We start from the raw sequence: 140600 nt of genomic DNA, 5'->3' as shown, positions 1-140600 counted from the left end.
ATCCCAGTAATTAGACAAGTAATTAGTGGGGATTTTTCAAACGAGCTGCAAAGAACAGGAACGAGAAAGGGCCGAGCTGGCAAGATAAATTCGCTTACTGCACTTACTTAACCAAGAGTGTCTGCACAAAAATGTTGGTAACATGTGCTACCCAATTGCCAAGAAGAAAAAAACCAAGTGGGAGAAATATATTCCTGCCGTAATACTCGACACTTCTGCACCTTTCGTGGGGCACATATAATGCTAAAATATTATACCGATATTATGCAAATTTTTATTGTTTTCCAGACGAACCCGACGCGCCGAAAAGGCAAAGGACGAAGGCTCATGGCTAAAGGGATTTGGTGCGTGATGAAATTAGGATAATTTAATAGATTACGCCCGGCGTTGATTTTTCATGGCACTCTCTCCGCTTTTCCGGGGGGAAGGTGGGATGGTGGCACATCATGCATTATACATAATACATAATACCTGCTATGTGCCGTCTGCGCGTATTGATTGCATTTACCTTGTGCCTGGGCATTGTTGTCTGGCTTTCGGCTTTCGGGCCCAAAATCCCCCCATGGGGATTTTCCCTTAATGTGCCACCCCCCGGGTGCCTTTGGATTTTCGGGTATTCGTTTTCCGTTTTTCCTCTTTTTTTCAACTTGGCCGTCTCGGAGTTTTCGCCTTCATTTTTGTGGCTTTTGGCAGGCAACTCACGTAGTTTGCAGTCGCATTTCGTCACCTGAACAAAAGCCTCAATGGCTGCAGCTCAGATTTCCACGCCAAGGAGGGAAAGTCCTTCAAGTAGCCATTTACGTGCTGGTCCAGTAATGCTTGTTAAATTGTTATTCTATGCTAAGTACATCCAATTGTTCATACTTCGACGTTGGAGATTTTTCGGGGTTCGGTTTTTATTGGCTTTAGATTTCCAGAGATGGCTGTAGGGATTATCTGGTGAAATATGTTTTTCGGGATTTATTATCGATACCTAACCCTTAAAGGGAGCAATATCTGATTTCTTAGAAAAAATGTTTCGAGTACACATTTTATTATATACATATCCCTTTATTATTTTCAATCTGTGCAGTCTGCCCTTGGCAAAAATCTGTAAGCCCAATTTTTTCAGTTATCCAGAGAAAACAATAATGCGAACCAATTGGCAATTCGCAATTCCAATAGTTGTTTTTGTTATGCTTCCTTACCTGTTGACTTTTTGTTCACTTCGAGCTTTTGGCCCGATGTTCGCCTTTTTTTTGCACATTTTCAGTTGGCAGCAAATTGCTGGCATTTCATTTTCGCTCTCTTTGTTGTTGTCGCTTGTTAATATTGTGCCTAGTGCGGCCGATATAAAGTCAATTTATGCAATATAATGAACTGTAAACCGGTAAACTGTCATCGCTGTCTCTGCCGTCCTTACATATTGCCATTTAAACGTGGCCAACTGAAAGCGGATGGACCAAAGGGGTAGCGGGAATTCCCGCATGCAGTCATTTTTGTATTTATTGATTTAATATCTGGCTGCTGGTTGCCTGCGGCCAATTTAATCATCATTTGTAGGAAATAATTAAAATTTACAATGCAGACAGTGGCGGAGGAGTGCTGGACTACGGACTCGATCTCTTGTTTGCTATATTTTAATAACCTGCAATAACAGAAGAGCCAGAAAAGGAGAAAAACCAGACAGCTCACTGAGGATATTAAAAGAATTCTAGTTAAAGTGATCATTTCCTTGTTCATTCTGTTCAATATATTTTTAGAAAATTATTTTTCTTTTCTCAAATTTTAGGTATTTTAATTTTAATAAACATATTTAGTAACTACTGTAGTCATCTCCCTCATATTCCTTTAATATATTGCCGCTTTCATAAACTTGTCGCTAATTTAGTTGAATGGAAATTGTTGCGCTCTGGATTTGGCTACTTTAATTTGAATTAGGGCTTTACATTTTCACACTTGCTGCCGCTCATAAATAACGCAGCTTGGGAGTGGAGTAGATTGAGAAGGGTGTATTTATTCGACGACTGTCGCCCCTTTGTTTGCTGTTGCATTTATGGTGCATTCAAATATCTAAATACACACAGGGCTGTTGCTGTTGCTGTTTCTGGTAAGTGCCATTTCAAGCTCATTAGTGGCCATAATTAGCCAGTTGAGTTTATGGCCCACAGACACTGGGCAAAATGCAGACACATCCGAGGCGCAGACGAAACTACTTACAGTGCGCACTAAAAATACTGGGCAAGTGGACTTCCTTTGTCTCGGCCTGGTCGATTTCCACATGCTCTCCGCAATGTTTTCCTTGTTCTGTCCATAATCCTTGCCCTAACACCTAAAGCCAAAACATTTTCGCAAAACGCCATTGAGAAATCGATTTGTGTTGTGACACTGACACAGTTCAATTTCACACGGCTTACCTAGCCATTATCCATTATCCCCGATGACTGAGGAGGGAGGCCCGCAAATGCCCTATGAGTGCCACATGTTCCCCATTGTCAAATGTAATCTCCTCTGCGAAAATGAAGGGAGCGAGCCGAGGTAGAAGGGGAATGCTGCAGAACTTCGCACACACACTCGAAACATAAAATAAAAAGGCATGTGTTCGCACACAAGAAACAAAAAATACTCAAAAACAACAAACAGGCAAACAAACTGAACTGTGAAGATACTTTTCGGCTACCCTCGCATTAAATTTCGCTTCTCCCTTTCGATACCCTGAAAAAAAGGATTTCGAAATTTGTATAGTCCGTTTAAAGTCCCTTAAATAATTGTAAAACCTTTTGCACATGGCCGCAACATAAAAACAATTCGGAACAAAGAATCAAAAAACAAGTAAATATAAATCTAAAAGAAGTTATGGTGCCAACAAAAATATTTTTAAAATACAAAATACATTTTTTGGAAATATGTTAACAAGTTATATATAACTATTGCTTATATAACCATTATGGTATGTGTTATTATTATTATGTAAAACTACATTCCCTACCACTTTCAATGTTACATTTTAATATCTCATAATATTAAAAGGGTATTCCATGTTTTGTTTTCCAACTTCACTTAAAATCCACTTTGGTAAAGGTAAATCGAAGAGGAGCGAGAAGATACTGGGTGGGACTCGCCAACTTTACGGCCCCGCGTATTACAAACTGAAACATGTGTTTATTGTCCGACAGACTTTGCGGGCTCCCTTACTCAGTCGCCTTCCCTCCTGCGAAAAAATGGCAAATTTTTATTTTCGTTGTCAGCGCGGCGACTGCAACACTTCAAGTGACACTGCAGACACTCTCCTTTCGGCTTTCCCCCTTTTCCCTGTCCCCTGTTTTCCCCTGCTTTTCCCGCCTTTCCCTCACTTTTATTTAGCAAGTGTGTGAAATGCTTTTAGCCTGCTCTTTTCTTTTTGCTGCCAGTCCGGCTGCTGTTTTTGTTAGTTTCTTCCGAGCTCTGTCATTAACAAATGGCAAATTAAATTGCGCTTAAATTTGCTTGTCAAAATGGCAGTGCGAGAAAATTGTATAGATGCTGTCTAAAAATACATCCTGCGAAGTCAGAAGTGTACATTTATGGAAGGAATTATTCCTTAATTAAGGTCAGTATTATTCTTTTTTTATTATTTTGAAACTGGTAAGCTAATGGGAATTTAAGAAAGTACATTTGTTTAAATTCCTAACTCTAGTGCGACTTTAAGACAAAGCCCTGTCTCATTTTCAGCTTGATTGCACTTAGCACTGCAGCTGTCCGCAATTAAAAACAGAAGCCCACTTTGTCACTTGAGGCCGTTAATAGGCCTTAAGCCGATTTAATCCGGGCAAAAGGAAAAGTAAAAGTTAAACGGGAAAGTCCCTCGTCACTCCTTCCTCCATTGGCTTCGTTTGGATCATTGTTTCTCCTGGGGGAAGGCTCATCCGTCTGTGCGATTTGATTTAGCATTTTCTGCTTCGATTTCAGTCCGTTTCTTTTGGGAGTCTCCGTGGTGCACACCCTTGTCAAAAATCTTTGTGACAGCCCCAAAACTTTGCGCTTAAAAATAAATCAAAACTTTTCATTCCAGCATCATTTTCTCACTTGCCAGCCTTTTCCCCCCAGATAAATGTGCTGATAATTTGTATATATACATTTTTTGGCTCTCATTTTCTTCATTTTTGCATATGTCAACTTTTGTCAATGGGCCAAAAGCGAGTTGCCGGCTAAAAGTTTCTATCAGTCTGAGACATGGCAAAGTTTTTGCATCATTCTGGCCTTTGTTCTTGGCTTGGATTTGATAAGGATTTCGTGTGTGTTTGGCTAAGTCTGTGGGTTAAGCTTTGATTTTCGCTTATCAGTAGTCAGCAGAAGCGTTTTCTAAGTCTGCAAATGTTAAGCAATCGAAGACGGAATCAGAATTTGAAGTGCACTTAACTAATTTATTTCTCTGGATTTTTAAGCTCAACCATTCACCTGCTGATCTCGAAAATCTCCGAAAGTATTTTACGCTCCTATATGTCACAATTTGCCAACCAAAACTTAGCTTCCATGAACTCGAATTCATCAATGTCCATTGACTTTTGAATGTCAACAAACTCCGGAAAATTGATGGTCTGAAAAAGCTTTTAAGCTGCCAGTGGCACATGGAGAAACTCCCAAACTTTTGAACCCTTCGAAATTGTTATTTCAATGTAAACAATTCAATTGCATAAATATGCCAAAAGAAAAATACAATAAACTTTTTTTCGCATGGCGGCGAGGGAGAGAAATAAATTCTAACAATTTGATTCAATCAGAATCGTAACGATATCGAATACTGGGGATCGGAATGCCTTTGTCACCTTTATAAGAATGGAAACTTTGCCGAAAAGTTATTTAAAACGTTTTCCCTTTTCCCTCTGCTTTCACCATTTTCCATCCCAGACTTTTCCTCATTGTTTGCGTTTGAAGAAAAATGCGTTTTTCATGCTAATGTCAAACCTTAATAGATGGCTCCCTCCCACTTTGAGCCTCGGAAAATCCTTGTACGGAGGCGTGGCACTCCCACCTTTGGCGAACATGTGTTCCAAGATTTTCTGGTGGCATTTCCATTTTGGGGATAACCGAGGAGTTGGGGGTCACCGTTGCCTGAGTTGTTTCACTCTTGGGAGTTTCCGATTGGACTGGTTTCGGCTTTTGGCCTCTCAATTTAATTTGAAGGGCGTGGTTGGCGGAATAGGCAATGCCAATGTGGCCAATTTGAGAACTTTTCTCATCAGGCGTTAAATTGACCCAAATAGTTTAGAGGGGCATTCTATGAATTTAAACAACTGACTTTTAGAGACATTTAGGGCTTTGGTTTGAATTCTGTGTTCCCTGATTTGAACTGCACTCTGTAGTCACCGTGCAAGGCAATTAATTCCTATTTCCATTCAGAGCTGGCCATGTTTATCCACAATATTGGCCACTGCCGAGGCCTCCCATAACGAAAACAATGAACATAACTTGGCTGCGACGATAACTTGGCTGTGGCCAAGGCAAGGGCCACAAATAAGCAAATAAACACAGGGAAAAACCTCAGACAACTCGGGAGAAGTGCAACAGCTGCAAAAGCCATAACCCACAGTCAAACAAAGATCACTTTGAAATATATTTATCATGCATTGTGATGACGTCTTTTTTACGGCATATTTACTCTGCCCGTTGATGTGGCATAAAAAATATTTATTAACTGAATCGGAACGGAAATGTTGACTTGACCTCCGACCGCAGAGGAGGCGGAGGAGGAGGAGGAGGCAAGGATTTGGATTTCAGCATGTTTGCACTGGATTCGAGCTCAGTTCGGACGGGACAATTGATGGACAAACATATTAGATATATATATATATGTCTCTATAGGAGGGGGTGTGTATTTGCGTGTGTCCGAGCGCAGACACTACAACTATAGTTCAGTTAACTAAAACATACAGCCAAGTGCACACACACGACAGTTATTTGCTTTTATGGCAGACTGGGCCTCGTCCCCCTTTCCTGTCTGCTCCAATCTGGACATGCTGTGTACGTCAGTTGGCTGAACAGTTTATCCTGCATATAAACTTCAACAACATACACAACATGCTCCTGGTTCGGACTCCCCCTTCCCTGCCCTTTTGGCCTACAACTATTTCCGCTTACTGCTAAACAAATCCCAGCTACCAAAACATTTCGCTTCGGGAACAATGGACGCACAACACTACGTATACGCAATATTGGCAGTTGGCATATTATTGGAGTTTCGTCATTCAATTGACGGATTGAAGGGGATGGATTAAAGGGGGATGAAGGGGAGTTTGGGGCAGAGTTTGCCAGGGATCGAATCACAAGCCAAGTCTTTAACCCAGTCTCATATAATATGTTGACAAGTTGATAAATTGTTTTGCATGAACATATTCCGCCTTTGGGTAAATCGTTTAATTGGACTGAGAATTGAGTGGAATCGAAATCTGACAATTGGCTTTTTATCAACGTGTGGAAAATTCGGTTTGTGTATGTTGATAAAGAGATACAAAGAATTTCACTATTGTTCTTCACAATTAATTAATTAATAGATAACAACTTCAACCTTATGTAAACGAACCATTAGCCTGGAGATAAATGTTTCTGCTTTTTGCATTTTTCCTTTGAAACTGTATATATTGTTTGTTGTGAAACTTGCAGATCTAGAACATTTTGGAGCCTTTTTCTGATACACTTTTTTCATTTTTTCAAGAGGGTGATAAGTGATAAAAGTGATGCCAAAAAATGGCAAGTGTGGCATAAAAAAGTCTGCGCAAAGAAGATGTCACCAGCTGTCGCAGACAATCTTAATATTTGATGTCAAAACACGCAGCGAGGAAGCAGCTGTGACCCCAATACCATGTCGGGGATAAAAAACCCTCACCCATTCCCAAAGTTTTAAACAGAACGCCAACCATTAAAAATGTAATGCATTTGCCGAAATAAAATGCATAAATTTGCTATGCTAAATTAAACCTGCAAAAAGGATCCCACTTAGAAAGGACTAACGGGTCGTCCTGCATACGAAATCAGTTTAGTTTAGTTGATTATAATGGTGATGGTGGATGGTGATGGACTGGGCCTGATTTTCATGTGATTTACAAGGGTCCTAAATGAAAAGTAGGGGTTTGCCTGATGAGATGCCATTGTTGGTCGATGCCACTGTAAAATGCCAAAAACAATTTAATGCTTCATTGATAACCGCACATATGCTACCCCTGTGACTGACAGCGCAGACTTATCTTGGTTTTCCTTTCTTTTCTTTTCACTTTTCCCAGCTTTCCCCGGGCAAAACTTGTCGTCGAACGGAATCGAACCGAACGAAGGAACGGAAAATACATCTTAACTGTGCGATAAACATATGAAAAATGCACATGCGGTGAGCTAAGTTCAATTCCAGAGGCCAAAAGTTTACGCCACTTAATAGAACTTGACGCAAATTCAATTACAACATCGGTCCCCGCACCCTCAACTCCTCACACTCCGAAACTCTCAGTCGGATGGCGGAAAAACTTGTAAAGAAATTTGCGGAAAAACGCTGATAGCCAACTTCTACCCCCAAAAACCGAAGCGACAGTTTTTCCTACACACTAGGTTGGGGTATTACATTTACTTCAATAGTTTAAAATCTGAAGAGCAGGAGAAGTGTACAATTTTGTACATAAAATCGAGGGGAAAAAAGATTCCTAAACAATATCTTTTTTCAACTGTCCAAAGATTTGGTAAACGATTTCGTCGCCAAGGGCTGTTTTATTGTGAAATAGTAGAGGATGGCAAGAATAACTTCAATTGAATTGGAAGTTCTCCCCTTACTTCAGCTACACTTTTGCTGCAATTAGCAAATAAAACTTGGCTTATTTTCGGTGGGTAAATGAGGCGTGGTTTGGTCGGTCGGGCGCCTTTAGAAACTTTTGCAATCACTTTCGTTTGCATTCATTATTGGCCCAAGGAAAAGGATTGAACCGCCAGTTTTCTTTGGGCTTGGGTCAACTCGAAAGTCAACTAAAGGCTGGAGAAAATGAATACTTTTCAGATGGAAAACTTTTTGTTTTGGCCATTGAACTTATTGATTAAATTAAATGGGAAATTAATTATAATGGTTTAAGTTTAACTCTAAAGTTAAGGTAAAATATTAAAAATATTTATTTATAGCTATAATTTGGGTCTTGAGAACTGTAAATTTTTTATTTAACTTATTCACGAGGTCTTAACATTTTATCTTATCTTCATTTCAATCCAAGAAATATATTGGATATATTCACTCAGGTATATAACAAGTGGCGCTGTCGGATAAAAAACGTTTATCCGTTCAACTAGTGGTACGAACATTTCGTTTGCCAGCGGAATTTTACAGAAGTCTTTCTACATGTTTATGTATGGAACAAGCAGTTCTTCTGTTGTCCGCCTAGATGGCGGCACTTATTACGGCCAAACAAAAGTATTTCAAATATTTAAAAAATTCTGTTGCCTCAATATTCAAATGATACAATTACAAATGTTCTGTTTATATTATCAGTAAACGAATTAAATAAATGAATACAATTATAATTTATATGTATTTACTACAATTTCAATATGTATATTTTAAGTTATTTGAATTCAGTGAATAACTTCACGTAATTAAAAATAAACATACTTCCTGCCACGTGCTGAACCTCTTCTATTTACTTTGCCTAATACCATTGCAATAGTGCGAGAATAGTTTCAGCTGACCCTAATATACAGCTGATACTAATGGAATTTTCGGTTAGTTTTCCATAAATACGTGACCTCTTCGCAGATTTAGGGCTAAGTGACGGCGACAAACGATGCAGTCTCTGAAGAAACCCGGACTGGTGCTGACCTTAGTGCTAATTCTGTGCCTAACCAACAGTTTTGTGGAGTCGAGAAGATCGAAAAGATGGCGGAAGGCGGTGCACTTGAGCCTGCACAGGGAAAGGAACCACACCAAAACACTCCACAGCTTCAACGGCCAGAAACAGAGACTCAAGGAGAAACTGAACCCTTCCGCGTTTGCTGTAACCAATCCCAACCAGGCGATAGCAAACCTACTCAATTCCCACAACACGGAGTACTACGTAAAAGCGTATTTCGGAACCCCTCTGACTCAGCAGGTTACCCTTCTCGTGGACACGGCATCCGCAAACCTGCTGGCTTACTCCACCAATTTCACAAAGAACTCTTGCAAAAATCACAATGGCTACAATTCCAGTCTGTCCACCACATACCAGGGCATCGGAACGCCCTTTCAGATTAAGTACGCATCGACGGATACTCTGACCGGATTCCTCTCCACGGATACTTTAACCTTAGCCGATCTGTCCGTTACAAATCAGACATTCGCTGAAATTGAATCAGCACCGCAAGTCTTGTGCAATCGCTCCAATTTCGATGGGATCCTCGGACTGGGACTCTCTGAGATTGCGATCGATGGAGTGCCGACTCCCTTGGATAATATGATAGCTCAAGGAGTCCTTAACAATCCAATCTTCGCCTTCTACGTCAACAGAAATGCCTCGGATGCGGGAAATGGGGGAGTGTTGTTGCTTGGTGGATCGGATCCCACTCTCTACTCGGGTTGTCTGACCTACGTTCCCCTATCCAAAGTGGGCTTTTGGCAGATCAACGTTCCCAAAATCAACATTGGCAGCAAGAAACTGTGCACCAACTGCCAGGCAATCCTGGATGTGGGAACCTCTTTGATCATTGTCCCTTGTCCGGCTCTCCAAATCATAAACAAGCAATTGGGACTCAAGAGCACAGATAAGCAAAATGGCGTTTACATCATCGATTGCAATAAGGTGTCGAGTCTGCCGGACGTTGTCCTCAATATCGGATGGAAGGACTTCACTCTCACTCCGTCGGACTACGTCCTCAACTACAGTGGAACCTGCGTTTCTGGGTTCGCGAGTCTCGACGACTGCAGCGGAGACACCGACGATTTCGGCGACAACTTGAACGATATCTGGATTCTCGGGGACGTGTTCTTCGGAGCATTCTACTTGCTCTTCGATTTCGGCCTCAAGCTTATAGGCATTGCTCCCAAAGCTTAATAAAAAATATGGGTTTAGTTTTTTCTGCAAAATAAATAGAATGGTTGAGGGTTAACATAATGAGCGAGGTAAAAATATAGTTATTTCAAAAAAGTATCAATTAGTTTTCCTAAACACCTTGGTAAAAATAGATAAATGAAATTATCAAAACAAAATTTTCCACAGCCAAACAGTTTGTTTACAACAAACTCGAGTTTGTTATCAATAAGGTGAGAAATATGCAATCAAGACTTTTCATTCAGTTCGCCAATATACCTGGAAGTTTATCTAAAATCCCAGTGGCTGACTTCAATTGCTCTGTGTCTCATTTTATGCACGGCACCAACTTGTGTAAACAAAGGCCAAGATCGATAAGGACTATCGATCAATCTGATAACTTCGACTACATCGATTAGTGATCCATTTTGGACTTATCACCGACCATATAAATATCAGTGCGCCAGTGTTTTTTCTTCAGTCTAGCCCCAGACAGTAAAGAGGGCAGAACACTATACCTTCTGGTAGGAAAAGTTTAAAAATAGTATCAAAATGTTCAAGTATCTGGTCTTGCTGACCATCCTGGCCTTGGTCAGTGCTGAGATCCAGCGGATAAAGATCCACAAGAACAGGGATCACAAGAACACCCGCCACAGTCGCAAGCAGGCGATCCAGGCCCTGAAACTCAAGTACCACATAACCGACGATCTCATAATCTACGACGATGGAGTTCCGGTTTATGTGCAGCCCGATTACGGATACGACTATCCCAGCCAGAACTCGGACGACTACACCTCCGAGGAGCTGGGCAACTCGATGAACATGTACTACTACGGCGAGATCAGCATCGGCACTCCGCCGCAGTACTTCAACGTGGTCTTCGACACGGGTTCCGCCAACCTGTGGATCCCCTCGGCCCAGTGCCTCTCCACCGATGTCGCCTGCCAGCAGCACAACCAGTACAACGCCAGTGCCTCCTCCACCTACGTGGCCAGTGGCCAGAACTTCTCCATCCAGTACGGAACGGGCAGTGTCACCGGTTACCTGGCCATAGATACTGTTACCATCAATGGCTTGGCCATTGCCAATCAGACCTTCGGGGAGGCGGTTTCCCAGCCTGGCAGCAGCTTCACCGACGTGGCCTTCGATGGCATTCTGGGCATGGGCTACCAGCAGATCGCCGAGGACAACGTGGTGCCGCCGTTCTACAACCTCTACGAGCAGGGCCTCATCGATGAGCCCGTCTTTGGGTTCTACTTGGCCAGGAACGGCTCCTCGGAGGAGGGCGGCCAACTGGCGCTGGGCGGAACCGATCTGGACTTGATCGACGGCGAGATGACCTACACCCCGGTTGTGCAGGAGGGCTACTGGCAGTTCGGAGTGAACAACATCACCTGGAACGGAACCGTCGTCTGCGATGGCTGCCAGGCAATCGCCGACACGGGAACCTCCCTGATCGCCTGTCCCCCGGCTGCCTACCAACTGGTTAACTCCCTGATTGGCGCCACCCTCATCGAGGGAGACTACTACGTGCCCTGCTCCACCGTGAGCTCCCTGCCCGTGCTCACCTTCAACATCGCCGGCGCCAACTTCGACTTGCCTCCCTCGGTCTACATCCAGACCTACACCGAGGGCAACTACACCACCTGCATGTCCACCTTCACCTACATCGGCACTGACTTCTGGATCCTCGGCGACGTCTTCCTGGGCCAGTACTATACCGAGTTCGACTTTGGCCAGAACCGCGTGGGCTTCGCCAACCTGGCTTGAACCCTCAACGAACGAACGCTCTGTTAAATGTTTAGTTTAAAGAAGCATACATAATACCAAAAAAAAAATATATCTCTCTTGATTAATGAACTTGCAAACTTTGCAGAAAATATCATTCATTTGGTGAAAGATCAAGCATGAGATTTAGATTCATATAGATTTTATAGGAATGAAATAACAAACGTAATGAGGTAAGTCACTTTGAAATCGGCTAAATATTAGTAAAGTTCTGGAGTCTATAGTAAATATTTAGAGTTATGGGTTTGGTTAATAGAAGATGTTTGAAAACCGCTCTATACCACGATTGTTGACACTCTCAAAAATGCTCGAACTGAAGAATGCTTTAGTTAATCGTGTGTGAAATTCTCGGCTAAATGGTGCGAACGATCGACCTCAGCTGCAGAGCTTTCGCTATCTCTCAGAAAAATTTCGAGTCAAGCTGAAGAGCTATAAATACGTGACCAAGTAGGCCCAAATTTGCAAACCAAAAACTCCGACCATGAAGGTCAAGTGCAAGTCTTTCAGGTTGATGCTGTTCTGGCTGGCAGTGCTAACACTAATTGTCTTTAAAGTGGAGTCCCGCAAGCGCCTTAAAATTGGATTGCATAAAAATCCAGAGTCCATTGAAGAGAACATACACAACGAACTTAAGACCTTGGCCATTAAGCAGAAGTTAAATGTCAGTGATACGAAAACAGTGACCTCATCGAAGAAGAAAACCAAGGAAGCTGGAACGAGGGTCTCCAAACTGGGAAACCTCTACAACACGGAGTATTACGCCACTCTGAAGTTTGGAAAGCCCCCGCAGGTTCTGAAGGTGCTGATCGACACGGGATCTGCGAATCTGTGGGTGCTCTCCAGTAAGTGTCCAGATTCGGTCAAGTCCTGTGCAAATCACACAAAGTACGATTCGAGTGCTTCCACAACCTATAAGGCAATAAATACTTCGTTTAGCATTGCCTACGGCTCCGATTCGAAAGCGGGCTTTATTGCACTTTCCGGATTTCAATCGCAGGATACAGTAAACATTGCTGGATATACCATCAAAAATCAGATCTTTGCCGAGATCACCGATGCACCAGATGCCGCATTTCTCAAGTCCGATTTCGTTGGAATTTTGGGCTTGGGCTTTTCCAGCATTGCCATCGATGGCATCACCCCACCCTTCTACAATTTAGTGGCACAAAACCTTATAAAGAAGGCGGTGTTCTCGATTTATTTGAACAGAAACGGGTCGAACGCCATAAATGGCGGTGAGCTGATTTTGGGAGGCACCGATTCGAGTCTCTATAGTGGATGTTTGACCTACGTGCCCGTTTCAACTCCAGGCTACTGGCAGTTCACAATGGAAAGTGCAAAGTTGGGTGACTTTGAGTTTTGTGAAGATTGCGAGACAATTCTCGACGTGGGCACCTCACTGATAGTTGTTCCCGAGCAAAACTTGACAATCATCAACGAAATGCTGGGTGTTCTCAACCCAAATGCTTCGACCACCGTGTTTTTGGTGAACTGCTCAAGGATCAGTGAGTTTCCGGATATTGTCTTCACCATTGCCCGCAAAGACTTCCGCATGAAGCCAACCGAGTACGTCCTTCGGTACGGAGACACTTGTGTTTCCGGCTTTACCGGATTGAAGGGCAACTCCTTGTTGATTCTCGGCGAAATCTTCCTGGGAGCTTACTACACGGTTTACGACATTGTCCACAAACTTATTGGAATCGCACCAGCAGTTCACTGAGGATTGCATTTACTTATAAATCTATTAAGAAAAACATTGTACTCAAAATAATAATTTCTCTACTGTATTTTTCTCATAAATAAATATTCCCTCTTTAAAAAATACAGCTACTCGCAGTTAGTTTGCATTTGCGTATCAATTTATTTTTACCATATATCACATATTCCAGTGCAAGTCTCGTGTTTTAAATGACAACCCACTTTACGTGTGGATTTAAGCGAATAGTGAAAAAGATAAATTCCACAAAGCGAAGCTATAAAAGCGTTCAAACTGACGAGGAACTAGACTAGTGATTCGCCATGAATCTACGTGTGGTTATCCTATTTTTCTGCTTGATCGTGTTTGCTGTTTGTAAAGTTCACCGATTTCACCTGGGAAGGCGATCACACCGGCATAGGAAAGTTCCCCATGCCCACCTGCACCTCCAGTTCCGGAATTCCCTGAGAAGAAAGTACGGATACACTCCCCTGCGTACATTGCATGTTCATGCTGTGATGAATCAAACGAGTGATTCTGGCAAGGGAGCAGTGTTGAACGAGGACCTGATCAATTCCTATGACACCAACTTTTTCGGGATCGTTTCGGCGGGTGGTCAACAATTTACGATGCAGTTCGACACGGGATCGTCGGACTTCTGGGTGCCCAGTTCCCATTGCAGGTTTTGCATCAAAACGTGTGGCAACAAGTTCTTCCACGAGTCCAAGTCCAAAGCGTTTCGTTCGAGTGGAGTTCCGTTCAGCATCACATATGGATCGGGTTCCGTGAAGGGAATTGTGGCCTCCGATGAGGTCAGTTTCGGGGACCTGAGGATTCAGAACCAGGGCATCGGACTGGTCAACGTGTCCGACTCCTGCTCCGTTTTCGATGGAATCGCTGGCTTTGCCTTTAAGGAACTCTCGATGACCGAGTCCGTGCCTCCTTTCCAGCAAATGATCGATCAGAATCTAGTCGAGCAGCCCATATTCTCGTTCCACCTGAAAAGCGGTTCCACAGATGGTGGCTCCATGATCCTTGGTGGCTCCAACTCCAGTTTGTACTACGGCCCTTTGACATACACAAACCTAACCGAGGCCAAGTATTGGACCTTTAAAATGGATTTCATTGAGGTGCACGGCAAGAACTCGAGGCGCTGTGAGTCGGGATGCAAGGCGATTATGGATACGGGAACCTCACTGATCGTTGGTCCCGTCCCAGATGTTCTCTTTATAAACTCCGCCATCGGAGCCAAGCATGACGAGACCTACGACCTGTATATAGTTGACTGTGCATCCATCCCCCATCTTCCGATCATAGTTTTCTCCATAGCTGGCAAGGAGTTTTACGTAAAGCCACAGACGTATGTTATGGTGTATCAGGACTTTTGCTTCTCCGGTTTCATGGACATGCGGGGCCTCACCTACTGGATAATCGGAGACGTCTTCCTCAGGGAGAACTACGTGGAGTTCGACTGGGGCAGGAAAAGAATTGGTATAGCACCGGCTGTTTAATGGCTTCGCAATATATTTGGCACTTCTTTAAAAAATTGATTTACATGTTTACAGATTTTTTGAAGAAAGCAACGTATTTTAGTTTCTTGACATTAATTTTGTTTAGTAAGTTAATGCTACTATTAGTTTTGTATAACTGGAATGTATGTTTATCCAATCTCTTTAAACTACCATGAATTATTATTTTATTATCGATCACTTGTTGTTAGTTGCGTATTAAGTGTAAAAATCGCAAGCAAAAATAAAGCAAATGGAAGTGATTGAAATTATACATTTAAATGTTAACTTGATTTTAAATTTCAGTCAAATGGGAACATTTCTGATTCTGACCTTTGTTTTTAACCCCTTGATTCAGAGATTTTGGATTCGGTGTTTATTTGTGAGTCCCGGCAGATTCGTTGCCTGTTGGTGGAGTTGGTTGTCCAAAGTTGCGCCCAAAAATGGGGCGAGGAAAGCGCGATTGTTGTTGTTGCTGCTGCTGCTGTTGGTGCAACTGTTGCAACTGGATCAACTGAACCTGCTGCTGCAAGTCCAGATTCTTGTAGAGCATTGCAGCAGCTGCAGCGGCGCTAGTTGGTGTCTGGTGTTGCTGTTGGTAAGCCTGTTGCTGCTGCGGATACAGCTTCTGCTGCGGATGTTGCTGCTGCGGATGTTGCTGGTGGTGCTGCTGATTGGGCCGCAGGTTGCAAGCCATGAATTGCTGGCAGAGCTGCGATAAAGCCAAGTCTTTGGGATTGAATTGACCTCCCAGTCCTACCAAATCACCGACACTTGGTGTTGCTCCTAAGCGATGTTGCTGCTGCTGCTGCTGATGTTGCTGGTGCTGCTGTTGCTGCGGGGGTGGTGCCCCGTGCTGCGGCTTTTGGGGCAAGTGGATGTGGTTCTGATTATGCGATGGATTTAGCTGAGGTTGCGGCTGTTGTTGGTAGTGCATCTGTTTGTAAAACTGAGGGAACGGAATCTCATTAAAGTTTTTCACCGAGTTGCGATTGTTGTTGTTGTTGTGGTTGTTATTGTTCATTTGGCTGTTGTTGCTACTATTGTTGATATTATTGTTGATATTATTGTTGATGTGGCTGTGGTTGTTGTTCATGTTTTGATTGATATTGTTGTCGGTGTTAGGTGGACGATGTTGTTGCTGCTGATGTGGCTCTCTCTGTGGTTGCTGATAGCCACCCTAAAAAATTATACAAATGAAAAACAAATAAATATTGATCCCCGCAAACTATTAAAATTTCGATGATTAATTGGAGCATAAACTAACCATCGGTTCCAGGCCCGTAAGGCAGCTAGCCGTGTCCTTAGAAAAGTCGAGAAAGTTTTCCCCAAACAACGAGTAGTTCTCGGCAGCCTTGAAGTAATTATGACTCCCATTTTCCGGATAGCCAGTGGGATCCCCATAGAGAGCACGTTCCACCTCACTGACATAAGTAAAGGCATTATCATTCGTCGCTGTTTCCTTGTTTTCACATCCGATTCCTGATACTAAGCCAAAGAATGTTCCAAAATGGGGATCAGAAGGCTCGGGAGCCTTCACGAGCCCCATGCTAACATCATTTGGGGTTACAGCCCAGATTTTCTTGGCCAGATGACTGGACACATTGACTGTAATGAGGTTAGGTAGTGCTTTGCATTTAGGCCTTGAGTTTTTAAAGACTTTTTACCTTGAGTGGCAGCCGCAGTCTCGTTCGCATCGAGTTCATCGGAAACAATTTGGATCTCAGACTCTGACATCTTACGGTTTTAATTTAAAAACAATTAGGTTTTAAAGAATTTGCTAACAAAATTATCAAATTAAAATTTTCCAAATTTTAAACCTTTCCGGACTGTCCGAATGGAAGAAAACGAATGCTTCTGGACGGAGAAGCAGTAATCGACTACGAACCCAAACAATTCGCACTCCACTTTCCGTTCTGTTTATAACTAAATAATTTCGGGCTCGAATTTCAAGTAAACATTTATTTCAATTTGCATGCGTCAAGCTCAGTGCTGCCAGGTAGCAAACGATATCGATACCAATTTGTGCAACGCTGTGCGTACTGTGAAGCTGCTTTATTTTTTTTAAGTAATTGGTTTTGGCAAAATGAAGAGTTAATGAGATTACTTGAAAACTCTTTAAAACTCGGTAGAAAACAAACGACTAGTTAAGCAATTACTAACAGCACTTTTCACTCCTGACTTTCTGGAAACAGTTCGAGTTCAAATGTCAAAAAGCTTGTCCTGGGTGTGACCGTTTCAGCAAAAAACGCAAAACCACATTATTTTCAGCTGTTCGAAGTATAGAGTATCCTAACTCCTTTAATGTTTAATATTTACGTTAATTATGTTCAAAAGTTATATTTATTTAAAAATATTTAACAAAGCTGTACACAAATGTAAATCTAAGCTAAGCTAAAAGTACAGAAAGCGCAAGCGCAAATGTTAATCACATAAAAGTTAGTTAATTGGCTCTGTAATCGCATAACAAAATCCCGCTCCAGCGCCGCACAATTTAATTGGGGGCAATTCCAAAAGGGTTGGGGTGCATCTAAAAATAGAATAAGGTTGTTTTGATTTCATATTTCTGCATTACTTCCATTCTTACAAATTTTCGGTGCTGTTATTGCCGCAGTTTCCATGCTCGTTCCAACCCCAGGTGTAAACATCTCCGGCCGTAGTCCTCAGTAACCCGTGCTCAGCTCCCATGTGAATCCTGGCCGGACTCTGATCCTCTGGAAGCTTAAGGCAAAGCGGTGTTGGTATAGCCTGCTGTTCGCTGAATGAACCCATTCCCAATTGACCATAGCAATTACGACCCCACACTAGAATCGTGTTGCTCTTCAGCACCGCTGCATTGTGGGTCCAGCCCACAGCCAATTGTCGTACGTCCTCCTCGAACTGAAAGGCGTTCGACTGCCCGAACTTGTTGTCTCCAAGTGTGAGGATTCTCTTGGTGCTGCCGCCACCCGCTTCGCTGTGATCCACGCACTTCAACAACATGTGGTTCTGACCACTCGAAATGGAAACTATCCGCAGTTCGTTCGGATTATGGGGCTGTATCTTGACCGTATTGCAGCGATGTAGGCAGGTCGCCGTGATGTCCAGTTCGATGGGCGGTGGATCCATGATCCTGAGTCGACCGAAGACGTAGATCTTGTTGTCCTTCGTGAGAACGGCACAGTGGCGCAGGCCAAAGCTTATCCTGTGGGCGAACTCTTCCCGCGGAAGTTTCACTGGCATGGGTTTTCTCACGGCTATAAAGCCGCGCTGGCAAATTCCCAGCTGCTGGAAAGCATTGGAGCCCCAGACGAACAAGCGTTTGGTTACGGTAATGGCTCCGGAAATGTCCCAGCCACAGCTGATGGTCTCCACAGGCACGTCCTGGAATTGTGAGAGATTTTCTTTTTAAGATCTATAACAATACATCTTGGAATTGTGATATATTTTCTTTTTAAGATCTATAACAATACATCATAGATGGCTCACCCCGAAGTATTCGCCGGGTATCATCTGGAACTCGTTGTGGCACTCCTCCGAAGAATCCAGTCCCAGTTGACCACGGTTGTTCCATCCGCAGGCGTGAACCCTTCCGTTGGTGTCGAGGATAAGGACGTGGCCGCCTCCACCGCGAATGAAGCGAACTTGGGCGGCGGCGAAGGAGCAGTTCTTCACCCGCTGCGGTGTCATGCACAATTCGGACTCAAAGCCAAGGCCGAGCTGGCCGTGAGAATTGGCACCCTAAGACAAGGCGGAAAAAAGGGCGAAAACCCAAGCGAAGGAAATCACTCATTAATTTGCAATGCAAATGCCCTCTGGCGATGTCTCTGTTTTTTGTTTGGTTTACTCTTTCGCAGAAGGCAATATACCTTTAGACAGGAGTTAAAAGTCGGTGGTTAAAGATTGTACACTTTAAATTCTCTTTCTAATACATTTCCTGAGTGAAAATAAGTAGGTTTCGGACAAATCATTTTCATAGTTAAAAAAAATAGTTAATATGTTTTTGCTTACAAATCTTATTGTATCTTATGGTGTTATCAAATCGGAAAATTTTATTTTGCTTTTTCTGCAAGGGTATCATATCTTCGGTGTCCGAAGTTGTCCCTTAAATTTTAAAGGGCCACATGGTGTAGTTCCTACCCAGGCGTACACCTCCATTTCGGTGACCACCAGTTGCTCGTTTCGCGCTGCACTTCCGGTTTTTGTTCGTCGCCGTGAATTTCCCGGTGATTTAATGCGCCGCAGTCACGCCAGAAATGTGTCTGCAAATCCGTGATTCCGACTCCTCGATGGCCTCCAATGGAGCGGCCTGGGCTCCCAAAAACGTACTTTTGCCCTCGGCAGCTCATGTAAAACTGAGGATTGGCTTTACCGCGGGAATTACTTTTATATTCACCGGGCTTCTGGTGTTTTTGTAGCTGCTGCTTGCACACGCATGAAAACCAGAAAATTAGTTGCTGTGCAGTATTCCTAATTTTTCAAGGTGAGGTGGGAGTTAAATAATCACTCTACTTTAGTCCACTTAATTTATATTTATTCACTATTTCTTGTTTATTATTGTTTTTGGCAGTTACCGGACAGATGTTCTCTTCTTCTTCTTCTTTGAGTTCGCAGGTCTGTCACTTTTGCGTTTTTCCCGCCAAATCTGGCCATTTTATACGATACGTTGCGCTATATTTATCTTCGATCAATTACGTAGTCAGCTTACGTCATGTTAATCGTATTAAACGAAATTTTTGTCAATCTTAATTCAGTCGATCATTGATAATAGCGTCATTTACATCAACAAACCTTGCGAGGTAACAAAACTATAGAAATCGCTTTCGCGTACTTCTGATCCGTTAACAGGTTTCTGCTAACTGGCTGTTAACGTTATATTAGTTCCCGCCATCACCAAATTTAAAAACATAGTTAAGATCACAACCTTGTCGGATTTATGCCTTAAAGACGTCCAATAATTTAACCAAAATCGATTCAAGCTTAAAATCAAACGACCTCTAAGGCCCCAACTAATAACACTTTGCCTCCATTTAATGTCTCATTTGAGCAAATGGGCGTGAAATTCGTGTTAAGTGCATATAAATATATTGTAATTAAAAGCAATAGAAGTTCAGGGCGAAGGTTAAAGTGCATGCAATTTTAATTAAGTTTTAATTGTCGAGCTGGGCTAAGAAAGTCACCCCAGTTAGCCACAATGTGAGTTCGCTCAAGAAAAAATAGGGAATTAGTTAGGTAAAATTAAAAGAAACGAAGTTGGGATATCCTAGGATTGTAATCAGCCATCAAAATGCATATCAAGTTGCAATGGATGTGATATGAAGACGCATATAGAGGCAAAAACATATTATCAGAGTTATCAGCTAAGCTTTAAGAGCAGCAATTGGTAGTGCACGCCTTAAAACCAATTGAAATCACTCGCACACAAATCCTCTGGTTTTTAATTACCTCGAAATCACAACGATGGAAAGGCAGAGAAACACAAATGGGCAACTGGCGCTAACAGCAGGACATTACAAAGCTGCAGTATTCGACTGGCATGCGATGTGGCCAAGACCCCCCCGTTCCGCCATTTCGGGCCGGTGAACATGTGAGGAATGCACTGTGGGTCCGCATTTGCAATTCAAAAATGAGCCCCGCGTTCAAACGCCAAAGGGTGGCCGCCCTTAAACGCTAGAAATGAAAACTGATGATTTTCACTTGATACCCGCAAACGAAGAAAAGCCATGCAAGAAAAGACGGCAGCTCCACATGCAATCGAAGGTGCCCAGGGGCTATAGAAATCTCTTTTGAATGGCAATTGACGTCAATTAAACCACAGGGAATTAACATGTTCCCCGTTAAATTTGAATAGAGACATTGAAACTGCAGGGCAATCAGGAAAGGTAACTTTAATTGGAAAAGTATAACACTAGATTAGATGTAAGTTGTCAGGGCATTTAAAAGTCGTTAAAGTTGGTTGTACTTTGCTGGGCCTCTTTTGTTTGACCGTTATGAATTGGTATCCCCATTTCTTGGCGCGAATATGACGGGTTTATATGAGGGTTTTCCGTTGTGGTCAGCCTGGCAATATATGGCAGGAAATCTCCATAAAGCTAAAAACAATAACCATGAGAAATGATGTTTTCATACGATGTATGTAATTAATTCACAAACTTAATTGAAATATTTAATAAATTCAATCCAAATAATAAGAATTGTTTTGGGAGGTAAGTGAACTAAACCCAATATTTTGTTAGTTTACTTTTACTTTAAGTCTGTTTCATAGTTAATACTTGCACTGTTAACTAGCATGAAAATGTTATCAGTTTGCTGTAAGGCCACATTAACAGTGTTGCTAAACTCTAGCCGCCCAAAAGTGTGCATCACTGTGTAAAAAGCCCGCGAAAGATTTGAATTTCGAAATGTCTGGCTTTCATTAGTCTAATTTTTGCGACATTTGAAAGCCCTACTTAGGAGCCTCGTTCGGATAAATGTATTTCGAAGGACCGTATATAAGACTTCACTTGCATTCGCGCGTGCATGTGTGTATGCATATGTGAGTGTGAGCGTTCCCAGTGGAGTAATTTAAACGTAAAGGACACGTGACTCCATTTCCTGTATGTTTTTTTTGGCATCTTTACGACGCTTTGTCTGTTGGTTGTCACATTTTTCTCGCTTTTTGTTGCTCCTGCGTGTTGACTTCGTTTCGTATGTCGAGTTCTCCTTTTCGCTAATGCCATTTTAGTTGTTCTTTTCTTTGCCGAGCAAAAAAAGAGACATTTTTTCGTTGTTTTCGAAATTAAATCTAATTTTATGTGCAAATGTGTTGTGTCGGCACTGTCGCTTTGTTATTAGCCAAACTCCGGCACGTTTGGCGACCCCACTTTTATTATTCTAGCTTGTCTTACCAACTTTGCAGCTACAGTAACCTTTCGTTAAAAATGTCATGGGGCTTATATACTAAGATTTAAAGTTTATTACCAAAGTCAACCAAATTTCCCTGCATATTTATTTTTTAGCCTATCAGTATTTTAAAAAATAATACAAAATTTATTTTTCCAACCTTCACCGTGCTCTTTTTCGCTCCCCCAAAAGTTTTTCCTGACTGAGAATTAACAGTTAACGAGTAAATGGCTTACGTTTTTTCTTTTCCCCCTCTTTTGCGGTTTCATTTTCATTGCAAGTTGCATTTTGTTTGTTTTACGCTTACGCTTTATTTTCATTTTCCTCCCTGCGGTTAGCACAGTGGCAGGAGGACAAGGACAACGCCATCGTGTGATAAGCCAAAGTGGCAAAATTGCTGTGGGAGCGGGGGAAAAGCGAGGTCCTGCTGATCGGGAAAACTGCCGATTGGCACTTGCAATTAAACGCTTGGCTTTAAATGTCATCGGTTGGCATGGGGTCTTTTTAAATTAACTTATCGGTGGGACAGGTGAAACTTTCGGATGCTCAACCATTTTATTATCATTTTTCTCTTCGATAAAACGGAAGTATATAAAGTCAATTAATTTCTGTGGTAGAACTGCGTGATTTTCCTTTAAATAAATGATTTTGTTTGGACACAAAATCTGTGTCGCCATGCCACCAAATATTTCAAACGTAGAGTCACCAATTTCCATTGCCATGTCCGAAAATGTTTTGCCATTCCATATTTTCCCACCGAGTCAGCTTTTGGATATCAGTCGGACAGAAGTCATGACGACCACTAATCATGACTGTGGTCCCTGCTGTTGTCCATTGTGCAGGACATTCGGACAGGTGGAGCGAACCACCGGGGAAAACCCCCGCCAGCCTTTCGCACCACAACCACCTGCAACTCCATAACTGACATAATCGAGATACAAAGCCAAAACTGTCCCGCAATGGCTGTCAAATTATGAAAATGGAATAGTTGCTGGTGTGTCTGACACTTTAAATGAAATTTGAAAAGCAATCAGAGCGCAGAACCCCGACCACCGCCGGTGTGGCCCTAATTGCTCAATCAAAAAACGTATGCAATTCCACGGGGTAAATCAAGCTGACGCTGGAAAATGCATTTTCCAAGCCAAAGAAACTAAATTTTATACTTAAACTTTGCCACAAAGAGATGGCCAAAAGGAGCGAGAGGAGTGCGATGAGCGGAAGTGTTTGGCGGTTTTTCTGGGGGAAAACGAAATGAAAGTGATTGCCACAAGCAACAGCCAAAGACAACAATGCCAAACTTTGGCTGAGCCAAGGAGTTGCACGCAGAGCGCTGGCGCTGGCGCTGGCGTTGGGGAAAACGGTCGGGAAAATGGGGGAAAACTGGGAAGCGGAAACGGAAGCGCATTGAGCAAAGTTGCAGTTGTTGGCTTTTGTTTCGCCATCTCTCCAACGCCAGAGCGAAGCAATTTAAGTTAAACAAGCGCTCAACGTCCTCCCGCTTTTCCTTTGCTGCTCCTTTTCCCAGCCACTCCCCATTCCCCATCATCGGTGTCCTTTCCCCGCGCCTCGCACAATGTAAATGTCAAATATTTTTCAAAATCCTTCGCTGCGCTCGGATTTGTTGCGAGCACTTTTCAAAAATTGTTTTCCCTGATTGACTTAAAGTTTTATTTCTTCGCGCTGCAGCTAAATCTCTCGAACTTAGTCTGGACTACTTAGCTATATGTCAAATGGTCGAACTTGTCGCTTGAAATTGATTCCCTTGAAAGAAAATTAATTGGGAAACCCACTTAAGAACGGATAACCCCAAGAGAAAAATACAAAATAAATTAGAAATATCTATTTCATTTACTCTTAAATTATATAAATTGTTTTTTTTTTCGAATTCGAGGAATAGTTTAATGATATTGGAAGTCTTTAAGTCCCGTCCCTTAGACATTGAATATTCAATTTCAATTTATGGCCAGGCGAGCCACAGACAAAGCCCAGCCTCGAGTTTGGCCCAAAGTTTTGTTCGATAATTGCAGGCGGAAACCCTATTTGGCTTGGTTTTCCTCCGTCTTCTTCAGCGCTGGCTCGATAATTATTATGTAAATTGCTTAAAAATTCACCGCAGGTATACCCAAAGGATTCACTTTGCCTCAGTTTTCCCCACCACCACCACCCTGCCACCCTGCCCCGCGATTTCCCCGCTGAGACGACGTCTGGCAGCCGTTGCGCTGCATTAAGCTTGATTGCATTAAGTTTGCTTTCCTCTTTCCAGAGGTGCAAGATGGGGTTTTTCGGGTTGCCGGGTTGGGGTGATGGGGTTAGGGATCTCTTTAGTTTCCAGCGGGGCGTTTTCACATTGCCCTTGCCCGATTTCATTGCGCTTTAATCTATGCACTTTGAATTTCTTAGCCTGCATTCCGTATTAGCCAAATTTTCGCATGCTTCGTTGCATGCCTCTCGGTTTTTCTTCGGGGTTCGAGTAATCGGGGGAATTTCTTCATTGAACTATCGCCGCACAGTGGACATTGAGACACGTTGCAGATGAATACAAAATTATATTATTTTAACACCTTTCAAGTTATATTTTATAATAAAAAGTTGGTAAATCATTTATTGTAAAACGTATAGTTTACTAGTAGGCCAAATTATTATTTGCTTACCCACTGTAAAGTGCTAAGAGCCTGTGAAAATTTGCCTTGTTGCGCTTGACAGGATATTGATGACCTGCACCTTCTGGGGATTCCCCTCCCCACATCCTCCGCCTTCAACATCATCATCATCACCAAACTTGTCTGTCGTTGCAAAAGCAATTTAATCTTTAGAGATTTTAACACATTCTATTATACATACGTGAGTTGCTTCCGCTTCCTATTCCGACTTCTTCCTGTTGAGCATTATGTGATTACTATGGCTCCCAATGCTTTTGTTTGCTGCTAATAATTAATTTGTGTGCATTACAGAAACTTTGACTCGTATGGCAAATTGCCGCATTTCATTGAATTTGAATGAATTTTATATGGGTGATCGTGCATCAATGTTTGTCCTTGAAACATTGCTGACATTTCAAGTTGGTTTTAACATGTCATTTTAAACAATGCTATAATACATTAAACTTTCTGTCTGATTTAATAATTGCAAAGTATTTTCGTTAACAAAAATTAAAGTAAATTAAAGTATAAATGGAAAACTCAATACGTTTAATTCAATTACAAAATGTATCGGGATGTAGTCACTATAAGTTTCTGCCTTTACTTCAATTGTTTCAATTACTTAACTGGATTTCCCTGCCAGTGCGGAGAATCCTTGTAAGCTCGAACCCCTGAGTGTATACATCCCGAATATATATCTTAATCCGGTGTTGTTCCTGCAACCGTTGCTATTCCTCAATCCGCAGTTGGCCTCAAGTGCCGCAGCGCAGTTTATGCAAATGAGGCGGTGCCGCCGCTCCTGCGGTTCGCGTCTGTCTATCTGCCCGACTGACAGGACCTCCACCTCCGGTTGTATGTGTGCATTGTGTCCTTGTCTTGGGCTAAATTACCGCCGGCTACCACGCCCCCTTCGAGCCAACTCAGTCTGCCCTTCGTGCCCAGTGGGCAACTAATTATTTGTTAACATAACACGAGTGGCAATTTAAATGCAATTAGGTTCGGCCTGGGTTTCCCGTCCAGGATCTCCGACTGTGCTCATTAGGAGAACTCGGGTCCTTCGATTGAGTGGAGATTTCAATTGGCAATTTAAATCGTTTCAATTGCCAACTTGGCAGGAAACTTAATGAGCATTTCGAATTTATGAGGCCAGATTTAATCGGTATGAGCAGCAGTGGTGCATAATATCTTTCAAATAAATATATGCGTGTTGGCAAAGGAACTGCTAGTAGTAAACATGGCTAGATATGCTTAATATTTTAGGGATATTAAAATGTACAAATTACGCAACATTAAAACCTTTTCTGAAATTCGAATATACATCCCGTTTAATTCGTGTGCGTTGACAAAATAAAATTTAACTGGCAATGCAAAGGACTAGCCATTACGTAAATGAATTCAATTTGTAATCAACAATGCGTGACTTCCAATCGACAATTTAATTACAAAGCCAGTGAGTGCCACAGAAAGCTAAAAATTATGTCTGCATGCCGAAAAATCTCCAACCTGATGCCGGTTAGAAAACCCCAGCCACAGACTCTTAATTTCGCATCCATTCTCCGAGCTCATCTCCATTTGAATCTGCATTGTTTTTTGCCCGGGCAAAATCTATTTAAACAAGTTCCTCCTAGCAAATTGCATTCGTCTACGACTTTTGAGTCCGAAGCCGACCAAATGCGATTACATGGGCCACAACACAAAAGGCGGAGGATGCAGGAGGAACGGACAGTCGGCAGGAGCAGAACCAGAACCAGAAACAGAACTTGGCAGATGTTCTCCCCGTGTTTTTGGCATTGTCCTAGCTGGATGCAGTGACCAGAGATCAAGCTGGTAAATCCCAGCTTGTTTGCTGCATGTGTTTTACTCTGTGCCATTCGGGTATCAGGTATTTGTTGAGGGGATTACGAAACACAGACTCCGACTGGAAGGTGAGGAAAATTAATGGTGACAGGAGGATAATGCTGGAAATAATTGAAAGTAGCACTTGCCCAGCAGGAGAAAAAATATTTCTATAAATGACAAAAAACAAATGTAAGAATAAAAATCTGCATTGTGATTTTGTTTGCCTTTAAATGTGTGTAAATACATATATACTTTTAAGGTATATAAATATTTGTTTAAGAACTTCTAAGTGAGTGTATCTCCTAGCCCAAATGCTCACCTTTCGTCAACTCGATTCGGATGGAAAACCTAATGCACCTAAGCCACAAGATTCTTTCAGCAACAACGTGAATAAAAGTACGCAAAAAATTACTAAACGAAAATGGGAAAAGCATAAGTAAGGAGCTCGAAGAGTGGACAAATGTGTGTCCTGCATTGAAATGCATGCAAATGAGCTGAATAATGAGCACTACCATCCTCTCCGACCTCTGACCTCTGGACAACCCTTTTGTGGCACTAATTTCCCGGGCAGCCAGTCGCTTGTTCCCTCTTCTGTCAGGGTCCAAAGTGTCAGTAAGTCAACAAGAATGCACTCTGACACCGCCTGAAGGAGTTGAGGAGGGAAATCGGGAGGCTGCGGGCCATACTTTAAGGGCACTGAAAAAAACATTAAAGGGATATTTAAATCACAAGCATAGAATATATTCAACAAAAATATATTGCGTTAGTTATATTATTGTAACTTATTACCAATAATTGTTTTTTTTTTAGATTGAAAAATATTCATTTAATGTTATAGACCTGTATAGCTATCCAACCCAGTAATCAATTCTCCCAGTGAAGCAATCTCGGCTATACTCGCCACTCTGTTGGCCAGTCGTAGTCCACTCGACACTTTGAATGTCATTAAGCTGTCCGTCCAATCCGGATGCCAGAACCCGTGTTTGCCCCCTGACCCCCGCCCCCTTCACTGCCCAACCCCTGCGATCCCCCTGCTCCTCGGCCACCTTGTCCTCGGCCAGGACACTTAGTCAATGTCTCACTAACAATCGTCAACAGGCTCAAGCAGCGTAGGGCAACAATCATGGCTGCTGTCCCTGTCCTTTGCTCCCGTTGTCACCCTTGCAGGATCCTCCCGAAAGGACACGGCTTTGTTTGCTGCCTGTTGGTCGGTGCGCTGGTATATGTTGAATGCATTTTGGCCGAAGAACGTTTGTCAATTTTACGCTTGTCGACTTTGTGAATTGCCCTTTTTTGTCCGGGGCGGAGACTCCTGTATTATTGCTGTATGCAAAACGCGTCCTGCGTGTTGTAATTGTCCTAACTCCGACACTGCCGGTCAAGTTTCGGGGCACAGATGCTGCAGGTGAAACATGCTGGGAAATACCTGTGAACCAGGTGAGCCCGATGACAAAGCGAAGCTGAAAAAAGCTTGATAAAAAGTTGAATGCCAGTTGGCAGGACAAGTGACTGATATATAGTCAAGTTTTTCTCTAGCTGCAGGAAAAATCATACTAAAATTACTTCCTCCCTTAAAAAAAAAAAGAATTAAATGATTTATTTAAGTAATTAAAAATACTTTTAAGCAGGATCAGTTCAAACGAGTAAATCCAATTTGAATTAAATGTGATTTTATACGATTTTCTGTTTATAAACCTACAAATGATTTTGATTTGCCCATACTCTTAATGTATTTTTTGTGTCATATTTTTTTTAAATTTTTATGCAATGTTGAATTCAATAATAATTTTCTTGCTAACATGTTTTACTAATAATTAGGCCCTTCATCCGCTTAACTACTAACCTCGGTTAGTCAGATCATCTGGTTGCCGGGGGGCAAAGTGACCTCCGAAAGGTAAACCCAATCCCCGGGGCTCAGCGGAAAACTTCGTCCTCGCCGGTGACCCCGATGCCTTGGCTCCGCTGACACGGAATATCCCTAATCGCCGATGGCTGAGTGCAAAACGCAGCACCGGAGGCGACAGTAGCATTTAGGGCTTATTAAATTGCCATTACCTAAGCCGGACACCATCAACGTTTTCGCCCAGGGCCGCTGTGCATACGAAGGCTCGGCATTTGCCACTCAAGTGCGGGATTAGCGGCGATGATGACAACAGCTTGACAGGCAGCAGGTCCATTAGGGAGGGGGAGGGGCCTCCAGGTGAGTCGCGGATGCCTGACGAGCTTAGGTGGCCAGAGAGCTCGACTACGCACACTCACACATCCGCAGGACCAAAAGGTGCACAAAAGGCTCCACTGCACTGGGAAAAAGCAGTATTATAGTCCAAATGATGTTTTTGACATTTTTTGTATGGTTCGTATGAATATATATTTTCTGAACATTTTTTTGATCCAGAAATAAATTCACGTTTAATAACAACTCCATCTGTTCCTTTTTTTAAACACTTTTTCTGCGTGATTTAATTTCTGCCAGTGCCCTGAATAAATCCCCACAAAATATTTAACATTTAAATGGCCGAAAATTAACTGAAGCTGTCAGGCCATTCGGAAAGTGGGCGAAAAAAGTGGGAGGGCGAGGTGAGTGAAAGAACTTGCCACACAGTAAATGCGAAATAATCCACAAAAGCCGAAACGACAGCCCCGAAACACACAATGTGCAGTAAAAGTCGGGGAGCTAGCGACAACAAAAGCCAGGACTCTTGAATGGCTACCGAAAGGACCCAGCTGCTCCAAATCCCGCAAAGAGTCCGAAATATATATGAACCAAAGGGCCAGAGACTTAATCTGCTTTAAATGGCAAAGAGATTTCTGCGTTTGGAAGCCCTCCGCTTCTTCACCCGAAGAACGGCATTCATACGGCAAATATCAAGTGCATCATCATCATGGTCGTCGTCGTCATCAAGGAGCCAAAGGACAGGACAGTTTGCCAGAGAGCGGGACAAGGACGAGGCCAAAACTGCATTAACTTGCCCCCTGCTTAGAAATCGAGGAGCCAGTTCGCTCGGTAGCCTCAAAACTTGACAAATACACTGTGTAGATTATTTTTAAAGAAAAGAAACATCAACAACTCGAATTTTATGATATTAAAAAGATTATTATTATTAGTTTAAATAAGTTAAATAATAAGTAAATTATATTTTCTAACTTAAATAGTTATAGTTAAGGTCTTTTCAACAATTCGTTCAGTGCATCTGGAATGTCCTTGGCTCAAAACACAACATCGTTATTATCGCACTGAGCGCTGTAAAGTACCGAATAATCTACAGGATAATGAGCATGAATGAACGAGAACGCTTTTCGCTTCTATTTTTTTTAATTTTGTGTTTGTTTTGAATGAATATACCGAATATACTTTGAATGGTGAATGGCATTAAGAGCTGAGCGAGTTGAGGGTCTGAGACTCCGTCCTCAAGAGCACTTAAAGCGAGCTAAATCTGTTGAAAGCTTACTGAATGCCAGTTTAGAATGAAAAATAATAAAACATATTATACGAAGTTGTCAAAGCTTGTAAACGATGACAAATTTAGGGACATAAAAGGTAAAGAAGTGCAAAGGAGATACAATTTCACAAACTTCACTATGGTTATGAAAATTTTGCAAGTTTATTTAGTTGAAATACAATAACCTACATACATTGTTGACTTGTTTCTCTGCATTTAATTTAATTTTCTTTAATTAAAGCCAACACTCATGGCAATAAACAACGTGATTTCACATGACTTACCTTCTCTTCTGGCACCTAATGTCGAATGTTTTATGCCATTGAAAAGGGGCACATTCAAGTTGGAAAACCCATTTTCCGACATACCTATTTCCGGTCGTAGACTTTGCTCATGCATTTAATTTTATATTTCTCATATTTACATTGAATATTTATGGTGCAGAAGGCAGAGACACTGAGAGAGGAGAAGGACAAACTTTTTGCCATTTTGTCAACGTTTTTCAGAGTTTTTCCATATTTATTTTACTGTTTTTTGTTTTTTTTTGCAAGGACCAAACCAGAGCTAGTAGTTCATTAGTTTTCAACTGTGTTTGGCTGAAGCTATTTCTATTTTGCAGCTGCATGTGGCCAGAAACATCAGAGCATCGTTCCGGGCCATCAGGCAGGGTGCTATTCCTTTCAGGACCTGCTCCTCCTTTGGTTTTCCATTTGCCAGGCGCCTTCTGCTTTTCTCATGGCACAGTAATGTGAACAGACTGCGGCTGCTGCCTTTGGCTTTGTAATGAAAAGTTGTGGCAACTTGTTGTACGTCATGATTTGAACCCATTTCCTCCCTTCCATTGCCACCCCACTGCCTCCTGCACTTTTTTAGTTTCCGCCTGAAAGTTACACATGCTAATACAGAATGCAGTGATTTAAAGTTGAAACGGGTTCGAAATGAGACATTTCTATAAAATAATATAGTTGAAGTAGTATAAATTACCTGAGAGCTTTTTCATGGACTGAAACTATAATGTCGTACAGGTTTTACTATGAAAATATCATTATCGCTTTGTGAAGAGTATAAAGTGTGGAAAAATATGTCTGACATCCTAAGTGATTTTTCGTGTTTGCTAATCATTTTCATGTATTTCCTCGCCACACCAAAGGAAGGAACTTAGATGGCGCCATAGATATGTTAAGTACTCTGCATCCGGAAAAAATCTGACTGACGTACGCATTAAGTGTACAATAACAACAAATCAATAAGTAATGTGAATCTGACAACCTTTCCAAGGGAATTGGGGAGCATTTGCTGGGTTTACAAGCGTTTAGATACTGATACGAAAAAACAGCTTTAACTTTTCACTGGTCGATGCAAGAAGATTTTCCCTGCGAGTTCTTTGGCATTGCTTCCGAGTGGAAAAGTTTTGCCAATACTCAGTTCATTTTCCAGCATCCGCGAATGTGCATTTCTCTCTCTTAAGTCAAAAGTTATGATGTGATTCAAATAAAGTTTCCAATTGCTAGTCTTCTTCGGTTAGTTTTCGGTGTGGCATGCGAGTTCGATTTGGCCCAGAACTTTTACGGACTTTCAATACCAAATCATAAATTTCTGGCCACCGCATTGCATCATTGGGTAAATTGCTAAAGCAACAGCGGCCACTGAAATTGGGGAAACTACTCCATGTGTCGCACGTTCCCACTCTTTTCTGAACAGTTGAGGACATCAATTTACTTTTATTTTTCTCCATGTCTGTGGCTATGTTTTGGGGGCTGTGCAGAAAAGGGTTGTTTCTGAAGAAATAAAAAGTAGAGTAAAATGTAACGATAGCATGAATATCCTTTCTTTGGGGATTGACAATTTGCTTACTAAATAAAAATAAAAGGGTATAAGCTATAAATACATGTTAATTATAATTGTTAGTAAAAAAAAAACTATTCATAACTATTTATTGGATTTTCTTAATTTTTGTAACGTAAATACCATCAGTACTCTTAAGTTTGCAGGGTATTACAAAAAAGGGAAAATAACTTTCTTTCCTTTTTCCTTGCTCCCCACATCGATAAACTCAAACCTTGCTTGTCGATTCAATTCAATTGATTCAATTGGGATTGTATCGGCTTCGTTTTATGCTCGTTTTGGCCAACACATATTACGGGTTGGGTTCCGAACGCTTCTCGTTTCCCTGGACTTGGGAGCCTCTTCCCGAGTGCCTCATTTATCTGTTGGCCAAATGGTTCATGTCTCTATTTTACGTGTGTGGGGGACGTTTTTCGAAATGTAATGCTAGACGGTTGTAATTTTGTTATTTTTCAGTTTTTAGGTGCCCTTTTTATGAGCCGATAATGTTATTGGCGCTGGAATTTTATGAATCGACCATTTTTCTCTGGCCTGGTTATTTGATATTTTTCCTATGACTTGTTCAATTTGCATAAGAAATTGTGTCACGACTAGTTTCGTTACACTTCATTCCATTTCTTTTGTGCATATTTCAGCTGGCTTTCGTGGGCAAAATGGGAAGCGGACTACGCTCCGGATTGCCTGGAATTTTGGCTCACTTTGAGCTTGGCCTTTTCTTGCCGGTTCATCGTCTCCTTTCCACAGGATTCCTTTGTCTGAAGGACAAAATATTTTGCGATTTTGTGGATGGTTCCCACAGTGGTTTGGGAATAAATGGCCGTGGCATGGTATGCGGCTGGAATTTGATGTGTGTTTGATGATGGTCAGATGAAAGCTACTCGTCAGATCAGGTGGATTTTAAATTTGTTTTAAATTTTTGCATACTCAACACAAAGTTTAGTTTATATTAAACTCTTATATATTATATTTATATTAAATTACAGAAGCTACAAACTACAAATATTCAATACTTCAATTTTTGATTCAACTCATAACAAGGAGTAAAAATAGTGGTATTTAAGATTTTCGCAACAAGGGGAACCCATTGAAAAACTTTTCCCAAGAACTTTATGAAATTTTTCTCCACTTTTGCGTCTATTATTCTTAAGTAAATAACAACACGAGTCGGATACAAAAACTTTACTCGGTAGTTAACTCTTGCAGACCACAGTGCCTCACAGCAAGCCTCATGTGTGGGTGTACTTCTGTGAGCGACTGTCGGCATCGTCTGCACTTTGACAGTCGCACTGAGTTGCATTCCTGCCATTGAGCTATTTTGCTCGAGTGGCAACCGAAAGTTTCGAGCCAAAAATAAAAACTTTGCCCCGAGGAGGAAACTTCTGCGGACGGGGCTAACTTTTTGTTCTGTTTGGTGCTGCTCCGGATTAATATTTTCTTTGCCCGTCTTCAGTTTCAATTTTTTTCTGCATTCCTTGGCGTTTGCTTACTTTTTGCCTTGTTACTTATTTGTTGTTTCGCCTCCCTGGCACTTGAAATGCAATTTCTAAGAAAAATTCCTCTCAAGAGTATCAAATACACAACGGCGTGCTTTCCTTTATTTGTTTTTTCTTAGATTTGTCTAAGAACGTCATTGAACGTCAGTCAAGATTTTCACTTGAATGTATATTATAAATCAGGAAAATAACTTATCATAAATAAAATATAAATAATTTTGGAAATGGAAAAAATGATGGACTCTAAATTCTTTTGCATTTAGCTTACCTTCTAAAATATATTTTTTGGTATAACCTTGCACTACATAAAAGCTTTGTTTTTCTGGCTTAACAAACTTCTCCTCTTCAGATTCTTTCCCCCAAGAAAAACACCAACCACACCCAAAGAAGCGACATTTTAAATGGCGCACTAAATTACCGAAACACACCCACACAACATACACCAAATTTGCATGCTTACAACTTCCCCAGAAGTTCAAAGTTCGAATAGTTTATACCCGGCAATCAATCCTTCATTACGTCTTGCAACCAACGAGCAACTATCTTTTAATCTCAAATTTATCATTACCTGTTTTTAAAATCCTCTAAAATTAATCAAAGGGATGTCGCTTATTAAAACTTGTTGATGGTGAGCACTAAAACCCAACCAGATTTGGCCCTTCATGATGATCCTCTGAGCTTAACGACTAGTGGGTATAAGTGCAACTTACAGCCGAGAATACAATTTACGCCTCTCCAGGCATTTTTATGTGGTTCGCTGCTGCCGTTGGTGAAACTTTTTATAGCCCCCACAGCCCCAACGAATGCACTCTTGTTTTTGGTTTTTGGTTTTAACCACCCACATGTGTGCTGCCTGCATGAAATGTGCATTTGGTTGACAAAAGTTCTCTAACGTAATTAAAAGGGGTGCTCTTGAATTCTTAAACAGGAGGCAGGCGACTAACCGAAAAGAATACAACTTTTAAACATTACTACGATAATAAAAATAGTAATAATCAAACTCAAATTATTTTAATTATACGCATAATCAGTCTTACAGAACCAATTCAAGAAGTTTAAAGTGAAAATGTATCCTTTCTGCAGAAGAGTTGGTGTCATTCAACCTATTCATATCATTGACGAACTTTTTAAGGTCGCTGAAATTTTGGTCTCCATCATAATGGCGAACTTTGAATCCGTTCTCAAGCCATACTAAATTCGGTTCGTAGCGTAATTCGTAGTCCTTGCATATTAATTTTGCGAATTGACAGTTCAATTCAGCAAAACAAATGTTCCTCTTCAATTTCAAAGATTGGGCCAGGTCTGTCCAAATATTCTCAACTTTTCGGCAGCCAATGCAATTTGGCTCATAAAACTTAACGAAGAATATTCCACTTTTGGTGGTTTCGTAATAGTTCTCTGGTGCCAAAGAAAAAACTTTGCCAGGCGTACAGTCGTCCAGAGACCTTGGCTTTACAGCTTGGTTGGTAATTGAGGATCTGTTTTCGGATGAAGGTATTTCCGAATTAACTTTAGAAACCAGTAAAACTACTAGTAAATACAGAATGTACGAGAATTTAGGCATTGCTCTTGGCACTTTTCTCAAAGATAGTTTGATTTCTATTTGAAACTTTCCCTTTTCAAATTTTAACTATGTCCATAAACATAAAATTGAAAAATAAAAAAAAAAAACACCTTTTTGATTATAGTTTTTAATTATTAAAAAATTTGATAGACTAAGTAAGATAAGTTCGGTTTTAGAAACTTGAGGAAATGTTGGCTTACAATCTAATTTCACATGCTCAGAGTATGCAAGAATAGTTGGGTGTGTGTATGATATCCGAAAGAGTTTTAAGTAAAGTATTATGAGATCCTTTTGAGTCAGTCCTTAGTGCCACTGGTCTCCTTCGTTGAGTTTCCGGGGATCGATGTTGAGTCCCAGTTTCTCCAGCTTGCGCACCTTCCTCATTTGCTTGGTCAACCGCCGCTTGAAGTTGATCTCCTGGTTGAGATTCATGATCTCCATGGTGTCGTACTGCCGGATGTTCTTGATGGTCTGCAGAATGAGGTTGTCCGTGAGGTGCAGCTTGATGGTGGACATCTTCATGAACGGAGCATCACGTCGTCGCAGTTCCTCCCTGTATGCAAATAGGGTGTAGTGAAGCGATGGCAGCGAAGGCAGAGGACGCTCCAGTTGGGGGAAAAGTAGCTCGGCCATTGTGTAAATAGATTCGAGATGATTTGAGAGGATCTGAGTGCTGCGGAAAGATCTGTTCGCTTTGAGTGTACAGAGTGCAGTGCTGTCTGAGGTAAGATGCTTCTGATTTTTATACCTATTTTCCTGGCTACCTGCTCGGGATTTAGGAATTTTTTCGACTTTTCTGGGGAATCCTTGGCAGATGGCGCTAGATGATTTAGCTACCTGCTAGGGCAGCTGCAAGTGACGTTTTCTCTTGAGCACGCGATTAAACAGGGATTTCCTTATCCTGCAAAAATATTTTATGCAGCTCCCGTACAGTCTGACTTCAATATGTGTGTCTTAGGAAAAATGTGTTTTAAAATGTATCTCTATTTCCTGTTTTTGTTTCATAAATACTACATATTAAGAATGTTTAAAAAGCAATTTACTTGAGTTGGCAAAGCTTAAGTTCACTAGAAGTCTGGCTTGGTTCGGTGATATAATTTTAATGAGCTCGCGACCTAGAAAACAAGTGCAAGACAGGCAGAAAAAAAGGAGAGAAAGACATTTTTCCCATTCATTCCATCTCATTTTGGTGCAGTTTTACGGCCATTTGAAATTGTTCTCCTTTGAGTCCGTTTGAGCCGTGTCCTGCTGCCTGAAATCGCAATTAAAATAAATTGCATTCACTCAAAGGATTGACGACAACTAAGGGCCATGTGAGAATTGGTCAAAGGTTTAACTTGAAAAAATATTAAATAGAATTGCACTTTTGCACATTAATTAATTTTGCTGCCTGGAGAACTCTCGACAGTCAAATACAATTTAATTTCCGCGAAAAGTATTTTTTTAAATGACTAATTTGTGAAACAACATAACTTATATACATATTAGGTAAATAGTAAACATTACACATCTATTTGTTGTTTCATAAACCTTTTATTATTTAACGTGGAAATCAGGATTTCATGTAGTTTTATATAATAAATACCATTTCATTTATCATTAAAATTCGGTCATTAAATTTATGTTGATTTATATGGCGCGTTTTTCCGCGTAAACATATTGTAAATTAGTCGAACAAATGTCGCTGTTTAATTAGGCAGAATATTTCAATTACGCTGGTGTTGGTGTCACCGCCGCAGACCGAATTGAAAATTTTGTCACTGAGTAGCAAGCTCATTAAAATCGAGAATTTAATTTATAATTTATATATTTCGGGGTTTTCTGCATCATAGAATGCGGTTGGTTTGCTTATGTCATAATTTTGTCTGTGGATCATACAATTGTGGGCAAAACCATTGGAATATTTTGTGGTGGCGATGAGAACACAAATTCAACAGTTTAACAACAATGAACGAGGTGTTCCTGGGACAAGAAAAAATTAAACGTAAAAAAATATATCTTTTATGTGACAATGAAGCCCTTATTTAAGAAGTAAAAACACGGCTACGTTTTTTTTGTAGGAAACGAGTAAGTAGGGTAATTATCTTTAAAATTCCGACCCTTCATCAGCGGCCAGAAAAAATGTTAAATATTCCGATTAATTAAGGGAGCTGACAAAAGATGCAGGGCACATTGGCGGCTTCGCTCCTGTGAATGCATTTAAATTGCACGTGTTTGGAGGTTCTTTCTGTGCATGTTTGCCTGGATGTCTGTCCTCAACGCCAATGAGTCAATATTATTATGGTCGACGGTTCACGCTCTCGGTGAAATGGCAAAAGGGGAAATGGCCGCAAAGCGCTGGCAAAAATGCTTTCAATTAATTAAACACCCGAAAAGCACGGCTATAATGAGAATGCAATGTGCTGTACAAAGAGCGCCAAAAAGGGGTTGTTTGGGCGAGGGGAAACCCATATCGGGTCACTCGACCAACTCAATCAACAATGATGCCAATACACAGGACCCGCAGTACACGTCCAGAAATCCTTTTTGAAACTTTAAGCCATTAAAAGCTTTTCCAAAAAATAAATCTATTTGTAGAAAAGTTTTATTCTGCATGTTTGTCTATTAAATAAAGTAGACATATTTTTGAACTAAAATACAATATTTTTTTGTCAAGTGCAGACTGTGGCTTGCAACTCATTAATAATACAGATAATGTGTTTGCCGGCAATCATTTTTTGGTTGCATGCCGTCGCGGTGGCTCTGATTAACACCGCCAATGGTAAATGCAATGACAGACGAAAAGGCAGCGATTGGTGGGCGGGGAAAGAGGGTTTTATTCAACATTCGACAATGAAGCGATACAGGCGAATTAATGTCAATTTTGGTTATGTTTTACTTGGTTAATGGCATGTTAAGGTCTCGCCAGTTGATCGGTTTCTCAGGGAAAGTGTATCATAATTGCATGCAGATGAAAAGTAAATTGCGATGGATTTAATAAACTTACAGAGCAGTGCAGAAAGGGTTTAATGGGTTATTTATAGCTTAAGCGAATTCGGTATTGCCCGATCAATAGTTAAATAGTTTCCGAGGACACCACAAATCTAAGACGGAAATAAAAAAACCCAAGTCATGTAAAGCAACCACAACAGACTTCGCCCTATAAAAGGCAACTATTTAAGGACGAGCCTAATAGTCAGCAGACAACCGAGGACAAGATGTTGAGTAAGTTGTTTCCCCACATCAAGGAAAAGCCGTTGGAGGAAGAGGTTCAGTCGCGAGATGCCTTCATCTACTTGGATCGCTGCATGTTGTCGGTGGGATGGACAGAACCGAAAGACAAAAGGTAATCAATCAATCAAAATAAATTGAAACTCTTCCTGTTTAATTGCTGAACTTAAAGACTGAGGCTGCTCTACCACCTGTGGACATTTTTATTGGTCATAATGATTTTCATTTACCTGCCCATCTCGATGAGCGTTGAGTTAGTGAGGCGATTCAAGAGCTTCTCCGCGGGCGAGTTTCTCAGCTCACTGGAGCTCCTAGTAGACATATACGGATGTTCCATCAAGTCCGTTTGCAACATGATTGGATACAAGAAGAGGCAGGAGGCGAAGCGATTGCTGGACCGACTGGACGAGAGTTGTGTTCAGGCCGAGGAGAAGGCCATTGTGCGACGCTATGTGGCATGGGGAAACCTTTGCTACATCATGTGCCACATTTTGTACTGGAGCTTCGTGACCCTGAACTTTATATACTTTGTGCTTAATAGACGTCATGCCTGGAGTATGTACTTTCCCCTGGTGGATTCCGATCAGATGTTTCTAGCCACGAGCATTGCGGAACTAGTAATGATAACGCTGTGCGTGACCATGAACCAGTGCTCGGATGTGTGTCCTTTGGCCTACATGCTGATGGCTAGATGTCACATAATCCTTCTCAAGAAACGGCTGAGAAGTCTCCGATCGACGCCCGGAAAGGAAGAAGATGAGTACCTGGAGGAACTAACCAGCTGCATCAAGCAACATCTTTTGATAATGAAGTATTCCTGAAGAGTTTATTAAGTCAAAACGTTCGTTTATGTATACACTAATATTTAGGTATTTCAGGGCTATGGGTACCGTATTTTCGCGCACCATTTTCGTGCAGTTTCTAATTATCGGGATCATCTTGGGTCTGGCGATGATCCACATAATGTTCTTCTCAACACTTTGGACCGGAATCGTACTTTCTCTTTTTATGTTCGATGTGTGCATGCAGACGTCCCCTTTTTGCTATCTGTGCAACATGGTTTTCGACGACTGCCAGGAACTCTCCGACTGTCTGTTTCAATCGGACTGGATCACAGCAGACCGCCGATATAAGACCACTTTGGTGTACTTTCTTCACAATCTGCAACAACCTGCTATTCTTTTGGCTGGTGGAGTGTTCCCCATTGGCATGAAAACAAATTTATCAGTTCGTTTGATATTTATACACTTCAGAGCTTGGGTTAATTTATTGTTTACTTATAGATGGTCAAGTTGGCCTTCTCTGTGGTGACCATCGTTAAGCAATTCGACCTGGCCGCGCAGTTTTCATAAGAGGGAAGGCTCAAAAAATATTTAATTGTAATGTAAATGAACAAAAAACATTACAAGATCTCGACTAATAAAGCTAACTAGATTTGCATTAGACGTTTGTTTTGCTTCTTGGCTAGGGTTTTTATTTTTTCAAGCTCAGAGGCGTTCTTTAAACGCAACGATACAATAAAATGTTGAACTAGGGTTCCTAAAACCTAAATATCGATATGCCTTAATTTACTTTATATGCGGGTTGGGCCGAAATGGGTGAAAAGGGGCAAAATAAAATAGCATTTGTCCAAAATCGGACAATAAAGCGAAACAAAACGTCGATTTGATTTTACTTGGGTTTTGACATGTTAACTTCTCGTCAGTGAACTGTTTTTCTGGGAAAGTGTACATCAAAATTGAGTGTAGATAAAAAAGTTTTAAGGTTAAATTAAAATTTAAGCGAGTGAAAAACCAATGCTCAATAAATTTTTAAACAGTTTCAAACTGAATTTTACAAATCCGTCAAGTCATGTGGGACCACCACATTAGGGATTTCCATATAAAAGGCGACTATTAAAGGACGAGCTTAATAGTCAGCAGACAACCGAGGACAAGATGTTGAGCAAGTTGTTTCCCCGCATCAAGGAAAAGTCTTTGGAGGAAGAGGTTAAATCGCGAGATGCCTTTATCTACTTGGATCGCTGTATGTTGTTCATGGGCTGGACAGAACCGAATGACAAAAGGTAGTAGAAAGCAAACAATCAAAATAATTGATTATTATTTAACTTTTTAAAGATGGAGGCTGCCGTACTTCCTGTGGTCAGTTTTTTTGGTGCGCGTTGATTTATATTTACATGCCGTTCGCGATGACCGTTGAGTACGTCAGGGGATTCAAGAGTTTCTCGGCGGGCGAGTTTCTCAGTTCCTTTGAGATCGGGGTAAACGTGTACGGAAGCTCGATCAAGTGCTCTTGCATCATGCTTGGCTACAAGAAGATGCAGAAGGCGAAGCGATTGCTGGACCAACTGGACGAGAGTTGTGTTCAGGACGAGGAGAAGATCACTGTGCGTCGCTATGTGGCATTGGCAAGCTTGTGTTACATCATATATCACATTCTGTACTCAAGCTTCGTGGCATTGAACTTTTTTTACTTTCTGACCATAAGAAGCCACGCCTGGAGGATGTACTATCCTCTGGTCGACTCCGATGATATGTTTTTTCTCTCAAGCATCGCGGAGGGCATTATGATGACGGTGTGCGTGACAATGGATCAGTGCTCGGATGTGTGTCCTTTGATGTACACGCTGATGGCTCGATGCCACATAACCCTTCTCAAAAAACGGCTAAGGAATCTGCGATCGGTGTCCGAAATGACCGAAGATGAGCATTTTGTGGAACTAACCAATTGCATCAAGCAACATCGTTTGATATTGGAGTAAGACAGAAGAGTTTATTAGGTCAAACTGTATAAATTTATATACTTTAATATACTCTTACATTTAGCTATTTCAAGGCTTCGGGCTCCGTATTTTCGCGCACCGTTTTCGTGGAGTTCCTTTTGATCGGCGTAGTCTTGGGCCTCTCGATGATCAACCTAATGTTCTTTTCTACCCTTTGGACTGGATTCGTCACTTGTCTGTTTATGGTTGACGTGTGCATGGAGACGTTCCCTTTTTGTTATGTATGCAACATGATTTTCGATGATTGCCAGGAACTCTCCGACTGCGTGTTTCAATCAAATTGGGTGTCCGCAGAGCCTCGGTATAAGTCCACTATGGTGCACTTTCTTCACAACCTACAACAGCCCGTTGTTCTTCTGGCTGGAGGAGTGTTCCCCATTTGCTTGCAAACCAATTTATCTGTCGGTGGCTCATTTATTTACTGTAGAGTTTGAATTAATCAACTGATTTCTTGTAGATGGTGAAGTTGGCCTTCTCTGTGGTGACCATCATCAAGCAATTCGACCTTGCTGCAAGGTTTCAATGAAAGGCGGAAGCTAAAAAATAAATTAAATCTGTAGTAAACAATAAACATTTTTAGATCTGGTAGTGGAACAGCTAACTAAAATTTTATTTTATTTTATTTCCTTTACTTCTCGACTCTGAGTTTTTTTGCGACAACAAGGGTTAAGAATAAAAACACTATCGCGTTTCGCTTTAATTTACTCCGTTCCGCAAGCTCGACAATAAAGCGCGACTTAAAGTTGGGCCAGTAAATCTATTAAGGCCATCTCCCTCGCACATAAAGGCGCCTCGAGCGTGCTGTCTCTTTCGCGCCGCTGTCCACTTAATAAAGTGCAAACAGCCAAGTGATTATTTCACAGCTATTGTTCGAAAAGGATGCGGGTTGGGCCGCGAAGGGGTGACAGGGGATGGAAGGGGCCGAAAGGGGCGTAGTTTGGGGAGGGGCCAACAAAAGGATTGGCGTTATAGCCAAGGATGCGAAGCAGAACACCCGAAACATATAAAAGCACCAAGAACACAATAACGAGAAGCGCGAAAAAAATTGTGCAGCGCGAATAAAAAATGTAACTAAGAAAGTGTGTACAATGGAGTAAAAGAGAAAAAAAGAGGCCGAGCAGTAGAGAGATAGAGGGAAAGAGAGGGGAGATGGGTCAACTGCAGGAGAAATTTACGAGCTGCTTTATTGCACTCACCCAAACACACACACACCACTGCGGAAACGGTCACGCACCCACACACACGCAGGATATTCAGATCCCTTACACCCACTCACGCAGATTTCACTCTCACTTTCCTTTTTGCGAGTCCTTTGATACATCTTTGTTACAAATTGAAAGTCTTAAACCGTCTTTCGACAATAAAAATGTAAAACAAATAAATCAAATTAAATTTAAGTATTGAATGTTGCATATGTTTTGTTGATTTATTGGAAATTTAATATAGTTAATTTTTATACCTTCTAACCTAACTATGATAGCTTCCCTTTCCCCTCTTATCGATCAACAAACCCACGTTGGAAAGCATTATGCAAATGTTGTTGCCGAATCCCGACTAAACCTTGCAAGGTCGCTTTCCCAAAAAAAACTCACAAATTAGCGCTCATCATCAATCAAATGCCGGGTTAGCAGCTCCAGCCGAGGTCAATGGGGCGAAATGCTGACGCTAATTGCAATTTGTGGTTTCAGCCAGCTGCAAGTGGAGCGGCAGCAACCAGTCGAGATACAGTCGAGTGTATGCACAATGTACCTGCCCTATGCTCCCCTCCAAACATCGTTTGCACTCGAGAAGCCGATGATGGATTTTGGCCTTTAGTGCCGCGAAGCCGAAAAACCGCATCGACATCACAGCCATCTTCTCCCTGTTCCCGGCAAATTCGATTGAAGGAAGTTCGAGACTCTGTCGATAACCAGGTAAACTCAATCAGCGGAGCCCAGGTAGCCGACATCAGGTGTGCATATTCAAATCAGGTGCCCAGGACTCGCGTTGCGGGTTCCTGCTTAAGGACCTCGTCTGTCTCGTGTGTTTTCTTTGATCTGCGGCCTTTAAATGTTTTTCGCGGAACTCGTATAAAATATTCAACAACATTTTTCATTTGAATATTTTTATGAATCGTGCAGGTAATTTGAAGCTGGTGGATTTCGAATATGTTATTGAAGGAAATGTACCTTCATCAGGGTTAGAAATTTGAAAGGGATGTAATACCTGTAAGCATCAGTTAAAAGTTGCATATTTTTCAAATTAAATTTTGGTTTAAAATGGTTATTCTCAATATTGCCAATATTTCTGCTTATAATTTTTGTACACATTTTCAGCAAGCTGATCAAGACTCTGTCCTTTCACAAGTGACTTGCAGAAAAGCTATAAACTTATTTTAATTATTTAGCGGTGGGTACATCACATGGCTCCCATATATCTTTTCCCAGAGAAATTAGAACACCCTGAGCTGTACTTTTTACCCTGCTGGCGATAAACAGCGTTTAATACATAAATTGGAAAATACACAAGCTTACAGGCAGAAAGTGGCCAAGTCATGGCAGATGGCAAAGGAAGTCGTGACTGTGGGATCGGCTTTCGCTGACTTTGCACCTCTTTCAAGGCAAACCGAGTCCTGCTGCCATATTCAAGCAGTACTTGTGGCATTTAAGGCATGCGGCACACGCTGCGTATGAGCTATTTTCTTAAGGCAGTTGCTTCCTTTAACCTTTTGGCCTTCCTTTTGTTCCTTCTGTCTGAGTGAATGTGTGCCACGTGTGGCATGTGTAGCATGCAGTGCCTCCATTCGGCCCGTTCCTGTCTCATTGAAAGCATCTGTGAGTTATTTTTATAGAGCTACTTTATGCCCCTTTATCTGTGGATGAAAACTCGAGCCACAATAACGTGGCACAAAAATGTGCCATCTACTTGCTTGATTACCTTAATTCGTATGTATGACTAGCCTATTTTAGGAAAAGTATTTAAGAAGCCTTATCGGTATTTGGAAGAGAAATCTAAGAATAGATTTATCTTTTTGGGATTTATTATGAAACTCTCTTTAACAAGTAAAAAATGAAAACGAAGCGCTCATTTCCCCATTGAAACCGATAATCACTTCGTCCTTTTTTAGAAAAGAACCTCTAATTTATTTCTGCGCCATTATTTATAGCTTGTTACGAGTAGTAATCAAATCGCTTTTGAGAGCTTCTATCTAGACAAATTACCCGGCCACTCATCTATTTTAGTTTTTTAATTAAAGCGAGGGCTGCAGCCCCGGAAGTTGTGGGAGTGGATCGGGATGTCCCAAAACATTTGCCAGACGCATCGGACATAAATCAAGTGAACGAGAACGGCTCCGACATGGACATGGCAGGACAACAAGTCCAACAAAGCTGCTGCCCCAGACTCGATAGTCCTTTTCGCTTTTCCCATGGTCACACAGAAATTTGTGAATTGCAGTTGCCCGGAATCGGGAATCCAGGGGAGTCCTTCGGAGTGGAGACTATTCCCCCCCGAGGGCAATGGCAAAGTTTTTGGCGCAGAACTAACGAGCATCAGTGTAAACTGTCGTCGCTGTCGTCGTCGATGGTTGTTGCAGTTGCCCTTCTGGTTGTTCCTCCAGTTTCTCATTAAACTTCAAAAATTGTATACAAAGTTTCCGAAGCAGTTGGGTTAAAGGGTCATGTCGAAATGGTGCATAGCTAATCAAGGATTATGATAGGATCCCAATCAGTAATTAATTTTTTATGGCTTAATCTTAACTAGCAATAAAATACACCACCAGCGTTGCAAATTCTTAATTTTTTCTCAGTGCAAAACCCATTTATTTTTCATGTTCCAATGCCTGTGTTAGCCACATCCATGGCTCATTTAAAAGACAACGATATCCTCTCGAGCCCCAAATATTCAACTGACGTCAACTTGCTCCTTTTAGCCAAAGGATTCCCACTGGTCCAATGCCATACAATGCACCACATCCGTAAAGTTCTGGCTGGAAAAATCGCTTCAACTTTTGTTTTACGCACTATCCCTTTGTCTTCTGCAAAATATTCGCCAGAGACTCCAGCCGAAAAGTATGCAACTACACAATGCAACTAGAAATCGCAGCTGCAGGCGAAAAAGGAGACGGGTCCTTTTCCCTTCGTCCTGGGGCGTGTTGTGAGCAAACTTTTGCAACATTTATCTTCGTTATTATGACGCTCGAATGGGCTATCAGCGCAAAAGTGGAGCGGCTGCTAAATATTTGGCCAGGCGGCGGAAATGCATAAAGGCTAAACCCAGAGACGATGGGATAAGAATAAGAAGAATGTTCTTAATGCGGCGATTCAACCACTTTTCTTCTTCCTGTCTCCCAATGCGTTGTGTCTAAAAATGTTTCAAGTTGTCAAACGTGCTGAGCTTCTGGGCGACGAATTTCCGGTGATGAGAACTATTACAATCCAAAATTTTTCTTTCTTCTACAAAACGAACGCAAAAAAAAAAATATAAACATATATAGATATATATTGCTCTTATAATTTTAAACCAAATAAATATTAAGTATTTTTTTGTTATTCTCTTTTGTAGAATCCTGTCGCATCTCTGCTAGAAGTAATAACTCCCACCATCGGTGCATTCAGTAATATTGGAGCAGACAAAGCGCAGTTTCCCAGCTGCGAGAAAGGCATTGCAGCTCGGCAGTTGCAAACGGGATGGCAATGGCAACTTTTTCCTGCACTTAATTAGTTTGGGCATAAGTGGAGCAGAAAAAGTTGTTCGCCAAGATGACAGTGGGAGGCGGAGAGCCTCCAGTGGGTTTGTCAACTGTCCCCGAGTCCTTGCTGTTATCCTCCCTTTGGCTGTTTTGTGTGCGAACGCAGCCAAGGAAATTGCCTCATAAATGTTCATTACCCAAACTCTGTGTGTGCGTGTGTGTGTGTGCTTTTCGGGTATTCCGTATTTGGATGGATTTTGTATGGCGACATGTGCGCAATTTCCCCCTTTTCCCAAGCCGAAAATTACGCTGCATTCGTACAGGAAATGTGGTGCAATAAATTTTTGTTTAATTTCAGGGAAGGAAAAAAGGATTTTTACTCATTTGAACTGCCCAACATCCGTTGCTCATTTTCCGCACCACCTAAAACCTAATCAGGGCCTATTAATCATACGCACTGTTGGTCGCATTTTGCCTGACAAATTGCCCGATCCCCGGATTTTCTCACAGTGTCAAATAATGTTGGCATTTCCTGGACCTCACGACCCCAGCCTCATTCTCATTCTCCGCCACAGAGAGAGAAACACAAAAGTATCTCGCATACGCGCAGCAATTCAAAAATATTAAGTGCCGCAGTTAGGCAAGTACTTAGTGGCAACAACAGAGGCTAAAAGGGGCGGCTGAGGCGGCTAAATGCCAGTCAAACAATGTGCAAACAATGGAAACCCAGTCGAAAGAAAAGCTGAAGGCACGCCTGAAAATGAGCCCGCAAAATATGGCTCACAAATAGGCGAATCGATGGCGAGGGGAGGAGATAAAGTCGGGGAAAGTCTACAGTTGAGAAAACAGAGATGAGAGCGTGATCAAAATTTTTAAGGCAAAAATAAAACCTTTTTATTAAACTACTAGAGGTCCTGTGTCCGCTTCGCTGGTCAACACAATTTAACAACATAAAAGTCAATGTTGCAACATTTTTTTAAATATATGGAAGTATAGAAAGATGGTGATTTAACACTTTTCCAGTTTGACTTTTCCACTTGCGCAGCACAATCCAGCCGTTTCTCTTTTAAAATTGAAAGCACTGCAATATCGGTATATAGTCGCCATTGGTCCAATATCTAAATTTTCATTATCACTGTAGTTCGCAGTGGGGTCATATTGGAATGCCAAGCGATTGAATGATGCTAATGATCTCCATGTGCTCATTTGTCTTTCTTCGCTTAAGTTTTGTGAATATACTGGCTGCTGGCTTGGATGTCTGCGGCCAATGTTTGCACGTCGTCCTCTAAGCATTTTGGACTATGGACAGAGTGGTGAATTTATCCTCAAATGCACGATCCACATAATTTTCACAGTTCAACTTAAATTAAATAATAAAAATTCTTTTTTTTCACAATTTCACAGTGAACACAAAAATTGAGTTAAAATGCTATGGGAGCGTGTTTGTCAGTTTGATGAGGTAGCAACTCACTTTATATGCGACAATATTGCAATTTTCTTACGGATCCCTAATTTTTTCAAAATAAATTATAGCCTATTTAACTATACGATAATATAGCTTTCTATCGGTGAAAGATTTTTTTAAATCGGACCAGTAGTTCCGGAGCCTATTCCCTGCAAACAAACAAACAAACAAACAAACAAACAAACAAACAAACAAACAAATTTTACCTCTTTATAATATTAGTATAGAAAGTATAGATAAGTTGACACAAATTATGAGTATCAAAATACTTTTCTTTATTGTTTATTGTACCATATAGACCATAATAAAACTATGATTATATATTATGTATAAGACTTTGAAAAGGCAAATCACGTGCCCACCCCGAACTCGAACTGGCTGCTCTAAAAGTGGAGGACCAGCAGGACAAACCAATTGAGACCGGGAGTTGGGAGCAGCATCCAGCGCTGTTTTGGGGCTACGTTTGTCGGAACTGTCACATTAAAATGGATGATTTATTTGCGCCCCTAATTTATTGCGCCACAGTCACCGGCCGCGTTTCGCTTCGGAGTGGCAAAGAACAGGATATTGAGTACGCGTAATGCATGAGCGAGTGAACGCCGGAACGTGGGAATGGGGAGAGCGGGAAACGGAAAGTGGGAAGCGGAGAAGAAGGAATGTGGAATGGGAACAGGACCAACGAACTCTCGACGGGGGGGCGGCGACCGGAAATGGGGGTGTGGCAAGCTAATATAATGAATTTTACACGACACCAGCGCACTTGGCACTTAATAATCGCATTAGGGCGCTAAGCAGCTGAATGACAGAGCGGAACGGAAGGGAAACCGCAACTGGGGGAAGTCCCGAACCCCCGCTTCCGTTTCGTTCCGCTTTGTTCCGTTCCCCCGGCTTCTTATCGGCGCCGTAATGTTTTATTGTCTTGCTTATTGCTACAAATGAGGGGATACTTTCCTCTCCTCTGTGGGGTTCTTTATTCGGTTCTTCGAATGCCTAATGCTGATTATAAAAGTAAGGTTTCACGATCAGCCGAATGGCCATGTGATAAGCGCAGGTGTTTGTAATTTACCTTAAGGGTCAGGGCACAAAATGGTCAAGATAAACGAGGAAATAATGTAAGCAATTGTGGTGGAATTACCTTCGAAGTACTCTACTTACTGGGAGTAAGAAGAGCTGCTTGGATTATAAACAAATTTATTAAAGTTCAGATACATTTTAGTTTAAACGAAGCCCTTAAAGTAATGCCTAAGTAATTTGTATAAATATAAAAAAACAAATTGTTCCATCAACTCGATCCCCAACAAAGCGTCTTAGTATTCGATTCAAGGGAAATGTCGCAAATGAACTGCAACAAATACTGTTGCCCTTTTAAGATATCTCCAGAGTATCCATTTTCCCCAAGAACCTTTCCCGGCGTCTTTTAATTTTCACCTTGCAACATTGACAGCGAAGAGCAAACTGGGACGTGCGAAAGAGAGAACTGCCCAACCGAAGAAAGAGACAGATGGAGAGCTCATCAGTTGACACCTCATATCCTTTGAACATTTTCCAATCGAAGTGACTCTTGTTGCCTTGGTCCATTAGAAATATTGCGCGCCCTTCGTTCAATTTCTTTATTACAAAAATCGTTCGTTTCTATTTATTTGTTTTGCTATTTCGTATTTCTTTCTTTGCTGCATTTTGTGGAAGGAAAAGGTCCTGGTCCAAGACCAGGTGAAGCCGTGATTGAAAAACACTGATAGACTCTGTAAATAGATGAAATGCTGGCCCAGATGTACACCAATATGTAAGGCAAAAGAGAGGAGCGACGCCACATCGCCATTTCAATTGGCTCTCCCCATTGCACTTTGCGAATTTGATCGAGTGAATGGCGTCACAAAGCAGCAAATCGAAATTGAAGTTTTTTGTATCTCTTTCAGCCATTTGGGTTAGCCAATTTCACTTTCTCTGATACCCTTCTATTATGTGAGTTATGTGTTTAGCTTAACAAGGTGTAAAAATTGTATATTGTTAAAAGAAGTCTCTTAACTCAATTTTATCAATAAATAAAAGATAAGATGAAACTTCAGGATAACATTTTAGTAACTATCTTAAAACAAGTGTATTGTCCAATGTCCGTGCTACTTCAAACTACTCTTCCACCAATACAAAACATTTTCATTTTGTTGCCAAAGCGAATAAATCAAATCAAGCGCATAATGGGGCAAAAAAAGAATGAGTAAAAAAGGAGAAAAAATTAGAGCAATGAGAGCTGCAACCGAACAGTGGCAAACAATTGAAAACGTAGCCACTGGGTTGCAGTTTGAGGGCTCGAAGGATGGGGTGAGGTCAAAGTTCAGGACACGTGTGGATGCTACGAAAAACCGAGGACCGCAGCTCAGTTGCCAGGCCCTAATCAACATCAATTGCCGTTTTGGCCTTGTCTGCGGCTGCACCATGATATTTTGTAATTAGAGAAAAAACATTTTTCGAAATTTCCAGCGCTGAAATTTGCAATGCAATGAGGTAGTTGGCCCGACCCAAAGGCAAACAATACGTGAATATGGTAAAACTCATTAGTGCCAGCGGCAGCTGCAATTCGCAAAGACAAGCATTGTGTGGGTGTTCGATTTAAATTCACAAATTCCAGTATGTTTTCATCCAGCCGCCACGCTAAAAGCCAAACGTATTATTGTTAATTAGTCCCAGGGGATTAAACTGTGTCTCGATTGTTTTAGACCAGTGCATGAATTTTGATCCGTCATGGCTAAAATGTTGTTTGCATATTGCGAATTTATTCGTAATTTACATCAAGCTCCGGGTTGAATACGCAAATTTATCGATGGCATAAGTCATCGTGTAGCTGAAATCCTGAAAGCAACTGCCAGAGAATAATCAGACATAAAATCAATTGAAAATGTGTCACTGCGAGTTAGAGCTACAGATTGTGCTAATTTATTGGGAATATTTGGAAACTAGGCAAATGAAAAAAATATTTAAGTTGGTTAAGAGGCAACATTTAAGGCTTTGGTAGTTATTTCAGATTGAAGACGATCCCTTCCGAACCCAAAACAAATGCTGCGAAGAGGAGACAGAATCCCATTTGCCCGCATCTGGCGAGAATTTGGCAAATAATGCCGTGAGTTTCACACATTTAATTAGTTTAATTAGTCGTTGGCGCACACACACTTGCCACGCCCACCGAGCCGCCCTTAGCTCGCTTAATCATTAATCAGCTTTCATTTTCTTTGACTGCTACAAACATTCTTTTCGCCATCCGCCCTTCGAACGTCTTGCGTTGCTCGCTTAATTTTTAACTTTTAACACAGATGCCGGCTTGAATGGCACTTTGCCACGCCCCCGCCCTTTGGGAGCACCCACCGCCCCCTTTTGGCTAATTTGCTTTGAGAGCAAAGTTAGAGGAAAACAGGCCACTGACGTCATTACCATCACGACAGGCTAAGTATAGAAGACGGGAACGGAGGTGGGAAGCCGGGAAAAACTTTTGCCCAACTGTGTTGTGTGGCATTTTGTCACATCCAGACATTGAAAATTCGGATAATTGAATATTTTTCAAGGCGACGGCAACAAAAACGATTTGAAAATTGGGTTAATTCTTTAATTTACCAAGGGGGCCAAATCCAATCCCGGCCACTTGGCCTCGCCCGCCGAGAAGCGGATGGAAAGCGAAATCATTAAAATTAGATTACGGAATTCTTCTCACATTTCCGCCGGAAATTGCACTTTGCGTGCGGCAGGACAGGGCGAGAATCCTTCGAAGGATCTGGAGCCCGAAGTGCAGACCTGGTGACGTCAATCTACGTCGCAATCGCAATCGCAATCGCAATCGCAATCGCAGTGGCAATGGCAATGCGATTCGTCCTTTGCTCCGCAGCAAATGACAGATTAGTTAATAAAATCTTTTTTCCGCCCGCAAATGACTTAGACAGGAAGTCGGAAAGGCGGTGGCAAATGCAAGCCAAAGCCCGTCTAAATTTGTCATCCGTCATGCTAATAAAATATGCAAATTTCTTCTGACACTCCAGCGGGTGTTGAAACATATTTTTTCGCTCCCTTGCTCGCTGTTTGTTATTGTTTTTGTGATTATGTTGGATTTTTCATTCTCTTTTGGCGACTTTGTAAAAGGGATTTTAGAGATGGAAGTAAATATTAACAACTAAATTCTAAATATTATATTTTAAATGTTTGTAAATCTATTTCTAGTCGGAATTATGTACACTGATCCTTCAACTTATCTTTGAGAGCCTTACAAATCCCTAAGGGCAAACCGAACTAGCACTCACGACCTGACTTGTTGAATGTTTTTTGCACAGCTGTCGTTGCCACAAATATTTTTTGTGGCTGTTGCTCTTTTTTTTTTTTGGTTTTCGGGGAAGCACATAAACATGTTATAAAATATGCACATTATAAAATGCGAGTTGAGCTAGACAAAAGGCGAAAGGAATTTGCACACTCATGGACACCGAAAAAAGTAGAAGAAGCGAAACGACGAAAGGAAGGCAGTGGAGCTTATATTTTAGGAAAGTTTTTCCTGCTGTCTGTAGGTTTTCTGTTTCTGTTTTTGTTGGTTTTTCGACTGAGTTTCATAATTTCCTTCCTGCTTAGGTTTTCTGCTGACAACTTGCTGCAAAATGTATTTTGGCATTTATTTATTTGTGTCTTGCATCTTGACAGTTTTCTTTTTCCACTTCGCTCTCAACTTTTCCTGTGCACTGGAATCGCATAAATATTCCCAAGCACGAAACGCTAAAGAAGTTTTCAAGTGCAGTCAACGCTGCGTATGCGTAATAAAAGCCAATTTCGTGGCACAAGAGAGTAAGTTGGGGATGTGGCATAAGCGGAATGAAACTATAGAAACGTGTTGGCTTCTTCATCACATTTATTGTATAGCAAATTGCATTTTCAATAAAATCGAATGTAAGACAGGCAGAGCTCACAAATAACAGTCGACCGTTTCTCGTTGTCTGCTAATAACAGTATTCTCCTGACCCTTTACGAAAAGTCTCAGAGAACGACCGATTTATGGGTTCGTGAATGGGTTCGGTTGCGCTCAGACCGAAACCGATTTTTTCTATTCGGTTTTGTTCTGGTTACTCCAGGACCGTTTTGTCGTTTTCAGTGAAGCAAAAGGTCTTTTGCATATGTATTGGTATACAGTGCACGTATAGGCAAGCAAATCGTTAAACATCGGTTTTGCGGACGAAATATATTAATCGTCTTCGTGAATTGAACGTGTGTGTGTAAATGCCAAGACCGTTTGCATTGAGTTTTTCGGTCAATCGGTCTTTTGGTGACTCTCATTGTGCGAGCGTTTCTCGATCTGCTCCTTACGCACTGCTCATTGAAAGACCGAAATGCAAAAAACTCAACGAAAAGTGCTCAACAGAAAACACAAATTATGACAGCAAGGGGCTCTTGCTCAGAGCGAGAGCGAGACAGTATGAACTTTTTCGGTTGTGCTCGCATCCAGAGCACTAGATGAAAAACGGTCAACTGTTATTTGCGAGCTCTGAAGACAGGTTAATAATTTTATTGAGATTTCTGCTCCTCATTTGTTAGAATGTGTTTATATTCTGTACCAACTAAAAAATTTAGTAACTTAAGCTTGAGTAGTAAATATTTATATATATAAAAGAACAATTTGAGTGAGGATCTTTGAATAAACACAAATAAAGAAGTTAATTCGGTTACCTATTGTCTGTTGATTTTTGTTTCATAAAAATGGAAAAATCATTGACTTCGACTGAATTATTTGCGATTGGGAAAAAAAATCTATTTGCAACGGCCGTTAGGAAGATAGACCTAAAAGTTCCCATTATTGGAACTCAATTCAGTTCTGTAATTTAATTTTATGATACTTTTATCCTTGTGCTAAAAGCCAAGTTTTTAGCAGATAATTATTTTTTACTCCCAAATAAATGAAATTAACAATAAATACACCTCGATCGAATTCTATATGGACTTTGGGAGTAGGTTTTGCAGGGTATTAATGCTACAAAACTCAGCAGAAACACGAAGCCTGAGGCAATATAAAGTGCAGTGAACTGTGCACTCTACTTCCCCGACTTCTATTCCCGCTCTCCCTCTAACTATAGCCATCCCTCTCCCTCTGCCAGTCTTGCCATGCAGCCAAATTGCAGTCGAAGGCACTGGCTGCTGATGAGATGAGCGCGAACTGCCATCCAAGCCAGCTGCGTACCACACGGCGTATGTGCAACGCATCCTTCTGGATGCTCGCGTTGCCGTTTGTGTTGCACACAAAATGCATCCGGGTATCCGGAACTTGCACTGCTGCTTCCGAAACATTTAGCTCGGGCTCAAGTCACAGCTGAAAATCAGTGGAACTCACAACATTCGAGCTCTGAATTCTACTACATTTTCAGTCCCCTAAGGGGATTTGCTTTCCTGTTTGTATTTGTTTATTTCCACACATTTTATTGTTATTGTTAAGAGAGTCTGAAATTTGTCTGCTGCTTTTATTCGCAAAGAAAAAATGCTGTGGCGCAATCGAGGGAAAATTTAACAGAGTTTGGGTATGAAAACTATTTTCTTTTATTACTATTACTATTACTATTTCCTCTCTAAGTTTATTATAATTGTTTAACTTTAAGATTTAACACTGATACAGTAATATTTTGTTAGTAATAATAAATTGCTATTTAAGAGACTTATTTTTTATAATTTTTGAATGTCTGTTATCTCGGATTCAAGGAAAAACATGTTTGACCATCACATTACTATAGGCATATGCAAATAACAAGTTTAGCATCTGCTGTCGGTTTACGACTGGGTCAACGATTTGGCACATTGACTTTTAACATTATTTATACTTACACGTGCATAACGGTAAAATTATGAAATCACTAGGAATTAAGTATAAACATTAAATACAACCAAGTAACTCAAGTGACCAATAATGTTAATAATAATGTTATTTAGCAAATATTAGTTATTTTTACACTACTAAACCGATAGCAGTCTGTTAGTTCCGTTTTAAGTTTTAAATGAAAAAATAATGCGCTTGCAGATGCCATCAGATTTCGTTAATCTGCTAGAGCTGAAAAACAACTGCCATCGCCACATCACCATCATCATCAACCTGAAAAATGTGAATATTTTTGTTGACTCTTCCGCTGATTGATTATTTATGGCCACTTTGTTTTCTGTGTGTGGAAATGCGGAATGCCTTAACCCGTGTACGCATCGGGCTTACAGAATCGAATCTGGTTTTTGTTTTGTCAGACGGCGTTCACGTTGCCACATAAAAAGCCAATTTCGTTTGGTTTTCTGACTGGGATCTTTGACAAATCGTGCCCCAATGCCCAGTGTCGTGATAAACGTCAGTCACTGTCTCTTTTGGCTGGTTTTTGTCTCTGGTTTTTTGGCCACCATTTATTTCAAATCAAAGCAATGACAGTGGAAAAAAAACAAATTGCTTACAAATCTGGACCGCGATTCTTATTGTTTTTGGTTATAGTTTTCTGACCCAAATGGGATTTCGTTTTTTTGGGACAACGATAGGCTTTTGCCATGACCTTCCATTAACTGACTTGCAATTAACCTGGCTCCAGTTGGCTAATGACATTTTAACCATTATAAATAAAATTTAATAAAAGTCAACTTTTGACCCGTCGTAATTATAATTTACTGCAGTGGCACGCGCTGACTTCTGGCCCTTATTTCCACCTCCCCTCATCCCCTTCCACACCACTCCAGCTCCATCTTTTACGCCCTCTGTGGTGCAGGTGTAATTGTAATTACTCCACGCACCAACCGTCCGGGAATCCAACCATCCAACCATCCAGCCATCCAACCATCCGACCAACAAACAACAACCAGCGAGCAGCGGCAAAGTGACTCGGACCTCGCTTTTCATTGCGAGAAATGTCCATTTAAATAGCTTGATTTATGCCAGCGTCGAGCTGCAAAACGGTAAAGCAAGCACAGTGGATAAAATGGCAAAAATAAATACAAATTATATATATTGGGATCAGAAGAATATAAAAAATTCAAAAATATTGGAGCTAGTAAATATTTTTTTAATGTAACCCTTTCCAATTTCAACTTTAAAAAGACATCATTATACAACACATTTTGTCCCACTGTATTTAGTATATGTCCTGACCCAGTGGCAGTGCCTCATTTTCGGCTTTTGCCACCGAACTTTGTCCATTCCGTGGGAAATGGGGGCGTGGCGGTCGGGCGCTTTCCTCTCGCTTTAAGTGTATTTATTTGCGCTTTATTTTTATGACTGGGCCCCGTGTAATTGGCGCTGTGAGCGCCGCTCGCTCCGCAGCGCATTTTGATGGTCGTATACCCGTACAAGGATGGAGGACGAGGTCCTAGGGGGAGTCATAAAGTGCACGCTCCTTGTGTTTTATACGCTTTATTTAAATTCTCCCGTCGCTCTGGCCCACTTCCACTTCCACTTCCACATCTACATCCAGTTCCACTACTTCCCCTTAATATTTTCGCCAGTTTGTTTGCTGGACCATGTGTGTGTTGTTCGGAGTCAGTCGAGAGTTTACTCAGTTTTGCGCATTTAAATTTTTAATTAAATTTAAAAAGTCCGATGTGTGCGGAGTAATTTGTTAAATATTTATGATTATTTTCCTAGCACTCAGAGTGGCCACCGAATGTCGTAACTCAAAGTGGCCAGCAACTAAATGCCATTCTTAATTACAAACCATTTAAATTGCATTTGCAAAAAGCCAAACAGTATGCCACAAAAAGGTTATTCGATTATTGCTGATGTGGCGGGCAAGTGGGAATTGGAAAACAAATCTGAGATATCTAGCTGATAAGCACTTAACTTTACGATCCAATTGGCTTAAATTGGTTTCTGGACAAAGATGAGACTTGGCGGGTCATTTCTGGTTTCTAGCATGTCAAATTGAGAATTAATTCCAAGATAAATATTCGATTTATCAAGTATTTTCAATTAGCATTTATCAACACAGGAAAAAATGTATGGCCTGTGATGTTGACATTTCAATTTATTGATCAATAAATAAAAATATTTTTATATAACCTATTAACATTTGTGATGATTAAGTGACTTCCGGCTTTGGTTTCTATTCGTTTGTTTATTGAAATTATTAGCAGAAAAACATTGACAATAATAAAGCATTAAACTAAAGCTTTTATGGATTTGGTTTCCCCTGTAAGCCTCTGTAAAATGGCAGTTGTTTACGAACATATTTCGGGTAAACAAAACTTCAATCTGTTTTTGAACTGGGTTCAATGCATAAAATTCGTGGAAATCATGCGTGACGAGAAGGCGGCGACAATCGCAACCGTCTGGCCACATAAATCACGGCCAAAAAGCCCGGCAAGAGATGAGAGGCGGGAGACAATGATGACAACCGCCGCCGAAGAAATTCATTTGCATTCAACACGTTGCCGTGTGTGCAAACAGGAGTGGGTGTTTGGCCAGGGGGGCGTATGAGCGACGTGTGTGCAACACGGCGTATGTGTAACGGTGGCAGCGACAGATGCGCGCCAGATGCAGCTCTGCGAACGCGACAGTTACCACTCGGACGGGTCCCAAACAAAAACAGCAGCAGAATACAGCACCGTTGCAGTTAACTAAACAAGAGCCGGTCAGCGGGCAAATGGTATTTGTGTGTTGGCCAAATTGAACAGGGCTGCAGAGGAGGTAAAAAGTGGGAAAACAATAAAGGTGGACAAAATCTCATACACTCTTTGCTTGATTTGATGAACTTAGAAACATTTGATAACAAAATAAATTCTATTACATACATTAAGTATTTTTTATTTAGTTTTAGCTCCTGTTCTTAAAATCAGGTCATATTGCAAAAACTTATTTCTTGTTTTATGTAGTTTTAAAGCGCAGTTATGGCCAAAACTTTTCGCACTCTTAACCCGCTTTGAGTAGCCATCCCTGGTCCTCACAAATCACGCACAATCGCACACCAGCACGCCCAGACAGTTGCAAACACACACGGTGTAATCTAATTGCTGACATGGCCAGACGACAGTGAATGGGCCAGACCAAAAGACCAGAAGACCAGAGACCAGAAACCAGACCAGAATCCAGATGCCGTAGTCCGGTCTGCTGCCTCATCATGGCCATGATGGTGGAGGCGAATCGCATCGCATCGAATCGAGAGTCGAGAGCCGAGACCCAAACGGGACCCAAGCCGATCAGAACCGGATGCGGTGGCTGGAATTATTGTCACCCGACCACATTGCAATATATGGAACGTGTTTCGAGAGTTTGCTTTCGGTGCGGTGCTGCTCCGTGAAATGGGAACAACTTGCTCCAAACAAGAACTGTGTCAATTCTCGGTGAAAATAATTAAGTTGCGTTTGATTTTAGCTGCAGGTTTTAATTTTAATGCGTGTGTGTTTGCAGGGCAAAGTTGCCGAGTGGCAACAAGAGGAGGAGTACTTGCCACTTGCCACTTGCCACTTGGTGCTTGGTAATTGCGAGTGGGCTGCGCTTTTACTGTGTGTGGGCTGCAATTCATGAGCTGAATTTATTAGAACCGCTCGTTCTATTTGTGTAAGCCCCCTTCATTTTGCTCTTCTCCACTTTTAGTTAGTTAGTTAGCTACCGCAAACACACACACAAAGAGCCTTAAATGCACTGCGACCCTGTTGACCTTGCCTCGCCTGAGTGTGTGTGTGTGTGCCTATATATAGATTCATGCTGGTTGAACATCATCCAACCAACTCGATTCCGTTTGCCATCATCTCATGGATGGAATGAGGGCAAAGTTAGTTACACTAACAGGTAATCAGGTAACCACCCGAGGTGAGGGAATTCAATAACAATTCCATTCCAGATCGCGTTATAATACGATAACTGAAAACCAATTTCAGCTAAAGCATTCGTTAAACTAATTTACAAACTAATCAACTCTAACATGGCGAAAATGGACATAACTTTTATCGCCTAAACTAGATTTTATTACATGCTCCGGGGAATATCTGTATCGATTTGATTACGCTCTAAATTGCATTTTGCAGCATAAAAACGTTTTTATTAGGGGTTTAGTTAGACAAATAAACAAAAGGCTAGGTGCTGAACTGTTGATTTTACTAATTAAACACATAATATATCACATAAAAAGATTTATTGGCTTAATGGTTTTTAACATATATTTTCAATGTAAAATGTTTGATTTCGCCTTTACTTAATTAAATTTACATTTTGACGTTGCCACAAATGCTCATATGTTTCTAAAAGTTCCAAAGACGCTTATTGCCAACTCTCTGTAAGAAGTTTACGCTGGGATTTGGCAGCTAATGAGAAAACTGCAACTGACTTGAGTTACATGTGGTAAATGAATTTCAGAGGGTTTAGTTTTTACAAAAGAGTCACATTACTTTACCCTAAGACACTAAATTCCGTTTGCTAAATCCATATAAAGTATTTTTTTAATTTATTCATGGGTACTGAAATATTCTTAAATATCTCTATTCTTTATAATAAACTTTTTTTAATTACTTTTTCTAGTGCATTACTGATCCGGCGAATCGCGCTCTTTTGTATCCACAGTTTTGTATCCAGTTCTGCTGAATGTTTCTCCCACACTTGTTTTAATGGCAAATGGTTATTGCAATCTGCGCTTTACTTTTGCTTTCTCGCTGAGGTAAGAGCAGGAGATACTTTATACTTCATACTCTATATATATCCGCGGAGCGAAAGAGCCACGGCCCCGAGCTCATTACAGCAATGACAAATCAGTTTTCTTGTCAAACGCAACTACGATGTCAAGTGTGTCTGCGGGTTTTCCACTTGGTTCCTGTTTGTTCGTGTGCGGCTGGCGTTTTCCAATTTTCCGGGCAAAGTCGCCGGCCAGAGAACTGAGGGCGGATTAGGATCGGACTTAAGCCAGGGATGAGGATGTGGATGAACGATTCTGGGATGGGAACGTGCTCCAGTTCATTTCGTTTGTCTGCCGACATTTATGACACGCTGCCGGCTGCAGCTGAAGTTGTCAACAAATGCAATTTAAATTGAGGCATTACTCTGGTCAACGCAATCATCTTCTCTGCGAGTTGTGTGGGTTGAAAGGACTTTGCGGATGAACTCGAGGAATTTCCAAGACAACCACAGTTGCAATTGGAAAAGTATTTAACTTTCGCTTTAATACACATTATAGAAATATTAAGAATAATTTTCACTAATGCTAGGTCATCAACAAAAAGATAAACTCCCAAATAATATACAGCTCATGAAAAAATATGTTCCTTCAAGTGCCTAATGTAAATTTCACTTTCATGAGATATTTATGAACTGCTCATTATTATTATTTAAATTCACTTGGCTCCAAAGCAGAAGTCTAATTGCATGGCCCGGCTTTCCTCCGTTTTCCATTTCATTACAATTTCAATTTACTGGACAAAAGTCTCTCTCCCACCACCTAAATTTCTTACTTTTTCTGTGGTTGGGCCCCGAAATTTCCATTTGATTTTCCTTCTTATTTACTTGGTTCCCTTTTCCAGCCCGCTTCTTTTTTTGCCACAACTTTTATTCGCACTGAAATGAATTTAATGACAGCAATTTGTGTTTGGAAATCGCGCAACATTAGCCTGTGAGCCCAGATATATGGCCGCGGGGCAATGGAGTGGGACTGGCGTTAAATGAACGTGTTTATAACGCTTAACTTTCAAATTAAGGCCACGTCGACATGAGGCGGAAGTTTCGATTTGTTGTCTGCGGTTAGCCGGAGGCCTCGGGAAATTGTGCGACGTCTTCGTCTTCGTATCCATCTGCCAGAGAAGGATGATGGCCCGAAAAACCCCTCAGCCGGGTCATTACGTCAGCAAAGTAACCCCTAACTTCCACGTCGTCATTGTCGACATCCAGCGGAATCCCCATCGTCTTCGTTATTATCCTCAACTCAATTGTGGGTTAGTGGAGCTCGCCAGTCGAAAGAAATGCTTTGTGATTCCTCCCGCTCGTTATTATCACACTAAGATTTTGATTGATGAGATTTCGCAACGCCTGTCAGCCGGAGCACGTGACCCGCCCCGAAATTTCTGTGTGGGCCCTGATTTTGGCCAGCATTTTGCGCCACTTAATGGCGGAGTCGCGGCCAAAAGCCGCGGGGCTTGATTAGTTTTTTTCGTTTTTCCGGCTTAGTTTTGTCTGCCGGCAAGTGGCGGCGTTTAAAGGCTGAATGTGCCGCGAACTTTTGGGTGGTTTTCCTATTTTCCCCACTTTGTCTTTCAAAAGGTTCGGGATTTGCTTCCCGGGGGTTGGAAAATTTGAAAAACGAACCCTTTTGAGTGCTATAATTACTATCTGAACTTTTTTAATTCAAGTTTGTTTCGCACAAAGAAGATATAGATGTCAAACGAAACTTTTAAATGAAAAAAACAGTTGTAGATTTTCGATAAACATATTTCGCTCGAAAAATAAATACTTTCTGATTTTGTAACCGGTAATTTCCTTAATAATTTGCCAGCAAACTTCGAACTATATTTATGGCCAAAACTGGCCAACTATAAATAGGTAATGCTATCTTCACCCACCCAAAATAAGTTTTTATGCAGCCACTCGAAAAGTTTCCTGTTTTTGCCGGCCATCAGTAATGCTGTCTATTACGTCTGTCGGCCAACGAAAATAAAAACAATAAACAAGTTGCTACAAAAGCAACACTTGTTGCCCCATCAACGATGCCACACACAAACACTCACACTCACACACACACACAGAAACTTAACGAGGCTCGGGACACAGGTAAGTGGCAAAGTCAACACCGAAAAAGAGAGGTGAAAAAACAATTTTGCGATTATATTGTTCACGTGTTGCCAAACGCTCCCCTCTGCCGCCACAAAAATGTGCCCCGTGCTGTGTCTCTGCATCTGTTTTCATTTCGCCCAGCTGCTTTTTGGTCATTTTACAAGCATTTTCCCATATTAAATCATAAAAGTATAAAGGTGAGATGTACAAACGGCGCGCGAGTGCTTGTAATTTATTTGTACGGCTTTTTTATTTACTTTTTACCTCTATTATTGTTATTTGTGTGCCTCGCGTTGGAAAATATTTGATGCGACGACTATTATATCCTATAAATTCGCTTATATACCATAAATATATTTCTGCTGGGTATGGAGTTAAATGTTTATCATTCTATAACAAAGTCTAGTCATGTTTGTTTAAGTCTTACTGAATATCATTAAGATATTTTGCATATCTACAATTATCTAAGACTTATACGGTATCTATCATTTAGTTTCTACCGCCAAGTTAGTCTTTGTTGCAAATTGCTCTTGGTTTTGCAAGAAGCTGCGCCAAGCTGTGTGATAAGTGGTTGTACCACCGGTAATAACAATCACACCAACATCTTTTTTTCCCAGTTTGTATTTTTGAGGGTGGTGCCTGCCAAAAAAGACAAACAGAAATATTAACATTTTTCATTCGTTTATGTTGCAATTTCAGTTGAATGCCTGATTTTGCAATCAAGATGCGTGTGAGCTAAATTATGCAGATGCAAACGGTAGAATCAACAAAATTATTAAATAATATATATGATTTTTCGTTTTAAAGGCACATTTACAATGAAAATAATTTAGTAATATTTTATTTAAATGGTAAGTGAGAACAATGCCATCGAAATATAATCGAATTTAATTTGGAAATTCCTGCCTCACAAGATGACATATTATACAGTGCGAGCTTTGCATTTCAAATAGATTTCACTGAGGAAATATTTGTTTATTTATTTATGCCGACTCCTCTTGCAGAAGATGGAGACTGGCGGCAGCTGCCCAACCCATCGCAAGATTTATTTCAAGGAAAACAAAGTGCGCCGAAGATGGGAATTCGAGTGCCCACCCAACGCAGACTCATCAATGAAATAATTCAGTGGGCTCTTGGTGGGCGGGGGAACGGCCAGCCACGCCCCTTGCCATGGCACACTTTAATTTACCGAGGCTGTGCGTGGAAAATATCTTATGCTTTTGACGTTTTCTCTGCATTCATTTGTGTAATTGAACACCTTCGCCAATCGGAGGAGTGTCCAAGAAAGTGTGGGCTCCGGAGTGAGATATAGACGGAGATGGCCTATCACTAATTATACAATTGCCGCGCAGAAACGACGGCTGCTCCTCTTTTGGCGTTCGAATTAATTAAAGCTCCAACCTTGAGGATTTTTGCATACTAAAGAGCCCCAGCTCTCTGGTTCAAGGTGTGTTCATTGCCTTTGATGCGATGAGTTTGTTTAAGAAATTCACTCGATGTTCTTCGGTAGGCTGGAAGGCTGCTCTGCGATTTGTCAAAACTGAATTCGCCCCAGAGACCATTTCGGGCTTAATGGCTTTGACAGCTAATAGCTCGCACTAATTGCTCTGATCTCTGACACGAAATAAACTTTCGGTCGCGCGTTTAGCTTTTGGCAATCCGGTTAAGAAAGAAAGTGAAAACTCGCACTAGTTTCGGTTTGAGTGCTATTTAAAGATTGAGCAATATTTGCCTAACACTAACATTATAGCCTTGCAGAGGGTATTTTAATTTTGACATGGGTCAGGGGACAAGCATTCAGTTAAATTACAATAAAAATGCATTCATTCGTATAGATTGCACAGTGGTCGGCCCCATAGGCCAAAAATCAAAAAATCAACTTTGGAATTTTGATTTCAAATTTGGCGCATCTGTTTATCAATAGAACAAGGCTTAAAAAACAATTATTAGTTTTTTTTCTCCACACCTCTGCGGAGTAATTGGCGCGCAAAGTGAGCGCGCAAACCAAGCAATAAACCGAAAGCCACTGCAGGGAGTGCATACGCAAATTTCAAAAATTTAAATATATTATAAAACGCTGTTAATCCAAAAACTATTTTAATGGATATTGTACATAATGGTATAAACTTTATTTTTTAAGATAAATATATAAATAATTTGTCCTGTGTTTCGTGTAAATCTTTGTTAAAAAAGTGCGACTTTTTTGTTCATATATGTTGTGCGTTACTAATGTTTATGTAAAGTTTTAAGTATTTTCCCCCCGTTGCCCCCAAATGAAATGTATGTGCCGTTATTTACTAATATTTCAAGATTATAAAAATGCTTACTTCAGCTGCGGAAGCCTGCAGATGCACTTTTGACATAACAAAATGCAACCTAACCTCATTTTCCAGTAGCTCTATTTAGGAGGGAGGCATGTTTTTGTTTTGTGCCTTCGTTTGTTTTTATTTCATATTACTTTTATATTACTTTAAATTTATGTTAGTCATCATTTTTTGTTATCTTTTGTTAATTTTTTAACCAAAATTATGTGTTTAATAATTATAATTTTTGTCAGTTACGCTCTAAAAAAAGTGTAGTGTGCATTTGGGAGTCAAATTTCCTATCGTTCCTATGGAAGCTATAGGATATAGTGGAACGATCCGGTCAATTTTTTTATAATGTATTTATAATATTTTTATAGATTTTTTGTGAAAGTTTCATAGCGATAGCACACCTAGAAGTATTTATGACCGCGGCTCCATACAAGCCCGACCACTGTGGATTGTTGGGCTTCTCTGTTTTTCAAACTATACTTTGTTTCTTGCCTAAACAACAGACAAATTACCTAGGTTTTAGAAAACTCTATATTCAAAAGATGTTTTCTTTTTATTGTTTTACTAAATTTGTCATATTTTACTACAATTGTTTTATAATATAAATATAAATAAATATAACTATTAAAATAGTTTTACGAGCATTAAAGAGTTGTTTTTGGCACAAATTTTTAAAATCATAAAGACTTCAAAAAACAATCAAACTATGCAGTCAAAAACTTCTCTTTAAATACCATGAACCCATTTGTCTAGAAATCTTTCACCCATTGCGCTGCATCAAGAAACCGGCAAGCTTTTATTTTTTGAACGTTTTTGCTCTTGTGGGCGACATTCCGTCTCTGGCTTAAACTGCCAGTTGGCAGTTAGCAGGCAAATTGCGGTCTGGGCCAAGACGTTTGCTGGCTGACTCTTGACGGTAATGATGACGCCCAGCTAAGAAAACAAAAACCCAGACAAAGTAGTCGAATGGTGGTGTTGTTGCACAGAGAAAAATACTGTTTGGGTTTTAAATCAAAAGTATTTTGTTTTATTTTTAACAAGAAAGGAAGCTAGCTTCGGCAAGCCGAAGCTTATATACCCTTGCAGTCATCAAATATGTCGAACAAAACGCATAAAGGCTAGACAACATCGAATCTAAGACGATTTTTCTATTCATTTTCCATATTTTTGACTATAGATCATATGGAAGCTATACGATATAGGTGTCCGATTTTGATCAAATTTAATTCGTAATTCAAGAGTCGTAAGAAAACTCTATATTCCAAAAATCATACTTGTCTGATGAAAAACAACGATATTATAATTTTATTTCCATTATTTCTATATAGATTTTTCGATCTTTCCTATGGCAGCTATAAGATATAGATGACCGATTTTTATGAAACTTTTTTCCAATATCAACGTTGTTAAAAAACTTGATATTCAAAAAATCATGCTCGTGGGATAAAAAACAACGATGTTATCAATTTATTTCCGTTAATTCTATATATAATTTTCGATCTCTCCTATGGCAGCTATATGATAGTGTTATCCGATTTTGATCAAATTTAATCCGAAATTCAATAACAGTTAGAAAACGCCATCTTGAAGAACTCAAGTCGATCTGATCAAAAACAACGGCGTGAGAATTTTTTATTTCATTCTCTCATATGGGAGCTATCCGATATAGTCGGCCGATCCGGCTCGTTCCGACTTATATACTGCGTGCAATAACTACACACCTTTTGGGAAAGTTTCATCAAGATAGCTTCAAAACTGAGAGACTAGTTTGCGCGGAAACGGACAGACGGACAGACGGACAGACGGACAGATGGACAGACGGACAGACGGACAGACGGACAGACGGACAGACGTACATGCATATTTGGATTCTGATCGTGATGCTGATCAAGAATATATATACTTTATGGGGTCTGAGGTGTCTCCTTCACTGCGTTGCAAACTTCTGACTGAAATTATAATACCCTTTTGCTCTGCAAGGGTATAAAAATTCGGTTAAATAACAGCTAGATTTATATGCTCTTAATTGTTTTTATACCAATAAAATTTATTTTCATTGCTAAAAGAATTTCAGTTATTATTTCTTTTTAAGTTTTGTTTTAGATGTAGTAGTTATGGTGCACACACCCGAAAAAGGGGCCCAAAAACGGCTGGTTCTGGCCCCAAAAAGCTTCTTTGCTGACCTTATTTGAGGGGCGGGATGAATTGGGGGTGTGGCAATCGCTTACAGCGCGTGCTTAAGTAATGAGGCCCGAAAAAGAAGAAGAACGGGCCAAGAAGATGAAGAAGTCAGCGGCAATTAGATGACGGTGACGAAGTCTGAATGACTCGACTCATTTCCTTGTGGGCGTGGCCCTGATTGCTCCGACATGGAGTATTACAAGGGGCGTGGCACCCAGCCCCTTAACACCAGTGTAAGTGCATGTAAAGGTTAAGCTTTCAATTAACTCGAGTGCAGCGGAAAAAACTAAAGAAAGAAGTCAAAAGACTCAAGCGATTCGAACTCGAAACTTGCAAGTTTAAGGAGCAGGAGGAGGAAGAGGAAGAACGAGAACAAATAGAAACGGGGAAAAAATCATCAAACTGACCAAAGTAATAAAACGAAATGAAATGAAATGAAACGGAAATGAAACTTAACGGCTTCCAAGTAAATACACAAACAACAGGCAAAGGATAAACTTTTGCACATACCGTTTCCATGCACCCGTTTCTCACTACCAATTTATAGTGCTGCCAGAAGTCGACGGTCCTGCGTGTTCTAGCCTTTACAATTAAAGTGGTATGGAATTTAAAGGAATCAAGTTCGGGAAAGCTGACCCCAAAACTGATTTTCCAGAGCATACATTTTCAAATTTATTTCGGATTTTAAGGTGGCATACTTCTAAAAGGTTATAATTGCATCCTTAAAGGAACTGCATTCAAAATTTGCCATTTCTCGACGGTCGGTATTCGAACCCCTAATAATATCAGATTTTTTCAATGATTCCGATGGTTTTCCAGAAAAGATTTCATGGCATGATATTTTTCCAAGAATCTTAGCCAAAATCCCGCCAAACCGACATCCCTGCTCTGGTGGCTTATTGCATTCCATCAGCTTCTTCCCACTTTATGCGTGAGTGTGTATTGTGTTTGTGTTTGGCGCTAGTTAAACTTTATCAAGGCGGAAAGATGAGGGGAAAAATCGAGGCAGCAAGGAGATACAGCGCCAAAGTTTGCGCTCAAAACAAGCAAGGATTCCTCCTGCATTTCACAGCCCCTTTCTCCGTTTCGCATAAGTCCTCTTTGGGAGTTTTTGACTTCTCAAGTTCAGACTACTTTCCCTGTCTCGCTCGCGTTTAATGCCAAGTTTTATATTAGTAAGAAAAACAGAAGCATACATTGACTCGCTTTTTACTTTCGACTCCATTTTGCCATGAGTCCCCTTTCCCCCTCTCCATCCAAAAGTCAAGCTAACTTTAGTTTATTTTATTCGATGCAACACATATTTTTCTTCCTTGTTTTTCTTACTTCTAGTGTCTTGCCGTCTCTAGTCTCTAGTTGGGCAAGAGTGCGTAAATTTTGTTGGCCGGTCCAAGTTCTGCCATATAAAGTTGCTAATGAATTGAAAGGTGCCACAAACTTGGCTAGTACAACATATACTAATTCTGGCACTAGGCATACATACACTTCTCCCAGCCCGAAGCTAAAATGAAACTAGTGTTAAAGTTCATAAAACAGTCATGTCTCGGATAAGTTCGCAAAGAACTTAATCGAATAAATCCCGATGAAAAGTCTAAGTACTTATGATCCACTTAATTCTGTGTTGTTTAAACTTAAAGTAGACACATACATAAACTGCCATCATTTTTGCCTAAGCCTTTTAAATTAATTTAATCCTTAAACAATTTGTAATCAAATAAACTTCCACTTATCCAGTCAATATTTAAATTGCCGCTCTGCAAAAAAATGGTTTTCTCCATTTCAAGTAATTTTAAATCACACAACCGACACATAATTGTTTAATATGTGCGGCACACAAGTAAAAATCAAATTAAATGTGTTATTAAATGTGTTATTCAGTACACCGAACAATGGCAGTATCGTTTATTATGCAAATCGAATTTGTTGTAGATTGTTAGCCAATGAAACTTCAAAGTCAACAAACTGACAAATGAAATTGGTTTATAGCCCAGTGCTTCCGGTTTTTTCAATGAAGAAAAATATTGTGGAGAGGCAATGTGTTTAACTAAATTTGCATGTAAATATTGCAGGGCTTTAAATAATAATCACTTTTTGTGTCGGACTATTATTAAATTTTGGGCTATGTTGTAGCACTGACTTTTTCATTGCTTGGGGCTTCTTGAAAAATATGGTTATATTTCAGCATAAGCTGCTCTGCTGTCCGTGTGCGTCTGGCTAAAAATAAACCGAGACCAGAAGTCAGTTTATGGGGCTAAGTCCACTGCACAATGCAGCCCCAAAGTACTGGCCATTACTCCAGGAAGTGGGGAGTGTGATGGCGAGCTGCCTCGACTCGCTGGCCAAGATTATAGCACACTTTAAAGGGCCCGCAAGCTTATATTGCACTTAATAGCACATAAAACTAGAACGTGATAATGCAACGCACCAGCCAAAAGTGGCCATAACCCGAACGAGATGAAAGCCAAACCAAAACAAACACAAAATAGGTGAGCAAGGGAAGCCGGAGATAAAAATTCATGAGTGGAGGAAGGTGGCAGCCAAAATGGTATATTCCTGCGCATAATTGGGGTTATTAACACACACAAGTTGTGGCTTCTACGACCAGCTGTTTGAAATTGATAAAGGGAAAAAGTAGAGCGGGATGTCGGTTTGCATAACCAGAGATTTATCGAGCAGGATGTCCTGGTTCCCAATTTAGAAATTACAATTTGTGAGCTTTCAATTAGACAGTTTTTACAATCTTCCACCCAAGTCAAATGGAAAAATCCGAATGTAATCCTAATCCTTATCCAAGCTCAAGCTTGAAGCATCCACTCACTTTGATTAGTTTGCTCGAAGTCCTTCGATGACCGCCAGCCACAAACAACATTTCGGAGTCCCTTCTACCAACCATTTTTTCACCCCCTCCCCAAACATATTTATATCGCCCATCTATCATCGGTTGTAAGCCCTGAACTTTGGCCACAGCAACCACATCATTCATTATTCGAGCGGGAGCACTCGAGTGTCCTCTTTTTGCTTAATTGACAACTATTTCGGTTTTTTGTGCTGCGCTGGTGCTTAAAACTTCCACTGGTATGTCAAATGTCAAAGTGTCCGGCGGGGGAAAAACAAGAGCAGCAAAACAAATTGTCAGCCAAGAACAACCGCAAAGAGATCGACGTAAACAAAAGAACGGAAATTCAAGACGCATTGCACACATCAGCAGTTCAAACAGAACTCAATTGAGCGTAAATTATCGGCCGAGATGCTCCCCCCGGCCACGCCCACCATCAATCACGCCCACACAGCGGGGAGAGAAGGGGAAGGAGGGGAGGAGACTGGTAAATACACATACAAATTGGTCGTTTCGATTGAAATTTTTGCCACTTGCCGAGAGCTAAAGTTTTGCAAGCAAACAAGTGCAGAAATGACCAAAATCAAATCAATTTACGACTCGAAATCTGGTAAACATTTCACTTCACGACAATAGACCGGCACCTTCTATCCCCAAATTTAAAGAGGTCTGATTGTCAGTTAGTCAGTCCATTGGCAGTCACTCACTCACTCAGTCAGTCAGTCATTCATATGGAGCCATTCGAACGTTTTCCCTCCGAACCACAGACACAAAAAACATTTTACTACCAATACGAGCACTTGTCTCCATCCTCCTTGTACGTCCTGCTTTTCCGCTCCTTCATTTGTCTGCTTTAAACTTGTTGGCTTTGTTGTGCTTTTCAAGTGTCCACTGTCGAAGGGATGCCAGCATATAAAAAGGAACCAAATAGAGTAAAGTTACTCTATATAGTAAACGTATTTTTGTATCATTACAACGTAGCTTAAATCAGCAACCAAATCCTTATTGATTAATATAGGTAAATTAAAACCTGATAATCGATATAGGCAAATTAAAATTTTCAATAGAGCAGATTACCACTTTGTCATATATTCCCTCCCAACTATCTTTTAATCTCCCCCACAAAATCGGAATCGGATTTGGGAGTCCCCCACAATATTCATGGAATATAAAATGGCAACTCCTCGCAAAGTTCCCCCTGCTTTTCCCTTTGGGATTTTAATTTTTCAGGTTACAATACAGTTTTGTGGTTTAGCCCCTCCATTGTTTCACCCAATTGCTTTTGGGCGAACGGACTCGATTTCCTCACAGACATTTTCCGATGTGTGACAATAAAGTTTAGTGAGGAGGGGAGTGGCTGGGCCGGTGAAAGGGGTTAGAAATCCTTTAATTGACTTTGGGGTTTTGTCCCGAGGTTTCCGATGGGAGATGAGTGCCAAAACGATTTCTTTGCCGAGCATCCATCGATGGGATGGTGAAATCCCCCACATTTTGCTGTTCAAAGTTTGCCTTGATTTTTTTCTATACTCTCGCTTTCTGCTTTAGCAAGCGTTTTATTCTATTCCATTTTATTTTTGCATAATCGATTAGCAGTAAGCCAAAGCTGTCAGCTTGCCATGACACATGGAAATCATCGTCGGGGAGCTCAACACACACAACATCCCGCAATAGTCGTCATCCCGCTCATCATACCATAATGACTGGTCTAAAAATCTATGCAAATTCCGGAATTGGGCAACATTCGTTGACAATTATAGATACTCATAGTGATGGGCTGCATTTGGGGGTTATAAAGATAGAACGGAACGGAATCCGGCATGAATAAGCCAAATTTTTATTGCAGGGGAGTCGGGTCGAAGCACTCGTGGCACAATGGCAGCCACAAAATGTTTTATAAATTCCCTTATTGTTCGTTGGGACACGAAAGTGTCAAAAATACAGTCTGTGACACGAATATAAAAATGTTTACACAGATGCTTGAAAACTTTGCTTTGTTTTAAAAGTTTGAAGTGAAAAGCCAAAAAATAATATTTTACACACGTAACAAAATCTGAAAACTGTCTGGTATTGTTCTTTTTTTTTTGCAGCTATGTATTCATGTCTTGCACTGTGCCATGTTCTCCCACATATGTCCTACTGATAAGGCTTTCCTTTTCATGCCCTTTGTTTGCACCTCTCTCTGTTTCTATTTCAACCTTTTGTTGGGAAGATTTGCTAAAGGGTTCCGTGCTCTCGACCCCTTAATTTATGTAACATCTACACTTTTCACGACCCAAAAATTGGGAGTGTTTTTTGTTTGGCAAATTGTCTGCTGGCCATTAGGCAGTTTGAATTATTGTGAGGTCTTATGTTGGGCTTACAGGTAGAACATTTCGTGTGGGTTATTTTGAAATGATTTTAAGTAGACCTTTGGATAAAGTATGTTTAGGTCAGATTTTATATTTATTATATACTTTAAGATTTTAAAGGTATTCATTAACTTTATTTACAGCTATTTATTTTCATTAAAATAAATACATTACCTAATTAAATTACCATTTCGTATGAAATCCAAATTGATTAGCACTCCACTTAGTTGGACAGTTGTTTTGCATAATTCATTTATATTGCATTGCAATTGCTTAATTATGTATACGCCATGTTGGCCTGCAGTTTATTCATAATGTTCGTATTTAATATGACGAGGAAAACGAAGAACAAAAGAAACGGAGAAATAATTTATGGACAAATAAAATACATTACCTGTGACAGGCGTTTCACTTTCATTTCAATTGACATCGAGCAAAACGAAGTCACTTAAATCGTGTGCTCAACATTAAAATCAATTATATTTTCCATGCGGTGGACAGTGCAAGTCAAAAAGATAAGGCAAATAATAAATATACTTTAAATGAGCTTATATATGTGTCTTTGGAGAGCTTTTAGCAGAAAAAGTATCGATATACATACATGAAACGCTGTGTTTTGTAATGCTAAAAACATATTGAAATCAAATGCTAACGCTCATTCATATTTGCTCGGTAAAATTAATAAATAAGTCACTTCAATTGGCTAAATAATAGATATATACGGGCACACAAACGTAAACACAAGCGGGCATGTTTGCTTCCACATTAAATAAATATACATTTAAATAAATAATTGGACAGGATGTATTGTAATTTTTTGTTAGCCATTTGCCATCAACTTTCTAAATATAATTGGCAAATGTGTAATTTTAATGGCGAAATGCTGTGTGAATTTTTGCGCTGTTTGTTTAATTATATTTGCATTTCAGCGCGAAATTTCTGCCAATGACATACAATTCGTGGAGTAAAATGCTGTACGCAAGTAACACTGAATTACTGGGGAAAAATCGGTAAAAAATGGTGCGTTGAAATATGGTTCATGGCCTAAAAAGTTGAATTATAAAAATGGCGTAAACACCTGGCAGGAATTTATTTAATTAGAGTTATAATGCCAAATAGATGTTTATATTTTTATATTTTTATAGTCTATGTGTTAAGTATGTGAAAAAGTTTTGTATTCATAGTACAGTTTATCAATGGCATGAGTAGAATCCCTTACTACTGGTTATCATTTGAAGGACTTTCCCTTCCCTTGGCATCCTTTGAGTCTGTAGACAAATGATGCTTGTTAATGCAATGGGTCAGTTCCTGCATCCTGCAACTCAGCAGGATATTGATGCATGCCACTCGGTTCGTTCGGGGGGGGTTCGAGTGACATTGATATGCCTAATGAAGTGATGCATGCACGTCCTAACACGGGTATATAGGATTCTGGTGTTTTCGGTAATAAGGGTGCCCCAGAGCGGCCAACGCTGCATCCTTCGAATGCGTGGCTTTGAAGGCCCGCGAAATCCTTGCGTAATTCCTATAAGCCAACGCTCATTTCGCTAAAAGTACACTGGTCAAAAATGAAAGATATAAAACTAATAGATGGGTTAATTTTAAATTAGTTAATACTTAGGTAAAGCATCTTAGCCAGACTTTCTTCTTCTTTTTTTATATTAACCAAAAATTATAATTCCTAAATATGTTTTGACCGAAATCATTTTTTGAAAGTGTACCTAGGACATGGGCAAGGATAATGAAATTGACCGCAACATTATTCGTCCGAGTGCTGCAAGTGGCAGGTGGCAAGGGGTGAAATCGGATGGGGGACTTCATCAGGTGTCAGTGTAAGCTTATTTTGGGTTTCACCTATGTGAGTGTGTGGCAGAGGGGGTGTGGCAGGGAGAAACCGAGTCATGTAATGCAGAATGGGTTTGGGTCCTGTGCGTGCCGCTCGACAGAGTTAACATTTTAATTGTCATGAAATATTCATTTTGCGGGAGTTGCGGGCGGTCGCCTAACATGAAAATAGTTTTTGCAAGATATGTCGACCCTTGCGGAAGAGAGGGGATTTCGCTGTATTTTTAACATATAATTTTATAATATGCTCTGCTCTGCAATATAATTAAAAAAGCATACAAGCCAACGCATTAGTCCAACAACTAAAAAATAATCAAAACATGCTTTCGCTAAATCTGCGAAGCGCTAATTGATTTTTGAGTACGCAACGCCAAAGACAAAACTTCAAAAGCTAAGGACCGAGAAACTTTTCAAGCTCCCCTCTGGCTGTCATTACTCCCTATTAACTATTTAAGGCGTGACAAAAAAGGGGGGGACAGCATGTCCATAGCCGAATAGCCGAGGAGTCTTTAAAGTGACTTTGGGTCGCCATTTAAAACTTAGGACAGGCATTATCTTCCCCTCCCCCGACTTTCCTCTATTGTTTTTATTGCTGTTTATGTGGGGGCGTCTGCTTTGTTTGTCAAGCGATTAAGTTGTAATTATGCGAGGCGACGTGTCCCAAGACTTGGAATGAGTTTCGGTTTTTTGGTTTTCTTTCCTCTTCCTTTTATTTGTTGGTTGGAATGTCCTTTCAGAATTCCGGAGAGTGGGATTATGGTTAGCGGTGCTTAATGAGTTAACATTAATAGGTGTGGCCCTCGAATTTATTCCAGCCGAACAGCAAAGAAAATCAAGTGAAAAGTTTAAAAGCGTTAGAAGAAAAAAAACGAACGAAAGGCTTGTTAAATGCCAATTAGAACTGATGAATAAAACGAGTGAAAGAAGAATTACGCTGACGACATTGATAAGTCAAAAATGGAAAGAGCAAAAACAAGAGAAGAATCCGTAAAATTGAGCTTAAGTGGACAATGGTTAAAAGGAGGGAAAAAGCTGAAAGAAAGAATACAAATCCAAATTTTTTTTTTACGATTTAACTTTATTTAAAAAAAATACCAAAGGCATAAATCAATCTCCAATTAAAAGTGAGAATCAAAAACCTGATAAACTCAGGGTCTTGAATAAGAAATCGGAACCAAAGTTAAGTTTAATGAGAGCAAGAAAAAATTGCACTGGATCCCTTATTAATTACAGCCAGTAAAAAAAGAAAGCATACTTTTCAGGCTCGTTGAGAAATTAATGTGAATGCACCTTTACAATAAATTATAAGGCCACAACTTAAATATTTAAAGGTTTTGCCCAGCAGGAAAATCCGATTACCAAATTTCCAAATTATTCACATTAAGCTCGACAAAATGCAGACTAAATAAATACGAGTGTTTGCGCTTAAATCAAATCAGACTGTCTCCTGTGTTTTGGATTAGATGGTAAATAAATAATCCACTGGCTAATTAACAAATGGAAAGTGCTCCTGATAATAGCTAGGTTGATGATTTTAATGACAGGGAGTAGGAGACCTGCTTCACTTTAAATTTTGAGTAAACAATTTGTGCAATTAAATATGAAATGTAAACATGAAATCAGCTTAATGTCGGCAGATTAGGGAAATTATTTACATTTTCAGGTCGGAGGGCTTGTGTCACGTTCGCCATATTAAGATATCGCCATTACCGTATACATATTTAACGCGCTAATTTTTCAGCCATAATTTCCCGCGTGCATAATCTAACAGGGCAGAAAAAGAGGGGAGATTTGGGGGCAAGGGAGATGGCAGCACATGTGCTGCTGGTGGCATTTTCCTGCCGGCGCTGCTCCTTCAGCCGGATATCCTTTTGTTGTTGAGCGTCTTCGACTTTTATCGCTGCTAATAGGCCACGTCACCTGCGAGAAAGCGGAAAGCAAAGATGAGTCCAAAAAGCGAGCGAGGCGAACGACGAGAAAGGCCAAACAGAAAAGACAATAAAAGGCCAAATGCAGCCTTGAGGCCTCAACTCAACTACAGCCACAACTCACTCAGCCCAAAGGAGATAACCCAAACAATAACAGCAGGCAACAAAAAGGAAATGACAAAAACTAGTACAGTAATCGCAGTAAAAAGAATAAATTAACTTGGAAATAATTTAAATTATTTTTTTTAATATAATATTAATATAAAATGTTTTACTTTATTTTAAACAAAAATATTTTTTTAACACATTTAAAATCACTGCTCGCTTTCCACGCATGCAAAAGAACAAGTTATGACAGACATATTTGAAAAGTTTTCGAGCGGGAAAGTGTAAAAGAGGAAGTACGGTAGCAAGTTTAAGCTTATGGAAAAACGCATTCACATAACTTGCGAATTCTCGGGCAACTTGCTAAATCTTTGAAGCCCAACTCGAACGTGAATGAAAACTGTGGAGTATTCCAGGTATTTCAGAGACTCGTCTTAACACTCAACTATTTAAAGCTGCAAAAATGCTCGTATATTGCCCCCACATAATTAGTTGCGCTTAAAGTTTTGTGAGTTGTTCCTTTTTTTTTTTTTGTGTTTTCAGTGGGTGCTCGTTCCTCGAGAGGATGTTTGGCATGTAGGTCAGGGGGGCTGCTACGGCTTGGTTTTGTGTTCTTTTTATTTTTTGTTTCTGCGGTGCGTGGTCTCTGTTAAGTTGGCGAGCCCTGTAAATCCAGCCGGCGATTTCAGTTGGCTGTGAATATTACGATGTTGTCGCCTTCTGTTATCTCATATATGTGGTTTATGTTAGAAAACAGTTTGATGTTGGTGCATTGTTGATATAAAAAACATTAATTAATGCAAAAATTAACTGTCCTTTTTTTTTGTACACATTTCTATTTATTATTTGAAAATTATTTAATTTCTTTACCAGTTTTTGTTTCACAATAATCATCAAAACAGTTAAATAAATTATAGTTTTTTATACAATTTTACTGTTTTTAATTACCAACTGTTTAATTTAGCTTCCAGTTACTTGTTTTTGTTTCCATTTCTCAATAGCTGTGTATACACCTTTTAATAACTTGTAATGGATTATTTGGCTTAATTTGCAAGCGACTGCACGCTGCTTCCTCCATGCAAACTATTACCTACAGTTTGCTAATTTTGTTAGTTAATTGAAAGCCAATAAATTGCCCTGCATGTCTGGCCACTCAAGCAAATCGAAAGCAGACTTTTCGCGAGGGTTTAATGCACCCCCGAAAAAGCCAAAAAGTAAGTACTAACTTGGCTTGCATGGCATGCCCGTTAACAGAGGGCTAAAAGCCGGCTAACACCGCAAAAGCCGAAGTTTCGCTGTTGCGTCGCTGCTTTGGCTTCGTGAAACGCCGCTGTTAAGCGTTAACATTGGACAGAGCTCCACTCAATCTTGGTGTTTTAGTCACCTTTTAAGGCCCAAGCGCAACGGACGTCGACGCTGTTTTTCCGGGAAAACGTGAGAGGAAAATCACGAGAGTGCGTACGGTTCTCTATGTGTGTGTGTGTGTGTGTGTGTGTACGCGTGGTGTGTTCTGGTGCTTGTTTGTGTTAATTTCTGCATGCTTTTCCCGCTTATCATTTGCACTTGCGAATATGCATTCTATGCTACAAAAACACCAATCCTGTTTGAAAACCAGTTTTTATTTTGGCTTTGATTTGGCGGCGGACAACGAACAACGAACAACGGTTTCCAGCTGGTCCAGAATTCTCGAATGCGCGCCGTGACGTCGCCGCGTTGAATAGTGGATTTGGCCAAGAAGAGACTTTGGCCGAGACTTCGCCTCTATCAATAGAAGTTTTTCATTTGGTTTACCGTTAGGCGGCGGGTCTAGTTTGCTGTTGTTGTTGTTGTTGCTGCTCTCGAGTGGGCAGCGCCAGCGGAGCGTGCATCATCTGGGTTTAGAAAGCCAGAGAATCCATCGTATAAGCCACAGCCGACAGTGGTCTCTCCATCTTTGGCTCTGAAATAAATCAAGAAAAAATCGAGAGATAAAACAGCAAGAAAAAAGCAGTAACAGCAAAAGGCTTAATTAAATTTAAAGCACACACTTATGGCCAGACTTCACAGATTGACCGACTTCTTGTAGCGAGACCGACAAAATTTTAAAACCGTTAATTGATTTGTTTATTTGTTGTTTAAATTGTTGCGGAAAATTGGATAAATACTTCAGACGGAAATGTAAATCAAACGAAATAACTTTGGCAGCTTGTTTGCATATAATTATGTGGCGTCATTTCTTTTTAATTAAATATAAATATGGACAAAAGTGGTTTCGAATGCTTCAAATCAAATGCTTTTGAAAAACACTCTTCAAAAATATTTTTTTTGAGAATTCCAATTTTGTATTCCAATAACCAAAGTCGAAAAACAACTAAAGAATTTCCTTTGATATATCGCCACAAAAAAATGTGTTTACAAATTAAAGAATAAAAATTATTAAGTTTTTTGAGTACAATCGTAATTATTACTTGTGGCATTCCAGTCAGAGTTTTAATTTTTTTGGGAAAACCACACGGAAACATTCCAGTGGCAAACAGGTTGCCATAAAGCCGAGAGCAACAACAACCACGCCAAAAGGGAAAATCAAACACGTGCACAGAACGGAAAAGGTTACCAACACAAAAGCAACAACAGAAAATAAAAAATAAAAAACGCAAACAGAAGCGGTAACAGCATTAAGTTATTCCTTTTATTTCATTTAAACACAGAAAAATAAACCAAATTTTTAAACCGCGCGATAACTGAAAAATAAAAAAAGATTCGAGCATAAAACGGGAAAAATAAAAAAACGGATAAAGGAATTTCAAGCGTTTGGCATTTTGTCAACCAGTAAAGGGCCAAGTGACGATCAAAAAAAAAAAAGGAAAAAACCAGGGAGAGGCGCACAAGTGGCTGCAACAAAGAGACCCCCGAACCACGAAGCCCGCGACCTCTGACACCCCGAAAAAAAAAATAAATAAAATCTACCTTTGGCCGGAAAACGCTTGTTTTAGCACGTGAGCAAAAGGGACGGGACGAGTGCGAGGGAGGGAGACAGGGACAAGAACCAACAGCAACAACAACAAAACAAACAGGTGAGAAGGAGACTTGCATGAATGAATGAATGAATAAATGTTGGGCTGAGGGAATGAGCAATTGAGGGAGGGCCTCTGCGTCGGAGTGAATGAATGAAAGCCACAACTAAGAACTACGTCCCAGTACAGTAAAACCATCCACTGATGGACTTTGCCAAGCTAAATGTATAAAAAGCAAATTCATCTTCGCTTTACCATACTTAGAATGCAATTTTTCATAACCAATCTTAAACCCATAAAAATGTACCTTTGCGAGTGCCTACTGTATTTTTTTTTTTTTTTTTCTGGCTGTGATGGAGTGATTGAAACTGATAAAGAATAATAAAAAAAGGCTTTCCTCGTGCACGAGGATTTTCCCAAACAATTCTTTCTCGTCGCGCTGGTTTTGTGTTCCATTCGAGCTCCCCTCTTGAAGAGAAGAGCAGAGAAGCCTGCTCAATAAGCAATTAATATGCACAAGTGTCTGCCCAGCGAGTTCCTCCCGAAATCTCCGAGTGGAAATGGGCGCGAGTCTCGACTGTGTGAAAATTGGAAAAAAAAGAAAAACTGTGCCCAGCGTGGCACATTGTTTCGGTTCTCCAATCGCTGTTCAGGCTTAATTTAATTCCGAAAAGGTTTTTCAGCCTGAAGAAAATGGAGTTTGCTTTTGTCAAAGAAATTACAGACTCAGAATAATTATCATTTCATGGCCGAGGTATCATATTTATCGAATTAGAAAACCTTTCTCTCCCAATTAAAGAAGCTCTTTCCACGAATCGCAATAATACATGTGCAGCATTACCATTAATTTCATCTTAAATCAGGTTCTATTATCTCAATTGAAATTTTCCTTTGAGTAATTCGAGTCCAAATTTGATTCTCTTCTTGCTGGTGACTTCCATTTTCCGCTGCTGTTCCTCCAGTCTTCCTGAGTCACGATTGCAACTTTAATCTTTGGCAATTTATATTTGCTTTGTTGGTACTAAGCAAATTCACCCCGAAACACACACAAAACTATTATTGCCAACAATGGCGTAGTCGAGGCTTTCCAGTGGGGGTTTGTAGAGCAAAGAAATTATAAAATAAATCAAAACGCGCAGAGCAATATGTTATCAGTCTTCACTTTTGCCAGTAAAATATAACCCCTTTGAAACACAACTCTTTCCAAAGTCCACGACCTTGCTGGAAACTCTTCCTGAAAACTCACGCAAAAAAAGTAGCAAAAAGCTGCAGAAGCAATGCCAAAAATACGCAAAACAAAAGGAAAAACTCCTGAGAAAGAACAACGAATTTCGAAAAAGAAAAACAACGCCACAGAAGAACAGAAATAATGCGCTTCGTATTGTTTTAGTCAACTCGATTCCGGCGAGACTCTTGTGAAATATCGCACTTTGCTTATAGAAATGGTTATCTATGCTGGAAATAGAAATTCAGGAAAAGTCCGAGTAAACAAAAACTCAAACAGTAACAAAACGTATGGCAAACAAAACGCCCGTGGAGAAGGGAGGAAAACCAACTCGCAACTTGCACACACAAAAGTAATGTGAAACACAATAAAAGTGTCTAACTGTATGAAGAAATGAAAGTCAAAATGTGTGCGTTCAGGGAGGGGGGGCTAGAATATATATATATGTATATATACCATACGTATATATAGTAAAAGGGGCCCCCCATTTCCGCCTTACTTCTCACAGCATCTTCGCCGGCTTCATTAGCGGCTATAGACTTTGTATTCTCTTTCGTTGATCTTGATCGTGAACTCGAAAATATTTAGAAAATGTGTTAAAGCCATGGCCAAGAACTTGGGAGAGTGGAGAGGGGGGTTTTGAGACTCGTGTCTGGGTTTTGAGAAGAAAGCGTGCAAATTATGGTTTCTAGGAAACTGGGTGCCTGACTGATGGCGACTGCCTACCATCACCTGCCCCATCGTATTTCGCAGGTACCATACAGTGGTTGATATAGCAATTAATGGATTTAATGTTGATTGCTGGGTGATTATCAATAATTTTCTTTTTAATCAACTGCTCAGATAACGTCTTTCTTGTTAGCTTAGTAATTTAAGGGTAACCCTATTTGCTCAAATACTATAAAATTGTATAAGTACCTATTTTTTAAATTTTTATTTGATTATTTTCAAGATTACAATTTTCCCCTCTTGCCTTAAACATTTTCATGAGAACATTGATTCCCAGCAATCTATTATATTGCACCACAGCACTTCACGATTTAAACAATCTACAAGTTCTGCGTCAAGCTGTTTCCTCCACAAGTCGTAAACCATTTCCTTTGGCCAAGTTGGTGATTTGGGCACCGCAGCCACAACCATTTCCTCGGATTCTTCCCACTGTCGGAGGGGTTCCCTCTCGGATAATTTAATTATGATCGGGGAGTGTGTCAAGAGTGGAAAAGCGGGTCTTACAAAGCTAATGAACACCAACTGAAGGGTAGTCGAGTGAGCCAAGAAGACAGGGCCAGCGGTGAGGTGATTATGATTTCGGTGTTCATTATGATAATGACGATTATGCTGCCACTCAGAATGGAAAATGTTTGCGAGGCTGAAGGCGGGGAAAAAGAATGAGTCGCGGCAATGAACTCGGAAGAAGAAATGCAGACAAACACACAAACAAAAAGAAGTGGCAGAAGAGGCATGCATAACTAAGTATCTGCCACAAACAGAGAAAGAGACGGCAGGAGGGAGAGCGAAAGAGATGGCAGGACACGCAGCATGCAGTTGCAGTCGTCAGTGCATCATTATCCAGCCAAGATTTTTGTTGGCCTATTAGAAGGATGGCCAGTGGCGGAAAAGTTTACATCTCCGCAGCTGCAAAATAATTCTGGTCTACACTGGCGAAATAAAATATAAAAATGTTTTATTTAATATAATATATTATGACTTACTTCAGAAGTAATTTCAGTGAATTCCTATCATCAGTTTAAAAATGTTAAGTGCATTGAATATAAAACCCCTTAGTAAATTGTATCTTTTTCATTATTTTCTCTTCAGTGCCACTTGAAGATACATCTGTTTCTGACTTAAATAAAGTTGGCAGTTGAATAAAGAAGAGTACGTTTAAAAGAGAGAGGTCATTCATCCAGCGTTTATCACGTTAGGCTATGCCTAACCCCCGCCCCCTCGACTTTATTAACATATTTCTCTTTCCCTTTCTAACTACCTGCTTTTTTTTTGCTGCTACTCTCGGTGTTACCAAGTGTGGTTGGGCCCTTGGTTGTTGTTGATCGCCGCGTTTTTCTACTTTTTACTTTAAATAAACTTTTTAGGCCGTCTAGCCAGTTCGTTCTCAGATTTTAGGCAATTATTTTAATTACTTAGCTTCATTAGGATAGCAGAGATTTTAATGTTTAATTTTTGTCACCAAAGATATTCCAGGAATTCTTTTGTTTTTAGTATGTGCAGTATATTTAATGTGTTAAACATTAACTTTGTGTTGCCCCTAGTTAACTTTAAAGGTTATTCTTTACTTCCTGATCACTTTTGCAATGAGTCGAAAGTTTTTGAAGGGTATTCCCTGGACTGTTCCTTCTGAATGCTCCTGCATTTTTGCCCTTTTATTCTGCGGCTTTTTTCTGTCCTCATTTCCTTAGTGGCGCCCACCATTCACAGTGGTTGGCAAATGGCAAAAGTGGCAGGAGCGGTGGAAGCTGTCTAGAAAATAACCCAACTCGGGTCCAGACTCTCCCCTGACCAAATTCTCACTGTCGTTCCACGCTTCTTTTACTTCTGCCGGTGACGCTTGCTTTTATGCATGCCTGTTTTTCCCCACTTTTTTTGTTGGCCTACGGTTTTTGGCCAACAGGAAATAGCCGACATTAGACTGGGCTGGCACGTGTTTATGTTGCTTTGCTGTTATTTTATGCTCCACGCTGAGGCAGGAAATGCGACAGAAAAATGCATTTTCAGTCGCCATGGAATTTCCCCCATCGTTCAGGAAAAACTGTTGGCAGTTTCGCATCTGCTACTGGTTTTCGTTCTATAAATGTTTTTGTTTTATCTTCAAGCACCGAACATTTTTTTAAGCGATCCCCACGTTTTGGTTGCTTTAGATTTCATTTTCATTTGTGTTTAATCCGAAAAAGAAATATATCTTTTATATGTGAACAGTGCCGGAGAAAATTACGTTTTTATGCTTCACCTATAAAGCCAAAATATACGAAAGATTTAACTTTCAAAGCGAAACTTTTATAGCATTGAGCATTAAATGCTTCAGAAAACTTCAAGTAAGTTTATTTAAGAGGAAACATGAATTTTTCTAAAAAATATGAGACGTAATATCATTCCAGAGTATATATAAAATAAAGAAAACTGGTGAGCAGTTTTTATCAGTTTCCCCATAAACCCCTATCTATTTTAAACGCTTTTACCATGTTTTGAGCAACTCCTCGACTCATTAAAAGAAAACTCTGTTGCCGAGGGCTTCTTGGAAAGTCACCCTTCTTTGAAAGAAGTGCAGCTGCATCAACCATTTATCCAACTATCCATCTAGAATGTGCTGCAGGGCAATAGCCATCATCGAGGTGAAGACAACGAAAAAACAGAAACAGAAGAAGCCAAATGAAAAACTTCCTAGCTTTGTTATCTGTTATCTGCCATTGGGTTTAAGCCACAGTTCATATTGCGGCTCATTTGCATTATTTTAATTCATTTGGGTAATCTCCAAAAGCAGAGGGATAAAAGAACATAAAATTTATGTTCTGTATCAATAAATCAAAATGAAAATGAAAACGCTGAAGTGAAAATTGTTACGGTTCTTCTGAGGCAACCGTTATGCTGACTGCATACACTTAATTAATTTCCAAATAAAATGGAAACGAAAACCCACAGAAGTTGAGAGGGCCGGCAGAGCAGTCCGTATGGCAAAACTTTCAACTTACAATTCAATTTATTTTTCAGCAGAAAACAAGAAAAAAACTGAAAGTGGAACAAGAAATAAAGGAAGGCAACAAAGGCGGCGATAGAGCAAAGGTAAAAAGACAAATTGCAACTTTTTGAGGCACAAAAATCACAGTTAGCAGATAGTTTTACCCCCCATGCCACCCCCATTCCTCTTCCTCCAAGGACACAAAAGCACAGGAAGAAACTTTGTCCTGCCGCCAGGACACTTGAAACAAATTGCAATTTGTGCCTTCGCCTACAAAGCGGGGGTTAAATGGTTTTTCCCTCCGGTTTTGTGGGTGGATGTTCGTCGGGGTCTCAAGTGGAGCCTATAAATTAAGTGCACCAATTAATAATTAAAAAAGCGTGTTAATTAGAGAGCCACACAGGGTCAAATAGCAGGATTAGAGAAAGACAGAGGCAATGAACTAAAATTTTTCGGCTAATTGCGATTTCAATTAGCCGCGTTAAGAAAATCTTTCTGGTAAATGGTCCAATAAGGGAAAAAACTATTATAATGTAACTATACATGTAGCTTTTTGATTAGATTAAAGATATATAATCAGGCAACTAAGACAAAACTCATAAATTAAGTATAGTAAGCCATACTTAATCCGTGTGAATAATAACTCAACAATCTTAATACTAAACTCGTGTGAATAAATCGAGCTTGTCGCATCAGCACAACTAACTGCCTTTGTTATGCTTACTTATCCGTGTTCATCGCTTTGTCTGCCCGCATACACTGAGCGGAATAAGTTTATTCCCACCTATAATGCTCTGCAGCGTTACTTTTAGGTGTGTGTGTACTTTTGGCTGGCACTGTGCTGGGTGTTCTATCATTAAGGTGGCCATTTCAGCTGCCTTCCGCTTTGCTTCCCCCTTTCCTTTTTGCACCATTTCATCTCCAAAAATATTTTTCGCTGACAATTCGCTTGGCCAAGTTAACGGGGGAATCCCCGTCCACATATTTCATTTCATTGTGCGCCATTTCTCCGCACTAACTGAAATGCACCCAGACAGAAATGGCGACTGCTGACTGCTTAATATTTCACCGGACTTCGCCGACTCTTTTATTACATAACTCGGATTAGATTTGGCCAGAAGCAGAAACAGAAACAGAACAGAAGCAGAAGCTTTCACTGTGCAAACTACTCCCCGAAATCGGGAATCGGGGAATCTGAAATGCCCCTCACGTCCGTGGCTTTGCCTAATTTAGTTATGCATCCAGGCACTATATCGGCCCCCCGATTCATAACAGTCGAAGCATTGATTATTCACAATCAATCAGCGTATTGAGTCGGGCCTATTCCCGTTATGAGCCCATTTCCCGTTACGCCTGCGATTCCGATCCCATTTCCATATCCCCATATCCCCATATAGCCACTTGGAGACCGCAATTAGCCGGCCAGCCAAGCCACGATGTTCTGCTTTTTGATTCGCCGAATTGCAATTGGATTTGGTTGTGCCAATTAGTTAATTAGCAGATAAGTGAAATAGGGGAATCGACTGAAGAGAATGGCCAATAAATAAAGAGAGCGCAGAAAGCTTATAAACTAACCACAATCAATTCAAGGTATTCGTACTTTAATATAGGACTTAGAAGACTTGTTTTTAAATAAGAACAACGCAACTGCGGAAGCACAAGAAACCTTAGTTAACTAAATGAGTTAAATCAAAGGTTTTACAAATATCAATTACAAAAACTCAATCAATTTGCAAACAAGCTGCCAACTAATCAGCCCTGGGACGTAATTACTTGCGATTATAATGTGCGAAGTGGTAGTGCGAATTACAGACTGGTTCGATAAACGTTGAAGACCAAAACACCGGCTGGCCAATTGCATGCAGTATTCATAAGTTGAACCAGCGACATTTAACCGAGATGCAGAACAAAGCACTGCAATGCCCAAAGCAAATCGAAACAATCCAATCCGAAACCGAATCGACTAAAACCGATTGCAATTCACAGACCAGCAAACAAAATAAAACAAAGGCTAAGCGGCTTTGGTTGAACCCCAACCTGAAGTGCATTGTGCAACGCTGCGTATGCGCAACAATTAAGTCAGCAATTCTCTGCGGCTTTTTCGTATTTAATTTATTTCCTGGCTCACCTTGCCGCACACTAGAGTCAAGCAAAAACAGACCCATTTTAATGAAGTACAAATACCAAAAAGTTAGCAAATAAAGCAAGCCGCCAGCTGAAATCCGTTAGCCGGAGTCACAAATTTGGACCATTTTAAATGAGTTAAGTTAAGTTTAGGAAAAAAAACAACAAACTGTCAGGAAAAATTATGCGAATCCGAACTGACCCGAATGGAAAAGCGCTGAAAACAGCAGCAAAAAGCACATAACATAGTTTCTAATGAGGCAAATTAAGCAAACGTCAAACAATTAAAGCAAAGGCAACAAATGAGCGTGTAATTATTTTATAATTAAATTCCATTTAGCCAAGACTCATGTCTCCGAGACCACGACAGTTGGCCTATGCTGGCCTGGAAATTTGTGTAAACTTTTGTGTGCATTTGGTGTTTGCAGCAGGTGCAACAGGTGTAAATTACGACAGCGGCAAAAAAAGGGTGAGCATGTGGACGGCGGGGCGTCAGTGGTAATCGCAGCAATCAACTCGAAAAACAGCAGCGAAAACAAAAGCAACTCAAATCCGTTTCCGCCACTGAAAATTAGTGAATTTTGTCAGCGGCAGTGGGTCAGCAAAAAGCCTTTTAGCCAACTCGGGTCAGTAACTGGAAAAAATAATAACGAGCTAGGAAAAACAGAGACTCAAGAAAAGCAAAGTTATGAAATGCAATTAATGAGAGGACGAAACGAGATAGTTGGCTTAGAAAAATCTTGCACTTCCTTATGCCCTTTCTCAGAGTTAGGGACAATTAAGAAACAGGATAACAGCTTTCATAAAAAGTACTTTATAATACCGAATTTTCAAAATATAAAATCCTAATAACTTAAATTAATTGTTTACCACACTTTTTATACTTACTGTTTTAAGTCCCCGCAGTTGACGGCTTTGCTTTCTACTTTAAGTCAATCGTGCGAATAATTTCCACGACACTACATGTTATGAGGAAAAAGTAGTAGTAGTAAAGTAGAGATGACCAGACCACGTTTTTCAGTCAGGGATCAAAGATGATCGTGATTTCAAATGGCGCCACGAGCCGATAGTGAACTAAATAAAAGGAAATAAAAATAGAAAATGGGAAACAAACTCACTCTCACTCTTTTTGCGTACAAGATTTTTCAGTAAAATCGATGAACTCTCTACAAACAGAGTAGAGCAATTAAGCAGCCCAGTGCACTTGTTATTTTTCCCTCCGTTGTGTTTATTCTGAGTTGCCAAGACAAAGTTATAATTGTGTATTGTTGCCGCCGACTGATTGTTAGTTTTGTTGCAATCGAAGCTGGCAAGCTGGCAGAAATTGGTGAAAGTCAGTAGAGTAATTTAGTCTTTTCGCAGTCGCTGCTGTGCGTGCAGCGATTTAAGCTTATTTTATTTCAGATATTTGCAGGCACTTTTTGCTCGGTCTGCGGTCTGCGCATTGTGGGAGGTGCTGGCACTCGATTGAGCCTTCTAGAGTGGAGTGAACTAGTTTCCATTTAATAGTTATAGCCCAAGAGGCACTGGCAGCGCCAGCCAGCACCAAAGAGAGCATGAAATGTGCAACGAATTGTGGCAGCCGCACAAAAAGATTTATTGAAGCCGTTGCTGCCGGTGCAGCTATTAACAAAATTACTTAACAAGCGGCCAAAAAAAAAAAAATTGTACAACTACGTCCAGCAGCAGGAACACCCTGAGTTATTGCCAGTCGGCTGAGTTTCAGTTTTGGCCAGGCCAAAAAGGGTGGGGATTCTGCAACCGCAGGAACCGGGCGACAGGCAGCCGGCGACCTTGCGAGGGGGCCATATATTCCATTTAATTGCATTCGCGGTTCAGACCAAAGAAGACCAGAGGGACCCGACTCTAAGCCGCTGTCAGTGTTTCGGGCCGGGAACTCAGGGATTCGGATTGGGATTCGGATTCGGCTCCGCCTTCACATGTGCCGAGCTGCAAACTCCCTGCACAATGTGGAGAATGTTAAGCCCCGGATTACAACGGACATCAAAAATGGGCGGCGACCGGGCGCTTTGATTTATGATTGCACAATAGAAAGATAGAGGCGAGTACACACATCCCAGCGCCTAAGCAAAAGTGTATTTAGTTAAGCCCTGCATGGAGTGCAATCCGGGGAGTTCCAGCCGGAGGTCTTACCGAAAGAGGCCTTTAAGGGCCTTATAAATTTCACAGATTATATCTATGGGATACCGACAAAAAGAGATAGAAACTATTTAAGAAAAGGGATTGTCGGGGTACAAAGTCTTAACTAAATTTACTTGGCGAATAATAAAATTATTCTAAATTATTAATTCATACTAAAACTTTTAGAGGTGGAAATACCACTTTCAAAGCGGTTGGAAAATAGGAAATAATAGTAAAGTTCCTGCGGAAACTTGCAATTACACTTTGGCTCCTTTCTGCGTTAAATTGAATACCCTCACAAATCTGTGGGTTTAATCGAACACCCAGCAGATGAGCGGGCAGAGCTCCCATCCCATGCAACTCACATTGGCCATTGATTGGTATTTCGAACCCTTTACGTTCATCCGCAGAAATGTTATCGCCGGCTTGCCTTTTCTATGTTATAAATTTGCACTAACGACGCCCCTGGCACTAAGAGGAGTTGCTTTGTTTCGCTGGCTATTTCCTAGTGCTTTTCCCCCCCGTCGCTTTTTGGGGACTATCGTCCAGTCGCAGCTCCGAACAGCAGCAGCAACATCGCAGGGACAGCAGCAATATCGCAGCTACAGCAGCAACAGCAGCAGCAGAACCAATTGCGGTTGCCGCCTGCCAATCGGCAAAAGTTGACGACCGCAGCACAGCTATTGAAAGGCAATAAAAACAACAAAATGAAGTTCGGGGAGAAGAGGAGGGAGTGAAGCGGAAGGATGCCTCTCGAATTGAAGGACATTCGCAGGCGATGCAATTTGTTATTTTGAATTTTGCAATTTTCGACTCGGAACTATTTTCGTGCACCAAAAGCAATCGGGAACAGGCACAAAGCGATGGATGTGCATCCAGATTTTCCTCTTCTCTGTATGTTATTTAATTAAATGTTGCGCGAGTTTTTCGAGAACGAGAAGAGCAGCCGCCAATTCGTGATTCGTTTTATGGGCAGGGAAGAATGGGCGTGGCCGCGGCTTTGGCAGCTTTATTATTAGCCACAAACATCAAGGGTTGTTAATGATTATTGGTTTCCGCGGAAATGCAGAAATCATGCATTTTCCTCAACTATTTTTAGTGCCCATCATCAGGTTTCCTTTGCGGCACTGCACCGCCCCATTGCCACTCACCTTTTTGAGTGTCTCTTTTTACTTGGAATCCCTTCAAGGACTCAGCGTCAAAAAAAAAAATTCGAAAAATTCCCAAGTCAAGGGCTAAATAAACTTTGTCGCTCGGGCAAAAGAGCAAAAGTGTTTGACAATCGGACACTCGGAGAAAAATATCAAAAGTTATGAGACCTCTACAAACATAGTTAGCACTCCAAACATTTTGTTTTTGCTACAAATAGAAATGTATTCAATGTACACTGCGAAGGAGTTTTTGATATTGTCTTCTAAAAATGTATATAAATTTAAATCAAAGTAGTTTTTATTTTTACATTTAAGTCCCTATCATTTTGACAGTCAACTTCCGAAATGGATATTTTGAGCATCAAGTACTTCAGTTTTATTCCCTGTGCAGAAGGCACTTTCCACTCGAAACATCTATCGCTTCCTACATATAGATGTCTATCAATTTGAGCTGCTATCCTTGTGCATATCCTTTAGCCATAGCTCACTGTCGGCAGCTTGTCTGGCCCCTTCAACGTCTGCCCCTTCGGGTTTCCCCAAGCTGCTTTCTGTGAACGAAATTTATTGAATTTAATATGCATATTGCACGAAAAATTTATGCATTTTTTTACCATATGCCGGTAGCTTTCTTCTTCTTCTGGAGCGTTGTCTTACCCTTTTGTCATTAAGTGTTGTGCAACGTCAAATTGTTTTTGCTGTTGTCAGCCTGAGATGGAAATTTCAATTTGGGTTTTTGATGGAAGCATTTTCAAGTGAAAATGCTTGAACGGCTGAGGCAATTTCATGTACATTTTTGGAGCTTATTCAAAATGTATATAACAATTTAAATTGTTTTCTAGTATGGTTCGGCTGTTCTAAAAAAGAATTCACAAATGAGTTCTGTTTTATAATTATAATAACTTATTTTGCTTTCATTTCGCTCTTTCCAGGTAAATGGTCTTGAAGCGACAGCATAAAATATAAACATAACAGGTAAACCCTCTAAACAAATCCATTAAATTGTAACCAAAAGTTTAGACACAATCTCCCATTGACCCACACTTTGACCCACTACGATCCCAAAGAGATTTCAACTAATTACGCGTGTGTGTGTGAGTGTGTGTGTGTTGGACACTTTTATGAACGTCTCTCGAATGACCCATTAAGCTGGGCCATTAATTTTTAGCCCAATGACCCCGCAAAGACGGCGAAAAAAGGGAGAAACCAGAGAGGGAAACCAAATTAAAATTAGAAATATTTGAGCAACACACAAGTGAAACACTCAAATTGCGCATAAAACAAAATAAATAACCAATTAAGATGGCGACGACGGAATGTCGGGAAAACTTCCCCCGGAAAAACCAGTGCGAAATTCATTAATTAGCCATAATGGTCTGCCCACCGCGGGGGGCGTGTCCTTCGGCAGGGCGCAAATGTCCATTGGCTATTGGCATATCAGAAACACATGTCGCTTGTCATGTGTGCCAAATGTGGCATGCAACATTTAACTGCAGAACAACAACAGAAGCCGCGTCAACGGCAACTGGCAACAAAACAGAGCCATAAACGCGGCTAATTGCCAGAGGAATGCCGCCAGAAGGTCAGGTCATGTCACTGCGGAAATGGCACTTGGGGGATTCTGGTTGGAATTCAGCTGGCCAAATTACACTTAAACAAATGTTCAACCAAACTATTAAATAAGCTTAAATATTTATTAAAACATGATAAATTCTGAGCTTATAAAATTAAGGTTGTACCATTTACCAAATTATCTTTACCACTCTTAACTATATCACGACCCACAAATAGCTGAAGGAAATCCATTCGAAATGCTTTCGATTTTCCCCCATTTTTCGGTTGGCTTCTTTTGTCGAGTGTAAAGAGGCTGGCACATAAGTAATATAGTTTGGTATGTGACACGGATTGGCAACTTCGACCGGCGTATGGCGCGTAAATTGGTGAGGAGCCCAGATTAACCGTTAATGGCCACGAGTGTTGGATGCCACCGATGTTTTCTGAAATGCTGCTGCTGCTGCTGCTGCTGCTGCCAGAAATTGCCACGCTTTTTGATTTTCGGCCTTTTCGGCATTTAGTTACGCTTCCCAGCAGCGTTTTCAACTTGTTTGTTGGTCAGTTGCTCGCAGCTATAGCTATCCAATCCCCCAACTCGATTGACTCGTTTTTTTTGGCCTTTCTTCTCTCCGTCTCGGCCAAGACATAATAATGATGTTTGATGATGCGGTAACTGAGATGGGGCTCTTTGGATTCCGTGCCGCCGTTTACTCCATTGGCAATTTGCCGATGTTTATATGCCTATTTGAGGCCGTTTTTCAACTCGGCTTCATTCTCCGATTCCAATTTCAATCGACTTGGACCTCGTACAGTTTGCTGCCATTGGAAATGCGACTCGAATATATAAACATAGTTGTATAGTTGTCTGCGGGGAAGTTGGGCATTCGGAACGGAACCTGCAAGCCGACTGCACTTATTTCTGTGTATTTGGGACATCGGGGACCCCAGAGGCAAACATATTCCGGAACGAAATGAGCTCGGGGAATGCAATCTATATGGCGCTCATTAAGGAGCAATTGATATGGACAACGTCGATAAATAAATTATGCTAGGAATTAGTGGAACGTGTGCTACATGCAATGGCATTCGAAATTGTTTTTAATGTTCTGCAGATACACTTTATTTACTTGGTTATAAAGTATGTAGATAATAATATGTAAGTGCAAGTAAATTGTAACCCTTTCTTTTGATCCCTTTAATCACATTTTTATTTAAATACCATTGAGTTAAATACAATATTATTGTTTAACTTAATTATCTCGTCAAATGATCGTGCCTTGAATTTAATAGTTTCACATCCAATTTTTCACAACACCCAATCAACACCAAAGTAAAAAGGGCCTCGCATACTTAATACTGATGCGACAGGAGTTACAACATACTCGTAAATAAATAACAAAGCCAAAGCAACGAAAATTCAAGCTGAAGTCATGCGTATTAAATACCATGGAAAACGAAGAAAATAAACCAAAATCCAATGCAAGGGGAGCAAAAAAAAGACCAAATCGACGAGCACGAACTAAATTGCAGGCAATCATTTGGAAATACAAAAGCAAGGCACTACAAAAAACAAGAAAAAACTAAAAATCCCGAAACAATCCAGTGTGTGCAGTCACGATTTAATGTTTATGTGTATGCATTGGTATAACTAAGCGTAAACGGTTTCAGTTAGTGATTCATGTTACTAAATACAGCTATATTAGAGCCGACACATTTATCGCCATCGATATCTTTCACTCGCGAAATGGGGGGAAAAAATTGTGCCACTTGTGTAATTATTCCATTTGACATGAGCCATTTGGAGGGGGACACTCGTTGATTTACGGCGATCAGCCAGCAAACGAAATCAGTGCAACTAACAGTGCAACCTGTTTGAGCCTCGGAAAACAAGTCCCCAACTGCGGCAGCCTGAAAATTGGCCTGCCAATGGCCACAGGATCCCCGCCACCCCTCAAACAACTAAATATCTTTTTATTTTTATGCGGCTACATGGAAAGAAATACTTTCTTCTCAGAGGGAGGGAATATATAACCAGCCATTTAAACAGCAAATCTAATCTCATAACTTGGCCTGTTTTCATATGATTTTAAATTGTATACCTCAAAACGTTTGTAATTATAATTTTCGATGCCGATTTTTTGACCCCTGTTCATATCAGTTTTTCAAGTTTTTGGCAGCGGAAACCTAATTCTCGAGGTCCTTAGCCCATAACTTTTCCATTTTAAGTCCGATTTCAAAGTGGCATACCTCTAAACGTTTGTAATCGCATCCTTAAAACTGCACTCAAAATTTTCCATTCGGGAGTCCATTTTTTTTACCTCTGTACATGTCAGATCGAAAGCTGTTATATCTAAAGTTCTTTCGCCCCGTTTCTGCCGGTGTTGTCTTCCTGAACTTCCACAGCAGCCGGCGGCGAACGGGACACTCAACGTTTTGGCCATTGACAACGATTAAAAACAAGTTTCCCCACCGGCCACGCCCTCCTCAGCCCGCCGCCCCCTTTTGGGGAGCAGGGCACTGGCACTTGTCCACCCAAGTTCCAGTCACTTGTTTGCTTAACCGTTCTCGGCCGCTGCCGCAGTCGCTGCCTCAGCCGACGTCGACTGCATTGCTGACCCACATACAAAAGACATTCAATCGAACTGTTTTCTTTTTCTCCCTCTCCTACCACGACAACCTCTTCCTTTCCCGCTCGCACACAGCCGTCTCTCTCTTTTGATGGCCTTGAGTGGCTGGAGTATTATGATTTTGATGGAGAGCCGGGCTCAAGTGGGTCCAAGGAGCACTTCGAGGGCAGCTAAGGCACTAAAATAATAACTTTATCTGTCGGGAATTTTAAGTTTGTGTACTTACTTTAAAAATTTAACACTGTTTGTGAAAAGTGCTGTATAAATTTGATGTTTGGAGTCAACTTATTTTTGATTTATTCAAAAAATATAAATCATTTATAATAAAAAGTATAAATAACAAAATGTCCATTTTAAGCTTTTTCCTCCTAAAGCTGAAATGTCTTTATTATGCCAACAATATATGTTTATAATATAATAAGTGCATTTCTTTTTCCGTATATTCTATATTCTTTCTGTTAATCCTTTTTTTGATTTTTGTTATAAATAAACATCGAACTGTGCCGAAGAACATGAGAAGGAGAGAGGAATAGTCGGTGGCGGCTGGCGAGTTTTGTCGTCATCAAACCGCGATGTTTGGGCGTGCACATGTGTTGGTTGAGTGTATCTTTGTGTGTGCTTAAGAGTGTCTGTGATGATTTACCGTTGTGGCCTCCTCTATGCACACACACACACACTCATGGCCATTCTGGCGCTGAAATAGAGCCAAACTGCGGGGGGTTTTGGCCAAAAGTGGGAGTCTGGCTAACCTCCTCATCCTGATTCCGATTCTGCTGACATTGCTGTAGCTGCAGTTGTTGCTGTTTTTGTTGTCTGTGTGTGCCCATTTGAACGTTAGCTACACACAGTTGGCTTGTTAGCCAGTTGCAGAGTGTACGGTACTCTGCTCTCGCTCAGGTGCAGAAAATAAGAGATCTGGCAAAAAAAAAAATGAACGACGAAAAACACAAACTTTCTGCAAAACCAAGTGGAGAAATGTTTCAATTTCAGCCAAAATAAAGACTTCATCGTGTAATGGCTTAACTAAGGGGAACTGTTAACACAAATTTAACTTTTATAAAGGGATGTCCGTTCCTGACTTTTACCAAGCCTTTTCTATGTTTTATTTGCCTCAAACTTTATTTGGGTCACACACTAATTTGCATTCCCTCTTCGAAACCTTTGAGCTTAAATCTTAATTATACCAAGTTGTGTGTTCAGCCTGTATCACTTTCCATTTTCATACACTGCTTGCTGACCTCTGGTCACTCCAACTACTTCTTAATCTCGCCTGAGACTCACCTTTGGCCATTAACTCATGTGCAAAATTTTCGTTGGCTCCCTTAAACGGTGGAGCTGGAGCGTTTGGAGGCTTGAAACGACCGCAAGGGGAAACGATGAAGGCAGGCTCATATCTCACAAAAGAGCAAGTTAGCGAAATGAATAAAATGGGAACACGCACAAACAACACACACTCACTTTGCTGGGCCGTTGAATTCTCATGTGCTTGCCACGCCCACACAATACACCGGAGGGCGTAAACAATAGGTAACAGCCAAATGAAAAAAGTATGATGTGGATGATGATGTGAAGCCCGCAAGTCATCGCAGGTGAGGAATATACGAAAAGGGGGGTGGGTAGGCGTCTGAAGGGGAGTCGGAGTAGCCCTAGTTGCAACATAAGTATTAGCTTCATTTTTGCAGCATTTAACTTGGCCTCCCCGCTACCCCACTCGTTACCCTTTTGCCTTTGTAACTTTGTTTGCTGTTTTCTTCTTCTGCTGCTGCTACTGCAATTTTTTCCTTCTTTTTTTTGTGCACTGCCGAGCCTCAAATGAATTGAATGTGAAAAATTTAAATGCAAACAGCCGCAGTCGACGCAGCGAAAAGAAGCAAAAAGAAGCAGCCGCAACACAGGGAAAACTATAATAATTTCAAGGAAAAAAAGCCTTATAATTTAAAACTGATTTTCGCAAGAAACTTAAGCCTTTAAAAATTTGTAAAGAATTATGAAGAAGTATATTCTCGTTTTTTAGATTTTATTAGAATGCCATTTCGTATTTCATTCCCATTTAATTGGTTTTTTTCACAGTGCAGGGTTGCCCTGCCAGCGTTTTCGCCTGCTTACACCCTCTTTTTCCTCTGATGTTTCTGCTTGCCTTGCATTACACAAGTCGACAAGCCTTACCAGCCTAAAATCCTCCCGCCACCCCCACCAAATCTCCCACCCAGTTCAGTCTAGCAAAGTTCATTGTACCATCTCGCTTAGTTGAAGAGTCTATGAGTCCAAAACAAACGATGCTTTTGATTGCCAACGAGAGGGGGAATCTGAAAAGGGGTGCAGTTGTTTGTTAACGCCGCCAGAGATCGGGTCAAAGACTCGACTTTAGGCCTCTGTTGGGGCTTTTGGTCGGGGGCCAACGCATTACACTGAGTTTTATGTTCCCATATTTGTTATGACTTTTTTATCTGCGAATTATTGAGGTGAGAAAAATGTGTGTGGAGATAAAGAGTTTATGTTTATTTTATTTTCAAAGAAGTTAAATGATATCATTAAAGAAAAAGGGCTTTCAACATTAAAAAAGCGGCACGAAGTGTATATCTTAGTTTAAAGTCAAAAACGATTATTCGTTTATAAATAACTCATAAATTATTAATTGTTTCTATTGTTTTGCCACTCCAAAACTTTTTGAACCACTTTCCTTAGCAAAACTCTTAATTTGCCAAGCAAATTAGAGAAATCAGTTTGAAGAAATGTTGTCCACCAGTTGACAAGCAAAGATCTTTTCAAAGATCTTTTACTGCGATGCTCACTAATGAGACATTTTTACGCTGAATAGATTTCATTTCGTTTCACCTCGCGAATCTGCTGAGCAAACACATCAAGGCGAAGCTTTAGCACCTTCACAACGATTTGCTTTTGAGAGATTTTTGTGAAACTTTCTCAAAGGTTTGTGAATGGCCGCAGTTGGTCTCAAAAATTAGCACTTGAAGATGTCGACAAAGTACAAAGAATATCTGCAAATTAACAAGTCGCATTCCACCCACTCGGCGGCAAAGTGCGTAATATAATTATACATTTTATATACTGTGCCAGGGATTTTCCAAGGTTAATGTGGGTATTATGGGGATTTTATTTTGCATTTAAGTTACCTTTTCATGTTCCTCTTCAGACTGACAACTGTTGGCAAATAATTTCCCTCCGCAGTTAACTCACCTAACCCCAAACCCACTATCCCACCCCCTAAACTGTATTCATTATTCCGAGCACGCATTCGCCATGAGTTTTGTGGCTCAGTTATCTGGGCGCCGTGCTCTAGCCCTAGATAAGGACCCTCTTTCATCCTCGTCCCTTTTGGCATATTTACTTTATTACAATGTGTGACCCCAGTGAAAACGCGACGGGATTCCTTTATGGGTCGCCAGTAGGCCATTCATAACTATTAAAACAAGTGTTCGCTTTCAGAAACTAAAAGATTTAGGAAAATGTCCAATGCGATAATAAAACTAAAAGATTTTAATGACCCAAGTACACATTCACGTAATTTTAATACATTTCAATGATATTCTGAAATTAAATCAAACATTGGTAACCAGAATTTGTATTTTATTTTGAACAATAACAACTAGAAATATGCAAGCTTTTCCAGAGTTTTCCAATTTTACTGCGTCAATACGCAATGTACTTGTTAGTTTGTGAAAGCCCTTGTACAACGCAATTTCCCTCTGCAATTTTTGGTCCTGCACATAAATAACGTATACGCCGCATTGCACAGCAACCTCTCTTCCCTCCTGTTTTTCACCCTGGCAGTATCTCTCCTTCATCCCCTCCGCCCGCAGTACTCGCATTTCCCAGCATATTCCTTCAGTCATTTATCATTTTCCATGGCGTTGACACTTTCACTTGTTTCACACAATAAACTGAACCGCAGCAAGAAAAACCGAAAACAGGGGAAAAAAACCCAAATGAACCATTGACAAGTCAATTTTTTGTATAGGTCTCCGCCCCACTCGAAGCTCGTTATTCCTGTCAAATTTATTAGTTTCAATATAATTTGACAACGAGAAAATTTGTACGTTTACATTTACCTAGTTTGGCCCCAAAAGCTTGAACATCTATCAACGGTTTTGACCTCTTCTTGCTTTTGTTTTCTGCTCTTCTCTGCACTTTTTTGTGCTTTAAATGTTGGCTCTTAACAGAAATTTATGTTTATGGCACGATGGCCTTGGCCAGAAATTATCATAAATTGCACTGTCATTACAGCAGCGGCAGCGGAAAAAAAGTGATGCAAAATGGTACCATAAATATGAAAATACAGTTATTCAGCGTAATTGCGGCTTACTTTGTTTCATTTTCGGTTCACGGCAGTTCATCGCTGGATCACTGAGGTTCATTTTCAGCTCAGTTCAGTCCAGTTCATTTCTCTGACATTCAGTGAAATTTTGCTTTCATCTTCGAGCCGCGACGGCGGCAAAAACAAAAGTGAGGTAAAAAGAGCAAAAGTGAAGTGAAGTGCGAGTCTGTCCATCTGCTCCGCTTTGTATTTCTGCTATTTTCACTGCCTTCGCATCTTCTTTTTTTATTTCGCTGTTACATTTTTGTAATGCTTTTTGATGTCTTCATTGTGCGAGAGCACTCACTTTTTTATTGGGTTATTATTTTTACGTTACTGATGAACTTAATTAACATTTGGCACGACTTTCAATGTCAATGGCAATCTCACTCTGTTCGGCCGCACAAATGCCAGCAAATTAGTTAATTTCTTTGGTCGTCAGATAAAAGAAATACTTTGCACTAATGATCCGACATAAGTGCGGCAAATGATGAGAGAGTTGCAGGCTGAAGAAAGTGATTTGGGACATGCATATCCAAATTGTAGTAGTTTTTATCCAAATCTTCACAGGTGTGAATAAACAGAGGTGTTGATCTCAAATCTATAAAAACTTGACATTAAAAGTCACTTAAACTTTTTTATAATAACTCCAAATATCCATTAATTCAATTTTCATGTTACTACATTCGCTCATTTGTTTCCTTGTTCACTTCGCTCAATTTGTGTGTCTTCAATGCCACTTACATCGTACATACACACTCCTACGCACTTCAGAATCAATTTAGAAACAGCTAGACAGACCGAAATCCACCGACTGCCGCAACAAATGAACCCAAACGCATTTCGAACTCTAAAATATCTCCGCACATATATACTTTACATTTAACAAGCACTCAAGTCGAGCTGAAGCTTACGAGCCAATGCACTTAAGTTTATTTGCTTGGGGACAGGACGCAGACTAGGGCGGAATAAAAAGAGTTAGGATGATGGAGGGTTACATGGCTGAGGGCCCGAAAACACCAGGAACTGGAACATAACCCATTGGGCGACATCAATCCAAGAGTCCTACTTATCATAAGCATAAGCGACGAGGTATGGCCATTTGTTTACAACTCACTTGGCTGGTCACACTTGACCCAGCAACCCGTCTTCGGCCCCAAAAACCCCTTTCCATACCCATTCCCATTTCCATCCATATCCACATCTTCATCGTCTCTGCCCAACTCGATCCCAGTGACACTTGAAGATACACGAGAGTCGCTTGAGTTGGCCCCTCAAGAGATTTCACTCAGCGGGCAGCATAATTTATTTGCCGTTTTCGTTGATGCCCCCAAAGCTTCATATTGATTAGTTGTCATTGATGCTTCATGCTTGAGATGCTGACCTTGGCTCCAACCGCCTAGCCAATCGATAAAAAATTCCAAAACTCACGTTTCAAGCACTTCCTCAAACTGTTTCGGGTACAGTGTGTGCCAAATCTTTAGGTAGCGTAGTAGGTTTCACAATATTCGAGCAATAACGATATTCTCCTTAACAAAAAGCGATTTAAAACCAATGATTATCTGCTATTGTTAAGCTTTACCTATTAATCAAATTTAAGGTGAAAAAAACAACCTATTTTACCTTAAAAGGTCGAAACGTACTGTACTAATTTTTTTGTAAGATCTACCCACATCATTTTGGATCGTCATCGCAACTGACCAGCATCACAGCACCGTCTTATTTTATTTGTCAGCATTAACATAGCATACCGGAATTCTTGCCATATTTTGGTTGATGACTTCTTCTTTTTTTGGCCCTCTGGCATTTGGTCAACTTTTTAATCGGTTTTTGCGGCTTAATTAAATGTGTGTTTTTTCGCTCTCAGCTTCGGATACGTTTTGCTCTTGGTTGTGGATGTTTTTCCATTAGCATACTTTTTGTTTGTTTGCGACTTGCTTAACTCTCCGACATTAAAAGTTTCTGCGTTTGCTTGGCAAGTTTTCCCCCACTTTTTTTATTAGAACTCTATGAGTTCCGATTGGGAAAAAACTTTGTCGGTTGTGTTGCATAAACAGGAAATCAAATGCCGGAATGTCGACTCGATTCGATAGCTGGTAAACATAAGAGTCTGTTATGATTATTTATCATTGCCTGATTTGAAGCGACAACATTTGTATTGTAATCTTCTGCTGCGGGCTTTGGGTTTTGGTCGGTTAGATGCTCTGTTTATTTATAGACGGAGGATTATTGTATTATGCATAATTTGGCACGAAACTAGTTAACTGACGGAAATCGGACATCAAACAGTGATTGGGTTTCGATGTCGGAGGCCATAAAGATCTTAAAAATGGAATGACTAAGCGAGATATACAAATCTTGGCTTTATTTTTGGAGAACGTAAGTTTTTTTTATGATTACTGCTTGTTCAATTTACTGTTATTTATTGCACCAATAAGGTTTCCATTGTAACATTTTATTTGCATAACTTTTACTTTCCCTTGGTCTTCATTAATTGGGTCAGATTTTAATCAGGCCAAATCATTCAGAACTTGTTCTGAGTTGTAAAGTTATTGGTATTAGACAAGTTAAACTTTTTGTCCGAAAGCTTGGTGATTAAAATCCATCGAATGGTTTGACAGCGTCCCCTGAAATGCCTGAATTTCAAATATCGCACAGCATTCAGATTTCAATTCATGATTCCCCAAGGGACCTAATTAGACATAACACCAAACTGCAGCATGAATATATTATTCATTTATTCCGTTTGCCACAGTCGAAATAATACGTCTTCTGTCACATGCGCTGCATCAATATAAATCATCTTTGACTGTCCATGAGCTGACAACAAATCTCTTAATGTATACAAATCATATTTTCCAATTCTGGCGGAGCTGCCCTTTTCTCCACCCAAAAATAACCCATTTCCCTCGATCCCAGCGGCATCGCCCAATTCACGTAGCAAATCACTTTACAACTGTCAGACAAACAATGCCAAAAACTGATGGCCAAGAGAGGATTCAGCTGAAAGTGTGGCCAAAATGGTCGAAGGGCATCGAAGGGGCGCGGCGGTCGAAAGATATCCTTCACCGGATCCTGTTCAGGCATTTGACTTTATCACGCAAATTGATTGCTTTGACCCGAAACGATTGACGAAATTTGATTGATAACTTATTAACTCGCCCATTGTCTCGATGTGGGTGTGTCTGTGTGTGTGTGTGTGAGAGCTGAGGGCGTGGCACGCCCCTATTGAATTTTTGCATGCTGGCAAAAGTTTTGTGTGCTTCTTGCTCTTTTTTGAGTCACGCATGGGTGAATGGCTAATAAAGATAAATATACAAGATGCCAGATGGAAGACTTCCCCTCCCTCCGCCTTTCACTTTATCTGCACTTGCCCAGCAGCAGGTTTTTCGGGCTGAAAAAATAACAAAAACACAGATTCAAATCCACGAATATATCACTTTTGTGGTGGCTCATATAAAAAATATAAAAAAAAAACATTCAAGTTGGCTCGTTGAAATATTTTTTCAAAAACCGCCCAAAGGCCAGACAAAACACCAGAGATGAGGGGCCCGTGGCCAAAGAAATTATTGGCCGGACCTGAACGGCCGAGAAAAAAAAAAGAAAAGAAAAATAAACATCAGCATCAACAACAAAAAATGCTAATTCAAAACAAGCAGATTTTGCGGTTTATGCAAATGTCCCTCAGACCAGAAAAATACCCAAACAAGTCATAACAGCAGAGCAACAGCCACAAAGATGCCACTCGTTTGTGTATCTTTGTGTTCAAAATGTGAAAATAAATAAAGATTTAATGTGCACTTCGTAGAAGTTCAGGCGACTAAAAGTAAATTACAGAGTACTCTGGAAGGCAGTTAAATTCGTACAAATGGGAATGCCGGCTTGACAGAAAGAGGCTTAAAACTTAAAATATAATAATTGGGAACAGAAATACAATCGCTTTTGGGGCCTGCATTTAATTATGAATAAAATAAACATGCTCGTAATAAATCATAAAACAAATCCTTTGCTCAGATAAGAGTATGTATAAAAATATATATATATATATTGGCAAGGAAACTAAGCAAATGTTTTCAGGAAAAAGAAGGAAAACTCATATAAAATGTTTGTGTGCCTATTTGTTGCTCAGCTGCGTCAAACTGTGCAGTTCAAGGCTATTTCTACTTTGCCCAAAGTCATTTTACTTTGGGGCCAGAAAAAAGTTGAAAATAGCAGCCGAGATAATGCCGGAATGCCTTTCTTTTCGAGTAAGAGTTCTACGTCTGCTTTTTTGGTCCTCTTATGTTTATTTAACACACTCGCACATACACGAACGTAAAAGCCAAAATGAGTTTGGCCCAAGAGCAATAATTCATTTTGACTTCCATTCTCGACTGACTCTGATGGAAAACCTTTCTCCTCGTTCTACCGCCTCCAAATTGAATTCCAACTTAAACATCATTTGGCTATTTTGAAATGGAAACGATTTCGCATATGGGAGAGTGCTTGTGTTTGCTTATGTAAGCTGCCCTGCAGAGCTGCGATATTGATTACATTTTTTGCCAGGCAATTTTAAATTTCTGTTCATTAGATTGGCTAGATTTATTTATAGATTTTTGCTTTTATCCATTTTTTGCTGGATTTCTTTTAGCACTTATTGTGTGAAACTCGCTTGGCATTTATGTAAATAGTATTTGTTGGCTGTATATGTTAGATGTGTTCTGGATGATAAGAGTATTTAAAACCAGGTTAAGCTAAAAAGCTTGAATGACACATTTGAGATCGTAATATAACATCAGTATTAATGGAAATTAAAAATAAAATTAATTTCTTTTTGGTTGCTTTCAATATTCAATGTTAAATGTAAAAGCAAATAAAACGGACACGTTTATCTCCTCCCTCGAAAAATATGTTATTTACACTCTTGTGACCGATTTAATGCCAACTTCTCCATTACAAATATTTGTCATTTTTTGGTTTGGTGGACCACAAAACATTTCGCCCAAATTATTTGTCTTTCATTTTTTATTTGTTTATCACCATTTAGTTACAAAAGAACTTTTCTATCGAATTTTGTGTAGTAATGTCGGAATTTTGTTGCAAAACTTTTCTTCCTGCTAGCTTTTTTTTTGTTTGCACAAAACCACAGAATGGAAATGCGGATAAGTATTTCCCAGTCTATTCAGCTCCCCCAGCAATATATAATTTAAAAATAGAATTAATGTTGTTTGCCTTATTGATATTGCAATCCAAAAAGTTATCATTATCCACTTTTTATACTAAACACAGCATTTTCTTGATTTTCTTTTTAGGTAAGGCTACTAAGTTGAGTTATTGAAGCTTGGGAATCCGCAGAGAGATATAAGAGTGCCGCAATCGAAGTTGGTTATGGGGTAAGTGAGACGTGGAAATTGGCTCAACAATTTGGCTCAAGCTCAACACTTTCCTCGACCCTCCCCCGCATTTTCCGCCCACTCCGAATGTGACCTTCAAAGAGAGACAACAATGGCGGGCTTCTTCCCATGTGTTATTTTTTTCCGGCGCAGTGTCTGTCTATCTTCTTTTTTTTGGGTCATTTCCGCGATTTGGGTTTTGGCTTTTGCTTTCCACGATGTCAAGATCGAGAGACTTCCGTCTTAGCCTTGCACTCAGACCCCAATCCAAAGTGTTTACTGTTTACACTCGTTTTCGTTTAAATTTGCATTTAAATTTATTTGCCCGGAGTCTTTGTTTTTCTCTCTGTTGGCTTTTCTTCCCTTTCTCGATTTCAGCGGTGTTCATTGCACAATTTATGAAGTTTCGATGCACAAGAAAGTTTTTTACATTTATAGTGAAAAAACTTGAAATAAAATATCGATTAAATATTTCACAAAAAACTTGTAAAAAATCATAAACTCTTTAATGTTTTTTACAAAAATTTTAAGATTTGATATCATATTTATAAACTCTTCTTTTTAGTGCAGTGCTGCAGTTATGCATTGTTTTTTTCAATCGTTGCCATTTGCCAACTTAGTCCATTTCTGTTTACCTTTTTGTATTTTTTTTTTGCCTTCCGGCTTCGCCAGTTTTCCTTGCAATTTATACACTGACCTGTTTCCATGAAAATTCGCTGCGTTTGTCTCTCTTGCACATTCTGCCCACATTGCTGGCTCTAATTAATTTGAGCGCTTACTTACCTGGCTTTAATGGCGAGCACTTGTTTTTACCATTTAGGGAAACTCAAAACATCAAATGAAAGTTGTCTATTCAGTTCTTAAAAGGTTTGCTTACGCTTACTACTTTTTATATGTTTACATATATTTCCTTGCAGCAAAATGCATTAAATTTTGTTGTTTAAATCAATTTAATGATGTTGAAATATTCTCAATGCAATTATTCATGTTCAAAATGTAAATGCATCTGACTAATATGCTGAATAATTTACAATTTATGCTGAAGGAAGTCCGCCCTTGTAGTTAACATTTGAATAAAGGGTAGATGACATTTTTGCAACATTTGTGGTGGCCTGTTTTTACACTGCTGCCTTCGAAAGAAATTTATGGTGTTTATTCCTGTCATGTTTTGCTTGTTTCAATTTATGGCAAATTTATGCATTTAATCGTTAGCCCATTAAAAGGCCCTGACAGTCAGTCCACTCGAGCCCTTCATTTTTAGCCCAGAATCGGGAGCAGGAATAAGCCCACTCTAGACCGGGACAATAAAAAATGTTTATCAATCGCTGCCACAAGCACGCCGCGAATGCTGCAATGCGAGGCCAAATTTAAATGAGCCGCAAAGCGAAAATAAATGTTTTAAAATATTCTTCCGTTCAAATGCAGTGGCTGTAGGTAACTGCGTCAATTAAAATCGCCCAGTAAAAAGTGCAATCAATAATAATTTCAAAGTGTCGCACACAGCCATGGAAACTTGAAAATAAATGCTCTTGGCCAAAAAGTCCATTAACATAAATCGCTTACAGTCAACATATTTTATTTAGTTCTCTTATGGAATTATACGGTGATGCAATGAATATTAAAGTGTAGTGTTCTTGTGTGTTCCGAGATTAAATAGGTTATGGGATCTACAGCAAGGGAATCTGTGCATATTAATTGTTTTTCCCGGCGAGCTTTTGAGGTCAATATTTTGAGTAAGAACTTTGTAAGCTGTTTTTGGCAGGACTACTTATACCACCAATAAGGCCAATTAATTCAGTTTTTGATGCAAACAATATCGCTGTTTAAGACACCGCAATCTTTTTAATTTTGTCCAGTTACAATAGTCAACAATGTTAAAATTACTGTGTAGTTTTTAAATATATTTGTATATGTCCGGTTCTATGTCCATCCAGTGTTTTTCTTGGACAGAACCACCTTCTGCATGTGCTCATCTGCGGTGTGGATGGTGTGGCTTCCACCGGCATGCCTTGGGGTGCACTTGACCATGGGAACTCCGGCTCCTTTGGTCCAGGCACTTGTCGAGTGCGGGAACTCGTCCTTCCGGTAGTAGCCCATAATGCCCGACTTGCGGATCTGTCCCAGTTCATAGGTGACAATGGGACCCAGGCCAGTGGAACCCTTGGCATTCGGCAGCGAGGGCACCTTTGATCGCTCCATGGTTCTCATTACACAAGTGGTGTCACAGGCCAAACAGGCAAGATCCTGCATGACCTTTACCCTTCCCGCGGCTGCTGCACAATCATCATTGGTCATCTCCATGTACTTCTGCAGTGCCTCGGCAATCAACTGCACCCGCCTCTCAATCACATCCCGGAAGTCCTTCAAGCTCAACTCCAAGGCATCTACGCCCAAAGTCATTCGCAGATTATCGATGATCTGCAGGACGTTCTTCTCATTCAAACTGATAATATGTCGCACCTCGCAGAACATCTTCTCCAATCTGGCCTTGTACTCCTCGAGTTGTTCCAGCGACACTTTGGTGGCCAGTTGCTGGAAGTCCACTTTCTCGGCCAGAAGAAGTTCAACCTCCGTCTTGTCGATCTTGACCTCGTCCAAGTGGGAAACGGATTTCTTGAGGGTCTGTATATTATTCACGCAATCATTGAGGCGAATCTGCATGGAGTTAGTGGCCTCCCTGTTGCTAGCCATATAGAGCTTTATATCCCTCACGGTTTCCGATAGGTCCTTCATCATATCCATCAACCTCTGGGAGTCCTGTTTCAGAAGGGCAGCAGCCAATTCATTGACCTTGTTGGTCAGGGCGCAAAACTGCGACTTCAAATCGAGCAGTTCATTCAACATTTTCTCTGGGGAATAGCAAAGCGGTTGCTCCAAATCCAAGTCCTCTTCTTCCTCCGGCTTCTCCACTTCCGTGGGAGCAGAGGATTCAATGGAGACTTCCTCCTCCATGAGACCCTCCTCCTCCTCCGCGCCCACAATTTCACCACTTGACCAACTGATCGAGACCTCACTGCCAGTGGTGGTTCCCATCAAAACCCTCAATTGCTTGGCTATGTGGCGGAGTATCTTAATCCTCTGCGGATTGGGTTTCTTATCGATCAGCAGGTGGGTCACATTGTTCACCTGCTCCATGGTGATCTTCAGTTGACCAGTTAGATTGGTCACAAACGATTGCATTTCCATGGCAGCCTGCTCCTTTTGCAGTTCCATTTTCGAGAGACGTCTTTCCAGTCGCGTGAGGTTGTTGCTCAACGAACCATCGAGTCGAGTGTTCGATTTATCCCGAGTGGACGACCTTGAGGATACTCGTGAGGCCTGGGGAACCAGCTCATCTGCCTTGGTATCCGGGTCCACTTGGACTTTCGGGGACTCAGCCAAGCCCTCCGCCGCCACCCCTTCCTCGGAGCCCGGAGTTCGAGCCGGAGTCGGTTCGTGGGCGGAGGCCACTGGTTCCGGAGTGCCCCCGGCAGCCGGTTCCGCTGGAGCGGGTTCCTCAGGAGCTGGTTCCGCAGGGGCGGGTTCTGCCGGAGCGGGTTCTGCTGGAGCTGGTTCCGCTGCAGCTGGTTCCTCGGCGGCAGGCTCTTCTGCAGGGGGGAGGCGGTGGAGCAGCTTCCTCTTCGGCTGGTGGGGGAGCAGGTGCCTCCTCCGCGGCAGGCTCCTCATTTGCGGGCTCAGCTGCCTCTTCAGCATCCGCACCAGCAAATAGACGAATCTTGGATGTATTAGCCACGGTCACTAAAAGTAGGTTAACCAAAAATTCAGAAATGAATTTTCATTTTTAATGTGATGAAATAACGTAAGCAATTCAAGGGAAATCATAATAATAATTCAAATGCTAAACAAGCTCTGGAACATTATACATATATCCTTTTTTTTTGTTTGTTCTTAAATAAAAAGCTAAAATAGTTAGCCAATAGAAATCTGTAACCCACTTGAAAAGTACTTTGAAATGCGTTTCCCTAGATCTCTATAATGCAAGATTATCACTCCACTACTCACATAAGCTGCTTTGCATGCGCACATTGGCCACCATGTAGTCCTCCTGCTCGACGACCTCGTCCAGGACCTCCAACCGTTGGGCAAAGCACGTGAGCAGGACATGCAGAGCGTAGAAGTTAACGTGTCCCGATTCCGGAGAGCCAATGGCCACGTCTATTAGTTCCTTGTATGTGAAAGTCATTTTGCGTAAAAAAGCTCAAATTTAGGGGCAGTTTCCCGAACTATTTGATGAATTTTTTGCCTTTCGAGATTGGACCAATACCGAAATTATTCTAGACAAACAAAATGTGAACTGAACCGAACAACCTTGTGTGGTGAAATAAAAAAGTATTAAAGAGTTGATGGAAAATTCGGAGACTTGACTTTCAAAATTAGTGAGAGTTTTCTGGGAAAGGCTACTGATTACTTAGTTAAAGATAAGTGACAAAAATGTTAAACTGTTCTAACAATATTGTAAAATTTTTAACAGTGAAAATTTCACGACTTTCTTTCCCATTCCGAATCCATTAGGCTAAATGTTATGGCTGACATTAAGGTTAACCAAAATTACGAAAATAATGTTATTAATTATGGTAGCTCAAATTGGGTTACTCAATCTCTTTTATACTCCGTGGAAACGATTAAAATTATGCATTAATAGGTCGGTGTGGGTAAATACAAAATGCGTTTTCCTCAAGCTCCGTTTTTGACTGCAAAAATGCTTCACAGCTATTAGGGTTTAATTAATTTTTACACCATTCTGTGTTTAATATTTGTTTCCCTGGCAGTTATTATGATTGCGTCCGTTTAATGAACATCATCAACACGGTTAAGTTTAATTTTATGAAGCAGCTTCTGCTGTTTTGGTGTGCTTGTTTTTATATTTTTGATAACCAAACGAGATGCAAAACAATTATGGGTTTAAGAGAAGATGATGCAATTAAAACCGAGAAGTGGGAAAGCTTTCGACAATAACAACCTCAAGTTCGATTTGACCAAAAATAATGTTTCAATTAGTTTCAATCGCTTCGATTTAAAGACCGGGTTTATGGCAAATTCGATTAGCTTTTCAGTTTGCTTTTTCGGGATTTAGAATCCTATTTGTCAATCCAGCAACGCAATCCATTCGACTTTTCCGATGTGTCGGGCAGCTTTCCGATGGAGTGCAGTCAATGTTTGTGGCCTCGTAAAATCTAATTTAAATGCAAACGCAAATGTCAAAAAATGTAGAATTAAAAATCACATTCGGCTTGATTCGGGCAGACAGCGACATATTTCAGCATTCAGTCCAACTATTTCTCATAGGGATTGGGAGTAGTAGCTAGCGATAGACAGGGCGAATACGCAACATATTTTCACCAAACTGTCACATCGCGTATACGCAATCAGTCGACAGTCAGTCAACAGAATGCCGCATATTGGTAAAATTTCACACGAATAGTGAAGTCGAAAAAAAGGGAAGCCAAGGAGAGAAATCAGAAAAAGTTCTATGGAGGAAGTATCCAATTGAGAACTTAAGGTGATACTTAAACAAATATCAAAGGGCTTAGTAACAATTCTTTTTATTTTATAATTAAACAATTTAAACAATATTTATATTGTATAATATTTTAATATTATATTGTGATCCCTTTTTTTATATACCCATCAGCCAACAGGGTATTATAAAAAATAACGAAAATCCGTGGTTATCTGCGAGATGCGTTTGAAAGGTTTTTACATCAAATGTCACTATGTTGATTGAACTGCCTGAAAGCTGTGCACTCCCGTACACACACCCACTTCCATATTTACACATTTACCCATTTGTGTGGCCATCAAAAATAACAAATTTTTTACCAATGGCAAGCTTAATTTCATCAATATCAAATGCCGAACGACCAAAAAAAGTCTTAACAAAGTATTGAAAAATATTAAAAAGTGGTGGGTTTTTGCTGTCGTCAGATTATGAGCTTCATGATGTCGAACAACCGGTTTAAAGTTGAGAAGTTATAAATAAAATTGCTGGCGAATAGCTCGTGGCTACTGCAAATATTTCATTACAAATTGAAATTCGTAAAGTTTCATTTATATGCCATGCGGTTCGTCTGTTTAAGCTATATCCTTAATTTATGCGCAGACATTGAGCGACGGAGAGGCAGCCAAAAATTGCAGCCCAGGTCGCAAAAAGAGTTGACAAAAAGTCCAGGCAGACACAGACACACATACACACGTATATACACACACATACATATCAGCAGGAAACGGAAACGGAAATATGCGCAATTTCTCAACAAGACAATGTCTGCAGCTAAAACAAAAAGAGAGTAAAGGCGGCAGGGCAGGAACTTCTCCTTGTCATTTTCATTTCTTCGACTTTCCCCGAGAAACTGCTAAAGTTTTCCTCACTGTTTGAGTTTGCCTCAAATGTTTCTTTGTCTAGAGCACAATTTTTAATATCAAACAGGATTTGCCGAATGGTAAGTAAGTCATAGAGAAACTTTGTATAATTATGCAAGTGTCTGATAAAGCTGCTGGAAGTGTGTGCCAACAATTTATGCATAATTAAAACTTGATTATGCGGTTTTCGTGCCTGGACTGCGTTCGGGTGTTCCTTAATACTTTTTTAACTCTCTTGTTTATCCTGACTGGTGCTTAAATTTTTGTGGCTTCATAAAGAATTTAATTTGAGCAACCAACACATTTGTTTTGGCTTGTCACTATATTAAATCAAATCAAACTTCAATTGCATTGCTGGAAAAGTCTTTTTGCGAATCACGCTCAATTGTTTGCCCTTCCACTTGAACAAATTAATTTAATTTGTCAATGGCACTTGGTAAGGGCTCATGCATTTATGCTTTTGTCAGCTAAGAGCAATTTTGCCATTCCAGCATTCGTGCCATAAATAAATCGAACACCATATCTTGTCAATTATTGTGCAGCAATGACTTCGGCAGCAACGAGATGAACAATTAGAGATGATTTGCTTGCATTTGCATTTGCATTTAGCACTCGGGTCAAATGCACAATGGAGTTGAAAAGAAGTTAATTCCAGAGCTGGCTTTGTGTATTTTTCTCTTTCGTTCGTTACAATGGGTCGTAAAGCCAAGTCAAACGATGACTTTCTGCAAACAGCAAGTAGCCGAAAGCAGCTCCAACTTGGCTGGAATCTCAGCTGGTGGCGAACAATGGCCGGCGATAAATGGCAAAGTCGCAATAACATTAACCGTTAGCCAGGCCCTCCCCCTTTTTCCCGCCCCATTCGGCTTCCTCTATTTCTTCTTCTTCTTCATCATCGGGCCAAAAATGCGCCAGTTGACCCAATTCGTATGGAAGCGCGTTCCCAGCCAACTCAACTCTTTCAAACGGATCGGATTCAATCGCAGTGGCAGCAACAACAGCGTTTCCATTTTGTCTCTGCTCCCATATTTGGGGCAGAAACACACACAGAATGATGGGGAGACAGTATACTGAAAAAAAATATTAAATTTATAAAAAAAAACAGAAAAGCATTTTCACCTATTTAATAGATTTCAAGAGCCTTAAAGCAGTAACAATATCAAAATTACTTCTTATTTATTTATTTATACTTTCAGAAAATTCTGTTCAATTAATATGGGTTTTTTCTCTGTGTACTCTTGTGTGTTTTAAGCAGTCCATGCTGGCACTTATTCCACATTGTCTTCTCCCCCCTTTCCCCATCCACTGTTTGTGCGGCAAGCCGCTGACGTAATTTACTTGAACATCGCCAAATGCATTTCCTATTAGAGATGGCCAAGTGCCTCTGTTAAAGTCGCAGTAAGGTGCGTTACGCAAAAACTTAAATGGCCAAAACCAAAAATGGGTCAGTGATGGAACGAGTTATGATGAGGTGTTTGCTGGAAGTGGGACAGCGAACTATTATAACCTCTGATTGATGGTTTTATTTGGGCTTGATTTACTCTTGTGTACTTTTTTCTTTGATTTGCTATTATTAGTTTTTTTTTAATTTATAAATCTTATTGGTAATAAATCGACATAGACTCACATCGCTGTTCAGAGCCGCGAAATCCTAGTCGGTAGCCGAAAATCCGACCGCAGTTAACTTGGCGCAAATGTTTGCGAGGGCAAGTGTTCCTCGGGCCAACAGTGCGTATGTGTGCTTTTCCAGTAAGCACATATCTAACCGAGTCTTATTTGTTCCCTGCGGTCGTTATCGTCAGCCCTGCACTTCCAATTCCACTCACCAGCGGCAACTTTTTGATTGAATTCTAGAGGCCAGTAATTTGCACTTTAGCTTCTGCTTTCGGCTTGCCAATTTAATTAGCCATTAAAAATGAAGAAGCCGCGTCGAAGCGGCAGGAAAATCAACGGACACGCGCCGCACACTTCCATAAATATCTTGTCTGTTCCGCTGGCACACATTTACAATATTTTTTATCATTAAAAAAATGCCCGTCTTCGCGGGTAATTTATATTTATGCCACATCGGTCGGATGGTAGCGAAATTTACGCAGATTTCTTTGTGCCTCTGCTCGACACTTAAATTTATTTATGCTGATATGTGAGATTCGCTTCATCATCATTTCTCCCCTCGCTTCGCCCCAAGAATCTGCCACTTAACACCTTTCTGGCAGCATCTGCCGCCACACCCAAGCCATGTTAATAAATGTCTGCCCCTCAGCCGTTGGATCCCTGGTCCCCCACCCAACTTCTTGCCACTTTCATGGCAACCTCCTGACAGATGAGTTGATCTGCGTGGCCTTAACTTCGTCCTCATCTCGGTGGCTCGTCCTCCTGGCAAGCAGGCGAAACTGTGGCGATATTACCAACTTTAAAAGCTTTAAGCTGGGCGAACAATTTCCATCCGAATTTCAAATATTTGCTTCGGGCGGAAGCGGGGGTGAAAAAAAAAAACAAACAAACAAACAAACAGGCGAACAAGGTTTACAAGACTCATATCAATAATCCCATTTTGGCAGATTTTCTGGTTTTCACTTGAGTAACTGAGAAAATCGGTTCAACACGAGAAAAGTAATATCTCACAGCAGTCAAACCAAATTAAATTTGTTTTGCACTTCTGCCGGTTTGACAGGAAAAAAAATTGATTTCTCTCCGATTGAGGCTTGAATTATTAAACATAAAAAACAATTAAGAAACAATAAAAAGGATTTATTTTGTATCAAAAAATCTACTTTTAAGCAACGAAACGAGTAGTCTAATCATTAGTTATTAGCATTTTAGTTAAGGTAAGTAAGTTACTTAAGCGGATGTTGCTTCAAATATATGACTAACCAATAAACATTTTTTAAATGGCCAAACCCTGTTTAGCATATTTCCATACAAAGAGATGATTTCATCCGAGCCACAAAAAATTGACGAAAACAAAAAACGATGAAGGCGTCCATCAGCAGCCCCCACAAAAATTCATTATTCAGCATACATCATTATCCATCGAAGGGGGCTAATTGCTGGCAAACAATTGGCGTCTTCAATTACAATTATTTACCATCACTTTGCAGAGTGCCAAGTGGCAAGAGTCTGGGGAGGAATGGCTGAGCTCGAGGGCAGGTGATATATACTCGAATCTGCCTACGAGCATTCATAATTTAAACTCATCTCCTTACTTATGCATACAACAACGGAAAATTTGTAATAAGCCGCTTAAGACGCGTGCTCCCCCAGATTGCAGTCACAAATATACGAATTTACATACAATATATATATATATATATCTTCAATGTAGGGGAAAAAGGGAGCTGCAGTTGACAGGGAAATATGAAAGAAGACATGGAGTAATCCCACCTGCCTTCACCTGAATTTGTCGCCACTCCGCTCGTTGTTATTGCCCCTGATGCTCCGCCACGATTTAAGCTTAATTTTCCATTTAATGGGAGATTTTCAAGCATGTGCGACTGGGGTTTATAAGAAGCGATGCTCAGATTTGGAGAATATAATATATTGATGAATAGAATTAAATTTACCCATAAATATTCAACCTTATTCTTCAAGTGTATTAAAGGATTACTTATTAAGAGTAATATGTACTTATATTAACATGCAATTTAATGGGCAATACATATAACATAAAAGAAAGAACTCATTTAAAAGAAATTTTATATAATTTATTATCTTTTTAAAAAAATTAAAGAGCATAGAAAACTTTGATACTTGTTGACGTCTCCTCAATTTTTCACTTGCGCCATCATCGCGATTTTCTTTTTATTGCTTACTTTTAATTATTGAGTTGTGAAACTTATAATCCGCCGCAGTTCAGTTGAGTTTTTTCAGCTCGCCTCTGCACTGAATATGCAAATTTGTGCAGCTTAGTGGCGATGCTGGATGGTCTGGGCTTACTTTGCCGGCCCTCCACGGATATCTCTCTATGCCCTATTATTATTTAAGGTCTCTGGCACTTGGCGAGGCTTTTGCATATTTTATTGTGAATTTGAGAGAGAGAATTTCAGCTAAATTATGGTTTGTGGGTGGGCTCTGAGAAGGGTGCTTATCATTGCAGTTTGTTGCTTGAATAATTCATATTCCGGGAAGGAATGCAATCGTCTCTTTCTCCAAAAGGACTTGAGGAGTTCCACTTTCATGATTTTTTTCACTCGAGATTTTTTTCATTTGGATCCATTTCATTCGTTTCCATTTGATTCAATAGAAAATGGAAAATCTCAATGAACGTCTCCTCGGACTGAATGTGTGTGTGTGAGTGTGTTGGCTATAATTCAATTTTCTCCACAATATAAAAAAAAGGAAAAAGTTTCATTAAAATTCAACTGCATCAGCAAGATTGTAACGTCCGCCCGAACACACAGACAAACAGGGAGGTGGACCACAAAACCGCCGGCAAATCAATTGGAAGCGAACTCCACTTTTCACTCGCCCCCTCCGAAATCAAACCATTTCATGCCAAATTGAATGCAAAAATTTAATTAAGCTTCTCTTTGGCTTTTTTCCCCATATTATTTTATTGAATATATACAAAACACAAATCTGGCCGCCCATATGAATATCATATCAAATATGTTTGGCTTACTTTTGTATGCACAATTTATTCTTTGATTTATTGGATGGCCACTAGCTACGATTTCGCATAAAGCAGCCAACAATAAATTCATTGAGTGCGGTTCTTCGGCGGATCGATTGATGGCGTCATAAAATCATTTGCAAGGTGTCAGTGTAACAAAGGAAAATGACAAAAAAGGGAAAGCATAAATCCGATTGCTACATACATTTTAAAGCCACAAAAGCCAAAAGCAAATCATGAAAGCTAACATGGCTTAAACGAATTTTCTTTGCAGATTATCTTAGTTGTTTCAGACATTGAAACAATAACGTGTTTGTATTTCATATTTTATGCAGTTCAGCAATCCTTGAAATATTTTTAACAATTCATATAAAAACCTAATGCTGACTATCCCACTAGAATCTTTTTCCCATAAAACTCTGCCGAAATTTGGTAAACGATAAGGTTGCAATGTTAATCTGCATATACATTATTACAAGCAAGTCTGAGCCTTTAAATGGAAGCGAGTGGAATGTGGAAGCCGGTTAGGCACTAACATGCAGCAGAACCCCTGCATTTAAGCACCAAATGCAGAAAGACCAGGCACTCACATAACTCGTGCCCTCAAATGCAGTAAATACAAATTTATTTTACACTCTTACATTTTTGGTTAGCAAAGGAGGCGAGAACGAAGCATTTGGACTACGGGAGGGGGGGATGTTAGTGCAACATGGTTGCAGGCTTTACGAGGCAACAACATGTACACAAAACAATTATTGCCCGTAGGTAATTTAGTGGAGAAAACATTACCAGGAAAACCGACGAGGTGGAGAAATGTTTTATGTCTGGCCGGGTTCCCCGATTCCTCCGATTCCCCCGCCTCTTTCTCTAGAGATCCCAGAGTGTGCGCTTAAAATAATTCCAGTTAAACATGGCCCACAATTTGCTTATGGCCCAGACTGGAATCGGGCCCCGCCCCCACTCACTGGAGCACTTGGCCCGCATTTCGGCAATTCCCCGGCCAAAGTTTGCTAGTTCAAGAAAAGTAGCAGAAGAGCTTTCCTCGCTTTCAGCTTTCCTTGCCTGTCATTCAAGTGGCGTTTCCATGCGGATTTCGTTTGGCCCGAAAGACTTGCGGCTGGAAAAGTGATTATGTGATTATATGTGGCCCCAGATCTCGCAGGGCGATTCCCCAAAACGATGCGAGGAGATGAAGCTAAAAGACTCTACAGAAAGGTGGTTACGGAATTTGGTTGATTAAAGTGTTGTTTTAATTCGTTTATGTAGCACCAATAACACCGATTACTTATAGTTATTTTGTAATATTTAAATTTTTTTGTGCTGTATGGAAACATTGGGAAGCAAATGCAATTCCTTTTCAGTTTTTTTTTTTCAGTTAAGTAGGTTTGTTTTTAAATTACTTCTATGAAGTTTTTTCTGTTGAAAGTCCTGTTTTGCTCTACTAATTTAAGTTATTTATATAGGTTTATGAACTGAATGATTTATATGAAGTACAAAATCTTGAAGTAAGTTTGTATGGTATCTTTAGACAAAAGCCGTGCTCTCCGTAAAAGCTCCACAGAGTCTCAGTTTCTCGCCCGTGACAATGGCCCTCATGAATTGTGGGCCCAAATACAACCCCTTCTCTGTGCTCTTTGTATCCCCATCCAATCTGATGATATAATCCTTGCTGATCAGCCGATCAGCCATGTCCTCCTCCAATTTTGGTATGAGTATATCGTACAAGGTGCCGTCTCCAGCTGCCGTCAATCTTCGATTGACAATCGTGCAACAGTTCTCGTTGCGCAGGATCTCCTCAAACTGAAGTTTAACTTGCTGCAAAGAGCTTCTTTTGGGATAACCCGATAGTCTTTCGAAGCACTTGAATTGGTAAAAGCGACGTTCCAACTCGGCCAGGTCATCTAAGAAAGGTTTTATAGGCGGAAGTTGGTCGGAATGAGAGCGGGAAAGTCGGCAGAGATCGGTGAGAAGTTGCTCGATCTGTGAGCTAAATAAATCCTCCACTTTGGCGTTGCTTAGAATGTCCTGAAAAAACATAATGTTTATAAATGATTTTCTAAGAGATTTTAATAGAACTTACTATAAGTTTTAGTATAGCTGAATGCAGCAAGGGTATTATTGTTAGCTCGTATATTTCGTGCATTTTTCTAGTTTCCATATAGTGAAGCACTTTCAAAGCTTCGTTGGTGTCATCAAAAAGTCTTTTTTGTCGGCTTATAGGAACCGCTTGAGCCTGTTCCCAAACTTTCTGCCAGGTATTACCCTCGGTGGTCATGCGAATGCTTAACTGATGTTTAACCTCACCCAATTCTGAAAGGAAAAATACTATATATTAATTGATTTATGTGAGTTTCCCAAGTCCTTACCATCAGTGACCTGTTCCCAATCCTTGGGACTGTACCAGCGTATAAAGTCCTCCATTATTCCTCTGGGATTGGCAGCTTTAAAGGCCTCCATGTCGGAGAGCAAAGAAGTGCACATCATTTGCGTGGTTAAGCCCGAACCAGGTCCCAATTTCAGCATGACTTCCGCATCATCCTGCAGCTGATCCTCGGTCTTTGGAACCGGATCCTGGGTCTCTGGTATGTAGAGATACTCATCGGGTTCCTCCAGCAATCGGTCGTCATTCAAACGTCTGAGTCGACCCTCGGGTTTTAGGCTTAGCACTGCCTTTGTGGGAGAACCAGAACCGGCAGTCGGATCATCGCAGTCAAAGAACTCCCCCTCGTCGTCGTCCTCCTCCTCCTCGACCTCCTCCTCCTCGGAACTGCCCTTTCCCACCACCCCCTCGGATTTTCGCTTGCTATTCGACTCCCGTTGCACGCGACGTTCCACACAAACGTTGAGCATCTGCAGCTTTTGGTGGAGGAGGCAGGTGCGCGTGTCGGGAAAGCCAGCGGAAATTCTGCGGGAAATTCAGAGGAATTAGAAGTGTTAGATTGTTTGGCGCAGCCCGAGGTGTTGATACATTCACTTAATTAATTGGGCTTACGTTGTTTTGCTGCTATTTATAGCTTGCTTTGATTTTAACTTATGGGGTAATTTTAGTAAAGAAAATTGTATTGTGTTAGTGTTGTCAGTTAATTAAGTTGAGATTTCTTTCCCTTAAAAGTAATAGCAAACAAAATGAGATTTATAAATATGCAGCTTACGCTTATGAATAAACCCTTAACTCTGTAACTCATCTTAATTATATTCACTTCTTTGAATCGCAGTCTCCGACTTGAGCATTATGTGTTAAAGATTTCATCTGCATCTTAATTTTTCCCCAACCTTTCCACGACTCCACCTGGGTTGGATCTTCCCCCGCCTCCTGGGCATATCGGTCACATTCTTTGGGGCCAATCTCAGCCAGAGTCTCGACCATAAACCCGACAAAGGCGGTAAGCGAGCTCTCGGCCAAGTTGGCATGCATACTCGTATGTCAGGGCGGACCATGGGAGTGTATCTATCCCTCCTCCTCCTCCTCTTCCTCCTCCGCCTCTAAACCAATTGATATTCACGCTCATCACGGCTGTCAACGCGTGCGTGGCCCTCTGGTCTTGCATAGCCAATGAGCCAATGAGGAGTGGAGGTGACTCGGTGACTCGGTGACTCAACCAAAAGAGTTCGCTGAACCCTTTGAGTGGATTAGAGTATGTGTATGTGGCTGCACCAAGGGGAAGTGAGTTGTTTGGACCACGACTGCGGATGTTGGCCAAACCGAAAGGCAGGGGAACTCCCCCTTCCCCGAAAAAAGGGAACTTCGGGAGCTGCTGCACTTGGCATTTGCATAAAAGTTGCCTTATTAGTGGCTGCGTGGACAGCTGCAGGGAAGGAGCAGCTGCTTAAAAGGTTTTTAAAGTGGCTAAACTTGCACTCAACAAGCCAGCACGAGACCTTAGCTGGCTGACAAATGGCCCTTGGCTTTTATTGACCTAATGCCGGCCACTTGGCAGTGCCCATCTCCTCGACACTTTCGTTTTAGTTGCAATAAAATAAAAACATCAAATGTGCTTCTTTTGTGTCATTAAGTCTATGTTTTCCCAGCTTCCTCCCATCTGCAACATCATCATCAGCTGCCTCCATAAACTAACCCGAGTTACGTTTATTTTTGTGTGGCCTACGGAACAATTTACTCGACAACAATGTTTAGCAGGATAAGCTGCGGTTAAATGTATATTGTTTTCTTGGTCTCGGCAACAAAATGAGATGAAAAGAGCCGAAATATTTTATGTAGATAAGCTAAGGATATTCTACTTAAAACATTAAGATGTCAGAAATCACATAAAATATATATTTTAGATGATTCTTTATTCCTCACTACATTTAAATATTTCATAATTGGTTTCACATTTCTTTTCATCACCTGAACTTAATTTTCCCCAAATCAAAAATCCCGAAAATCCCTTCAACCCTTTAAAAGGCAACCTTAATTCTCACCTGGAAATGCAAAATTAATACGCCCTAAAAAGGCTTCAAACTTCATCGGTCCAAGCTCAAACAGCAACCCCATTTTTTCGCTGCTCTCCATTTAATTCCTGTGGCTAAGCTGACCCAAAAGATTATCAACCCACGCACTCACACCTCCCAACCAACCGACCAGAGCTCTATATATAATCCCATCTATATATAAACTTTTCAGTTGACAACTTTTCCCACAAGACCAGAAAAAACAAACTCACTTTTTCAACCTCAGAAATTCTAATCCACTTAAATGCTTAACAGCATTATGTGACCTTAAGCCCAGACGCCCATAGCCGCCCCCCCAGCCACGCCCACAAGAAGTATGCCCGGCTTTTGTTAAATAAAACTTCAATTAAAACATTTTTGTGCCTAGAGCTGCGATGGGAGCAGAAGATTGCCCAACTTGGCCCGAAAGGCAGGTGGATGAAAAAAAATTTAGCAAAACAAAAACAGAAAGAAAAAAATTAACCGCTGGACCATTGTCTAAAAATGCAAATTTGCCAAGCCACCGACCACCAAAAAAAAAAAAAAGAGTGAATAATTATACGGCCACAACAAAAGAAAAAAAAACCGAGTGAGAGGGATAGAAAAATCATTTGCACCTTTCAAGTTTTTGGGCGAGAAAACAAAAAGTTGCATTTTTGTAAATACCCTCGGGAAGTGTTGAAAATTATAACCCTCTGAGTCGAACCGAATAAAAGTGATGAATTAAAAACTTTTTTGTTGTTAGATCTCAGAAGTATTTAATTTTTGAAAGCATCTGATAAACAACTGAAGGGTATTTTGAAAACCCTCTTTTCAAAGTAAATTTTCAGGCTTGCTTTTTTTGCTGCACAACTGTACTTGATTCGTTTTTCATTTATTCACTCAGTCAGTGGCTGCAGTTCTTCCTTTGTTTTCCAGCTGCAATTTTCGCACTTTTCGCGCATTAAAAAATTTAGTGATGCAATTAATACGCAGAAGAAAAACAACAAAAGGCGACTCAGTGCGAATAAAAGAAAGCGAATAAAATGGTGCAAGAATTTTTTAATTAAATTTGTGGCCAGACAGTTGAGTGAGAAATGAGAAACGAGCATAGGGCCGAAAGAGAAAGAGATAGGGAAAGAGAAAGAGCTGGAAAAGTGGGAAATGCACAGTGGAGCTTGAAATACTTTTCTGCCTCCTTCTTTCAATTTTTTTTTTGTTGGATTTAGCCACGTAATGCAATTTATAAGTTGAATTAAGGAAGAGACAAGCCAACAAAAACCCAAAATGCCATGAAAAATGAAGTCAGGCGCATCGGACAATTGAAATATCAACCGCCGCAGCCTCCTTCGCCCCGGGCAAAGTATCTTTTGGATTCAGGGAGGCGTGACACAGCTGCCGAGATGAAGAAAAAACTATCAATCAAAAGACAAAATGTTGATTATTATTTGGGATGCAGCGAAGCGTGCAGTTTAATTATTATTCTGCGGTTTATCTCCAAGTTGCAGAGTGGAGATAAAGTGGTTGGGGAACTTTAATTTGCAATTGAGTAAAATCTCAATAAACTAATGCTTCAAAATGAAATTATACGGGAAATCAGTAGGAGTAAATTTGATTGATTGAGGCACGAAAACTTTAATGATTGTGCAACTTTTATGCAAAGGGGAAAACACTTTATCTAGATTTTTAAAACAATTAAATTCATTAATTAAACAAAATTTGATTTATGATGCTTTGCCACTTTTATTTGTTGTGACAATAATAACTCTTCTGAGCAAATTCATTAATTCACATATTCTATTGTCTTTTAGCCTGATTTGCTTATGAAAAACATAATCTCAGAGTCCATTCACCTGTTCTTTTACTCCTTTAAGTTTCCGCTTGAAATCACATAATATAACAATGATCAGCGAGAATAAAAAACTGTCTCAAACAATAACAGCCGAAAAAGAGAGAAAGGGGAAAAAACTGTGTGTCATCATAACTCATGATTATGCAAAAAGGTCAACAGCTTCTTTGCTGACCCTTAAGTCATCAACCATTGTTTGCAGGGTTTCGAAAAAGTGGTAAAAAGGGGAAATCGGGGAACATCACGTGCTTGGCTTTTTTTATGAGGCGGCCAAATTAAATTAAATGGCTAACAAAAAGCTACGCCGCGTCACACTTTTTATTTGGTGCGTTTGGCGGTTGGTCCTTTCGGAAAAGAGTCCCGAAAGGGATGCAAAAGGATTTACTTTCGCTACGTCTTGCTTTTCTGCCGCCGGTATCCCAGTTTTTATGCCTATTTTATGGCCCGAAGGAGGGGAGCGGGAAAAGCGGCTGGGAAGTGAAGCACCTCGTTTGACAGGCGCAGCCAGGCAGACGGGCAAATTAATCAAAACTAAACTGGCCCAAGGATCTGGGATCTCGGGACGGGGCTCTCCTTTCACGCACTGTTTGTTGTCTAACGAGCATGAAAATGAAATTGAAAGTAGCCTGCCAAAACTGATTGATAAAGCTTGCCCACTTGCATTTCCCCCATGCAGAGAAAAAAGATAAATTATATGCAAATACTTTCGTATCATTAATAAAAATTAAACGACATGTATAACTAGTTTTTGTTTTTGTAATATTTTTTATATATTGCTTCTTGCAAATTTAATCAATCTTTAAAGATACTTAGTATTATTTCTCTCTGTGCCAATCTTATCCACTTACTACACCCCCATTTCTTGACCAACTGACCATTGGCAGATAGTAGAAAATAGGGTAGGAGGTTTTGCCTGCCAGGCGACAGTATTAATTGGGTAATTTATGGCCCGACTGGGCCAGACAACCTTCACTTTTTCACTAAGCCAACAGATTCACTCTCTCTCTAACCGAACGCTGTCTTCTGCCATTTATTTGCAGCTCTATGCCGGCACCAAGATGAGACCAGGCCGAACGACAAAAGCAACACCAGCAGCGACCACGCCCCTGCTCCCGGTGCTCCTGCTTCCGCTTATCCTGGGAACGGCCCACCTGGCCCACGCCCAGTGTCCTTGGCAGAGGGATGTGCCCGACCTGCAGACCAGCTGCATCTGCGCCTACAATCTGGGCAGGGAGCTCTCCGTGCAATGTGATCAGGTGCGAGTTCGTTTTGATTTGAAGTGAATAGATTACAGAAGCATCTTTTAAATTAATAACATTTAAATAAATAACTTTTTGATTTACTTTGTATAGTATAACAATTAAATGGAATATATTTGATTTATGTACTTTGTATAGTATAATCCAGAAACGAAACTCTTTTCTTTGGAACAAAATACGATTTAGATTAAATAAAGATTGTTTTAAGAAAGGAAAGCCTCTTCCTTTGATGCTTAAAATATTTTAAGTTATTTATATTTTCAAACTGTCTTAAGTTGCTTTACTTAACCAAACCTTTTTCCCCGTCCCCAGGTGGACTTCCCCCAGCTCCTGGAGGCGATGAACACCCACGCGCGGCTGAAACCCGTGGACTTGCTCTACGTGAACAACTCGACGATTTCCGAGCTGCCGGAGGCCATTTTCAGCAATTTAAGTCTGCACAATGTGCAACTTTCGAGCTGCGGCATTCGGAGCATAGCCACGGGTGCCTTTAAGGGGCAGGAATCGGTGCTGAGGAATCTCAACCTGCAGGATAACCTCCTGGCCGATGTGCCAGTGGAGGCGCTAAAGGTCCTGGGCAAACTGAACCTGCTGGACCTGTCGAAAAATCAGCTCAGTCACATTCCCGACGATGCCTTTGTGGGTCTAACGAAGCTATCGACCCTCAAGCTGAACGACAACAATGTTACCCTGGCTGCGAATGCCTTTCGGGGACTGGAACAGAGTCTCAAGAACCTAAATCTGAAGGGCACCAAACAGAAGAAGGTGCCAGAGAGCATTCGAGGTCTCAAGAGCCTGGCTTTTCTCGATCTTTCGCAGAATGGCATCAAAGAACTGCCGGGATCGGGTGGAATTCGGGTCTTTGATGGCCTGGATGCCCTGACTGCCCTGAATCTGGAGAGGAATCTCATCCAGAGCATCGGGGAAACGGCTTTCGCCGGTGTGCGAAAAACCCTGAGTTCACTGAGTTTGCTCAACAACCTGCTGGCCGAATTCCCCATCGGCGCCGTTCACTCGCTGAAGGAACTGCGTGTCCTCGACATTGGCTTCAATCTGCTGACCACTCTGCCCGAGGCAGCCTTCCGGGGAAATCCGGGCATTACGCTGCTGGCCCTCGATGGAAATCCTCTGAGCAGCGTGCCCGAAGGCGCCTTCGCCCACCTGAACGCCACTCTGCGAGGCCTTTCCCTCGGAGGCAGGTTCCTCCATTGCGATTGCAAGCTGCGCTGGGTGGCCGAGTGGATTCGCAATGGTGACTTGCAGGTCAGTGGAATTAGTTATGCACTACTGAAATTCGGGGGAAAAGTGATTTTGGGGAAAGCAAATTCTGTGAAGAGTATATTTTGGATTTGAGAAAAAACTCTTTTGAAAAAACTTGAAGGAAAAAAGCATTTATTGCATTAAAGCACTTTAAAATTTACCTTTTTTTAAAGTTCCTTAAATACAGTGCAACAAAATAATGAACAAATCCAAATTAAATATTTTAAATATTCAGGCAGAATAATCATTACAAAACACTTTACCAACCCCTAACACCTATGTATGTTCTTTAAATACTTTTACCAAATTTACTAAATTAAATATTCACGCATAATAATAATTCCAAAACATTTGATCAACCCTTAATAAAATTCCCCTGCTCCAAAATCAAAATGACAAATTGAAGTTACTGTTTATTTCAGTACTTTTACAACCACAGAACATTCAATGTGTCCCCCTGATAAAAATTGTTGTCAAATGGCCCACTTCCGATTGGACTTTTTGCAAACTTGCTAACGTTCGTTTCATTAACTTGGCAACTGTGTTTGGCTTTCATCCCCGCATTTCCCCGCAGGTTACATCACGCGAACGGAATCCCCAGTTCTGTGGCACCCCACCGCGCTTCCGGGACCGGGGCTTCTACTCCATTCAGCCGGAGGAGCTGAGTTGTCCGGACATCGCCGACACCGCCCTCCGCGGACCCGTCGGCCTGGCCGACAACCTGAAGCCAACACTCGCCTCCTCGCCAGATTCCGTAGAATACGAAACTGGCGAGGGAACGGGGACGGGTACAGTGGGCACTGGCACCGCCGCCTCCGCTCCGGTGACCAGCAGTGTGAGCAGCTCCACCTCGACAACGACGGCCACCACAACCACAACGACCACCACACCGGAGCCAACGACCAAGAGGAGCACTGTGAGTGGGCAGGTGATAAAACTGGGGGGCATCGTTAACTTAACAATTGGGGGAGTTGGGGGAGGAGTTGAATGTAAAACCGGTGCGGGAATATTATCATGCTGGCATTAAGTGCCTGTACACCGGCGGTTCCTCAGCGACACTTTGTCAAATAAATCAAGAATCATTGAGCAGGCCATATAACTTATTCGTTGCCGGAGTAATAAATCAGACGCACGTAAAAGCTGCTCCGAAATCATAAAGTCGGGTCTAAATAATGTGGTGAAGTTGAAGGCTTAAAGAACGAATAATGTTAAGTAATTTCAATATAACACAAGCAGAGTTCCTTAGGCTTAAGCTCTATGATTTATTAAAGTCCGATAACAGTTCATTACCCATTCGCTTTAAATTAATTATTACTCCAATTTAAATCGTTATCTAGATAAATAAATAAATAAAGTAGAAACGACTTTTAAATTAATTGAATAATTTTAGAGAACCTTCTGCTTAATTTACTCCTTTACATTTGAAATTCCCTATGACAGACTCGACCTCCCACCAAGACGACGACCACTTCATCGGCCGCCACAAGCTCCCCAGCCACGAATCTCTCTGTAAATGGAACCGGAACCGTCCAGGCCACCTCCATCACCACGAGCAGCAGCTCCTCCTCCTCCTCGTCGTCGTCCTCCTCCCATGGCAACAGCAAACAGGCACCTGGATGGCGCCAGGGAGTGACCAATGGCAACGGCAACGGCGGAGGAACCGGAGGTCTCCACAAGCCGCAGAGGCCACCACTTGTCCTCGGTTATCCGCCACAAAGGGGCACTCGCATCGACGATGCCAACGAGGTGCAGGTGAAGCACGCCTTCCGGCAGGACAGCTCCGTGATCATCCAGTGGGATTCGGACACGGCGAATATCCTGGGATTCCGCGTGGTCTACCGACTGTTCGGTGAGAAGGCCTTCAAGCAGGGACCCCCACTGGAGTCCAGCGAACGCGAGTTCAAGATCAAGAACGTGCCCGCCCAGGAGTGCATCATCGTGTGCGTCATCTCGCTGGAGGAGCTGCATGTGACCCCCGAAACAGTTCCCTACCAGCAGTGCCGGGAAGTCCGAACAGTCGCCTCGCAGGCCTCCAACATGGACAAGATAACAATTGCGGCCAGTGCCGCGATTTGTGGCACCATCATCGTGGCCGTGATTGTCTTCATCGCTGCCAGCAGGTGGGTCTCCCTCCTCTGTTTTTTTTTCTTTTTCCCCTTTTCCAACCGAAGAGTTATTACCCAACAACTGAGCCACAGACAAAGCCAATTGCTGTGCAAAGTGGCTGGCTGATTTATCGCAGGTCCTTAAGTCGTTGCCACATTTCTATACAGTCTATTTTAGCCCTATCGCACTGCGTAGAACTTGCCACAAGCAGTTGCTTCCTCACACTTTATCATCTTTAGGTGCAAACCCATTTTACCCTTTGTTTAAGATATTGTAATTTTATGGGAGTTTTATTGTGAATTACCCTGGGGTTATTCAACGAAATAAAGAAGAGGGGTTGAGTTACTAGTTCAAAATATTTTATACATAAGTATTTTCAAAAAAATTGTAATCAATTTCTTTATAAAATAGGAACACTATTATTATATTGATTACATACAGAAGTACTCTAGTTTTCTAATAGTTTTAAAAAGTGCTTCTGCTCTAATTGTTGGTAGATAAATGATGCAATTACTTGGCTTGCAAGGGTATTTACATCCCCATTTCTTTTTCTAAGCCATAATTTCTTTTCATTTTGTTTTGCAGACGCTCCCGCAAACTGCAAAACAGCCAGCAGAAGAGTCCGCTGCCAATTGGAGGTCTGCCCGTTAATTGCTGCGGTCCAACCGGTTCACCGGGACCACTTGGCTCCATTGCAACGCTATCGGCATTTAACAATCACAAGGTGAGTTGCCCCCTCGAAACACTCCCCCTCCCCTCTTGCCCTCGGTTTAAATCTGACTAAGAGGTTGCCAAGAAATTGTTGCCACTTCTGGCTCCCGGCTGGCTGGCTGGCTAACTAAATATCTGGCTGACTGTCGGCTGTCCGGATTGTCAGATAGTTGGCCAAGTGGGGGATTGGGTGGCTGCGGATGGTTAGGCCATGACTACGGGAAATTGGCAGCGACGCGATTTGATGGCTCTTGATTGTGTTTATGGGGGACAACAAATTAAATGGAGCGCAGCTCGGATAAATACTGCGAGTGCAGAAAGTATTTCAGATTTGCAATCTGTGGGGTAAACTTTTTGGCAAGGCCGCTTGGCTTTTACAAGTAAATAATTACAGATAATGTGGATTCCATACGAAAATAACTTAAAGAAGAAGTGAATCGCATGAATAAATTTGTAAAATAATTATTTAAATTTTTAAATTCATTCGTTTCCTAGGAATGGGACCAAGTCTCTGCCTACAGTGGCCGCTCGATACCGCGGCCCAGGATTTATCCCGTGGAACAGCCGGACGATATGCGCAGTCACTTTTCCGGAATGCCAGGAAAAGTGGGCAAGTCAAGGTGAGCACAGCACTTTCCCCCAGCAATTAATGGCGAACCAAATATTTGCTTGCCCTGCATTTCGAGCTTGCCTGCTGCCTTATTTGTTTTCGTTATTATTTATTTCGTTCGTTTCGATTGTTTCATTATTTTATTATGCATTACACAAACGCACCCTCACACACACACACACACACACCACCACGCATTGCGTACAGTAGATCCCTGGCGGACGGACAGTCGCAGCACAGTTTCTCGAATAATTCGCATCGCGGCTACTTGGGCAGTGCCTTCCCCTCGAATCTGGTGAATTCCCGCCCCGAATTGCGGCAATCCCGGCAATCCTTGGCCGCCGCCTCGGAGCGAATGTCCCGGGCTTCCTATGCCGGATCGATACACGGCGGTGGAAACGGAGGAGGAGGCGGAGGAGGGGGTGGGGGGGGCCGGCGGTCTGCCCGTGAGCAGCCTGATGGCCATGAGCGGAATGGTCGGCGGCGGCGGACCGGCGAGCATCGCCTCCAGTGCCCGGCGATCGAGGCCGCGTTCCAGATCCCGCGAGCAACTCAATGCCACCCACATTCACAACCATCGACCGGGAAGTCGGTAAGTAGAACACCTCACAAAAAAAAAAAAAAAAAAAAAAGTAGAAAAAAAAAAAAAAAATCAAAACAGACAAGCCAATTAAAACGAATTCGCACCCACGAAAAGCCACAAAAGCGATCTTATCACGGATCGCAAATCACACATCCCAAATTACACTTTCAATTCTTTCTTTTATGTTTCCCGTTTTCGAGTTTTGCGTTGAAAGTTTCCTATTTCAATGGTTTATCGCTTTCGTTGGTCATTAAATTAATTAGTTTTTTTTTTTTTTAATGCTTGGGGAGGGGCTTTGATTTATTAGAGACCGTCTCAAAGTTTTCAATGTCAAATTTAAGATTTCTTTAGTCGAAAGGTTCTGAGAAATCGTGGGAAAAAAAAACAAATATTGATTAATGATAGGGTTGTCTTGCCACTTTTTATATATTCGCCTTGAACTTTGATATTATAAATGCTAGATGATTACTTTTTTCTCCTAAAAAATAATTACCAATTGAACCAATATATCGCACCAATAAATAACCCATTCATCGCCTAGTTTTCCCAACTCGCAAAGCGAAAAAAAAAACTCTTTCGACCAATTTCCTCGCTTTATTTTTCAGCCTGATTGGCAACTATCCATCGCCGCAATCAAATCAAACTTTCATTCATGTACAAAATTCTGTAGCTACATTGTGTACATGCATTCCTTTCACCACTAACCCAAAGAGCCGCCGTTCGCCGCCCCTTTGTATAAATTTCCACTGATTCCATTAGTTTTAATTGCGTTTCGCTTGGATTCGAGCATTTTTACAAACCGGCGGCACAAACGTTGCATGGGGCAATGCGTCGTCAGTGTTGCACCGGCGGTGGTGAATCTCTGATATAATCGATGGATATAGTACAACTCTAATTCGAATTGCAGATACTCGCAGGCGGGATCGACGCACACGCTGAACAACTATTGCGATACATCGGACAACTGGACGGATCACGATATGGACATCTATATGGCCCGCAATCCGACCACGCGAAACGGTTTAGTGCCATTATGAGGGCGACTCACGTTGTCCTGATATTTCAATGTTGTATTAAACTGGGACGGCATCTTCTGACAATATCTGACGCCGGCCATTGGGGGGCAGGAAGGCAGGGGGCATGGTCGGCGTCAGCAGCAGCAACAGCAACAACATCAGCAGCAACAGCTACAACAGCAACATCAGCAGCTACAGCAGCAACAGCAACAGCAACATCAGCAGCTGAGGAATGAGCGACATCAACAACGACTTAGAAACAATCAGCAATTGGAGCAGCCATATCAGCCAGCACAGCAGCAACATCAACGATTACACTACTATTTGCCGCAGACAGAGCGTTGCACCTCGCCCCCCGATGTGGTGCCCCGAGCAGCCAATTTCCATAATAGCAATACCACCACAACTGACAACAGCAACACCACTAACAACAACAGCAGCAACAACAATAGCAGTAGCAACCAGCAGCAACAATCGGCGTTGACAGCAACGCTGGAAGATGCAACAGCAACATCCAGCGAGGCAGCGACGGCCGCAAGTGGCATTGTTGTCGAGAACTATTTTAACGAATATGAACGTCAGGAAATCATTTATCATCATCCCACAAGCAACAGTAGCTGCAACAGTAGCATCAGCAACAGCAACAGCAGCAGCAGCAACAGCAGCAGCACGGCAGCAACACGCCAACTGCCCCGCAGCAATGCCTTCCGTTTACAGTTACCCGCAATGGCAACGGCAACGACTAACAATATTTTATATAATATCAGTAATAACCATGATGCAACCGGCAACATGGGCAATTATAAGGCGCATACGTTTAGTGATAGCTGTAATTGTACATGTAATTGTAGTCTAAGCGAGGAGGATGAGCGGCATCTCGAGGTGGCAACAGCAACAGCAATGGCAACAGCAACTCGAGAAGATGAGGCAGTCGGCTCATCCTTGGCCAGCACCTCGGTGTCTAGTATAGAACAAGTGCAACATCAGGAGAAGGAGGAGCACCATCAGCAGGAAGTGTCCTTGTCTCTGAACTTGACATTGGCTGACACTGCTGGCAAGGAAACTAAAGCAGATTCTGCTGCAGAGCGAAATGCATCAGCATCTGAATCTGAATCAGAAACAGTAGACACATCTGCAGACAGGGCCGAGCCTTGAGTGGCGCTCCTTGATGTTGCTGTTGTCACTGGGGCCTCTCGAAATCTGCATAATATGCATAACAATTGCACGGGCAGAGCGATGTTAAAGTGAAATAGTGAAGAGAAGGAATAGATATTTTTATATGCTGTTTAGAGTGCAATAAATAAAACACAACTTCCCTAGTTCTCTCTGCAATTAGTTGAACAGAATTAATGTTGAGCAATCAAAGAACTACAACTTAAGTCAATATGGTACTAATTATACTTAATAGCTATTAAATCGAATTAACTAATGTTTAGCGTTTAAGGAGGCGGGGTCGTTTTAATGCTGGGATAGACAGGCATAGAAGTCGCTGAGAGAGCACAAAAAGCAATATGTACATAATCTAGAATGAGCAAAAACCAGTCCTATAAGATGTAATTTACCCAATCGTACTTCAAGTTTAAAGAGTTTCACGTTAGTTAAGAACTAAACACCTAGTAGGTCAAATGAATTTTCCGCATGATTTCAAACATTCCCAAAAACATTCTCTAGTCTGGACCTTTTTTCATTATCCCCGATTCATTTATATTTCGCTCTGTGTTTGTCTATCCCGGCCTTAAGCTGATTACCCCATCCAGTAGTTTTTGAAGCAACCAAACCATTTTACTGCCCAAAAACACGTTTTATTTAACTCATATTGAAGTCAGTCCAGTTCGAAATCGATTTTAAGTCTCGACTTGTTTCATTCGTTTTGTACAGAAGCTTCAATTCAAACGTTTGCGTGCTAAGTTCTTTCTTATGTTTATGATTTCTACTTTTTAGTGACATTTTAATAAAAAGAATACATTAAAAATGCATTGTTTTATTATGATTTAATTGGTTTGTACTACGTATTTAGTTTGCTTGTTGGTCGAGCACCTTGTACATCGCTGTATATAGAATTCGTAGGCTTAAGCGTTTGAACGATTTCAGTTTTAGCATTTTCATTATCATTATCAAGATCGTTGGAGGGACGAGTCCGGATAAACAGTTCGGACGAGTCCGGGCGAAACACAGTTGACAGTTAACAATATTTAGTGCCCGTGGGCCGGATTTCCTTGGAGATCCACAACAAGCCCATGTCTGGCACTAGATACTTAGTGAAGTAAGCTAATATCTATGTATCTACACGTATGCTATACTCTATCCCTAAGAACCCAGTTATAGACAAGGCTTTGAGCATTAGAACAATAAGCACAATTTAGGTGGAAAACGGGAGCAATTATTTAGAAAGAAAAGTAAACAAATATTCCAATAAATGTAGGAAATAAATGAACAAACAAATTACGTTTCCGTTAATTGTTTCACTTGTAAAGCAAGCAAAGGAAAATTAGAGGAGCAAATATCCGCAGTTAGCATAAGAAACTTTAAATCAAATTTAGTGTTAAATAATTACAACTTAATTAAACTGCCTTAGCACATGGAGAACGATGAAGAAAATAAACGAGAGCACGTGCTTAAATTTAGTTTAGCAGCACTTGAAAAATACTAACAAGGAGGTGAGCAATATTTTATTATAATCGGTGACACACAAAACTGCCAGCCAACAAAATAAAGCATATACACATTCCAACTGAAGGAAAACAAAGTATAGAATGTCCTTCAGAAGAGCTCATCTCCAGCAAAATACACTGCAAACGAAGACACCAACCGATTTTGAGGAAGATAACACCACCAACTCAAACAGCTAGACTTATTGTACACACGATCCCATAATAAATGTGCGTTATATTGTTAAATGTAAATCAAATTCAAATGTTAACTTTGCGGCTTCACAGATTAGCAAACTAAATTTACTAGAAAATTTACGGAAAGTTTCGTTTTAGGTTTTTAGTTCGTACGCATCAAGTTCCAAATAAAGCATATTTTTGTTACGAACTGTTTGTTGGGTTGATATTGTGTTTTACTCACCCGGGAACTGTTAAGGAATTATCCCACAGCAATCGCAGTTGGCGGGTGAAGGCCGCCCACACTTGAGCCATGCCCTCTACACTGCCCAAGTGGGCGTGGCAGGTGGCCAGAAGGCAGCTGAGACGGCAAACTAGAGAGTCGGGAACAGCACTCTTGATGCGCATGGGATCGAACTGAAAAGGTGTAAAATAAGAGTTTATTTTAAAAAATAAACTAAGGTTAATTAAAAAAATATAAAATAATGATTATTAAAATGATTTAACTTCTTAATGGATTCAATAAATCAGTTACATTACAAATAAAGTGAACACTAAACTGCATTACGGATTGATTTTGGATGAAGGCTAGCTTATATTTAGAACTTGGGAGATCTCTTACCTTATCCTTAAAGCTCTTTTTGGAGTAGGGAAAGAGCGCCATATCGGGATGCATATCAGGAAATAAATACGCCAAAAGTTCGCTTAATTCGCTTTCGGTCATCGGACCAGGTAACTTTTTGGTTAAACCTGCCTGTGAGGGCAGCTCGTAATTCCGATCTCTTCTGGGAGTAAGTTTATGTTCAGTGATGCGATCCAAGGGATTAGAACCCGCCTCAGCTCCGCTACTAATGCCCGAGAAGTTCCTGCCCACAAAGGACTCCAAAGATCTAGTTACTCCGGCAACTGATTGGTAATCCCTCAGGCAGATGGAGAGATACGAAGAGGCCTCAACTGAGAGATAAACCTTGCCTAGCGGAGCTTTCGAGGGCACAAAATCCGTTCTCTGTTCGCTGTCGAAGGCCACGTGTTCCGACAACTCCGGCCAGGTGTAAACCAAATAGATTTCCGTGCAAGATTCGGGTGTGTAGCCATGTGGCAGGGAATAAAACTGTTGAACTTCAAGATGGGAGACCTCGCCCTCAACCGCAATATCCTCAGAGCTGAGACCATGATCAAAGGGCACATACATGGGCATGCGGATGCGCATGGTGTCCAAAGCATAAGTGGTGCAAACAGAGATCATGGCCGCCTGGGAATACGAAGTGGGCAGCTTCTCCCTGAAGAGCGTGAGCAGACCCATCAGGAATCGACTCTCGGGCGGGGCTTTCTCCAGTCCTATGAGCCTGAAGTTGGTCCTCAAAGCAGGAGCTAAAGCCACGCCCGTGTAGAAGTTCCATTTGGGATCGTAGATCTGCACAAAGATGGGAACCACGCTCTGAACTTCTGCGGATACAACGGCCACGGCGCTCAGAAAGAAATTGAACTCCGATGTGGACTTCATGTAGTTGAGATTGGAGTTCACGGGCCGCAACACAATGAAGCGTCTTAGTCCGTAGATCCTGGCCAGAATGTGCAGATCCTGGGAACTCCTTATCGGTGGACCAAAACTGTTTATACTTGATATGAGGTCGTGGTGGCAATTGGTGCGTTGCAGGCAGGAATTCTCCTTGAGATCCTCTTTCGAGGGCTGCTCATCTCCCAGGATAGCCTGATGATACTCCACTTCAATGCCATTCCTCAGCATGTCCAGTGTTTCCTTCTCGACTTTCCACTGGCAGGTGAAGATTTCCCCCGATTTGAGGCTCCTGCCCACGTCAGATTCCGCGGATACGTCCCATTTCTGCAGGATCTCGCCCAACTGGGCGTTGAACACCTCCCAATCGGAGTCGGCACTAAAGTTTTCGCGGTAAAATTCACTGTCGTCGATTTCCTCGGCCATTTTTTGAGGATTTTTACTAGACTCGAAGTAAATAAAAACAATTAAAGTCGTAGACAACAAAGATTAAAGTTGCCGGACCAGTGGAATCGAATTCATCAGCTGTTAGTTGCTGCCAACCTAAAGGCCAGTGTTGCACAACTAGCATATCTTTTTAGGTCCGAATGTTTTTGGCAGCACCCTGCAAACAGCTGAGTTTTGTTTACAAGCTTATTTTGAAATTTCTGTTTTCGAAATGTTTGGAAATTTGAAGCGGTTCGATGCAAACAGGTTCTCCAGTTTGGAGGAAGAGATTCTGGAAAATCTAGTTCTAAAGTATAAGCAAGCTATAAGGTCGCAAAATTTGGACGCTTGGAAGCAAATCGCCGCGGACTTTAAATTACAATCAGGAATAGATCGTCCTTGGCAAAGTTTGCTAGAGAAACATGTAAATACTCCTCGATTAAAAAAGCGAAAGGTTAATAATGAAATGGTAGACGATAGAGTGTTGAACGTTGAAGCAGCATCCGGGGTAAAATTGTCCATCACATCAGTTTCATCGCTCCGAGAAGTTGTTAAAGATGAGGAAAGTAAGTGAGACATTCCACAAAATAAATTTAAAACTCACAAGGACAACTAAAGCATTAATATTTATTCAAAACCAGGCAGCATTCACCCTGATCCAGAAAACTCCAGCCAACCTATATTTGAGCAGAACGACGACATTACGAACATAAAAATCGAGCCAGCCGACGTTCCAGCAGAAAAAGAGACCTTATCAGTCGAACCAGTCTACGATCTAACAGAAGAAGAATCCCTAAAAATCAAACAAGAAAACGATCCAATAGATATTGAAAAATATATAAATAGAAAAACGATTTTGAAAATGTACCTAGAACCAGAAAGCGTTCAATCTGATCCAGAAAATGAACACAGGAGCACCCCCAGTCAAGACTCCAGCCAACCTAAATTTGAGCAGACTGACTGCAATATAAAAGTAGAACCAGCCATCGATCTTACAGAAGAAGAAACTTTGACAGCCGAACCAGCTAACGCTACAAATGAAGAAAACTTCTCAGTCGAACTAACCAGCGCTGCAAAAGAACAAGAAACTTTGACAGTCGAACCAGCCAACGATCCAAAAGATCAAGAACCCTTGACAGTCGAACCAGCCAACGATCCCATAGAAGGAGAACCCTTGAGAGTCGAACCAGCCATTCATCCAATAGAAGGAGCCTTGGCCTTCGAACAAGCCAGAGATCCAACAGAAAAAAGAATCTTGACAGCTGAACCAGCCAACGATCCAAAAGAAGGAGCAGCTGTGAGAGTTGAACCAGTCATCCATCCCATAGAAGGAGAAACCTTGGCCTTCGAACCAGCCAGCGATCCAACAGAAAAAAGAACCTTGACAGTGGAACCACCCAACGATCCAATAGAAGAGAAAACCTTGACAGACGAATATCTTATTCTGCTCAAACTCCAACAGGATTACTACCGAGGTAAAAACGCCAGAGCAGCCGAAAAACACAAAGTAGAGATAGAAAGTCTGAAAATGATACTGGATCAGCGAAAGTTTGAGTATGAAAAGACCAAAATGGAATTGGAGAAGTATAAACTAGAACTGGAAAACTCCCGCCTTAAAAGTCTACTGTCTGAAATGGAGGTCCTGGAGTCTAAAGATGATTCTTAACACATTTTTTAGTTACATAGTAAATAAATTTGACAACTGCCACTGTATGTTCCATCAAACATTCTACAGGTTACGATTAATTTGGGTTACTTCACATTTCCGTTGTCCTTTTCTTAGTTTTATCTCTCCGCAATTCGAATGAATGTTTCGTTTATGCTCAGCCGTTTTGTTTGGTTGTTTTTATTAATTTACATCGATCCATTCACTATGTAGTTGGGGCTTAAACGATAACAGCGCTGCGGGTGCATTGATCCTCTAGCCGACAATGAGGAGGCCCTCGTTGGGGAACTCGTGGGTGGGCACTTCCAGATTAAGTGGCGCCGGACCCTTGCGGATGCGTCCAGAGGCGTCGTAGTGGGAACCGTGGCAGGGGCAGTAGTAGCCGCCCCAGTCACCGGCGTTCGCGATGGGCACACAACCCAGATGCGTGCACACACCGATGACCACCAGCCATTCGGGCTTGACCACACGTTGCTGCAGGATTCGAACGGAAATATTAGTAAATTATATTGATTTTCCTAATGAAGATATCTACTTACATCATCAGCTTCGGGATCGCGCAGAGTGGATGTGGCCACGCTTCGCTCGGTCTCGATTTCCGCGGCGGTACGGTGGCGGATGAACAGCGGCTTTCCGCGCCACTTGAACGTCACCGACTTGCCCTCGGGGATGTCGGCCAGCTTGATCTCGATCTTGGCCATGGCCAAGACTTCGGCGGAGGCGCTCATCGATCCGATGAAGGTGTTGACCAGACCCTTGGCCGCGTAGGCACCGCCAACAGCTCCTGCTCCGACCAGCAGGTACGAGAAGGCCTTGCGCTCCTCGGCGGTCTCATTGCGGCGACGACTGTCCTTCACGGAGTCCCGGCGGTAAGCCGAGAAGTCCGGCACCTGCAGGTCGGTGTGTGCCTGGCGGTTAGCTGCAAAACAAGAGGGGTTTATAAGTCGTCTTTTGGAAAATAAATTGAGATCAATACATGATTCTAAAGAATTGAAGATTCTTTCCCCAAATTTTAATATATTCCAGTTTTTATGTTATTCTTTACTCTTATAAACAAAACTGTATCGACGAACTATAATAACATTCATGTATCCTACCCATGGCTTTAGATTTCTTTGGATACAACTTTGTTGTCCCTCAAGATATTGGCAGGAAACTTAACAAATCAAAGTTACTAGTCCCTAAGAGGCACTATCCCAAGTATGAATGAAATCGGCCGTCAATATCCCATTGAGACAATGAAATGTTGGGTATGCTTGGTGCGCCTGCAGATTGTTGTTATTGTACGAGGTTATGTTGAAATTACGTAAGGAAATTTGCGATATCTCCTTGAACCTGACTGCAAATCGAGTCCTTGATGCATTTCCTGGCTTTTAACCGCATTTTGTGCGGTTTTTCCTGGTCGAATCGTTATGTAACGCGTGTTTTTCCCGCAGAATCCACCTCGCAGATTCTTACCCATCGAGTTGACGGCCACTCCGCTCGCCTTCAGTCCTGTGGAAAGGACCTGGGCTCCGCCCCGGACGTAAGCACGCGACACGGCGTTCATCATTTTGTATGTTTGTTTAAATTTAAATGATCACGTATATTTCGGTCGAAAACTTCGACTTTCGTCGCCTCCGTCTCTGCCAGCTGAGTAGGGATGTGAAAAATAAAAATATTTTTAAGAATATATCGATATTTGGTAATTGTTTACAAGTGCGGTGCACGGTAAATACGGCTTAAAAAAATAAAGTAAAATATGGAAACGATGTGTTTTTTTCTAAAACTTCGAAATCCGTTGGCGGAGAGTGAAAATTTTGCACCGTTTTTTTGTTATTAACAATTAAAGATTCGATTTGTAGTACAAATTCGGATCTGAGTGACCGTATTTGCAATAATCGGCCACCAGACGACTGCAATAATCGGCACATCACATGTAAATACGGTCACATAGATCCGAATTTGTACTACAAATCGAATCTTTAATTGTTAATAACAAAAAAACGGTGCAAAATTTTCACTCTCCGCCAACGGATTTCGAAGTTTTAGAAAAAAACACATCGTTTCCATATTTTACTTTATTTTTTTAAGCCGTATTTACCGTGCACCGCACTTGTAAACAATTACCACATTTTCACAAATAATAATTTTGTATTTAAAGAAAACATTTTTTAAATTTGCTGCCAAAAGGGTTTATCACGGAAAATCAAACGTTATTTGTTCATTCGCTTCGTAACATTGGTAGAAATCTCGACTAGGTGGATGCCGGTATTGCTTACTGACACATACTAGTTGTTATGAACGGCTGGTGGTATAAAGGGTTTACTTTGAAAAACTTATATTTTAAACTATTTTTAACATTTTCTGGCGAAAGGTTTTTAATTATTAAATTTCATCAGTAGGTATTTTCTTAAATGCACTTATACAAAACCTACATAAAACAACCAAAAATCATTTTATTTCAACTGGGAAGGTCTTTTCTTGAATGTTTCTTGGATCTTAGGAATACTACATACTAGCTTTAAATAATTTGAAATAAATTTATTTGTTTCACCTTCCCATTCAACTTTTTCAACCCTTTCGTTCCCCAAAGGTGATTTCTCAGCTTCCACCCTTGTTAAAGTAAAAACTACTTTGTATTAAATTAGCAAATGCAACGGATGGGATTTTCCCGGATGAAAGGGGTTTCCATGGCAAACCGGTTGGTCAACGCACCACCAACTTCAACTTCAATTCGGAGATGAAGTCCAACCACCAGCTTTCAGAGACCAGGTTTTACACTGCACTTTTCCATTTCCCCAACAGCATCGTGATGTCATCCGTTTGATGTTTCGAATCTGGCTCAGGGTGGATTCTCTCAGCCTAATTAATAAGCGAGAACCTCTTGAACAATTGTTATTCCTCAGCTGATCTCATCCAACGCATAAAACGGCAATAAAAAATTGCATAAAAAATAGCTGGAAGCAGCGAAACGGGCAGGGGAATTCGTTATGCGCATAAAAGTAGGCAGCCAAACTTTAAAACCAGAAAGCAGTAAAAAGCGTGGAAAACTCTCCCGCAGCCGGCTGAAATGTAATTCCTCTGGCGCCAGTCCTGTGATTATCGAAAGTAGTTCTTTTTGATGTCGAAAGTTTGCTGCCACCCACTCCTCTTTCCTCCCTTTTCCACCCGGTAGGTGGCAAGGGAAAGTAAGAGTGAAGGCGAAAGTATCCAGCGCCCTTCCCTCCTGTGGACTCACGTCTATTTTCCAGCCGAAGGAGGAAAATCTGCGCACATAACGGCGCCTCTATGTACTTGCCCCAAAACACACACACACACACACAGGCATAAAAAAGGGGGCCTGCAAGGAGGGCACTACGGAAAAGTGCGTGAATTTTTGCCAAAAACAAAAACAAACTTCAAAGTTGTTGGAAATATCACGGCAGGTAAATACACTTTCTTTGAAAAAAACTTTTTTTATAAACCTTAACAGTGATAAACCAAATGGATAAAATATTAAAATGATATTTAATTTTTTCTTTGGTATCAAGATTTTATTATAATTTAAAACTTTGTTAAGCTAAGGGATATAGCCACCAAAACACTGACCAATCATTATTTTTGCATTCTTTTATCCACATTTTTGTCATCACCTTGCCAACCTTTGTCGACAAGTCAAGATCTCCTTTTTCGGCAGTGCATAGGACAGGAAAGTTGAAACTATGCCGCGTAGGCGACGTGGCAACGGCATCTGCCCATTCCTTGGATTTTCCACCCACTCCCGAATTTCCCGGCCACCGCACCCCAGCCCAAAACTTCAACCGCATCCCCACTCCAGTTTAACTCTGTCAAGCTTCGACTGCGTTACACTTTTCAGCAACTTTTACATGGGAAACTGGCGCCAACTACAAAAGTGAGCGCAGCAACAACAAGCTGAGTTTCAACCCTGCCCCAGGGCAGCTCCTTCCCCCTACCCCTTCTCCAGTCCCCCTTCTCCGTTCCCCCTCTCCTGCCAGCAACAACAACCTCCGCCCCCTTTTCACCCAATTCTGTGCGGCGTGTGCAGCATTGCGGCTGCGGCAGCAACAACAACAAAAGCAGTGGTGAGATGAACTGAAAAAAAATGCTGAAGGAATTTTTTAGATAAAATGTACTAAAGGTATTTGGCACTAGAATTTAAAACTATGTTTGAGCAAAATAATAAAAAAATAAGAAAACTGTTTAATACAATTTACAATGTACCAACAAATTAAAAAGCAATTTATTTTTTGCAATTTTAAAATTGGAGTCCAATAGTTCAATTAATTCTATTTATAAATAACTCCGTAAAAAATATGTATTTTCTAGCTGTGCAGCAGCGACGACATAGCCTGCTTATCGCAACATCAGCCAAGCATAAAGCTCGGCCCACCCGATGTCCCGTTACCTCGTCGAGCACCACCCCCTTTTGCGGAAAAGTTGAAAGTGGAAAATTGTGCGTGGCAGGCAAAAGTTTTCTGAGGCCCCTGACTGACAGTCTTTCGCAGATGCGGAGGCGCAGCCACGCCTACAACCCCTTGCGCCCCCCTCCCCCTACCTACCTCCTCCTACTCCAACCCCTCTTTCCCCGCCACTGACTTTCACCCATTTACAAAAACGAAAATTAAATGAATCAGACTCCGGATCCGAATCATCTGTGCAGCATCAGCGGGGAAGTCGGGAAAGCCGCAAGGAAGTCGGAAAATTATGGAGAGTTGGGGCATGTGCAGCGGTGCTTGGTGCTTGCTGCTTGGATCCAAGAATTCGGCACAGCTGGCGGTCATTTATGTGCTTTCTTCTCCACTTCTTTATCTTCATCTCCGCCGGTTGGGTTTTGCATTTGAAATGATTATGACCCAGCCTCGCCCGCCGTTTTCTTAGCCAAAGGCGCTCAGTTCGAGCCATTTTTGGGCAGTCGGATTAGGTGACCATGACAATGGGTCCTGTTTGTTTTCATATTTTAGTGTTAGTTGGGGCCAAGGAGCTTGGCTTTAAGGCGTGTGAATAATGATCTTCCATTGGGCATTTTAAAAGGTCCTTCATATTTCTTGTTAGTACTTTCTAGTACTACTTACATTTCTTATTTAAAACTCAATCACAAAAGAATATTTTTATTCAGTCTTTTTACCAACTGAAAATTATTATATTGATATTAGTTTTGGTTTTATCTTGCTTGCCTGTAAATTTTAATTTCTTTTATATTGTTTCGCACCTTTTTATGGGGAAGTTTAAAGCAATCGACCTTTAAACTTTGTGTTTTTTTCCAGATCTTTCAACGGAATTTCCTAGTATTAACACAAACTCTCCCCTGCCCAAATCCATATCCATTTCCGATCCCAGTCCCCATTCCCGATACCTTCTTTATCTCCTTCTCGGCTTGAAAGTTTGTCAACAACTCTCGCCTTGCCTCTGGCTAAGTAAAAAGACCAAAGTTCCTTCTGGCCGGATTCGTTTTTATTTTGGGCTTAAGCGCGAATGAAACCTGCCCTAAATTCGGCCAAGCAGCTTAAATAAAAAAAAAAAAAAAAGGCGAGGAAAGGCGGGAAAAAAAGTCGTGTGGCACGCGCAGCAGGAAAGCATTCTGGAGGAAAACCCAGGGAATATAAAGGAAACGACGACGTTGCGTTTTCCCCATCCCCGGGAAATTCTTTTCCTTTTGCGGAGGCGCAGCACGCATAAATCTACGGGCGAAATTACATTATTTTGTCATTTTCGTCGGGCGGCTCCCTTGGCGTTTTGCTCGACCCGCTGCAGTGTCCTGTTTTGGTCCTGTTTGCTCCTGCCCGCCAGGCACATAAAACTCTGTCAAAAATAAACTTTCAAGAAAACGCAAACGACAGAGAAAAAAAAATGCAAAAGCTCTGGGGCAAAAGTTTTTCCAACACGAACACGAAAAAAAAAAAAAAAAAAAAACAACAAAACGAAGCGAGTACATTATATGCAAGCAGTAAAGTAGGGGGTGGCATTATAAATGGGTTTGGGGCTCCAACTTTTTTGCCTGGGGTGTCGGCCGAAAGTGAAAGTAAATGCACGACGCCGACTGCGCTGCTTCTGGCCAACGGCTCAGGCGGCCACCCAACTCCCCTGCAAGGAGCCAAGGACATTGCGGCCATTAAAAATGTAGCAGCGAAAGCTTTGTAGCCAACTTTTCTTGAGACAACTGCAACTTTTCTCGCTCTCTCACTCACTCTCTCGCCGGGTTTTCTGCATTGTTTATAACTATTTGGGGGAAATGCGCCTGCGTTGGCTCTCTTTCCCCCGCTCTCTCTCTCTCTATTTGTTTTGCCTCTCTGGAAACTTTCACTTTCCTCGGCTGCCTTGTCCTTTGCCTTCAACTTTCGCTTTCACCCTGAAAGTTCGCCGACATGACTACCTCTCTCTTTCCCCCTCTCTTTCTGACTCGCTCCATCTCTTTCGCACTTCGGTGACTTCCTGTGTGGGCTTCCGGTTTTGTTTTTACAACTGATAAGGCCTCCTGCCGGCGCTTTGGTCCTTCGAGCCCGCACCTCCCCAAAAAGTATGCTATTCTTCGCTCTCTTTCTCTCTCCCACTCTCTTTCTCTCCCTCTCTCTTTTTATCGCCTTTTCCAAGGCGACCAGCAGGCGCCACTCTGCTTCTTCCTCGGGCTTTTATTATGGCTGTGCGTTGCAAGGATCAAGGACGTTCAAGAAAATCCACGGCCAAGAACGAAAACAAAAACAAACCCAAAAAGTAAAGCCAAAGCAAAGTAAATAGAAAAAATGCAGGGCGTACGTTTGCGAATGGTTTGGAGTTTTCTCAGGGAGGATGACTTTGACACGGGTTGCTGGGCTTGGAGGGGAGCTAAGCCCCCCCAAAACCCCCCTGAAAATGTTTTTTTCGGCTGCAGCTTTTATGTACTTCACATATATATGTGTGTTTTTTGGCCAGATGTGCGTGCGCCGGCGCCTATATAAAACTTTCTTTTCGGCGACGCAGGAAGGGGGTTTCTCGGGTGGATTTTTCGGGGGGGAACGTGGAATTTACTGCAGTCCTTTATGGGCGAAACGATGAAGAAGAAGAAGAAAAAGAAGAGGAAGAAGGAGCACGGGGGAGGGTGGGTGGTAGGTGGTCTCACACCCATTAGCAGACGACCACTCGCTGCGTTTGTAATTTTGGCGCCTTTGTGCGTGTGCAGCGGTTGAATTGGGGAAAAGGCATAGGGCAAAAATAAGGATGTGGATGTGGGAAAGAATAGCTGGCAGCAAAGGGGAAAGGGATCCAAGGGGTCCTGGCAGCTAGGGGATTGTACAGTGACAGAATGTAATTTGATATATTCCTGTGGAGGCATTTCCGATGCGTAATGGCCTGGGATATGGCGAAAAAATGTCAGATTACTTACGTCTAAATCGATACTTAAGAAAGTGAGTGGAGATTGTAAAGTTTGCAGTTGTTAATTAGTAGAATTAAGTGATTTATAACCAAAATAAAAACTCTAAAGTAATAAGGCAGGAAATAAATTATAAGATAATAAGATGATGATTTTATTTTAGTGTAATATTTTATTAGAGAATGATTTATATTGAAAGTTAAGGTAGAAAGCAAAGATCAATTTAACTAACACATTTTATTATATAATAAATTACCTCAGTTAAGAATATTTATCATACCTTTCCCCCTTTTTCTCGCAGTGAAGTAGGCACATTTTGTTCAGTGCTATGTGAGTGACGTTGCCTCCACTGCGGTTATTCTTGGTTGGGCTCTATGTGGCATATACTACATAGCGCAGGGAGTTGTGGCACATAGAAGTTTGGGTTTCTTGGTCTTCGGATGCCCGCCTCCCACTGCCACTCCCACTCCCACTTCGACTTTTCTTTTTCTTGTTCGTGTTGCAGGCCTGCTTTTCAACAAATTGCGTAGTTTGGCCGTCTTTGTTGTTTCCTCCGCTGGAAATGCAAGAAAAGCGAAAACATTTTCCCCCGGCTCGAGACTTCTTTGTTGGCATTTTCCGCCTTCGGCTGTTTTTCGCCTTCATCAATGTGGGTCGTCTGCTGCTTCTTGCCTGTATTTTCCCCACATTTTCACTGTTTTCCTGCAGTGCATAGTGATGAGTGCTTTTATGTGTGTTTGCTGCTACGGCGCGTTAGTTTAAAGTTTTTCTTTTTTGGTTTCGGGAAAATAGGGTGACGGTTTGAAGGTTAAATTT

General features: G+C 41.0%; 15 protein-coding genes across 18 annotated transcripts; 8 read left to right on the top strand and 7 right to left on the bottom strand.

The window, feature by feature from the left end:
* The first annotated feature begins 8765 nt into the window (after nt 1-8765).
* On the top strand, nt 8766-10106 carry LOC108094118 (lysosomal aspartic protease). Its single transcript, XM_017194540.2, has one exon. The coding sequence runs from the start codon at nt 8766-8768 to the stop codon at nt 10008-10010; it is 1245 nt and encodes a 414-aa protein (XP_017050029.1). The 3' UTR covers nt 10011-10106.
* Nucleotides 10107-10481: 375 nt separating this feature from the next.
* LOC108094182 (lysosomal aspartic protease) lies at nt 10482-11846 on the top strand. The gene has a single exon (XM_017194643.2). It carries the CDS (start codon nt 10539-10541, stop codon nt 11754-11756), a length of 1218 nt encoding a protein of 405 aa, XP_017050132.1. The 5' UTR covers nt 10482-10538; the 3' UTR covers nt 11757-11846.
* Nucleotides 11847-12243: 397 nt separating this feature from the next.
* Nucleotides 12244-13598, top strand: LOC108094116 (aspartic proteinase). The gene has a single exon (XM_017194538.2). The coding sequence runs from the start codon at nt 12256-12258 to the stop codon at nt 13492-13494; it is 1239 nt and encodes a 412-aa protein (XP_017050027.1). The 5' UTR covers nt 12244-12255; the 3' UTR covers nt 13495-13598.
* A 195-nt stretch (nt 13599-13793) lies between these two features.
* LOC108094175 (phytepsin) lies at nt 13794-15252 on the top strand. The gene has a single exon (XM_017194635.2). It carries the CDS (start codon nt 13794-13796, stop codon nt 14979-14981), a length of 1188 nt encoding a protein of 395 aa, XP_017050124.1. The 3' UTR covers nt 14982-15252.
* LOC108094173 (homeobox protein 5) lies at nt 14977-17140 on the bottom strand. 2 transcript variants are annotated; one of them, XM_017194633.2, is made up of 3 exons: nt 16646-17140; nt 16246-16586; nt 14977-16158 (listed from the first exon to the last, which is right to left on the bottom strand). In XM_017194633.2, exons 1-3 carry the CDS (start codon nt 16713-16715, stop codon nt 15355-15357), a joined length of 1215 nt encoding a protein of 404 aa, XP_017050122.1. In that variant the 5' UTR covers nt 16716-17140; the 3' UTR covers nt 14977-15354. The 2 variants fall into 2 exon arrangements, with proteins under 2 accessions (XP_017050122.1, XP_017050123.1); XM_017194634.2 differs by having other exon boundaries at nt 14977-15927.
* Nucleotides 17141-17302: 162 nt separating this feature from the next.
* LOC108094179 (secretion-regulating guanine nucleotide exchange factor) lies at nt 17303-19550 on the bottom strand. Of its 2 annotated transcripts, none has more exons than XM_017194638.2 (5): nt 19532-19550; nt 19098-19427; nt 18447-18698; nt 17566-18341; nt 17303-17508 (listed from the first exon to the last, which is right to left on the bottom strand). In XM_017194638.2, exons 2-5 carry the CDS (start codon nt 19113-19115, stop codon nt 17418-17420), a joined length of 1137 nt encoding a protein of 378 aa, XP_017050127.2. In that variant the 5' UTR covers nt 19116-19427; nt 19532-19550; the 3' UTR covers nt 17303-17417. The 2 variants fall into 2 exon arrangements, with proteins under 2 accessions (XP_017050127.2, XP_017050128.2); XM_017194639.2 differs by having other exon boundaries at nt 19098-19378; nt 19532-19547.
* A 14540-nt stretch (nt 19551-34090) lies between these two features.
* On the bottom strand, nt 34091-34669 carry LOC108094127 (thioredoxin domain-containing protein 5 homolog). Its single transcript, XM_017194549.2, has one exon. It carries the CDS (start codon nt 34657-34659, stop codon nt 34129-34131), a length of 531 nt encoding a protein of 176 aa, XP_017050038.2. The 5' UTR covers nt 34660-34669; the 3' UTR covers nt 34091-34128.
* A 173-nt stretch (nt 34670-34842) lies between these two features.
* LOC108094128 lies at nt 34843-35359 on the bottom strand. Its single transcript, XM_017194551.2, has one exon. The coding sequence runs from the start codon at nt 35290-35292 to the stop codon at nt 34963-34965; it is 330 nt and encodes a 109-aa protein (XP_017050040.1). The 5' UTR covers nt 35293-35359; the 3' UTR covers nt 34843-34962.
* Nucleotides 35360-37856: 2497 nt separating this feature from the next.
* On the top strand, nt 37857-39262 carry LOC108094148 (odorant receptor 22a-like). Its single transcript, XM_017194586.1, has 4 exons — nt 37857-37984; nt 38042-38680; nt 38739-39096; nt 39153-39262. Exons 1-4 carry the CDS (start codon nt 37857-37859, stop codon nt 39219-39221), a joined length of 1194 nt encoding a protein of 397 aa, XP_017050075.1. The 3' UTR covers nt 39222-39262.
* Nucleotides 39263-39806: 544 nt separating this feature from the next.
* Nucleotides 39807-41184, top strand: LOC108094147 (odorant receptor 22a-like). Its single transcript, XM_017194585.2, is given in 5 exon segments — nt 39807-39934; nt 39987-40038; nt 40040-40626; nt 40695-41052; nt 41109-41184. Coding segments are annotated over 5 exon segments (1194 nt in total). The 3' UTR covers nt 41178-41184.
* Nucleotides 41185-75627: 34443 nt separating this feature from the next.
* On the top strand, nt 75628-126225 carry LOC108094144 (leucine-rich repeat and fibronectin type-III domain-containing protein 2). The gene is given in 10 exon segments (XM_017194580.2): nt 75628-77113; nt 119520-119735; nt 120051-121001; nt 121573-121914; nt 122439-123118; nt 123690-123828; nt 124311-124435; nt 124636-124857; nt 124859-125017; nt 125916-126225. Coding segments are annotated over 9 exon segments (2946 nt in total). The 5' UTR covers nt 75628-77113; nt 119520-119537; the 3' UTR covers nt 126046-126225.
* LOC108094146 (coiled-coil domain-containing protein 96) lies at nt 103071-105605 on the bottom strand. The gene is made up of 3 exons (XM_043207958.1): nt 105251-105605; nt 104862-104986; nt 103071-104830 (listed from the first exon to the last, which is right to left on the bottom strand). Exons 1-3 carry the CDS (start codon nt 105429-105431, stop codon nt 103169-103171), a joined length of 1968 nt encoding a protein of 655 aa, XP_043063893.1. The 5' UTR covers nt 105432-105605; the 3' UTR covers nt 103071-103168.
* On the bottom strand, nt 113448-130859 carry LOC108094145 (rab3 GTPase-activating protein catalytic subunit). Its single transcript, XM_017194583.2, has 5 exons — nt 129472-130859; nt 129094-129266; nt 114587-115125; nt 114301-114530; nt 113448-114245 (listed from the first exon to the last, which is right to left on the bottom strand). The coding sequence occupies exons 1-5, from the start codon at nt 130789-130791 to the stop codon at nt 113745-113747; spliced, it is 2763 nt and encodes a 920-aa protein (XP_017050072.1). The 5' UTR covers nt 130792-130859; the 3' UTR covers nt 113448-113744.
* A 114-nt stretch (nt 130860-130973) lies between these two features.
* LOC108094171 (zonadhesin) lies at nt 130974-132493 on the top strand. Of its 2 annotated transcripts, XM_017194631.2 has the most exons (3): nt 130974-131215; nt 131265-131357; nt 131433-132493. In XM_017194631.2, exon 3 carries the CDS (start codon nt 131654-131656, stop codon nt 132455-132457), a length of 804 nt encoding a protein of 267 aa, XP_017050120.1. In that variant the 5' UTR covers nt 130974-131215; nt 131265-131357; nt 131433-131653; the 3' UTR covers nt 132458-132493. The 2 variants fall into 2 exon arrangements, with proteins under 2 accessions (XP_017050120.1, XP_017050119.2); XM_017194630.2 differs by having other exon boundaries at nt 130974-131357.
* Nucleotides 132494-132617: 124 nt separating this feature from the next.
* LOC108094172 (cytochrome b-c1 complex subunit Rieske, mitochondrial) lies at nt 132618-134102 on the bottom strand. Its single transcript, XM_017194632.2, has 3 exons — nt 133916-134102; nt 132997-133376; nt 132618-132931 (listed from the first exon to the last, which is right to left on the bottom strand). The coding sequence occupies exons 1-3, from the start codon at nt 134007-134009 to the stop codon at nt 132713-132715; spliced, it is 693 nt and encodes a 230-aa protein (XP_017050121.1). The 5' UTR covers nt 134010-134102; the 3' UTR covers nt 132618-132712.
* Between the last annotated feature and the right edge of the window lie 6498 nt (nt 134103-140600).

The sequence above is a fragment of the Drosophila ficusphila genome, unplaced genomic scaffold (assembly GCF_018152265.1).
Source record: "Drosophila ficusphila isolate 14025-0441.05 unplaced genomic scaffold, ASM1815226v1 contig_412, whole genome shotgun sequence".
Classification (NCBI taxonomy): domain Eukaryota; kingdom Metazoa; phylum Arthropoda; class Insecta; order Diptera; family Drosophilidae; genus Drosophila; species Drosophila ficusphila.
The sequence above is the reverse complement of the archived record's forward strand: the minus strand, read 5'-3'. Positions and strand labels throughout refer to the sequence as shown.

What these genes read in the sequence shown, in the direction of transcription:
- LOC108094118 (XM_017194540.2), top strand. Translation starts at nt 8,766, where the DNA reads ATGCAGTCTCTGAAGAAACCCGGACTGGTGCTGACCTTAGTGCTAATT.
- LOC108094182 (XM_017194643.2), top strand. Translation starts at nt 10,539, where the DNA reads ATGTTCAAGTATCTGGTCTTGCTGACCATCCTGGCCTTGGTCAGTGCT.
- LOC108094116 (XM_017194538.2), top strand. Translation starts at nt 12,256, where the DNA reads ATGAAGGTCAAGTGCAAGTCTTTCAGGTTGATGCTGTTCTGGCTGGCA.
- LOC108094175 (XM_017194635.2), top strand. Translation starts at nt 13,794, where the DNA reads ATGAATCTACGTGTGGTTATCCTATTTTTCTGCTTGATCGTGTTTGCT.
- LOC108094173 (XM_017194633.2), bottom strand. Translation starts at nt 16,715, where the DNA reads ATGTCAGAGTCTGAGATCCAAATTGTTTCCGATGAACTCGATGCGAAC. An exon ending in GACTGCGGCTGCCACTCAAG is followed by an intron (nt 16,587 to 16,645) that starts GTAAAAAGTCTT and finishes ACCTCATTACAG; the next exon opens with TCAATGTGTCCAGTCATCTG. An exon ending in TTACGGGCCTGGAACCGATG is followed by an intron (nt 16,159 to 16,245) that starts GTTAGTTTATGC and finishes ATAATTTTTTAG; the next exon opens with GGTGGCTATCAGCAACCACA.
- LOC108094179 (XM_017194638.2), bottom strand. An exon ending in TACCCGGCGAATACTTCGGG is followed by an intron (nt 18,342 to 18,446) that starts GTGAGCCATCTA and finishes TCACAATTCCAG; the next exon opens with GACGTGCCTGTGGAGACCAT. An exon ending in AATAACAGCACCGAAAATTT is followed by an intron (nt 17,509 to 17,565) that starts GTAAGAATGGAA and finishes TTCTATTTTTAG; the next exon opens with ATGCACCCCAACCCTTTTGG.
- LOC108094127 (XM_017194549.2), bottom strand. Translation starts at nt 34,659, where the DNA reads ATGCCTAAATTCTCGTACATTCTGTATTTACTAGTAGTTTTACTGGTT.
- LOC108094128 (XM_017194551.2), bottom strand. Translation starts at nt 35,292, where the DNA reads ATGGCCGAGCTACTTTTCCCCCAACTGGAGCGTCCTCTGCCTTCGCTG.
- LOC108094148 (XM_017194586.1), top strand. Translation starts at nt 37,857, where the DNA reads ATGTTGAGTAAGTTGTTTCCCCACATCAAGGAAAAGCCGTTGGAGGAA. An exon ending in CAACATCTTTTGATAATGAA is followed by an intron (nt 38,681 to 38,738) that starts GTATTCCTGAAG and finishes ACTAATATTTAG; the next exon opens with GTATTTCAGGGCTATGGGTA. An exon ending in GCATGAAAACAAATTTATCA is followed by an intron (nt 39,097 to 39,152) that starts GTTCGTTTGATA and finishes GTTTACTTATAG; the next exon opens with ATGGTCAAGTTGGCCTTCTC.
- LOC108094146 (XM_043207958.1), bottom strand. Translation starts at nt 105,431, where the DNA reads ATGACTTTCACATACAAGGAACTAATAGACGTGGCCATTGGCTCTCCG. An exon ending in GCGCATGCAAAGCAGCTTAT is followed by an intron (nt 104,987 to 105,250) that starts GTGAGTAGTGGA and finishes ACCTACTTTTAG; the next exon opens with TGACCGTGGCTAATACATCC. An exon ending in CCCCACCAGCCGAAGAGGAA is followed by an intron (nt 104,831 to 104,861) that starts GCTGCTCCACCG and finishes CCTGCAGAAGAG; the next exon opens with CCTGCCGCCGAGGAACCAGC.
- LOC108094145 (XM_017194583.2), bottom strand. Translation starts at nt 130,791, where the DNA reads ATGGCCGAGGAAATCGACGACAGTGAATTTTACCGCGAAAACTTTAGT. An exon ending in TTGGGAACAGGTCACTGATG is followed by an intron (nt 114,531 to 114,586) that starts GTAAGGACTTGG and finishes TTTTCCTTTCAG; the next exon opens with AATTGGGTGAGGTTAAACAT. An exon ending in CAGCTATACTAAAACTTATA is followed by an intron (nt 114,246 to 114,300) that starts GTAAGTTCTATT and finishes ATGTTTTTTCAG; the next exon opens with GACATTCTAAGCAACGCCAA.
- LOC108094171 (XM_017194630.2), top strand. Translation starts at nt 131,024, where the DNA reads ATGTTTGGAAATTTGAAGCGGTTCGATGCAAACAGGTTCTCCAGTTTG. An exon ending in AGTTGTTAAAGATGAGGAAA is followed by an intron (nt 131,358 to 131,432) that starts GTAAGTGAGACA and finishes ATTCAAAACCAG; the next exon opens with GCAGCATTCACCCTGATCCA.
- LOC108094172 (XM_017194632.2), bottom strand. Translation starts at nt 134,009, where the DNA reads ATGATGAACGCCGTGTCGCGTGCTTACGTCCGGGGCGGAGCCCAGGTC. An exon ending in AGTGGCCGTCAACTCGATGG is followed by an intron (nt 133,377 to 133,915) that starts GTAAGAATCTGC and finishes CTTGTTTTGCAG; the next exon opens with CTAACCGCCAGGCACACACC. An exon ending in GCGATCCCGAAGCTGATGAT is followed by an intron (nt 132,932 to 132,996) that starts GTAAGTAGATAT and finishes CGAATCCTGCAG; the next exon opens with CAACGTGTGGTCAAGCCCGA.